This window comes from Rana temporaria, chromosome 6 (genome assembly GCF_905171775.1).
Source record: "Rana temporaria chromosome 6, aRanTem1.1, whole genome shotgun sequence".
Lineage (NCBI taxonomy): Eukaryota > Metazoa > Chordata > Amphibia > Anura > Ranidae > Rana > Rana temporaria.
In genome coordinates this window covers 43,293,300-43,421,055 of record NC_053494.1, presented here as the reverse complement: position 1 = coordinate 43,421,055, position 127,756 = coordinate 43,293,300, and the positions used below count along the sequence as shown (strand labels likewise).

Here is a 127,756-nt window from a genome sequence, read left to right as displayed (position 1 = left end):
TTGAGCAGCATCTCACCCAGTCTTCGATTGCATCACTTCCAGTGTCATTTCTGGATCAGCGTCTAAAGAAGTTTTAATTGATGTACTTTGAGCAAAGGGTTTATAAGTTTATGGCAGTATATACCATATAAACTGTTTAAATATATATATATATATATATATATATACACTTTTGTGTTCGTTTTAAGCCATACTTAATTAAAAGAAATACATACATTTTAATATGATGGATTGAATTATTGACATCATTAGGATACGAGGCTAGTCCCATATTTTGTACTGGATGTAATAATATTGGAGGAGAATTCCATAACCTCTAACATTCTGTTGTACTTGATGTTTGGAAGCAGGGTCATTGGAACAAAGTGTGTAGGAGACTAAAAATGTTACTTTGTCAAGCATGTGTTCATTGTGTGACTTCTACCTTCATATTCCCAGCATCCCTCCACTGCCTCATTTGCCCGCCAGAATTATGTGATCTACCTGAAGCATGTGAGGCCTCGTACACACGACAGAGGAACTCGACGTGCCAAACACATCGAGTTCCTCGTCGAGTTCAGGGATGAAGCCGCCGAGGAGCTCGGCGGGCCGCCTTCTCCCATAGAACAACGAGAAAATAGAGAACATGTTCTCTATTTTCTCGACGAGTTCCTCGGCGGCTCCATCGGGCCAAAAGTGTACAGACGACAGAGTTTCTCGGCAGAATCCGGCTCTGACCGAGTTTCTCGCCGAATTCTGCCGAGAAACTCTGTCGTGTGTACGAGGCCTGACCCTTTCTCTTTCCTCTCACAATGCAGCACTCATTGCCTGAGAATCCATTCAGTGTTGTTATGTGGGGATGGATCTTAAGCCCTTTGTAAGCTCTGACCAGGAGCTAAGGCAGGCCTTTTTCTCAAGAAGGGGTAGGTCAGCTAAGGTGGGCATTAATACCAGAGCATATAGGCTATCCAGTATCTTGTATTTTACCCTTGCCAAACTACTGGTTCCTTTTAGGTCTGTTTATTTACATTTTTTCATACGTTCTGCTTTGTTTGTAGCTAAGAGCCATCTCATACTAGCAATCTTGTTGCTGGTAACAACTTGCCGGGATAGGACAGGATGCATCTAGATCGCTGTGTAGAGCCAAGTAAATACTCCCTTGGTTCCATCCATTGCTCTTTCGATGAATGAGCAGTCCAATGATCCATTGCATAGAAAAACCCTGCAAAATGTGGTTTTCTGTTCTGGGCAGCATTGGAGTGGCCTGTGGAATCAGACTAGTATATAGACATGTGCACACTGAAATATTTTGTTTCGAAAAATGTATTTATTTAGTTATTCCCGAAATTCGTTTTAATTTATTTTGTTTCGTTAAAAATGCATTCGTCCAAAAATTCGAATCAAGGTTGAATCTGCCAATTGAAGGCTTATGGTGTCTGTCGAATGTTCTAAGAAGATTCGACAAAGCAGCTAAACTGTACGACACCGCAATCATACATTTCCGGTCGAATACTCTGCCCACAAGCTATAGTAGAATTCTAATGTTGTATGACTAGTAGGGATGAGCTTCGTGTTCTATTCAAACTCATGTTCAACTCGAACACCGTATGTTCGACCGATCGTCGAATTACGAACGTTATGGGCCGTTCGCGCCTAATTCGAGTGGCGTGTCACGGTGTCAGGGAACTCCTGTAAGACGTTTTGCACATAGACGTGCGCAAGTGCATAGCCTTTTGCACAGAATGGCTCACGCATACGGGCACGCATGCGCACAGATACAGGCACGCATGCGCACACGATACGAGCCTAATTCAGTTTAGCGCCTGACAGCCTATTTAAAGGGTGTCTGGGCTCTTGTGCCTTGCTGACTGATCTTCAGCTTGTTCCTGAATCCTGCTCTGATCCTGTATGTCTTCCCAGTTTTCTGACCCGGCTTGCTCTTGACCTTGGCTCTGTGTTCTTTTCCTGTACTGATGTCCATCCCTGACCCGGCTCCGTTCCTGACTCTGGCTCTGTCAATGATTCGGTACCTCACTGCCCGCTTGCTGACAAACCTGGCTATCCCTGAGACCTTGCTCCTGTCAATGTTCCTGGTTTCTGTTAATCCTCGGTTACCTGCCTAGCTATCACCTGTTCCTGCGCAACTCATCACAGTCTGCTCCAGGCCGCTGAACCCTGCCAAGCTGTTCTCCCGGGACCCCCGGCTCCAGGCACTCGTGTCCCTCTTGTCCTTCGGCTTCCTCTGTCTCACCTTCAGCAGGGCCAGGACAGGAGATATAAGAGAGGCCGATCTCATCAAATCAGTCTCCCATCCGATCCCTGACACACGGCCCATAATTCACTGCGGCATCGCAGTGCATTGCTGGCTGATCATTGGCCAAGCATGCACTATGACCCGCATGCTTGGCCAATCACAGCTTGCAAAAAATGGAGAGCCATAATTTTTTCCAAAGCCAGGGTGACTTTGGCCAATTGTGGCTCAGGGGGTTTAGTACACGCCCCACACTATAAAAGGCCGCCTGCAAGTCAGCCTTGTGTAGTGTGTTGCGGTGGTTAAGACAGAGAGAGAGTGTCATTTATTGCAGGTAGATAGAGCAGGCAGGCAGGCAGGCTAATCAGTTAGAGTTACAGTGTGTAGAGGATATATATGCATCCCAGGTGTTGTATATATATTTATACACTGTATTGAGTTTAGCTAGATCCGCAAATTTACTGACAGGCAGGCAGGTGATTGTGCTAGCTGCAGTATTCTCACGTGGTGTACTGTTTGTGTCCTCTGCAGTGTGCACCTAAAGCTACGTGGTGTGTGTACTGTCCCTGTCGTCAGCACATTGTGCACCTAACGTTAAGCTGGTGTTTCTCATATTTATTCCTAGAGTCAGGGATCTGCTCATATTAATACTACAGGCAGAGGATATTGCTGCAAGTACTTTCATGTGGTGTACTGTTTGTGTCCTCTGCAGTGTGCACCTAAAGCTACGTGGTGTGTGTACTGTCTGTGTCCTCTGCTCATTGTGCACCTAACGTAAAGCTGGTGTTTCTCATATTTATTCCTAGAGTCAAGGATCTGCTCATATTAATACTACAGGCAGATGATACTGCTGCAAGTACTTTCACGTGGTGTACTGCCCGTGTCCTCTGCAGTGTGCACCTAAAGCTATGTGGTGTGTGTACTGTCTGTGTCTGTGCTATTTTTCTCAATGATTTTCATCCATATTGCAGGGACCAGACATTACATTAAAGCCGCAAGCAGTTTTAAATTATTTTTTTCTTATAGTAATCTCATTTTGTGCAGGGACAGTTCTAAACACGTGCCACTTCACAGGCATACTATAGACACTATAGTCAATTTTTTTTTTACTTTAAGCATCATTAAAATCACTGCTCTAGAAAAAACAACAATTTTTAAAACTTCTTTTTACATTGATACATGTTCCCTGGGGCAAGACCCGGGTTCTCAAACCCGTTTTACGACAATAGCTTGCATATTAGGCTTTAAAATGAGCACTTTTGAATTCAAATGTTCAAATCGCTCCTGTCATCGTCATGTCGAATCTTCTATCTATATCGAACTGTTGTCGCAACAAAATTAAAATAAAGCATTTAATATGTTGGATCTTTCAGATTTCGAATTCTGCACGTTCAATATCGCTTGTTAAAACGAACTTGAAAATCCCCAAAATTCGGAAAAAAAATGATTTGGACAAAAGCGAATGCACATGTCTACTAGTATATACTCTGTTCTACACATTGATAATGTTGCAGGCAAGTTGTTGCCTACAGGAGGATCACTGGTGTGATATCAGCCTTACTTGTTTTCATTTTTTCTTCCAAAAATGTTTTGTTCACAATTTCTGTATCTGTTTTGTTTGCTTTGGTCATACATGCCTTAAAATATATGTTTATTTCACTTAAATATGTCTGATATTCATCAGTGGGACCATAATAATTAATTTTGTTTTCCTAAAGTGTTGTCCTCACGAAGGACATTACAGGAAACAGAGATACCAAAGATTAAGGCTTCGTACACACGATAGGTTAAACAGAGAACAACGGTCTGATGGACTGTTTTCATCGGTCAGAACCGATCGTGTGTGGGCCCCATAGGTTATTTAACCATCGGTTAAAAAAAAAAAACTTGCTTTAAACTTAACCGATGAATTCCTAACCGATCAAAAACGATCGTTAGTAGGCACAACCATTGGTTAAAAATCCATGCATACTCAGAATCAAGTTGACGCATTCTTGGAAGCATTGAACTTCGTTTTTTTCAGCACGTCGTTGTGTTTTACGTCACCGCGTTCTGACACGATGTTTTTTTTAACCGATGGTGTGTAGGCGCGACGGACCATTAGTCAGCTTCATCGGTTAACCGATGAAAACGGTCCATCGGTCCGTTCTCATCGAGTGGACTGATCGTGTGTACGAGGCCTTAAATATCTGACTATTGGGTCATTCACTAGACAAGCCTTTCTCAAGGGTTTTAGGGTTTCTTCAAAAAGTTCTAGGGGTTCCTTGAGTAGTGTTGGACTAATCTCCAACCTAAACTGACTACCACTGTAATGCTCTGTACACATGAGCGGAATTCCGTCGGAAAAAACATCCAAATTTTGGCTTGGCTTGCATACACACGTGCACACAAAAGTTCTCTGAACATTTGAGCGTTAAGAACGCGGTGATGTACAACACTACAACAAGGCGAGAAAAAGATGTTCAATGCTTCCGAGCATGCGTCAAATTGTTTCCGAGCATGCGTGTTTTTTACAATCTTCAGGAATCTGAATGTGTTATATTTCCATATCATTTTCTTGGCACATGTGTACACGTTTTTTTTTTTTCAGGATTTTCCGAAGAATTTGAAATGCTAAAAAAAACTAAATATGCTTAGCATCTGTCTTTGCTAATAAAGTTTACTGAAAAAAATTGCTGTTACAAATGGCTTTGATTACATTTTTTTTATTGAAGTAAAGTGCTTTTGCATTACAATTAACACGTAATAGCCAGAAAAACAAGCATAAGACATTCTTTACATTAGCTTTACCAAAACCTTTCTGTGCTTTTCATTACAGTTTTCATCTGTTTTACAAAAAACAGCCCAGCATGCATATCTGTAAAAAAGAACAGAACTTGAAGCTTTCCCTTTTTTTATTTTAGGGGCTTTTGCACACAAGCCACTTGAGCCTATTTAGCATAACTGGAGCCATATCCGCCCTCCCTCCAGGCAGCCACTGTACTCGTATAAACTGTACAGCAGTTCTATTGTAGAACCTTCCTAGATAGATACAAGGATTAGGTAGATCAGTGCTGTCTCACTGTGTTCAGCAGAGCTCTGCTTTTATTTGCTAGGTGAATTTAGCTTCTGTCTCTGTAACCAGTGTTGGTGTAATTGTTGTGTTATTTTAGCTGTGATTCGTTAGGCCTGCTAGTTTTGACTGTTTCCTCTGCTTTCCAGAGAACTGGAGAACTCTCTGGAACATAGGTGTGAATACATGCAAATAGCAGCTTGAATATTTAAACAGGCCTGAAGGAGGATGGCCCTGAAGGCTGCTGGGAGCCTATATAAATACTCAGAGACACAGACTTTCTGTTTTTTTTCTGCAGAGGATCAGTCCAGCCTGGAGGGCTGTTGGCTTTCAGGGCAATGTTGTTCATGAGGCCTCAGGTGAGCGACCCGAGGGCCCGGATGCTGAAGCTACAGAGATCTGACTCAGAAAAACAACAAAAAAAAAACACCCTCTATTTTTTTGAGGAGAAAAATTACAGTGAGTGTGTGCCTTGCTTCGGGGCAATCCCCTGGGAACGAACCTGGGCTATCTTTCAGCTGCTCCTTAGGGACTAAGCGCTATACTAAGCGTAAATACGAGTACAGCTCAGAAGCTTTTAAAAAAATGCAAAAAAAAAAAATGAGTTTGCAAGAGTTTGTACCCTGTACATGTGTTTACGGTACCACCTCTGTATACATGATTAAAATGGAGTACATTTAATTTGAATGACAGACTTGCAGCTGGACTGCCTAAACGGAGGGAATACGGCTTCAGTTACACTGCATGGGCTCAGACGAGCCCTATTAAAAGAAAATTAAAGAGGAACTCTGTTGCCTTATTCAAATATTCAGCCATTGAATAACGATTAGAATAAATATTAGAATATTAATAATGTTTTTGATATATGAATCAAGAAAAGTGGTTGTAAACCCTTTTTGTTGACTTTTACCTATAGGTAAGCCTAGAATAAGGCTGACCTATAGGTAGTGGAAATATCTCCTAAACGTGGGACGTTTAGGAGATATTTCACTTGTAGTGCGCCGGTAATGTAAACGGTCTATGCACTGGGAAGAAACTAAGCTCAGTGCCATTTCTTCTCTAGCGTGAGCCGCTACTGGCGGCTCCCGTGCGCATGTGTGGGAGTGACGTCATTGGGGCCGCGATACCTGGAAGTAACCTCTGGGAGAGATGTCTGCGGCCGGAGTGGGAGACGAGGATGGCTTTGGGGGCTTCGATCTAAGGTAAGTAATTCATAATGAGCTAGTATGCTAGTCATACTAGCTCAATATGCCTTTGCAATGCAGGTTTTTTGGGGGGAGGGGGATTAACAAGCTTTACTTCCTCTTTAACTGATAAGTTTAAACAACACCTTTCTTGCAATCCTGATACTTTATCAGTACAGGACATTGAATCCTTTGTGAATATTGTGTAACACAACCCTTCTCAACCAGAGTTCCGCCAGAGGTTAAGAGTTCCTTAATCTTTGGCTTATTGACCTCTGATCTGATGGTGCTGGAAAAATTCTGGGTCCAACACCACTTGGTAAATCTTTTTAGCCGTCTCATTTTTTTTTCATTCAACTCGCTGGTTGAGTGGACAAAATAACAGAAAAAACACACAAAAGATTTTGAACCAAACCATAGCTAAAAATGCAGCTGCAAATATGAGTTTTATTGTATGGATCACCAATTAGTAGTGTCAGTCAACAATAAAACAAATTACCATTTTCTTATGCGTCTCTAAGGCCTTGTACAGACGAGCGAACATGTCCAATGAAAACGGTCCGTGGACCGTTTTCATCAGACATGTCCGCTCGGAGATTTTGGTCTGATGGTTGTACACACCATCAAACCAAAATCCCCGCGGACAGACAGCGCGGTGATGTGGCGGTGACGTTGACGCCGCCACGTCCGCAAACCCGGAAGTTCAATGCTTTCACGCATGCTTTGAATCACTTTGACGCCATGCGCGGGTTCTCGGGCCAGTGGACATGTGCGATGAGTCGTACTGACCATCGGACATGTCCGACGGACAGGCTTCCAGCAGACAAGTTTCTTAGCATGCTAAGAAACTTTTGTCCGCTGGAAACCTGTCCGCTAGGCCGGAAAATTGTCCGGTCGGGCCCTACACACGACCGAACATGTCCGCGGACCAGTTTCAGCGGACATGTTCGGTCGTGTGTACGAGGCCTAAAACAACAAAAGGCAACTAACAGAGTTCTATAGCCACATAGTCCATGCTGAATTAAAAGTGTATCATTCAAAAACAACAGCATTTGCAGTCTTAACAATTATCCATTAAACACATGTTAAGAAAAAAAAATTCCAGTTAGCATTTTCACAAAGAGGTTAACAAGGTTTACAAGGGCAACCCCTCTCATTTTTTGTGGAAGGACTTAAGAACATTCATACGACTTTCTCATCTTTGGTGGGATCAAACTGATGTTTGTTTTCAACCGCAGTGACCAAAAAACTTGAAGAAGCAGGATGGAAAGTGTTTTCTCAAAAGGAATTTTCGGAAACGTGTATGTGATTTTCATTTGGTAAAGTCCATTTGTTCCAAATGAAATACTTTCGAAAGGACATTTGTCAAAACGAATGTACAGAGAATTTTTATACACATTTTTGTACGAATGTTCGCACAAACGTTCGTTAAAAAATCAATGAATGTAACGTTATGATGGATCTCTATGATCTATAATCAAAACCAGCTGCATCTAGAGTTTTCACATAGCATTGAGCATTACATTTACAGCTAATTCCCTTTTGTGGTTTTTAAATATGAATAAATACGTTTGAAAGTGGAAATAAAATAGATATTAAGAGAGCTTCAAATGACCATTTCACAGCTACAAAAAAAGACTTCTTGACCTATTGGTGCCCGAAAAAGATGCATCTGCAGGTTCTTTTAGGAATGTAACATGATTATCTTTCTTACAACTTTTTAATGCAAAAAAATACAATATGCGTATTATTATTAAATACAAGCTCTTAACAAGAAATATATTAAAGCGGAGGTCCACCCGAATTTATTTTTTTAAAAGCCAGCAGCTACAAATACTGCAGCTGCTGACTTTTAATAAATGGACACTTACCTGTCCAGCGTGACCGCGATGTTGGCAGCTGAGGCTGAGCAATCGCTCGTCACTCGGCTGCCCCTCGCCACCATCCTCGTGAGGGAATCAGGAAGTAAAGCGTTGCGGCTTTACTACCCGGTTCCCTACTGCACATGCGCGAGCCGTGTGGCGCGCCCTCACTGGTCTCCGCTGTCTCCTGGGACCAGTGTGTATCCCAGAAGACAGCGGGGGTGACGCTAAGAAGCATGACTTCCGCAGGAGTCTATTCCCGGAAGTGGGTGAAAATACCTGTATTATACAGATATCTGCACCCCCCTCCCCCTGAAAGGTGCCAAATGTGACACCGGAGGGGGGAGGGTTCGGAAAAGCGGAAGTTCACTTTTTGTGTGGACCTCCGCTTTAAGTATGCAAAATAAACATTATTATATCAATACCTGGTTAGCCTATGGCTCATTAATTCAAAGATCTACTGTAAGGAAGAAAGAGAACTCTAAATTGAAAAGATGTGAAAGTTTCATTATTACTTCCCCATGATGAGCTGTATTTTGAAGATGCACATGTATGTGGGATGGCCCCACTCCTGCCCCAGTTGGCTGCCCAACATTAGTATCATGCTAAAATATACCTCATTATTATATATGAACATGCTGTCCCGAACATGTTTATATGGCTCCAACATCCCACAATGACATTTAGGCCTCGTACACACGACCGTTTTCCTCGACAGAATCTATCAAGAAACTTGGTGGCAGAGCTTTTTTGCCGAGGAAAACTGTTGTGTGTATGTTCTCTTTTTCCTCGTCGGGAGTCTCAATTTCCTTGTCGTGTTCCTCGTTGGGCTGGTTTACGACGAGAAACACGTTTGTGTGTATGCTTAGAAACCCGTGCATGCTCAGAATAAAGTATGAGACGGGAGCGCACCTTCGGTAATGGAGATAGCACATTTGTCACGCTGTAACAGACTGAAAAGCGCAAATCGTCTCTCACCAAACTTTTACTTAACACGCAGTAACATGAGATTAGTAAAAGCAGCCCCAAGTGTGGCGGCAGTGGAATCAAACTTCCCCTTTATAGTGCCGTCATACGTGTTGTACGTCACCGCGTTTGAGAACAACGAGATTTTGTCTTGACAGTGTGTACGCAAAGAAAGCTTGTCAAGATTCTCGACAAGCTTAACAAGGAACTCGTCGAGGAAAACGATGTTTCATTTACGACAAGTTCCTCGGTCGTGTGTACGAGGCCTTAGAGTGTAGAGAACAATAGGAACTTTTTCGATACTTATAAACTAAAAAGTCAGAGGTCATGGGCACACAAGGTAGACCAAGACTGTGAGTGGAGAGGCTGCAAGAAGCATGTTGACCCACTCTGTGCCCAGCACCCCTAGAACTGACCACTAGAGGATTAGACAACACTGTCCAGGTTATTTTCCTTATATTAAAATTAGACTGCATTATATGCAGTTCTGCCAGTAGATTATACAGTACACCAATCAAGAGCGTCCGAGGATAAGTAAGATGCATCCTGATTTTTTAAGCTACAAAGAGTCTTGTGGCTCCTTTCAGCAGCTGGTGCCCTTCCAACCCCTAATTTTGTTGCTGGAATTTGTCAAATCTCTAGAGGTGGCCAGATAAGTGAGAACAAAATAAGGCAAGGTCAAACAAAAAGGTTCATTTACAAAAACTGGAGGGTGCAAAATCTAGTGCAGCTGTGCATGGTAGCCAATCAGCTTCTAGCTTCAGCTTGTTCAATAAAGCTTTTACAATAAAACTTGAAAACTGATTGGTTTTTATGCAGCGCTGCACCAGATTTATCTCTTTTCAGTTTTAGAAAGTCAGCCCCCAGTGTTTTGTGAACTTGTTTTTGTGCACTTTTTTTGGGCATTTCTGCTCTACACACATAGGGCAGCCTATTTATTTTAATACCATAATTGTGACCCCACAAAGGGATAAAACTTTTCCGCGGAAGGGAGTATAACAAGACACGTGGCTACTCACTAAAATTAGAAGAAAAGAGGTTTAACCTTAAACTGCGTAAAGGGTTCTTTACTGTAAGAGTGGCAAGGATGTGGAATTCCCCTCCACAGGCGGTGGTCTCCGCGGGGGGTGGGGGCATTGATAGTTTTAAAGGACAATTAGACAAGCACCTGAACGGCCGCAACATACAGGGATATACAATGTAATACTGACATATAATCACACACACGGGTTGGAATTGATGGACTTGTGTCTTTTTTTCAACCTCATCTATGTAACTACTATGTAACTTTGACTAATCACAGCTAATCTCAACAAAACAGAAAAAAAGGAGACTGTTAGCACAGACACAACAAAATAGACTGAATGATTCAGTTTTATTCAGTAAAATGATTTCTTATAGCAATGTAATTCACTGCTATAAGCAAACATAAAATCCTGATTACCTCCCCAGAGTAGTACAATGTTACTATGGTAACATTATATTGCTCTGGTTACAGCGTGTTAAAGGAAAATTTTTTAAATAAATTAAATAAAACTGTAATATAAAAAAAAAATTTAAGTTATAACTTTTTTTTGTCGTACTGTCACCAGTCAGGCCTAGTACACATGACCGAGAATCTCGTCGGGAAAAACCCGTCGTTTTCCCTGACGAGATTCTTGGCAAGAAACTCTTGCCGCCGGAGTGTACTGACTGTCATTTCAAAAGAACCGTGGTTCTCTTGAAAAGAAAGAACACAGTGATGTCATCGCGTATGACGAGCATGCGCTCGTCACATTCGATGCCGTTGCCACCATCTTGCTTCACCCTACCTATGCCGTGGAAGCTTCCACACATGCGTCAAAGTAATTTCAAACATGCGTGGGTTTCCACGGCGACAGGTAAGTATACACACGCTCGGATTTCTCGTCGGGAAACAGGCCGACAAGAATCTGAACGAGAAAAAAGAGAGCAGGTTCTCTTTTTTTGTCGTCAAGATTCTGGCCAGATTTCCTGACGAGAAACCTGAATGCCTCGTACACACGAACGGGAATCTCGGCAAAAATCTGTTTTCTTGATGGTTTTTGCCGAGAAACCCAGTCGTGTGTACGAGGCCTCAGTCCCCCCGATCACTGTTACACCAGGTATACAGTCCTGATCAAAAGTTTAAGACCACTTGAAAAATGGCAAAAAATCATATTTTACATTGTTTTGAGCATTCAATTAATTGAAAATAATGATTAAACTGAAACAGGCTGTTTTTCAGCTGATCAAAAGTTTAGGATCACACCTCCAAAAAATCCCTAAACCCCCCCAAAACAGAAATCCAACTTCCAAACATGAACTCAGTAATGCGTAGCTCCGCCGTTATTGTTGATCACTTAAAAAATTTGTTTCGGCATGCTTGATGCAAGCGTTTCCATGAGGTGAGTGGGAACATTTCTCCAAGTGGTGAAGACAGCCGCACGAAGGCCATCTACTGTCTGGAACTGTTGTCCATTTTTGTAAACTTCCCTTTCCATTCATCCCCAAAGGTTCTCAATTGGATTTAGATCAATTGGATGTTTCAGTTTATTCGTTGTTTTCATTAAATTGAATGCTCAAAAAATGTTTTGTCTCACTCTCATTTCTTCTTGTTGCATGTTGAAGCTCTACTTGGAACCTTGTTAAGATTAAAAATATGGGGCCAGATCCACAAAAGGGATATGACGGCGTATCTACTGATACGCCGTCGTATCCCTGTTTCTATCTTTGGAACTGATCCACAGAATCAGTTTTCCATAGTTAGGGAGAAGATCCGACATGTGTAAGGGACTTACACTGTCGGATCTTAGGATGCAGTACCTCGGCCGCCGCTGGGGGCATTTCTCGTCGAAATGCCGCTTCGGGTATGCAAATTAGCACTTACGGAGATCCACAAAGCTTTTACGCTTAGTTTTTTCGCCGTAAGTATTAGTTTGCAAACGCAAAATTAGGGATGCTTTTACAAGGCCTAAACTGTTTAGGCCTTGTAAAAGTAGACCCTTCTATCCCGCGTCGCCCACTTTTTTTTTTCAAATTTTTTTTTTTCCGCCGCAACTCGTATTTTTTTTTTACGCCCGTCGCGATTCTCAAAACCCGGCGCAACGTAAAACCGCGCAAAGCACGTCGGGAAAATGACGTCGTGAGCATGCGCAGTACGTCCGGCGCGGGTGCGCGCCTAATTTAAATGGGACTTGCCCCATTTGAATAGGAACGCCTTGCGCCGGCCGGATTTAAGTTACACAGCTGCAAATTTCTAGGTAAGTGCTTTGTGAATCGGGCACTTAGGTAGAAATTTTGCGGCAGTGTAACTTAAATGGCAATATTTAAGTTACGGCGGCTGGCTGTGGATCTGGCCCATGATTTTTTGCCATTTTTCAAGTGGTCTTAAACTTTTGATCAGGACTGTATGATTACGCTGTACTGTACTGCACTGGTGACAGTATGTAAAAAAAGAATGGAGTTATGTCACTTTTTACTTTTTAAGCAACACGGGTTTATGAAGGATTGAAAGCAATGAAGGCTTGAAAGCAATCCATCACATCCTCAAAGACTCTATACCTGATCATCTGGGTATCTTTGTCCTCCTGATTTTAATTCTACCAAGGAGTGGGGTCTGACTTTTTCTCAACATTATCAGAAATTTGGAAAGCACTTTATTTATATTGTTTGGAAGCACTTTATCTATTTATATTATTTAGTGTAGGTTTCACTGGATATTATTCTATTACAATTGCTTATTTAGTATATAATTGGATCACTGTGCAATAATATAAGATTGATGATAGCACTTTGTCCCCACACTGCAAGGTTAAACACTCATTTAGGATTAGGGGACTGGGAAAAGCAGTTTGACCGACCCAGTCCTCCTTGTCTCCCCTGTGCTTCAGCCATGGACTGTCCCTTGGTGTCCTCATGTCCAGTGCGCCCTGCACTGGAAATGAGGACACCAAGGGACAGTCCACGGATGAAGCACAGGGGAGACAAGGAGGACTAGGAGGACTATGGACCCTGCATTGGTTTTGATGATGTCAGAGGACCTGCAACATAGGAGGGAAGAGGCTGCGGGGCTGGTCCAGAAGCATGAAGGAAACCTGAGGGAGCAGGAGATTGCATTTCTAAAGCATTTATCCACTGCAGCATGGGCTTAGCCCCACTACAAGAGAGGCTTTTCACTTTCCCTGGAGTTCAGCTTTAAATTAGGTGAAGTGTTCACCTTTAGTAACCAGTCATGTGCTTATTTAATTTCCCTCCGGACTGGGTATTCTCATTTGAACACAGGTTCACCCTTTTTTTTAACATTCACTTTTCTAGGTTAATAGCCTTACATTTTTAGAAAGTCAACACCCCTGAGTCACATCCAGGGACAAATGTTATTTGGCTAAATATTTAAACAACAAGGGGGTTAGGCTGGCCATACACTCTCTGTTGAACCGGCTGATTTCTGTTGAACCGGCTGAGATTCGAACCATTAATAGGAAGGCTGAATGTACCAAGTCGATCAACTTGGGTACCATCAGCCTGCCGGATTCTATTGCGATTATGCTATAGCAACTGCTAGTAATAATCACTGTCTTCTTATTCTTTCCAAAGCTCTAAGTGCCATGTCTTTCTGCTGCTCCATTCTTCTGGTATCAGCAGTCACTTCTGACAAATTCTCTGACACATGTGATAATATTAGCTTAAATTTGTGTTGGGAGGGAGCTTAGAGGTAGATAAGAAGAGAGCTTGTCCATTCATAATACAGCTCTGCATGTTCCTTCTTTCCTCTGCCTATGTGTGTGGGGGGGGGGGGGTGTCTTTCCTCCAATCAGCTCTCACACAGTGTAAGCCCAGACTCAACACCCACTGCTGGATGAGGAAGAAAGATTTTTAACACGATCTGCACTTTCCAAAGAATGTAGAAAGGGAAAGACAGCAGTTATACATGTAAAACTTAAGTAGGGAGATTTGTTTCATCTCTATGTATCATCTGAGGCTGTTCACTTCACTGGGTATAGGAGAAGGTTCGGCCATTACTGTTTTATCTCACTTCCAAAAGTGTTTCTTCCTAGAGTGGATCCAAAATCCTTCTTATTTGGGCTATTTGCCTTTATGAACTCACTATATTGGTGATTTTACACATCACTGGCTACAGCCACTGGACTTTGCACTTTTCCTTTATACACGCACTTTATGTTTATATGTTTTATACACTATATAATATGTTGCATGTATGATGGTTTACAGCGCTACACTGTGTTTTTATATAAGAGAGGGTTTACAACCACTTTAAGGTAATGTGAAATTTAACATTTGTACATTCTACCTTGACGCACAAGGGACCGAATCTATACTCTATTATATTTTGTATGGTTTTAATTCTTAAACACTGTGTTAATCACGTATTTTCTCTAATAAATTTATATTTTTGCTAAATTCTATTGTGTTCTTGCCTTTAAAGTCCGACCATTGGTTACCCCTTTTGAGTAATCGTTTGTTGCTCCCTTAATTATACGGATGTGGCACTGTGAGTGCTTCCCCTTTTCTTCTTTATTAATTCTACCTTTATCTTAAGCTTACACCATGTATGAGACTACATAGGAAAAATTTAACTTCACGTCTTAAAACATTCAATAAATGTATATTAAAAAAACATGTTCTGTGCATTGCCCAGCTGCTTTCTACAGCATACTGATAAAAAGCTTAATTGAGGTTATGACTTTATAATTTGACCAATTCTAACCCCTCTCCCTTAAATTCTCTGCTACCATTTACATTATGAAAAGAAGACTAAATGCGTCCATGATAATGAAACAAATAAGGTTGATTTACTAAAGGAATAGATGCTGGTCACTTAGCAAAGTGAATGTTCCATCTGCAAAGTGCATGTTCACTTAACTTAGAAAATATCGCTGTCAAAATTTAAAACATATGCGGCCGTGCAGGGATCCGCCCACCTGGCTGCATCATTCATTTACAGAGTTCTGTGAATGGGAGAACTACAAGTACCACCAGCCTCTGTGGCTGTCGGCTTGTAGGTCTCCATGAACTACCAGGGTGCTGTCTAGGTAGTTCATTGATGCTTCCTGTCAGTGTGTAGCTGCCTGCCCATACCAGGTACGAACAGACAGCTAACACTGACAGCCTGCAAGAGCCCTGCATTGCACCCATAATTTGCTGATAGTGGGTGCAATGCTTTACAGGCTCCCAATAAAAATAAATAAATGCACATTTTTTACCTGCAAAAAGATGGACATTTATTAAATTTTTTTAAACGTGAACTTATCCTTTAAGTGAACGTTCACTTTGCAAAATTAACATCTGCTGTACCAAGTGAGCATGTTTTTTTTTAATTTAGTAAAACTCCCCCAACGTTTAAAATATCACAAAAAAGGGCTGCCAAAACACATTTAACCAGCAACACTGATCTTCCTGAAACTTGATATTTTTTAAACCCAGGCAAGTTTCACTTGGTTGTCCCCTTAATCCAAAAAGTGGAAATTCCCAAACATCTTTAACTGTTGTATTAAGGTAATGATATCTTCATGTATGAGTTGTCATCTTTATCTGCATCAATTTGCTGTATTAATAAGTGTTTAGTTTGCTGGTCTGGACCCAGGGCCTCTAAATCACAGAGAGGGAAATAATAGGACAAATTCTCAATTGTGTCAAACTTTGTTGAAGGGCATTTTTGGCTAGTGAGCTTTTTATAACTTGCAAGCTTTTCTCGAACAGACTGAACATCATCCAGATGGCAAGGAAATAGCAGGTTGTTGAGAGGCACTTTATTTCCGTGCATGTTTTTCAGGTTCCTCAAATGCTCACATATGTCAAAAGTCAATGCCAAAGGAACACTTTCATGTGTTACTGCCAGGTCATTTTCAAGAGAAGTGTCCACTGCTAACTTTATAGCCTCAAAAGATTTATCTGAAAAATCTTTAGATGGATGGTATTTTTCCTTTGTTGAATTTAGAAAGTTCTCCAACGAATATTGGGTTGAGGCAATGGAAAGTTCACGTTTTTGACTGTTGGTAGTGGTTTTGTTGTTATCTGTAACATTAATAAACGTCTTTGTTTGTAGATATTCTGCATTATTTTGGCAGTGACTTTTCCCCAACTGATATCCTCCCTCATTTTTAGACATGTCCATAACTGAATAGTCACTATTTTGAAAAATAAGATCTTCTAAAGGTTTGTATCCTGTCTCAACCACAGAGTAGTTGGTTGATCCTGAGGTTTCATTTTGTCGAACTGCTTGGTCAAAACTCTGATATTCAGTAACTTGACATACTGAAGTCAGATCACCTTGTTGAACCGCTTGATCAAAGCTTTGGTATCCGGACACCTGACACCCAGAATTTGGTCCACCCTCAAGAACTGCTTGGTCAAAACTCTGATATTCAGTAACTTGACATACTGAAGTCAGATCACCTTGTTGAACCGCTTGATCAAAGCTTTGGTATCCGGACACCTGACACCCAGAATTTGGTCCACCCTCAAGAACTGCTTGGTCAAAACTCTGATATTCAGTAACTTGACATACTGAAGTCAGATCACCTTGTTGAACTGCTTGATCAAAGCTTTGGTATCCGGACACCTGACACCCAGAATTTGGTCCACCCTCAAGAACTGCTTGGTCAAAACTCTGATATTCAGTAACTTGACATACTGAAGTCAGATCACCTTGTTGAACCGCTTGATCAAAGCTTTGGTATCCGGACACCTGACACCCAGAATCTGGTCCACCCTCGAGAACTGCTTGGTCAAAACTCTGATATTTAGTAACTTGACATACTGAAGTCAGATCACCTTGTTGAACTGCTTGATCAAAGCTTTGGTATCCGGACACCTGACACCCAGAATTTGGCCCACCCTCGAGAACTGCTTGGTCAAAACTTTTAGATCCGGATATGTGGCAGCCATACTCTGGATCATTTACTTGGACAGCTTGATCAAAACTTTGATATTCAGATACATGACAGATAGATGTTGGGTTAGAGTTGCTTTTACAGCATTGTAATGTAATTTCAGAAACCTGTTCAGGTTTTGGTCCTATGATTGATTGAAAATGGTCATTGTTCTGTGAAAAATAATTTTTCGTATTATAATAGAGAATGCTTTTTGGAGTAAGAAGGCTGTTCCTTTTGGAAAGCGCTATGTTTGATAAATTGTCCAGACAAAAGGTTGTGGATGGATCAATTATGAAATCCTTACTTTTATACAGAAGATTGGCAAAGCTGTTAGAGGCAGAACTTTCTAAATGGTCTCCTTTTGGATATAAACAGTTCTTCTTGACACTACCTCGTGAGGTGTATGGTATAGAGTCTCCTTCATTGTCAGGCCATTGGTCAAAGTATTTAGTATTGAGCCTATCTATGTCTACAAAATCAATTGGAGAATCCTCAGAGCCATAACTGCTATATCCTGATTCCCGATATGCTGAGACATTTGAATTGCACCTTTGTGTTTCCTTTTTGCCAAAACTGTCCATCCAGCCTGAACCACCAAGTGAGGTTCCTGTGTTAAACTTTCCAAATGTGTCCACCTTTACGCCTGATGAATCACAAAGTATATCAAAAAACATCCTGGCAATAGACAGGTCTCCAGGTTCCATTAGGTGATCCTCAACCTTATATTCCATTTTGTCTTCTTGAACTGGATTTTCACTTTCCTTTATGAGGTACATTTTAACACATCTCTCAGTATCTTCATCCTCAGGTTCAAAAAAAACTTTTTTATAGAAATGACCCCCACAGATATTGACATAGTCTTCGGCATTTTGCTGCTGGGTGAGCTTGTCACATCTGGACTTGTGGGCTTTGACGATTCTGCTTATAAAACTTGCACTGAGAAGAGAAGGAGGTGTGTTAATCAATCAACATTTTTTATTAAACTTTAAGGGTATTTAAATATTTAGGGCATAACATGGTTACAAACATACCCCCCAACACCCCCAAACTGACCCCATTCCCCGCCCTGAAGCCTCGTACACACGACCGAGAAACTCGACGGGCGAAACACATAGTTTTTCTCATCGAGTTCCTTGTTAGGCTGTCGAGGAACTCGAATAGCCAATTTTCTCCATTCCCGTCAAGGAAATAGAGAACATGCTCTCTTTTTGGCTCGTCGAGTTTCTCGACAGTTTCCTCAACGAAAATGTACACACGACCGGTTTCCTCGGCAAAAAAAAAATTCTCCCAGCAAGTTTCTTGCTGGTTTTTGCCGAGAAACTCGGTCGTGTGTACGAGGCTTGAGAGTTTGTGGAGGTTCTTGACAGTTGTCAATTTTAGTGTCCTTCATCTCATGTATTTGTAAATGAATGAGTCACAAGTGCCATTTGCTACTATTGCAGATAGACTCAATAGTACATACAGTAAGTATGGTGATCACCAAACTCAAAGGGGTTGATTTACTAAAGGCAAACAGGCTGTGCACTTTGGAAAGTGCAGTTGCACTCTGCAAGTGCAGCTGCTTCAGAGCTTAGTAAATGAACAGAAGCTCTGCTGACCTCCATCATCCAATCATGTGCAAGCAAAAATGCTGTTTTTTTTATTTTCCTTGCACATGATTGGGTACTTTTGCAAAGTCAAAATTTACCTCATTTACTAAGCTCTGGAGCAACTACACTTGCAGAGTGCAACTGCGCTTTGCAAAGTCCACAGTCTTTTCGCCTTTAGTAAATCAACCCCATAGTTTATTGCTGTTTTCTCCTCCCTGGAGACTGAAAATTTGTACCTCGGCACACATATAGAGCTCCAAGGAAAGTCTGCATTGCACCCCTGATCCACAGATTGCAGTTGCAATGCTTTACACGCTTATTTGCTTAAAAAATAATAAATGCACATTTGTTTCAGTAAATTTGAATGCATTTAATATTTTGCAAAAGGTGGAGTTATGCTTTAAAGGCATTGTATAATACGGAGCTTGGACTTACCAAGATGCTTTCGTTGCAGATTTTCCTTCTGGATTTAAAGATGGTTTCTAAACAAGAAAATAAATACATTATTTTGCCATTAAATATAAAACATCAAAGCAAATTAAAATAATCATACACTTTTTTGTTTTGTTTGTGGATCCTGTTGTGTTCTATGAAGTGTTCTCTGCATAGCTCTACAAAGATAACTATTTGTTTATTCACTTGCATTCTGCCTTGTTAGAAAATTGTATTTCTTCAGGAAGAATCAATTTCCTAGCACAGCCCCCTCCCTCCTTGCATGACACAACCTTCTCCTTTTCTGGGAGTGTCCAATTACTGTCTGAGCTGGCCTAGCTCCTCTACCTATTGCTTTACCTCCATCCATAAATGTTTTAGTAGCTGCCAAGGGAGGAGTGAATGAAAATGTTAAAGAATGTCAGTTGAGTGCCAGCTTTGAGTCTGCTGGGGCCAGGGCCGGATTCAGGACATCATGGGCCTGGTGCTGGGGATTTTGGTGGGTCTTTTTATAAAAAATATTTATAGAAATTTAATTGCAATGCATTAAATAGATAGAAAGGGGATGAGAGAGGGGTGAGATTTAAGGCAGGGAGGATGAGAGAGAGAGAGAAAGAGGATGCATATGATCATGCGTGGGAGTGACAGCAATGCAGCCCGGCCAAGGCAAGTGACCGAAGGCGCATAACCCAGAAGGAAGACCGGATGAAGATGGAAATGCCCGGGACCTGCCAGATTGATCACAGCGCAGTGCTGGGGGGCTCAGTCTGACAAGTAAGTGTACCCCAATGTGCTAATATGCTGTGCATACTAGTACATTATGGTGTAACATACCTCAGGGCCTCTCAAAAAGTAGTAATGTTAGAAAAGTTTACTACTGCTTTAATATCACAGGATCCCAGAAGCCTCCCATGGGGCCCCCTACTGACCTGGTGGCCTTTGGGCAGTGCCCAAATGCATAGTTCCCAACATTTCAAAAATATTTTCAGGGACACTTTTTTTTACAAGTGGTATATTTAGAGTAGCTGACATCCCCTATGTTCCTCTATACATCACAGAAGTAATCACAAAATTAAATGAGTATTAATAGTGGGCAGAACAAATATGAAGACTGAGGAGATTTCCTTTAGTTGAACTAACAAAAGTGTGCCCATTCTAGAGCTGGTAACATTGAGGATATTCAATATAATTGTAAAGAACTGTTTTTGTGGGTAAGAGGCATAGGAGAGGAGTGTTGATGGTATACAAGTGGGAAGTATGTGCAGGTGAGGGAGAGGAATGTGGAAGGTATAACAGTAGACACTATGTACAGGAAAGGAGTGTGGGGGGTATGACAGTGGGCAGTATGCCCAGCAGAGGAGTGTGGAGGGTTGGCAGTGGGCACTATGTACATTAGAGGAGTGTGGAAGGTATGCCAGTGGGCAGTATGCACAGCAGAGGAGTGTGGATGGTTGACAGTGGGCACTATTTCCAGGAGAGGAGTGTGGAGGGTATGCCAGTGGGCAATATTTACAAAAGAGAAGTGTGGAGGGTTTACAGTGGGCACTATGTACAGGAGAGGAGTGTGGAGGGTATGCCAGTGGGCAGTATGTACACAAGAGGAATGTGGAGGGTATGATGGGGGCATTATGTACAGGAGATGAGTGTGGAGGGTATGATAGGGGCAGTATGTACAGGAGAGGAGTGTGGAAAGTATTATGGGGCAGTATGTACAGGAGAGGACTGTGACGAGAGACAGTTGGCAGTATGTACAGGAAAGGAGTGTGGAGGGTATGACAGTGGGCAGTATGTACAGGAGAGGAGTGTGGAGGGTATGACAGTGTGCAGTATGTGCAGGAGAGGAGTGTGGAGGGCATCACAGTGAGCAGTATGTACAGGAGAAGAGTGTGGAGGGTATGACAATGAGCAGCATGTACAGGAGAGGAGTGTGGAGGGTATGAGTGGGCAGTATGCACAGGAGAGGAGTGTGGAGGGTATGACAATGGTATGACAGTGAGCAGTGTGTACAGGAGACGAGTGTGGAGGGTAAGACAGTGGGCAGCATGTACAGGGAAAGAGTGTGGATGATATGACAGTGGGCAGTATGTACAGGAGAAGAGTGTGGAGGGTATGACAGCAGGCACTATGTACAAGAGAAGTGTATGACAGTGGACAGCAATGGCTACGTGGTGTGTACTGCCTGTGTCCTCTGCAGTGTGCACCTAAAGCTACGTGATGTGTGTACTGCCCGTGTCCTCTGCAGTGTGCACCTAAAGCTACGTGGTGTGTGTACTGTCTGTGTCTGTGCTATTTTTCTCAATGATTTTCATCCATATTGCAGGGACCAGACATTACATTAAAGCCGTAAGCAGTTTTAAATTACTTTTTTCTTATAGTAATCTCATTTTGTGCAGGGACAGTTCTAAACACGTGCCACTTCACAGGCATACTATAGACACCCAGCAGGTACTATATTTATTATGCTTTACGACAATAACTTGCATATTAGGCTTTAAAATGAGCACTTTTGAATTCAAACGTTCGAATGGGGTTCTAAATGTTCACGCGAACGGTTGGTCCGTTCGAAGGTTCTGGTGCGAACCGAACGGGGGGGTTTTCAGCTCATCCCTAATGTAGAGGAGAGGAGTGTGGAGGGTATCACAGTGAGCAGTATGTACAGGAGAAGAATGTGGAGGGTATGACAATGGGCAGCATGTACAGGAGAGGAGTGTGGAGGGTATGACAGTGGGCAGTCCCCCTTGTAGTGCAAAGTGGATTTGCCTTTAGTAAATAACCCCCTTGGCGTTGGGAAATTGCATCCAGAGCGCTGGATAACAGACAGTTTTAACAAATCATTACAGGTGCTGTAATTATATCTTCTAAAGAGAAAACCTGTAACCTACTAACAACAAAAAAAGTCAACCTAAGGACAGTGCTAGGGGGCTTGACAATGTGCCTTCAACCGTGTGCACATTTCAGGCAAAAGTAGTAAGCAAAATACATAAGCAGTAAAAAGATCTCTGGAACATACACAATGATCCATACAGGAACATAGTTCAGAATGCTCCCAGAGTTCCCATGCTTGGTATTGTTTAATATGCCACTTTTAGAAAAACGTGTAAATACAAAGTATCTTACGTAGCAATTTTGAAGGTTGTATATATTTTTTTTTAAATTTAAATTTTTCATTTTTATTTTTTATTTTTTCAAAATGTGTTTAATGTGATCTCAAGATGTCTATGTGCAAACTCACCCTTCTTTTTGACTTGTAAACTTTTGTCTAATATTTAAAGAGGACAAATCATTTACTTCAAACCTGATGTGAAATAGTCAGTATTATCATGTCACAATTATTTGGAAAGAAAAAAAAGTTTTTTTCTCCTGAGCTCCATCACGGGACGTAATGACTAGGCAGAAATCACATATCTGAGTACCGGAAGTATTGTGAATGTTTCCTGTCATTCCAATCTGCAGAGCTTTTGTTGTTTTAGCCCCTTTCTAAAAGACCGGAACTGATACCAGTGGGTCAGAAAGAAACAACCAAGGAGCAGAGCTTCCCCATGCACACGTAAATTTACTGACTATACAATATCACACAATTATAAGATTGTTTGCACAGAGCTGACCTTTTCAGATCTATGTATAAATACATCTACAAGGCTATAGTGTTACTTAAAAAAAAAATCTTTTGGTTATTCTTAAGGCCTCCTACACACGATAGGTTATACAGAGGACGCCGTTCTGATGGACCGTTTTTATCGGTCAAAACCGATCGTGTGTGGGCCCCATAGGTTATTTAACCATCGGTTAAAAAAAAGCCAACTTGCTTTAAATTTAACCGATGGATTCCTAACTGATGGGAAAAAAACGATCGTTAGTAGGCACAACCATTGGTTAGAAATCCACGCATGCTCAGAATCAAGTCGACGCATGCTTGGAAGCATTGAACTTCGTTTTTTTTCAGCACGTCGTTGTGTTTTACGTCACCGCGTTCTGACGCGATCGTTTTTTTAACCGATGGTGTGTAGGCGCGACGGACCATCAGTCAGCTTCATCGGTTAACCGATGAAAACATTCCATCGGCCCTTTCTCATCGGATGGACTGATCGTGTGTACGCGGCATAACTCACCTGTAGAAGTTCGCTCTGGGCAAGCTTGCTTTTTGCTGGGTTGGGGATATTATTCCACCAATTCTTCTTGAATCTGAATATAAACATAAGAATATAAATGGTTTACTACTAGTATTAGTACTATTACTACTACTACTAAAATTAAAATGAGAATAAAAGGCAGTCAATTTAAGGATGCATATACAGTAAAACCTTGGACTGCGAGCATAATTCGTTCCAGAAACATGCTTGTAATCCAAAGCACTTGTATATCAAAGCGAATTTCCCCATAAGAAATAATGGAAACTCAAATGATTTGTTCCACAACCATTTATTCATAGTAAAGAGATGGGTGAAGTAGTTATTTCTGCGCTACAGTGGAAACTATGGCCCAGATTCACGTAGATAGGCGTAAATATAAGCGGGCGTAGCGTATCGTAGTTACGCTACGCCACCGCAACTTAGAGAGGCAAGTGCTGTATTCACAAAGCACTTGCGTCTAAAGTTACGGCGGCATAGTGTAAATGTGCAGACGTAAGCGCGCCTAAATCAAATGAGGAACAGGGAGGCGTGTTTTATGTAAACTAAGCATGACCCCACGTAATTGACACTTTTTTCGAACGACGCATGTGCGCGCATGCTCAGCATCACGTCGAATTTTCAAATTAAATTAAGCCCGCTCAATGCCTAGACGACGTGAACGTAACTTACGCAAAGCCCTATTCGCGAACGATTTACGCAAACGACTTAAACGACGGAAAATTTGACGCTGTCCTGACATCCATACCTAACATTGCGTACACCTCATAGAGGCAGGGGTAACGTTACGCCGAAAAAAGCTTTACGTAAACAACGTAAAATAATGCGCCGGGCGGACGTACGTTCGAGAATCGGCGTATCTAGCTAATTTTCATACTCTACACGGAAATCAACGGAAGCGCCACCTAGCGGCCAGCGTAAATATGCACCTAAGATCCGACGGCGTACTAAGACGTACGTCAGTCGGATCTAGCCCACATTCAGTCGTATCTTGTTTTGTGGATACAAAACAAAGATACGATGGCGCATCGTAGAACTTACGCGGCGTATCAATAGATACGCCACCGTAAGTTCTTTGTGGATCTGGCCCTATGTGTGCAGAGGGTAAAGGTGCGGCAACTACCGTATGGGCCAACCACTACCCACAGTGAGACGTGGAAAAAATCAAGAGATGGAGTTGCGCTCCAATAGCATAGAATGGTGTAAGTGGTAAAATGTATAAATAACTAAAATAGTATAATTGATAAATGAATGTGCAAATATGCAAATAGATTGACTGAAAGATAAAATCGCTAAAAAAAATAAGGTACATCCAAAGGTGTACTGAATGAATGTGCAAACAGTGCAGATAAGGTGACTCAGGTGCATAAATAAAATCACAACGTAAAGATAATAATATTTTCAGTCGCAGAGGAAATCGCAAGTAGGTGTTATGCTCCAATCAAAATTAATGACTGGACATAACTGATATACAACAATGATGGATGAATAAAACAGTGGCCAAATGGCCACCTCCACAAGGGGATTAGAAGCAAAATCCAGCAAGAGCTGCAAAGTATAAAAGAGAAGAGAGGCGCCTCTAAGTGTAGCAATATGGTGCTAAATGTTGCACCTTCATTAAATGTAACCATATTGCTACTACACAGGTGCCTCTCTTCTCTTTTACTCTCAGTTGTGACATGACGCTACTCTTATATCAAGACATCGCTTGTATATCAAGTTAAAATGTATTAAACATTTTTGCTTGTCTTGCAAAACGCTCTTAAACCAAGGTTTTACTTTATCTCATATCTGCAAAAGTTACCAAAAACTTAAAACAAAAGAGGTTAAAACAGAAAGAAAGGGCGTTTGCTCCCTTTTTCGACCTCCTCCTAGGTTTTCACAAATTAAGTGGCATCCAAAAGTCACTTTTTATTAAACGTATTACTATTTGTGTATAAAGCAGATGGGAGATACCTGTTTGTTTAGTATACTGGTTGCTCAGGTGACGAAAAGTGACCTTGTCAGTTCAGCAAAAGAAAGTTCTTATACTTACCCCTACAACACTACGTGCCCCACCTTAACGTCACAAATTGCAGCCTCCATCAGTTTCTTTCGCTTTTGAAATTGCCAGGAGTGTCAGGCCCCGTACACACGAGAGGATTATCCGCTGGAAACGGTCCTCCGGACCGTTGCAGCGGATAAATCCTCTGGCGGATTTTGATCTGATGGTTGTTGTGATACATTTGCCTATATGTCTCAGTGTACTGCTCCCTGCTTGCCATGTCTGTAGAGTTAGAAAGGAATTTCATGTGTGATTCATTCCTCTGACAGGTTATTGACGTGCTAATGTCCCCTCACTATTCTAAAGGTTAATTGATCTATTGTGTTGTGTAAAGAAGATCTGTGTTTACCCTTAAAAGATGAGTATTGTATCATCAGGCTAAATGATTAGAGAAGTAGTATGTTAATTATTCTGATTGCTTCAGTGTATTAATTAACTGCAGTGATGTCTTTATCTAAAGAAATGTGTCTGCATGGTCGGCTCCGACTTGTCTCCTATAATCTGTATGGGAAACCCCACTGTGTGAGGGGGGCGTTCCTAACAGGCTGTAACCACATATAAGCTGAGTTTTTGTGTCAATAAAGTGTCTTGGTTCCAGCATCCAGTCTTGTCTCATGTGTGGCTTTCTGGGCGATTCCAGGGATATCCCTCCTCGTGGAATATTGGGGTGATTTTCGTTATGGGAAGAAGGGAACGTTGACGGGGATATCATACCGATACCGTCACAATTGGTGGCAGCAGTGGGATCTTCCCTTCTATTCCCCTTTACACCCGGATTCCAAGCAGACACTGGAAGAACTACTGGAAGTTCGTGGAAGGATTGCTAGCAACAAAACCAAGCGGGTCATCATAGCAGAATCAATGGAGCTAGACCAGGAGGACGGGATTGCAGCAACGCCAGCAGTACAAGAGATGGAGACACCAGTGATTCAGGAGGAGGAATCGCCAGCCAACAAGCTAATGAGAGAGAAGCTAGCGTGGTTCGGCCCGAACCCAACGGCAGATGTGGTGCTGAAAGTGATGGACCTGTTAGCGGAGGAGGCCAAACAAATAAGGGACGCAGAGCTACAGTTAAAACTGGCAGCAGTCCAACAAGCAGCCGCACCTTCTCCAAACAGTGAGTACAGCACAGCAGACGCAAGGAAGATTCCGTTTAGCGCTTTTAAAGCTTTTGATGAAAAGGACTGTGAGATTGATAACTTCCTGGCGGATTTTGAGCGACAATGTAACCTGCACCGAATAGCTAGAAGAGAGTGGGTTGCAATATTGTCAGGCAAACTGTCAGGCAAAGCTTCTGATGCTTTCCGGACCGTGCCAGATCAGGATATCCATAGCTACGCCAGGGTTAAAGAAGCGCTCCTGGCTCGTTATGCAGTAACCCCAGAGTCCCACCGACAGAAGTTCAGGGACTCACGCAAAACCACGGAAGACTCTTATGCGGAATGGGCATGCCAGCTGTCCCTGTCGGCCTCTAACTGGGTTAACAGCAGCCAGGCCACCACCGCAGAGGACATTTTGCAACTAATGCTCCTGGAGCAATTTTACAATCACATCCAGACGGATATCAAAGATTGGGTGAGAGATCGCAGGCCCATGACTCTACCAGAGGCCGCGAAGTTGGCGGATGAATATGCGGATACTCGCAAGACAAACCAGGTCACACCACGGGTACAACCTCCACAACCAACGGCGCCCTCACACCCACCAGCCGCTAGATACCAACCGCCTAACAGACCGATGACATCTAGCCCTCGCTACCCACGCCAGGAGGACAACGAACAACGCTGCTTCCGGTGCAAACAGTTGGGTCACTTCAAGCAGAATTGCCCCATGAATGACAACACCAGGTCAAATTGGTCTCAACCTGGGTACCGCCCACCAGCAGCAGCCCATTGTGTAGACTCAGCTTGGGATCCCCAGGAGCTGGGTCAGGAAGAACCATTGGGCACCCCTTACGAAGCCCTCATGGTACAATCTGTTATTACGGACAACAGGGAACACCATTGTCAGCTGGTCATGGGCGACCGCCATGAGCCGGAGGGGCCTTGGAGGGAGCTGGGCAGAAAGAGGCACCGCCAGCTACCCTCCAAGAAGAAGAGGTCCTGGAAGTCATATAACCAGCGGACCTGGGAGGAGAAGAAGCGACTGGAGGAGATGGAATCGCAGCGGGCGCCCCAGATGCGGGCCGAGATGTTCGCCAAGGGCCCACCGGTGGCCCCTTACACCACCACCCAGTTCCTGATGATGAAGGACCACGTGGAGAGCCTGCAGGACATGAGCAAGCAGGATCTGATCCGTGAGTACATAGAGCTGGAGGAGCGCATAAGCCGCATGGAGGAGGAGAACAACCACCTGAGGTCACAGCGGGCTGACCCCCCCAGGCTCCATGAACTGGAGATGGAGCTGGAGAAGCTCAAAGAGGAGAACCGGCGGCTGCGGAGGGAGCAGGGGGTAGCTGACCTTATGGGGCTCTGAGTCCCCTCTCCCCCCCCCCCCGGACTCTGAGCACCAGTGCTACAGCATTTCAACAAATATAACTTTTTCTTTTTATGAATCTCCTGTGATTGTCACTTCAGAGCCATAACCTGCCCCTCCCATAGCGGGACACCTAGATGGCGGCGCACAGACCCATTCGCTGTCTTCACACTGACTTCTGGTGACTCTGCAGATCGCACAAAGACTTGGGGACTGACCGGCGTGTGATCTGACGACCCGGTGACATACCTGAGTCTGAAGCAGTTGCCAAGGGAGGTCAGTCATGCCAAACGGAGTTAACCTCGGACTAAAAGCTCTGAACCCGTCAACCCTACTGGACCAGGGAAGGTCTAACCGGGTTTGCCGGAGCAGGGAGCAAAAGGGGGGCCATTGTGATACATTTGCCTATATGTCTCAGTGTACTGCTCCCTGCTTGCCATGTCTGTAGAGTTAGAAAGGAATTTCATGTGTGATTCATTCCTCTGACAGGTTATTGACGTGCTAATGTCCCCTCACTATTCTAAAGGTTAATTGATCTATTGTGTTGTGTAAAGAAGATCTGTGTTTACCCTTAAAAGATGAGTATTGTATCATCAGGCTAAATGATTAGAGAAGTAGTATGTTAATTATTCTGATTGCTTCAGTGTATTAATTAACTCCAGTGATGTCTTTATCTAAAGAAATGTGTCTGCATGGTCGGCTCCGACTTGTCTCCTATAATCTGTATGGGAAACCCCACTGTGTGAGGGGGGCGTTCCTAACAGGCTGTAACCACATATAAGCTGAGTTTTTGTGTCAATAAAGTGTCTTGGTTCCAGCATCCAGTCTTGTCTCATGTGTGGCTTTCTGGGCGATTCCAGGGATATCCCTCCTCGTGGAATATTGGGGTGATTTTCGTTATGGGAAGAAGGGAACGTTGACGGGGATATCATACCGATACCGTCACAGTTGTACTAACCATTAGATCGAAATCCGCGCGGAATCCATCCGTGGTGACGTGTCGCGCCGTCGATGACGCAGCGACGTGCGCGACGCTGGAAGGTTAAGACTTCCACGCATGCGTCGAATCATTACGACGCATGCGAGGGAGGGGATCGGACGGATTGATCCGGTGAGTCTGTACAGACCACCGGATCAATCCGCTGGACAGGATTCCAGCGGATAGATTTCTTAGCATGCTAAGAAATTTTTATCCGCTGGAAATCCATCGGCCGGAAAAATATCCGCGGATAAATATCCGCTGGGCCGTACACACCACCGGATCTATCCGCTGGAACTGATCTGCGGATAAATCCCAGCGGATAGATCCGGTGGTGTGTACGAGGCCTCAGTGTCTGTATCCACTGCTGTGTGCCGCAGTTCTATCCACCTACCCCTATGTCACTTCAGCACTCCATGGTGATATATGGGTCACAGGATGGAACTACAACATACAAGGACTGAAGTAAAGTGGAATCTCGGATTACGAGCATAATCCGTTTCAGGAGAATGCTTGTAATCCAAAGTACTCGCATATCAAAGCGAGTTTTCCTATTGAAGTCAATGGAAACAAAAATAATTTGTTCCGCATTGACTTCAATGGCATGCAATACCGCATGTGGCCAGAGGTGGGGGGTGGTGCCGGAGAGCCCCAGGAACACACGGAAAGGCCCAAGGACAGCTCGGCTGACCTCGGCAAACCTTGGAAAGGCTCGGGAAGCGGCGTATTTCCGAGTTTTTCCAAACTTTTCAGAACTGCGCCGTTCGGCTCCGATAGGGCGCCCACCTCAGGCCAAACGCGGTACTGCACACCGCTTTGGCTTGAATCCTGCTCGAAGCCCACAACTACAACAATGAGAGAAGGACGGGAATGGGAGCACAGACCTCGTCTAAAACCTAAGGCACAATTATTATAATAAATTCAATATTGCTTTAAAGCAAGCCTCAGGGACCAGCAGCTACTCCCCAGCTATAGCCAACAGCAGCGGTAAGAGAAATTTTCTGCATAATTGTAATCCTCAGCAAGATCAAAGACACCTTTTCCATTTTTGTGATGTTATTGAGTGGTGTGCAATGATCCTAGCAAGTGTAATATAAATTTTTTAATATTAAATGTGTGTTTAGTAATACACAAGGCCTGTGCACCCTCTGTGGTCTGTGTAAGCTTTAGTTTGGATGGTGTTGGAGTTAACCAGTGGTGGTCCCTCCATTAGGGGCCCCGCCCCCCTAATCCATGCGTCCGGCCCCTAATCTACATGCAGGGCGCCCGACGCATGGATTTCAATGTTTTTTTTCTTGTTTTTTAAAGCACATCATTAGGGGGTAGGTGGCAACGGGTGTCTTGTTTGCCGCCCCCCAAAATATACAGAACCAGCCGCCACTGGATTTAACACAGAATTGATGGTGTCACCCTCCCTCCTATTACAGTGTGACTTTTGGCCCTTTATGCCAAAGTACTGCATAATTGTAGGAGGTTACACGATTCCAGGGCCGGTGCTACCACTAACTAGGCAGCCTCCTAGGGTGCCCTGCTGCCTAGGGCACCCGGCCACTGATGTTTATACTCTTTTCTCTCTGCAGCAAGCAACCAAGTCTCAGCAACAGCAGGCTCCATTCGCACATAGTGTCAGAGGAGCAGAGGCCCACCTCAGGCCAAACGCGGTACTGCACACCGCTTTGGCTTGAATCCTGCTCGAAGCCCACAACTACAACAATGAGAGAAGGACGGGAATGGGAGCACAGACCTCGTCTAAAACCTAAGGCACAATTATTATAATAAATTCAATATTGCTTTAAAGCAAGCCTCAGGGACCAGCAGCTACTCCCCAGCTATAGCCAACAGCAGCGGTAAGAGAAATTTTCTGCATAATTGTAATCCTCAGCAAGATCAAAGACACCTTTTCCATTTTTGTGATGTTATTGAGTGGTGTGCAATGATCCTAGCAAGTGTAATATAAATTTTTTAATATTTTTTAATATTAAATGTGTGTTTAGTAATACACAAGGCCTGTGCACCCTCTGTGGTCTGTGTAAGCTTTAGTTTGGATGGTGTTGGAGTTAACCAGTGGTGGTCCCTCCATTAGGGGCCCCGCCCCCCTAATCCATGCGTCCGGCCCCTAATCTACATGCAGGGCGCCCGACGCATGGATTTCAATGTTTTTTTTCTTGTTTTTTAAAGCACATCATTAGGGGGTAGGTGGCAACGGGTGTCTTGTTTGCCGCCCCCCAAAATATACAGAACCAGCCGCCACTGGATTTAACACAGAATTGATGGTGTCACCCTCCCTCCTATTACAGTGTGACTTTTGGCCCTTTATGCCAAAGTACTGCATAATTGTAGGAGGTTACACGATTCCAGGGCCGGTGCTACCACTAACTAGGCAGCCTCCTAGGGTGCCCTGCTGCCTAGGGCACCCGGCCACTGATGTTTATACTCTTTTCTCTCTGCAGCAAGCAACCAAGTCTCAGCAACAGCAGGCTCCATTCGCACATAGTGTCAGAGGAGCAGAGGCGGGGGAGGACTGTGTCTGTGTCCTGTCTCCCGAATGAATGGAAGCAAGCAAACATTTATTGATGGGCACTGGTAGGCTGCATTTGATGGGCGCTAGTGAGGCTACATTTGATGGATGCTGGTGAGGCTGCATTTGATTGGCGCTGGTGAGGCTACGTTTGATGGGTGTCGGTGTGGCTGCATTTGATGGGCGCTGGTGAGGCTTCATTTGATGGCCACTGGTGAGGCTGCATTTGATGGCCGCTGGTGAGCTGCATTTGATGGCCGCTGATAGGCTGCATTAATGGGCGCTGGTATGCTGTATTTGATGGGTGCTTCATTAAAAAGGTTGGGTTTACATGGGCAGAGGGAAGGGGGTGGAGTCAGGGGTGGAGCCAGGGGGTGCAGCAAAAATGAGGTTTCGCCTATGGCGTCAAAAAAACTTGCACCAACCATGCACGTTTCCCTACACCAAAAGCTCTGGGCGCTTGATATGATGCAGGTATGGAGCATCAGGGGTAGCCTACAGTGTAAGGGTGTAACATCTTTGATGTTACTTCTCGCAGAACGAGCGCAGCTGTGCCTTATCCTAGCAGCTGCGCTCCGTTCTGCAAGATCTCCGCGTCACTTCCGGTGCGCGGACATTTGCGTTCCAAGCTGGAACGCGGAAGTGCGTCTCAGGACCCTTCCCGTTTTTCCCGCGAAATCGCGGCTATTTAAACTTCCCACAGATGACGGCAGGGTGTTCGGTTATTCTGTCGGATGCCTGCCGTCACCTGTGGAAGAGCGGATCACACCACTGAGCCCAGGAGCCTCTGAGGACCTTTCCCAGTTCCAGCACCTCTACCGAGCGATCATTAATCCCCTGCACCAGCAGGCTGTGAACCTCCATTCTCCAGTACTTCACTCTAGACCTTCAGGGACTCCTCCACAACAAGTCTCCTGGCTTTCTCCAACTTACATCCTGCAGCAGTGTACCACAAGACCCAGCACAACCGCAAGTATCCTGTTCATATTCATACCTGTTGAACTGAGTCACACTCACTTGCTTGTTACACAAAAGGACTGCATTGAACCTGTATTTCTGTTACTATTCCCATTACTACATTGATGGACTTTGCTTACTATAGTACTAAGCCTATATTGTGAAGTAACAATATATTATCAGATATTAGTACTCTGCCATAGATTCTAGTGTGACATATTACTCCCTAGGAACTATACAGTAGGATTCCTTTTCATTCAAAGAGACTCTATTACTATAGACATTTATTATATTTGGCTTATGAAATAATAAGCTTCCTTATGTTGGTACGGATTGAGGTTGTGATGAATTAACCCCAAACTTTCTGACTAAATAAGAGAGTGTTTTGGTGGTTAGACCTGAGAAGCCTCTGCAGCTGTGATCCAACAGTTCTAATTAATTAACATAGGAAGTGTCATTACATAATAACCGAACACCCCTTTTAAAAGGATAATGGATCCAGCAGAGCTTGCTAACCACCTAGTTGGACTTTCACAAAGAGTGGATAACCTCACTGCCACTGTCAATGATTTACGTCTAGAAAATGACGCTTTATGCAACCAAAATTTTGCATTACCCAGGGAGAGACCTGAACCCAAAGTTTGCCCCCCTGAACCCTTTTCAGGGGAACGAAAATGTTTCCGCCAATTTATTAGTGCTTGCCGCCTCATGTTTGAACTGCGCCCCCGCACTTATCATTCAGACAGGGTTCGTATCCTCACCCTCATATCATATTTGAAAGGAGAGCCTAGGGTCTGGGCTGATGCGTATGTCGAAGAACATGGTGATTTACTGGGGGTATTTAATACATTTTTGGATGAGATGTCACTCCTCTACGAGGACCCTAACAAACAGCTTACAGCTGAGAACACCATTAGGAGCCTTAAACAAGGGAAAAGACATGTGGAGGACTATATTTCGGAATTCAAGTGTTGGAGCAGAGAGACACAGTGGACAGACATTTCACTCCGTAATCAATTTAGATTAGGTTTATCTGAACCAATGAAGGACGAGTTAGCTCGCGTAGAGCTTCCTCCATCCCTAGAAGATCTGATGCATTTATCTCTCACCATTGACCGGCGTCTCCGTGAAAGGAAGGCTGAACGATTTAACACTTACTTACCTCCACAATTCAGGAGATCTAAGTCACCTCCAAAGGATGTTCCCATGGAACTAGGAGCTGTCAAAGGTCCTTTATCATTGGCTGAGAAACAACGGCGCAGAGCTAATAACCTTTGCCTCTACTGTTCAGCCCCAGACCATATAGTCTCCACTTGTCCACTACTAAAGAGGAACTCAGAAGGTAACATTTCTAACATTTGTAAGATCAATCCACCTGGAACTACCACTAATCAATTTATTTATGTCACTCTTACATTACAATGGGATCAAAATAGAACTACCATTGACGCGATGGTCGACACCGGTGCCTGTGGAAATTTTATTGATTTAGCAATTGTGAATTCAAATAAAATTCCTTGTGTGGTTAAGCAAAATCCTCTCTCTGTCACATTTATTGATGGTTCTAGTTCCACCTCAGGTCCAATTTCCTCTCAAACCACACCCCTACTGGTTACTTGCGGGAATAACCATACAGAGACCCTTGTCTTTGATGTCATTCCATCTCCGCTTTTTCCAATAGTTCTCGGGTTACCTTGGCTACTCTTACATCAGCCTACTTTCCTCTGGACTAACCACTCACTCAATCTAAACTCCACATTTTGCCAAGAAACTTGCTACCCCATTTTCACTATTCTCTCCACGGAAATTTACTATAAAGATCTCCCTACTTATTTGCAAGATTTTTCAGATGTTTTCAGTAAATCCAAGGCAGAGGTTCTTCCCCCCCATCGAATTTATGATTGCCCTATAGATCTCATTCCTAGCTCTCCAATTCCAACTGCACGTATCTATCCCCTATCACAACCAGAGCTTGTACACCTTAAGGGTTACCTTGATGAAAACCTGAAAAAGGGCTTTATTAGACCATCCACTTCTCCCGCAAGTGCCGCCATGTTCTTTGTCAAAAACAAGGATGGCTCACTACGGCCTATCATTGATTACCGTGCCCTCAATCGTATCACTGTGAAGAACCGCTACCCCTTACCTCTCATTCCAGAGCTCATTGAACGTCTTCAAACCTCAAAGGTTTTCACAAAATTAGACCTTAGGGGTGCCTATAATTTGATCAGGATTCGTCCAGGTGATGAGTGGAAGACTGCTTTCAAGACTCGTTATGGTCTTTATGAATACACTGTGATGCCATTTGGACTTTGTAACGCACCTGCAACCTTCCAGTGGTTCATAAATGACATTTTTAGGGATCTGCTTGACGTCTGCGTAGTAATTTATCTGGATGACACTCTGATCTACTCTGATACTCTTGAGGAACACACTAAACATGTTCGTTGGGTTTTGGCCAGACTCAGAACACATTCCCTATATGCCAAACTGGAGAAATGTGTTTTCAGCCAGACAACTATATCTTTTCTAGGCTACCAAATTACACCTCAAGGTATCCAAATGGACTCTTCTAAAGTAAAATGTATTACCTCCTGGCCAATACCTCACTCTAGAAAAGCTCTTCAACGGTTCCTCGGTTTCTCAAACTATTATCGCAAATTTATCAAAAATTTCTCAGCAATTGTCAAACCATTGAGTACTCTCACTAGCTCGAAGACACCCTTCTCCTGGTCAAAGGAAGCCCAGGATTCTTTTGACACTCTAAAGCACTGTTACACTTCAGCCCCCATCTTACAACTACCTAACCCCCAATACCACTTCACTGTAGAAGTAGACGCCTCTCATTATGCTTTGGGTGCTATCCTGTCCCAACGTCCAAGTCTATCAGAGCCACTTCACCCTGTAGCTTTTTATTCCAGGACCCTCTCGCCAGCAGAAAAGAACTACCCCATCGGTGAAAAGGAACTCCTTGCAATTAAAGATGCTTTAGAGAATTGGAGACACCTATTGGAGGGTAGCACTCATCCAATAACAATCCTGACCGATCACCGTAACTTACAACATCTGAAAACATGTAAGACGCTCTCTGCCCGTCAGGTCAGATGGAGCTTATTTTTTGACAGGTTTGATTTTTATATATCCTACAGGCCTGGCACACAAAACATCAAAGCCGACTCCTTGTCTCGTATGAATGAAGACCAAACTACTGAGATTCCTCCACTTTCTATCATTCCATCAAACCGATTCATTGGCGTATCCACCACCTTTAGGCAATTAATTTCTCAATCACTCTCCAAAGATCGCTCTTGTCTACCAAAAGATCTTACTAGATTACCAGATGGAGTTTATACTTTCAACGACAAGATCTTCGTTCCCCCTAACTTACAACTCTCATTACTTAGACATCTTCATGACTCACCCCTAGCCGGCCACCCTGGGATCAACAAGACTACTCACCTCATCAGGAGAGATTACTGGTGGCCCAATCTGGCTAAGACGGTCCATGAATATGTTAGTTCATGTGAAATTTGTGCTCGTAACAAACATTCTAGGAGACCTCCTTTCGGTCTTCTCGCTTCTATCCCAGTACCTAATAGACCTTGGGAAGTTGTGTCGATGGACTTTATAGTTGATCTTCCTAAATCCAATGGTGCCAACACCATCATGGTCATAGTAGATCTCTTAACCAAGATGGCACACTTCGTCCCTTTGAAGAAGTTACCAACTTCCCTTGAGACAGCAAACGCATTCATCTCCAATATTCTCAAATTACATGGTTTACCCTCAAAAATCATTTCGGATCGCGGCAGTCAATTTGTTTCTAGATTTTGGAAAGTCCTATGTAATGCTCTACAGATTGACCACCGCATGTCCACTGCCTACCACCCTTAGACAAATGGGCAGACAGAACGTGTCAACCAAATCCTGGAACAATATCTACGCTGTTACTGTACACATCTACAGGATGATTGGTTTCAACTTCTACCCCTTGCTGAGTTCTCTTATAACAATTCCACCAGTTCTTCGTCTCGATTCACACCTTTTTTCGCCAATTTTGGTTTCCACCCCAACAGTTTACTAACCTCTTACCTCCCAAATAGTGTTCCAGCAGCTGATCATTATCTATCTACTTTAAAGGATACACTGGAGATTCTCCGTTCTAACTTAAAATTTGCTCAACAAAGACAAAAACACTACTATGATGCTCACAGATCGGTACCTCCTAAATATAAGGTTGGGGATTTAGTCTGGCTTTCCACCCGCAATCTTCAGCTTAAAATACCATCAAAGAAACTAGGCACCCAATTCACTGGACCATTCCAGATATCACATTTAATCAGTCCTAATGCTGTCAAATTACTTTTACCCTCAGACTGGAAGATACATTCTTCATTTCATGTTTCTCTCATTAAACCTTTTGTTTCTAATCCATTTCCTAATAGAAAGCCATGTCCTCCTTCACCAATCAAGGTCCATGGTGAGACTGAATACGAAGTTGAGAAAATACTGGACTCTAGGAAACGTGGTTCCACTCTTCAATACCTTATATGTTGGAAAGGTTATGATCAACTTGATGACTCTTGGGAGGATTCTTCAGACATACATGCCCCACGTCTAATCAGACAATTTAATTCGAGATATCCTACTCGGCCCTTTATTTCTGGGAGCACTGGTGGTGCCCCCTTGAGGAGGGGAGTATGTAACATCTTTGATGTTACTTCTCGCAGAACGAGCGCAGCTGTGCCTTATCCTAGCAGCTGCGCTCCGTTCTGCAAGATCTCTGCGTCACTTCCGGTGCGCGGACTTTTGCGTTCCAAGCTGGAACGCGGAAGTGCGTCTCAGGACCCTTCCCGTTTTTCCCGCGAAATCGCGGCTATTTAAACTTCCCACAGATGACGGCAGGGTGTTCGGTTATTCTGTCGGATGCCTGCCGTCACCTGTGGAAGAGCGGATCACACCACTGAGCCCAGGAGCCTCTGAGGACCTTTCCTAGTTCCAGCACCTCTACCGAGCGATCATTAATCCCCTGCACCAGCAGGCTGTGAACCTCCATTCTCCAGTACTTCACTCTAGACCTTCAAGGACTCCTCCACAACAAGTCTCCTGGCTTTCTCCAACTTACATCCTGCAGCAGTGTACCACAAGACCCAGCACAACCGCAAGTATCCTGTTCATATTCATACCTGTTGAACTGAGTCACACTCACTTGCTTGTTACACAAAAGGACTGCATTGAACCTGTATTTCTGTTACTATTCCCATTACTACATTGATGGACTTTGCTTACTATAGTACTAAGCCTATATTGTGAAGTAACAATATATTATCAGATATTAGTACTCTGCCATAGATTCTAGTGTGACATATTACTCCCTAGGAACTATACAGTAGGATTCCTTTTCATTCAAAGAGACTCTATTACTATAGACATTTATTATATTTGGCTTATGAAATAATAAGCTTCCTTATGTTGGTACGGATTGAGGTTGTGATGAATTAACCCCAAACTTTCTGACTAAATAAGAGAGTGTTTTGGTGGTTAGACCTGAGAAGCCTCTGCAGCTGTGATCCAACAGTTCTAATTAATTAACATAGGCAGTGTCATTACAAAGGGTTTCAGCAGCAGGGATAGAGCTGTCAATCCAGAAAGCAGTGGAATTGACTAGGTGTGACCAGATGCTAATTGACAGCCTAGAGGCTTGTGAATCAGCTGTGACAATGCTAATATCCACACCCTCGCAATATCTTCTCACCCACTGTAGGGCAAGCAGGAACTGCTGGCCAGGTAGCCGCATGCCAGAATAGGATAATGCCCCATTGTGCACAGCTCATTTTTGGTACCAAGCATACAAATGGTTATGATTACCTTGTAAGGCAGACATAGAGCACAATGATTAGGCATATCAACACTAAACATGTGATCGGGACAATGATATATTTCATATCCAGTAAGGTAAGTCTGTAATCTGTAAAAAAAGGAACAGGGAAATTATTATCATTTAATGACAATTTTAAAATACATTTTTAAATTTCCCCATAATAAATGGAGAAGTACACCCCTCACATTTTTGTAAATATTTTGTTCATGAACACTGAAGAAATTACACTTTTCTACAATGTAAAATAGTGAGTGTACAGCTTGTATAACAGTGTAAATTTGCTGTCCCCTCAAAATAACTCAACACACAGCCATTAATGTCTAAACCGCTGGCAACAAAAGTGAGTACACCCCTTAGTGAAAATGTCCAAATCGGGCACAAAATGACAATATTTTGTGTGTCCACCATTATTTTCCAGCACTGCCTTAACCCTCTTGGGCATGGAGTTCACCAGAGCTTCACAGGTTGCCAATGGAGTCCTCTTCCACTCCTTTGTGGTAAAATTTGGCATGGTATGGTCCCAAACAACGGGGGTCATCAGTGATGTCAGTTCCTGGGAAGCCTGTGGCTATTCTCTCCCTGTGTCATCAGCGCTTCTCGTCGCCGTATTGCGTTCCACGCTGGAACGCATACGGTGACCGCGCACTGACGTCATCGCCCGGCGCCGCATGCGTTCCAGCACGGAACGCGGAGGTGCCGAGTGTAATTAATGCTCTATTCGGCACACATGCCTCTCTGCTATAAACAGAACAGCGTGTTTACTACACGCTGTTCTATTATTGTTGGCCGGAGCCGGACCACGCTACAAATAAACTACTGGCAAAATCCCCTCAACTGGATATCACTGCAGCCCGGATCCATGCCACCTTTAACATATCCACTACCTGCATTCACGCTGCCATCCTTACTGCAGTTGCTGGGGACACCCTAAGATATCTTCCACCAGGAGAACCTACATGAAAGAATCCCATTGCTGCCACAATACTCTTCTTAGTGAAGAACTCTCATCTTCTGCAAATGGATAAGTACCATTACTACCTTACATTTATTGCTCTACAATTACCCGGATCACATGTAGCTTTATTAAGTACTGTATTTGAATAGTTTAAACTATCATGCTGCTTGGGATTACTTATTGTGTCTTGATGTAACAGTTGTAGAATATCTTAAAGGGACATACACTCTTAAACCATTTAAGCTACAGTTGCCTCCCTGAAGTATAACCTATCTGCATACAGTATTTTCATATGCTACGTGCTTGACATTTGTTCTTTAAAAGTTACGCCCTCCTGGCTGTAAATACCGAACATGTTCGCTATACCTTTTAAACGCTAGAGGTTGAAGGTATGTTGTATTTCCTTCTCCCTTAGTAGCTCAATGCATTCCTATATGTGAGAGATATAATGTAGTAAACCCCCAAACTCTTTTTCTCTGATTAGAGTGACACGTGGGGTCCAGTACTGAAAATCACAATACATAGAGAAGTGCATTGAAATCTTTTCCCAAGCCGCAGTTGTGCTTACTCTCGTTCACCGTAGGTTGAACCAAAACGTTTTGGATGCCAGGGGCTGAAGGTATGTTGTAATACTTGCTCCCTTAGTAGCTCAATACATTCATATATGTGAGAGATATGATGTAGTGAACCCCAAACTCTTTTTCTCTGATTAGAGTGACACCTGGGGTCCAGTACTGAAAATCACATTACATAGAGAAGTGCATTGAAATCTTTTCCCTAACCGCAGTTGTGGTTCACTCTTGTTCACCGTAGTTTGTGACAGAATAATAGAACCTCATCATGAACCCAGCAGAACTTGCTAACCATGTTGTCGCCCTTACTCAAAAGGTAGATGCTCTTGCTCAAACTGTACAAACTCTGCAATTCGAGAACCAAACCCTGCAAGACTTAGTTGCTCAGAATCCAAATGTGCTTCGTGATGCTCCTGAACCACTAAGATTTTTCCTGAGTCTCCACTACTTATGAATGTACCCTCAACTAATGATTATTGGTCTACCCTTTCTTCTGTTTTGCAAGTTTTGAAACAAAATCTCAAACGGGCACAGGATCGCCAAAAAACCTATTATGATCTTAGGCGTAGACCTTCACCATCTTACAAAGTTGGGGATCAAGTTTGGCTCTCTACAAAAAATGTACGTTTACATATACCCGCTAGGAAATTGGCCAAGTGATTTTTTGGTCCATTTCCTATTTCTTTCTGTCCATGCACACATAGGCATTTATAGGTGTCTAGAAGGAAAAAAACCCACTGCCAGCGCATTCAGGAGCAGCAGCATTTTGGCAGGAAAACAACTGATGCGTCTAAACACGTGTAAAAATGCATTCTAGAATAAATTTATAAATTTGGCCAGAATAAATTCTGGCCAATTAAATGAATAAACGTCCAGGAGCTTGATACGATTAAACGTGTTTCCAAAAACGTTGCTTTAGGCGTGTTATTGATACTACTTTTTTTCTGCCAGGCATTTAGATGAGATGGGCAAATGTCCAGTGTGGGTGAGGCCTTATGGTTCTGTTCTATCTAATACCTTAAAGAGTTACCATTTCTCCACTCAGCTTCTGAGCTCCATTCGCTCCAAGTTCCACGGAATTCTTGGTTTTCTGTTGGCCTTGTCCTGACCCTCACTACATATTCTTCCCCTCGTTTTAGTTGTCGTTTGCTGAATTTATATCGGAGCTCCAATTGTGTAAGCCAATCCTCTTTTTCCTGCAGAACAGATTTAACCAGTCACATAAAATGTTACACTATATGTACAGATGCTACTTGGATGAAACAAATATACACATTAAAGCAGAACTAAAGTCGCAAGCCCTGTACACACGCTCGGTTTTCTCGGCGGTAAAAAGTCCGCCGAGAAAACCGAGGGGAAAGCCGAGAACCCGGCAGGAAAACTGCCATGGAGCTTTGGCCAGGAATCCCGGCCGTGTGAATGCTCCGTCGGCACTGCCTCGCAGTGTTTCCCATAGGTAAGTAGTAGATCTGGCGGGAACAAAAAATGGCAGGAATCTCAACGGGAAAATAGAGAGCTGGTTCTCGATTTTCCCTCCGGGATTCCCGGCTTTTTTTTCTGACAGGAAAACTGCGAGGAAGCATACACACGTCCGGTTTTCCCAGCCAAAAGCTCTCCTGGCAGTTTTCCTGCTGGGAAAACCGGTCTTATGTATGAGGCTAAAGAGTCATATAATGACTAATATGCAATAATAAAAAATGACTTGCCTGCTCGCAGTATTTTGTAGACTGTACACTGACCTGTGCATGCGCTGCTTAGTTTACATTTTTGGCACAGTGCCTGTATGCTAGGATGACTGAACTCCCATGTTATCCATGCATAGGTCAATCACAACAGCCAAAGACTAGCAGCTGGATGAATTAAGGGGGTAACTATTTGCAGACTTTAGTTCCACTTTGAAGCATCTGGGTAATGTAAAAGGCTCTATGCACACTAATTCGTTTTTTTATGCATTTTGCAGAAATGCAGAGACATTCCTATGGAACATGTTTACATCAATGCATTTTTGTGCCTCTGCATTTTTGGAAAGTGTCAGGGACTTTTTTTCTTGCAAAATGCAGCATTTTGCATGTAATAGACTTCAATGGACCCGCATCCAAAACGCAAGTACCGCGTTTTTACCGTAATTTGCGTTTTGCATTTTTTTTACACTGTATATAGCTGCTTCTTCTGCTCTTCTTTGTCCTGTGTTCTTCTTCCTCTGCTGCCGCTCCTGTCGCCGCTCCTCCTCCGATGCTGCGTCCAGCTGATCTGTCCGTGCCAATGTCAAGAATTTCTTAAATAACAATGGGGGCGTGACAATCGGATTATGTAATCCGGAGGCCCCCTTGTGACATCACAAACCCATCATCCCCCGGGTGGTGACGTCACATGGTTATTTAAGAAATGCTTGACATCGTCACGGACAGATTTGCTGGACGCTGCATTGGAGGAGGGTCATCGGCGGCAGCGGAAGAAGAAGACAGAAGAAAGAAGAAGAGCGGAAGAAGAAGCAGGGGAAGAAGGAGAAGACCGGAGGATGAAGATGTGGCAGAAGATGGAGGAAGACTGGATGAAGAAGCAGAGAAGAAGAAGATATTTTTAATAAAAGACTTGTCAAAAATTGTCTACTGTATTTTTTAACACTGCACTACTTTATTTTGGGTGAATGGGTAGGGGTACAATGTACCCCATACTCATTCACATAGGGGGGGGGTGGGATCTGGGAGACCCTGACAACCACCAGTCAAGGGTTGTCGGGAAGAGGCCCTTGTCCCCATCAACATGGGGGCAAGGTGCTTTGAGGTGGGGGGGGGGGGGGCAGAGCTAAATTAATATTATTACTTAGTATTCATTTATTAAATGTTTTTATTGTTTATTTATGATTATTTTCATTTATTTGTGTATTTATTTTACATTTATTTATGTATTCATGAATTATTATTATTATTATTATTATTATTATTAGTAGAAGTAGTAGTAGTAGTAGTAGTAGTATTAAGACCTTAACCCTAACAAAAATAAAATAAGTAAATAACCAGGAAGCTAGTTCAGCTAATACTAATTCTCCTACAGCTAATGCAAATTCTTCTGCATCTAGTGTTAATTTTTCTGCAGCTACTGCTCATTCCCTTTTATTTTTTTTAGGTTTAAGGTGTTAATACTACTACTAATAATAATGAAAAAATAAATTTAAAATAAATACATAAATAAATAATAAATACATTCAATATATGAATACTAAGTAATAGTAAATAAATAATTAACCCCTAATCCTTACATGTTTTTAAATAATAATAAATAACTAAACGCCTTAACACAAAAAATTAAAAAAAATACTATTACTATTATTATTAATATATATATTTTTTGTTCAGGTATGGGTGTTTATTTATTATTACTATTTATTATAATTTTTTTTAATATTTTTTAAGGTTAAGAGTTAACTATAATTGTTTTTAATGTATTATTGTATATTATTAATTAATTTTATTTATTTATGATGATTTTTAGTTATTTGTGAATTTAGTTTACATTTATTTATTCATATATTTTTGCTATTTTATGTTTCACAATTTATAGTTTGAGCAGAAAAATTGCACGCATACACGTGACAAAACGCCCGAATGCGAATGTAAACTGTTGGCACTATATAAATCCTGTATAATAATAATAATCATAATAATAATGCGCACAAAAATGCATCTCTGTTCATTTCTATGGGGAAAAAATGTGTCAAAAATGCTGAAATCTGCCTGATTCAATCTACAAAAGAAGCTCCAGAACTTTTTTGAGCTTCAGGTGACTTGGGGCCAGATCCACAAAAACCTGGCGTAACTTAAAAAATCCCATTTAAGTTACACTGCCTTAAAATTTCTACCTAAGTGCCCGATCCACAAAGCACTTATCTAGAAATTTCAGGCCGTGTAACTAAAATTCCGCCGGCGCAAGGCGTTCCTATTCAAATGGGGCGAGTCCCATTTAAATGAGGCGCGCTCCCGCGCCGGCCGTACTGCGCATGCTCGAAGTTACGTTACGCCGAGTTTTGAGGATCGCGCCGGCTTAAAAAAGTTGCGTCGGGAAAAAAAAAAAAAAATGACAGCGTCGCTCGGCATGCATTCCTGAGGGAGAACTCCATGCCAATTTTCAAAGAAAAAACCGGCATGGGTTCACCCCCCAGGAGCATACCAGGCCCTTAGGTCTGGTATGGGTTGTAAGGAGACCCCCCTACGCCGAAAAATCGACGTAGGGGGTCCCCCTACAATCCATACCAGACCCGTATCCAAAGCACGCTACCCGGCCGGTCAGGAAGGGAGTGGGGACGAGCTAGCGCCCCCCCCTCCTGAGCCGTGCCAGGCCGCATGCCCTCAACATGGGGGGGTTGGGTGCTCTGGGGCAGGGGGGCGCACTGCGGGCCCCCCCACCCCAGAGCACCCTGTCCCCATGTTGATGAGGACAGGACCTCTTCCCGACAACCCTTGCCGTTGGTTGTCGGGGTCTGCGGGCGGGGGCTTATAGGAATCTGGGAGTCCCCTCAAATAAGGGGGCCCCCAGATACCGGCCCCCCACCCTAAGTGAATGGATATGGGGTACATCGTACCCCTATCCATTCACCTGTAGGCAAAAAGTTAAAGTTAGTAAACACACAACACAAGGGTTTTTAAAATAATTTATTATTCTGCTCCGGATGCCCCCCCTGTCTTCTTTATTAGCTCTATTAGCAGGGGGGGCTTCTTCTTCCACTCTCCGGGGGTCTTCTTCCACTCTCCTTTCCTGACCGGCCGGGTAGCGTGCTTTGGATACGGGTCTGGTATGGATTGTAGGGGGACCCCCTACGTCGATTTTTCGGCGTAGGGGGGTCTCCTTACAACCCATACCAGACCTAAGGGCCTGGTATGCTCCTGGGGGGGAACCCATGCCGGTTTTGTTTTTACAAATTGCCGTGGAGTTCTCCCTCGGGAATGCATACCAAATGCCGTCGCTGGAATGGGCTTTTACATGGTGTGACTAGTTTACACTTTGTAACACCGGCCCTAGTTTTACACTTGCAAACTAAAACTTACGGCGAAAAAACGAAGCTGGAAAGCTTTGTGGATCGCCTTAAGTGCTAATTTGCATACTAGAAACGGCATTTCGACTCGAAATGCCCCCAGCGGCGGATGCGGTACTGCATCCTAAGATTCGGCAGTGTAATTCAATTACACATGCCGGATCTTCTGCCTAACTTTGGAAAACTGCTTCTGTGGATCAGTTCCAAAGTTAGGACAAGGGATACGATGGAGTAACAGCAGTTACTCCGCCGTATCTCTTTTGAGGATCTGGCCCTTGGAGTGGAGATGTGAACCATCTCCATAGAGGTGTGAATGGGGCCTAAGATAAACCTCAACCACTATACAGCATACAGCAAGGGTATCTATATATCTCAAGATATCCTATACATTTCCAAGGATAACCACAGATTTAGATGAAATTTAAGTGGAATTGAACTCACCCCAGGGGATGTTCATATTCCATGTATTCCAATTGGAGTGTTCTCCTTAGTATGGAATAGACAGGAGACTCCCATGTTGTTGCCGGCAGCATATGGGGGCCCACATGGAGGAGTGGGGGGAACCAATCCCCAACCCTCGCACAAAGAACAACATTTATTCTTTCCCTTTGTACATCTATGGTGACCCTTGGAGACATTTTGAAGATTTAGGCATGTGTTAGTCCACCAGGGGCGCATGTGACAGAGTGACAAAGCAGAAGCTTCATATTTAAAGCGTTTTCTTTCTAAGTTTGTCGTAATTTCCGACGGAAAAAGTCAGATGAGGGAAAACACACGGTCGGAATATCCGATGAAAAAATTCCGTCAGACTTTTTCCATCGGAAATTCTGACCGTGTGTACGTGGCATTAGGCTGTGTTCGCACTATTGCAAATTGGATATAGGATTTTCCTTGCATCCAATTCGCATGTCAAGAGACTGTGACCTGCTCTCAATGGCACCGGCTCTCAATGGGACCGGATCTCAATGGGACATCTGCATCTCCTGGTTCGTTTCAGGTCAGAGTTTAGCAAAAAATTCAGAACTAAATCTGACTGGAACCGGTGAATAGGGATGCACCGGACCCCTGTGTGTGTCACTCTGCACAGCAGTGTGGACCCAGCCTTAAAGGGGTTGTAAACCTTTGTGTTTTTTCACCTTAATGCATCCTATGCATTAAGGTGAAAAAACACCTTGCAGTGTCCGGCCCCCAGCCCCCCCCCCCCCCCCCCCAGTATACTTATCTGAGCCCCGAATGTCCGCGGGCACGATCCCGCATTGCTCTCTCCACGGCTTCTCGGCTCTTCATTGGGTAGATTGATAGCAGCGCAGCCATTGGCTCCCGCTGCTGTCAATCAAATCCAATGACGCGGGATCATGCGGCGGTGGGTAACCCGCGGGGAGTGATCCGGGACAACGGCGCGGCTATTTGTTTATAGCCGCCCCATTGCGACACATTTTCCGGACCGTTGACATTTACAGAGCAATCAGTGCTATAAATGTGCACTGACTACTATGTAAATGTCACTGGCAGGGAAGGGGTTAACACTACGGGGCGATCAAGGGGTTAAGTGTGTACCCTATTGTGTGTTCTCACTGTGTGGGGATGGGGACTGACTATAGGAGATATAGTTTAACCTCTCAAATTTGGAAATATACAAAGGGGTTAGGGGTGTACCATCATCCTAATATCTTAACCTTGAACCCTTCAAATTACTTCTATGACTATAGGAGATGACAGATCATGTTTTCTACTTTGTAGGAAGGCACGATCTGTCCTTCTCTCCTCAAACAGTGCAGGCTTTGTGTGTTTACACACACAAACTCCCGTTCACCCGCTCGTGCACGCGGCCGTTGGCATTCGCGCCCGCTGGCCATGCGCATCGGGTCCCCTGTCATGCAGGGGGCGCTTGCGCGCCCTCTGGTGGCTCTCCTGGGAGAAGCCGTATATGTACTGGATTTCACCCAGAAGAGACATTTTGCCGCAGTATATCTGCATGTGTCGGTCTGGAACCGGTCAAAGGAGATGGTGGAGCCAAATAAAGAAAAGGCAGTTTAGATGCTGTGGTCAGTTCTATGTGATTCAATGTGCCCAAGAAAACAAAACCAACTGAATTTTTTACCACTTTTCTGCCATGCTTGAAGAGGATCTGTACATGATAGGACAGCTTGGATAGGATAAAGTTGCTCTCATAACCGATATTCCATTGCACTAGACCGTTCTCTTCGTCTTGAAATTCAATTCGGACATTTGATGGGGCGATTGGCTTAACTGTGCAAAACATACTGTAAATAACATTGTTTCCACGGAAATGAGCAAGTTACAGAGGAAGTGAATACAGCACAAAGATAAGATTAACACTATTGCAGTGAAATAGTTGTTTCTCAAGAATGGTCAGTTTGTGGTTAAAGTGATCCTGCACAGAAAAGATGAAAACATTTGGGGCCAGATCCACGAAGCGTGGCGCTTCTATCCGTCCGGCGTAGTGTATCTCTGATACACTACGGCGCCGTAACTTACAGCTTTTTTTTTGTATCCTGAAAGAATTTCCGCCGTAAGTTACGGCGGCATAGTGTAACTTTTGCGGCGTAAGGGCGCAATTCAAATGTATGTGATGGGGGCGTGTTTTATGTTAATACGTCTTGACCCGACATAAATTACATTTTTTTTAACTGCGCATGCGCCGTCCGTGGGGGTATCCCAGTGCGCATGTTCGAAATTAACCCGCAACAAGCCAATGCTTACGACGTGAACATCATTCTACGCAAAGCCGTATTCGCGAACGACTTACGCAAACCACGTAAAAATTAAAAAATTTGACACGGGAACGACGGCCATACTTAACATTGAGTACGCCTCATATAGCAGGGGTAACTATACGCCAAAAAAAGCCTTACGGAAACGACATCAAAAAATGCGCCGGCCGGACGTATGTTCATGGATCGCCGTATATAGCTAATTTGCATACTCGACGCGGAATTCGACGGAAATGCCACCTAGCGGCCAGCGTAAATATGCACCAACGATCCGACGGCGTACTAAGACGTACGCCAGTCGGATCGAGCCCAGATTCAGTCGTATCTTGTTTTGTGGATACGACGGGGCATTTTAAAAATTCATAGATACGCCGGCGTAATTCGTTTGTGGATTTTCAGGAGAGGTCAACCATGACAGCATACATATTTCTTTCAATATAGGTTTTCTTTAAAGGGCAACTGTAAAAAAAAAAGCCCTTAATCAGCCTTTAGTAGCCTTTAGTTGGATACGTGAATTAACAGCGCTAGCGGAATATAAAGTGACAACACACTGTATAACATAATCTATACACAAGGTGATAATATAAAGTGCTAAGTGCTTCCAGAAGGACGACAACTGATATTTCTTGGTTCAAAAGGAATTTCAAGTATCACACTCCCCTCTAGTGACCCAACTCACCAGAGTTAATGGAGCCTCAGCTTTGAAGTCCAGGGATCAAAAAATGCTGTAACCTAATGCCTCGTTTCCACTGAGCGGATCGGTTCGGGTCTGTACAGTTTGGAATGGTTAGAATGGTCTGGCCTATTCAGGTGAGCGTTTCCACTGCAAGGCAGATCTATTATCTGGACTGAATGGCGACGTGGTGTTTGTCTTGCTTTCCTTTGACATGTGCCTTGACTTTTTTCTGTCCGCCAATCAGTGGAATGTATCGCGTGACGTGAGTAGCTCCGCCCTAACCGTACCGTACCATTTTCTATGGCCCCACATCTGAAGCAGGACCCTGAATGGTGCGGTATGGTTCTGTTGTATGGGCCACTTTCATAATGGAAACACTCAAAATAGCGTACCGATACCGAACCAACACGAACCGATCCGCTAAGTGGAAACGAGGCATTAGAGATCTGATGTATGGATCTAGATTTTTAGAAAAGCTTCCATATATCTGTATATATATATATATATATATGTTCATGTGGACCGAGGAAGATTGTTCATAGTAAAACAAAAGATAAAAGGTACATAGTGAAGTACTGCCGGCACTAGGTTCAATGCGCAATTACATAAACGCCACTCACGAGACGGCTCTGTAAAACAGGCATCAGTATGTTCCGGGTATGCAGCTGAACAGCGTGCGTTCCACAGATACCGGAAGTTGCGTCACTGGTACGTGAAACCGGAAATACGTCAACGCGTTTCACCCCTCCTCCAGGGCGTCATCAAGGACATTGATGACGCCCTGGAGTAGGTCGAAAGGTGTATTTTAGGTTCCACGTACCAGTGACGCAACTTCCAGTATCTGTGGAATGCACGCTGTTCGGACCCGGAACATACTGGTGCCTGTTTTACAGAGCCGTCTCGTGAGGGGCGTTTATGTAATTGCGCATTGAATCTAGTGCCGGTAGTACTTCACTATGTACCTTTTATCTTTTGTTTTACTGTGAATGATCTTCCTCGGTCCACATGAACATATATACAGTGGAACCTCGGTTTACGAATACCTCAGTTAACAAGCTTTTTGAAAGACGAGCAACTTTTTTTTTAAATAATTCTGACTCGGTTTGTGAGCAGAATTCAAGCTAATGGGGCCTGCAGTACCGCATTTGGCCTGAGGTGGGGGGGCATGATAGCACTGAGAGTGATAGATACACAGGGGAGGCAGTCTGCCTCCTACCTACTTGATATCTGTTTACCTGCACTGTCATCATTGAGCCCAGGGGCCCAAGATGCTATTAAGACATCCCTGCGTTCGGCGACGTTTGGAAATGCACGAAAAGGCCAGAGGACAGCTCGGCTTACCTCTGCGAATCTCGGGAACTAAGTCTTTCCGAGGTTTGCCAAGGTCAGCCGAAGTGTCCTCTGGCCTTTTCGGCCGTTTCCAAGGCTCTCCGGCGCCCCCCGCCTCTGGCAGCATGCAGTATTGCATGCCATTGAAGTCAATGCGGAACAAATTATTTTAGTTTCCATTGACTTCAATGGGGAAAATCGCTTTGATATGCAAGTACTTTGGATTACAAGCATTCTCCTGGAACGAATTATGCTTGTTCTACCAAGCAGTGCTGGGACAAGGCCATTTGGTGCCCAGGGCGAAGATGGCAAACTGCGCCCCCCCCATTTGATGGGCACAGTGGCGACAATTGATGGCACAGTGGCTGCGTGTGATGGGCACAGTGACTGCGTGTGATAAGCACAGTGGCTGCATGTGATTGGCACAGTGGCGACAATTGATGGCACAGTGGCTGCATGTGATGGGCACAGTGGCTGCGTGTGATTGGCCCAGTGGCTGCGTGTTATTGGCCCAGTGGCTGCGTGTGATGGCACAGTGGCTGCGTGTGATGGCACAGTGGCTGCGTGTGATGGGCCCAGTGACGACAATTGATGGCACAGTGGCTGTGTGTGTTGGCACAGTGGCTGCATGTGATGGCACAGTGGCTGCGTTTGATGGGCACAGTGGCTGCGTGTGATTGGCCCAGTGGCTGCGTGTGATGGGCCCAGTGGCGACAATTGATGGCACAGTGGCTGCGTTTGATGGGCACAGTGGCGACAATTGATGGTGGCACAGTGGCTGCGTGTGATGGGCACAGTGACTGCGTGTGATAAGCACAGTGGCTGCATGTGATTGGCACAGTGGCGACAATTGATGGCACAGTGGCTGCATGTGATGGGCACAGTGGCTGCGTGTGATTGGCCCAGTGGCTGCGTGTGATTGGCCCAGTGGCTGCGTGTGATGGCACAGTGGCTGCGTGTGTTGGCACAGTGGCTGCGTGTGATGGGCCCAGTGGCGACAATTGATGGCACAGTGGCTGTGTGTGTTGGCACAGTGGCTGCATGTGATGGCACAGTGGCTGCGTTTGATGGGCACAGTGGCTGCGTGTGATTGGCCCAGTGGCTGCGTGTGATGGGCCCAGTGGCGACAATTGATGGCACAGTGGCTGCGTTTGATGGGCACAGTGGCGACAATTGATGGTGGCACAGTGGCTGCGTGTGTTGGCACAGTGGCTGCGTGTGTTGGCACAGTGGCTGCGTGTGTTGGCACAGTGGCTGTGTTTGATGGGCACAGTGGCTGCGTGTGATGGCACAGTGGCGACAATTGATGGCACAGTGGCTGCGTTAGATGGTACAGTGGCTGCATGTGATGGCACAGTGGCTGTGTTTGATGGGCACAGTGGCTGCATGTGATGGCACAGTGGCTGCGTTTGGTGGCACAGTGAGGCTGCAATTAATGTTTTTTTTTTTTTTTGTCAGAAAAGGCAAGCGTTGCTCAAAATAACACAATTTTTTTTTTTTAAACTGCCATTTTTTATTTTAAAAAAATGATGGTCACCTCCCACCTCCCCAATACAGTAATTTAAATTATTTTCTTATTATTTGCTTACTTTTAACTGTTCTGTTGCAGACGCAGTAGCACTAGGCACTAGGTAGGCACTGTAGGCAGGCTCAGCTCCTCGGGACTTGTCCTTGCACACAGCTCCCTGCGCAGTACGAGACGAGTCCTCCCTCTCTCACCTCGCTGTAGCTCGCGATCACGTGACACGCTCGGCTCCCCGCCTTTCCCTCCTATGATTGGCTGGCGTGAGGTCACATGGTCCCGCGATCATGTGACCCACTCGGAGGACACCCGGAGCCGCTATTTGCGGCGTTTTATGTGGAATCCACGCCGCTGGAATGCGCCAACTGATCCTCCTCCAATGTTCCACATACATTGGAACCAAGGTTCCAATGTATGTGGAAGCTTCTGTGAAAATCCAGATCCATACATCAGATCTCAAAGATTACAGCATGTTTTGACAAATGGACTGCAAATGTTAGAGTCCATTAACTCAGGTGAGTTGGGTCACAAGAGGGGAGTGTGATACTTGAAATTCCTTTTGAACCAAGAAATATCAGTTGTCATCCTTCTGGAAACACTTAGTACTTTATACTATCACCTTGTGTATAGATCATGTTATACAGTGTGTTGTCACTTTATATTCTGCTAGCGCTGGTAATTCACATATCCAATTATTTGTAAGGTTCTAGCACCTTTGTAATAGCTGTTGCGGTTTCTATATTTATTTAACTTATTTATCTTTTTTTTAATTATTAAGACCCCTTTCACACTGAGGAGTTTTTCAGGCAGTACATCGCTAAAAATAGCGCCTAAATACCGCCTGAAAAACTCCTGCCAGCCTTCTCAATGTGAAAGCCCGAGGGCTGCACACAGAGTGCAGAGCTGTCACTTATAAACACAGAAATGGGACTTCTGTGTTTTACAAGTGATTGTGGTGAGCAGGCACCAAAGGGTCTGAGCCAGAGGTGGTGGAACTGAGTTCCACCAAGTTCCACCTGAAAAAAAGCCCTGACTTTTGTATACAGTGGAACCTCGGATTGCGAGTAACGCGGTTAACGAGCGTTTCGCAATACGAACACTGTATTTTGAAAAATCCTAACTCGGTTTGCGAGTGTTGTCTCGCAAAACAAGCAGGATTCAGGCCAAAGCATTGTGCAGTACCGCGTTTGACCTGAGGTGCGGGGGCGCTGGAGCCGAATGCTCACAAAGACTTGGCTCCGTTCCCGAGCCTTTCCCAGGTCAGCCGAGCTGTCCTCGGGACTGTTTCCAATGCTCTTCGGCGCCCCCCGCCTCTTGCCACATGCGGTATTGCATGTGATTGAAGTCAATGCGGAACAAATTATTTTCGTTTCCATTTACTACAATGGGGAAACTCCCTTTGATATGCAAGTACTTTGGATCACAAGCATTCTCCTGGAACGGATTATGCTCGTAATCCGAGGTTCCACTGTATCTAGTTATATGATCTTTTTCACCTCCACCCAGAGACCCAACAGTTCTTACTTACCTGTGGAGCAAATTTCAATTGTTGTATTGCCAACTGGTTGTCCATGTGACGCCACTTCTATTAGATAGACATCAGCAAATACAAAAAAAGGTCGAGGAATATTGCATATACATTTATTAGGCACCGCAGAACCATCCAACTGCTCATTTTGCAGGTCAAGACACGTGCCTCTGCTGAAATGATATGAATACAAAAATATATTTGTGGGTAAAATTAAATAGATGTAAATAAATGTAGTACACAACTTACATTAGTTCATCATAGCTATTTTATGTATATTCTGTTACTCTTGTTTTTTAACTGGAATATTCTTCCACCTGCCATGAGCATGCCCCACATGACATCCTCACCACCCACATTTTCTGCCTAGTGTCTGGTCTCTCTATACATGCATTGCTTACTTCCTAAGGGCCAGATTCAGGTAGAACCGCGGCGGCGTAACGTATCGTAGATATGTTACACCGCCGCAATTTTTCATCGCAAGTGCCTGATTCACCAAGCACTTGCGTGAAAAATTACGCCGGCGGCCTCCGGCGTAAGCCCGCGTAATTTAAATGGGTGTGTGCCATTTAAATTAGGCGCGCTCCCGCGCCGGACCTACTGCGCATGCTCCGTTTCGAAATTCCCGCCGTGCTTTGCGTGAAGTGACGTCATTTTTTCGAACGGTGACGTGCGTAAAGTACTTCCGTATTCCCGGACGTCTTACGCAAACGGCGTGAATTTTTAAATTTCGACGCGGGAACGACGGCCATACTTTATATAGCACATACGTGTGCTGTGTAAAGTTAAGGCACCCAAAACGACGACTAACTTTGCGACGGGAAACTAGACTAGCGACGTAGTGAACGCAAAAAAACGTCGTGGATCGCCGTAACTCCTAATTTGCATACCCGACGCTGGTTTACGACGCAAACTCCCCCCAGCGGCGGCCGCGGTACTGCATCCTAAGATCCGACAGTGTAAAACAGATACACCTGTCGGATCTTAGGGATATCTATGCGTAACTGATTCTATGAATCAGTCGCATAGATACTCTGAGAGATACGACGGAGTATCTGAGATACTCCGTCGTATCTCGGCTGTGAATCTGGCCCTAATAGGTAGATTCACGTAGGGGCGCCTAACTTTAGGGCGGCCTAGCCTTTTTAGGCTACACCGCCGTAAATTAGTTAGGCTAGTAGTGATTCTCAAACCACTTACCTGCTAATTTTCGGTGGCGTAGCCTAAAACGAGCGGACGTAAGGGCGCCTAATTCAAATGACTTTGAGGGGGGGCGTGTTATATGGAAATGAGGCTTGACCTCACGTTTTTGACGTTTTTTGACACTGCGCATGCGCCGGGCGACTACATTTCCCAGTGCGCATTGCGGCTAAGTAGGCCGTACGGGCCTATTGATTTCGACGTGTACGTAAACAACGTAAATCCCGATTCGTGGACGACTTGCGCAAACGACGTAAAAAATTCGAAACTCGCGGCGGGAACGGCGGCTATACTTAACATTGTTATTCCACCTCATAGGTGGAATAACTTTAGGCGGCCTATCCCTTACGGAAACGACCTAATGCGACGGTGTAGGCCTGGCGTACATTCGTGAATCGGCGTATCCCCTCATTTACATAATCTACGCCGGCCGCAATGGAAGCGTCATCTAGTGGACAACAGAAACATTGCAAGCTAAGATAGAACGGCGCAAGCCGGCCTATCTTAGCTTTGTTTGAGTGTATCTCTGTTTGAGAATACACTTAAACAAACGCCGGCGTAGATTCAGAGTTAGGTCGGCTTATCTACTGATAAGCCGGCCTAACTCTTTGTGAATATACCTATAAGTTCCTATTGATATCTGCACACACAGCTCACTTTCCAGCATCAGCAGCACCAGTTAGATCTTTACCCCAGTATGTACAGATCATTCCCCAGGGTCAGTTTCAATTGGTGCCCCCGCAGGCACACTACATTCCCTAGTATCCACAATACTAGAGGGATCTGCACCCCAGCATGCACATCTTACTCTCCAGTATCCATGCCACCAGGGAAAGCTTCATCTCAGTATGTGAAGCTCACCCCCTGGTCTCCATTTCACCTGCAATTGGCACCACAGCACATACAGCACATTTCTTCTTATTATCCTCACGAGTTCTGCGCTCAAGCACACACAGCTATGCCTCAGTATCCACACCACCAGTTAGAGCTACACCCTAGTATGCACAGTTCTCTCCCGAGTGTCCATACAGGGCTGGACTGGGACAAAAATGTGGCCCTGGACTTCATTCAGACCGGCCCACTTTAATTTTGCAAACACGCACAAAAACAGTATATAAACTGCGCAATTGCACAAAAAAACATAAGTAAACATATTCCACTTTAGGGCATAGGACAGGGCATAGCCACACCAGTGTCCATTAATGCAGCCACACCAGTGCCCATTAATGCAGCCTTATCAGTGCTCATTAAAGGAGTTGTAAAGGAAAAAAAATTTTTTTGCTGAAATGACTGTTTACAGGGTATAGAGACATAATAGTTAACTGATTCCCTTTAAAAATTATTAAAAATAGATAAAGATCAATCATATAATGTACCTGCAGTTTCTAGTTTCGTTTTTGCATGCTGTTTCCTGCCTCTCTGCTGTACAGAGCCACAGAGTCAATACAGGGCAGTGATGGTTTGGAAAACTAAACTGATTGGTGCTGAGGGGTTTTAGACACACAGTAATCACACCTCCTTGATTAGTGACCACAGAGAGAAAGCTCCCAGTACTGTGGTTATCAGGAAACAGACAACCAGGAAGTGTGGAGATCAGAGAAGAATTACAGCAACTTGAGAGCAAAAACGAACAATGAGGACATGAAAACAGCCCTGCATTAAGGTAAAGGAAGCTATTATGATAGAAAAAATCCTTTACAAACCCTTTAATGCAGCCTAATCAGTGCCCATCAGTGCAGCCACACCAGTGCCCATCCGTGCAGCCACACCAGTGCCCATTAATGCAGCCACACCAGTGTTTATTAATGCAGCCACACCAGTGTTTATTAATGCAGCCACACTAGTGCCCATTAATGCAGCCTCACCAGTGTCCATCAATGCAGCCACACCAGTGCCCATCAGTGCAGCCACACCAGTGCCCATCAGCGCAGCCACACCAGTGCCCCCACTGAACACAGAGGGCCCGGAGAAGATTTTTTTTTCTAACCAGCTGCACAGCAGGAGATTAGCTTTTTGGTGGACAGGGTTTGAAAGTCCCCACTCTATCTCCGCTGTCACTAAAAATGGCTCACTGAGAAATCAGCCCACCGGGAAACTCCCGGTAGTCCCAATGGCCAGTACATGCCTGCATATAGCCATTGATATTTTTACCCCAACACACACATAGCACACTCCTACGTACTAGGGTCCGTCTGGACTGGCTTTTGTTCACGTCAAATGAGATTTGCATTCCCATACAACGTTGATTGGAGCAATCTAATGCAAGTCAGAAGGAGGTCCACTGCAAGTCACATGTATCTGTCATAGTATTCTGAATAATTGATGTCAAAGGGATGCCAGTGACATAAGCCCAAAGCCAGCTGACACACACCCTTAGCAACACCAATGGGCACAGAAAGTTTTACATAAATTGAGGCTCCAGGAAAAAGTCAAACGGGGGACTCCTTGGCTGGAATAATTTAGGCCTTTTAATGCAACCCCATTCAAAAAATGCACTACTCCCATTCTACTTCTACTCTACACCCACATCCAACCAACGCTGTCTACCAGTACAAAACTAATTATCAAAAACACAACTGTGCACCACACTACAACAGTATTAAAAACCCCAAAAAAATAAAAATATAAGAAATTACTTTAGAAGTAAGGCCCCGTACACACGACCGCGGATCAGTTCCAGCAGATAGATCCGGTCATGTGTACGGCCTAGCGGACATTTCCCAGCGGATAAAAATCCAGCCGACGGATTCCCAGCGGATAAAAATTTCTTAGCATGCTAAGAAATCTATCCGCTGGAATCCAGTCCAGCGGACTGATCCGGTCCTCTGTACAGACTCACCGGATCAGTCCGTCCGCTCCCATCCCTCACATGCGTCGTAATGATTCGACGCATGCGTGGAAGTATTTACCTTCCAGGGTCGCGCACGTCCCCGCGTCATCGTCGCTTTGACGGCGCGGCCACATCACCGCGGATGTATTCCGCGGGGATTTCGATCTGATGGTGTGTACAGCCATCAGATCCAAATCCGCCAGAGGATTTATCCGCTGGAAACGGTCCGGCGGACCGTTTCCAGCGGATATCCTCTCGTCTGTACGAGGCCTTACTCATCAGATGCTAGCTGGCACTCAAATGTGATCTCACTCCACTCTAAACTGAAATCTCATAACCCAAAATAGTGCTGCGCTCCCGATCCCAGTAAAAAAAAAAAAAAAACGTGTTAAAGCGGATCTCCACTCTAAAGTGGAGTCCCGCTGATCGGAACCCTCCCCCCTCCGGTGTCACATTTGACACCTTTCAGGGGGGAGGGGGGTGCAGATACCTGTCTACAGACAGGTATCTGCACCCACTTCTGGCCCTACGATACGGGCAAAGGACGGGTTTTTTCCTTGCTTCCCGTCCGTCCCCCGTTGTATGCTGGGAACACTCAGCTCCCAGCACACAGCGGGAGCCAATCGGCGGGCGCAGCGCGACTCGTGCATGCGCCGTAGGGAACCGGGCAGTGAAGCCGGAGCGCTTCACTTCCTGGTTCCCTCACCGAGGATGGAGGGGGGAGCAGCAGGGTGACGAGCGATCGGCTCGTCATCTGCTGCGATCGGCGCTGGACTCCAGGACAGGTAAGTGTCCTTATATTAAAAGTCAGCAGCTGCAGTATTTGTAGCTGCTGGCTTTTAATATATTTTTTTAGTGGCACATCCGCTTTAAATATAATCATAAAGTTAATAGTGCATAACATATCATAATAACCAATTAATCACAAAAGTCCATGACCAAATATACGGTATAAACATATGTAGCACTACCTCTGTATGGGGTTGCAGGTGACAGGGTTCCCCACTACTGCACAGCCAGGCACATAACATTTTCAGATTTCATTCAGACACAGTGAGCAGTCTTTGAGCTTTGCTTTGTTGTTTAATTAGGGGGGGACAATAACTTGGATTGGTATGGGAATTATGGGATGCCCAACTTGAAAGTGACAAAACCAGGGACAACTTTCCTCTTATATAAAACTCTGATTCTTCTGTATAACTCCAATTGATTCCTCTGCACAGGCTAACAGTCTCTGTTACATTAGCAACAGCCCCTTACAGGCTAGGAGCTCTCAGTCCCTCTATAAAGTAGCACAATGTGTTGTGAACTGCATCCTGGAGTACTTCCAACTCCCCTGTAGACACTGGTCCCAGCTCTATTACTGCAGGAAATGCTAGCCCACCTGGCTGCCTCTTCACCGGCCCACCTGCCTGCTGCTTCTTCACCAGTCTACCCGACTGACATTCTGGAGATCTCCCAGGGCAAGACTATAGAACCGCTGTCTTCAAGAGTGATCTGCTACACCATTGCCTCTCAGGAAAGCTTGCTTCCAACTTCTTTTGTGGTAGGATCTTCTAGGCCAGCACCTGAGCCCTGACCTGGGGCAGAGCCCCCCCCCTCCAGACTAGGGGGTTCCTCTCAAGGGCCACCGACAGCCTCCTCAGCACTGCATCTCCATCTTCTACCTGACTCCATGCTCAGCATGACTCATGCCTATTTAAGAGCTCACTTAGTTCTCTACCAGGCCTACCTCCTGGAGATTGGCAAAGGGCCCCTAAATATGCAGGACAACCCTTCTAGCCTACGCCCTCTAACTTCCAGAACATTTTCCAACATTCCAGAACCAGAGGTGGCACCAAAAAGCTGCCTGTGTTAGTCATGCTGCCCTGAAATCTAGTAATCCTGATCCAATTACAGGCTCATGTTGTTTAAAGCGGGGGTTCACCCTAAAAAAAAAATCTTACTTTACTTACTTTAGATCGTTGTGTATGAGCTGATGTGCAAATGTTAAGGCAAAATCTTCACTGCAATTGCTGCTTGAACCAGCAATTTCCCAAAAACAAAACATTTTCTTATCAAAATCATTGAGGCACTCCAAATTTTTAATGGCTGGAATGGTTTGAGCTGGAATGAAAGAAAGAGAGCATATTATTAATATTTTCACTTCCAGACATCTACAGGCAGAAGGAATATCCATAAACTCAAGTATCTTCTGTCATGAGGCAAGGGTAACATTTTAAGTTGGCCCTGCGTGAGACCACAGATGGCATGACATGTATTGTGGGCCCAAAAAAGGAAATAAAATTCAGAGCTGAGTACATTTTTGGAGGATCAACATGTGTTTTTCTTGCCTCGCAGACCCTGACTTGCAGTACTGCTTATTTGTAAGTATTCCATCTTAGTTCTCCCTTACCCCTACCTTCTTTTTTACTATCTGGGCAAAATATTAGATCCTATTTGGTACCTTTTTTATTTATTTTTTCAGGTATGCTATGCGTTTTTTCCTAATGAGTGGCATTTGGCCACGAAACGCGTCGAGCCTATCAATGTCATCATGTTCCCAACACATGGCTTGACCTCAACTGTGATTCATTTGTATCCTTTAACCCATTTGTATCCACTACTCAATAAGCATTTGGCTTTTTACATTAATTACTTCTATGGGATACTATGCAATTTCAGATGCTGCATTTGTATATACATATTTGTGAATCCTTCTTTTCTGTATGCCATTGCCTTGTATATAGATAGAAATACTCCTGTTCAACCATGTATCATATGTTTATAAGGTATGCTTTGTTTATATGTAAATTACATTTTTTTATAAATCACTCACTCAAAATCCCAAAAGCCCCTTTCTTATTTATGTATTTTTCTTTGTTTGCAGGGTCTTTAACTACTTGCCGACCAGCCGCCGTCATTCTACGGCGGCAGGTCGGCTCTCCTGGGCGAGAGCCTGTAGTATAACGTCGGCTCTTTGAGCGGCCACTAGGGGCGCCCCCCGCTCGCCCCCGACTTCCGTGCGTGTGCCACGCGGGCTCGATCGCCGCCGGGCACCCGCGATTGCTCGTTACAGAGCAGGGAGCGGGAGCTGTGTGTGTAAACACACAGCTCCCGGTCCTGTCAGGGGGGGAAATGCTGATCTTCTGTTCATACAATGTATGAACAGAGGATCAGTGTTTCCTCTAGTGAGGCCACACCCCCCCCCCACAGTAAGAACACACCCAGGGACATAAAATTCCCCGCCCCCTAGTGTTAACCCCTTCACTGCCAGTGGCATTTTTATAGTAATCCAAAGCATTTTTATAGCACTGATCGCTATAAAAATACCAATGGTCCCAAAAATGTGTCAAAAGTGTCCGCCATAATGTCGCAGTACCGAAAAAAAAATCGCTGATCGCCGCCATTACTAGTAAAAAAAAAAATATTAATAAAAATGCCATAAAAATACCCTATTTTGTAAACGCTATAACTTTTGCGCAAACCAATCAATAAACGCTTATTGCGATTTTTTTTTACGAAAAATATGTAGAAGAATACGTATCGGCCTAAACTGAGGAAAAAAAATGTTTTTTTATATATTTTTGGGGGATATTTATTATAGAAAAAAGTAAAAAATATTCATTTTTTTCAAAATTGTCGCTTTATTTTTGTTTATAGCGCAAAAAATAAAAACCGCAGAGGTGATCAAATACCACCAAAAGAAAGCTCTATTTGTGGGGAAAAAAAGACGCCAATTTTGTTTGGGAGCCACGTCGCACGACCGCGCAATTGTCAGTTAAAGCGGCGCAGTCCCGAATCGCAAAAAGTGCTCTGGTCTTTGGGCAGCAATATGGTCCGGGGGTTAAGTGGTTAACTGCTTGCCGACCAGCCGCATATGGCGGCAGGTCGGCTCTGCTGGGTGAGATCACGTAGCTATACGTCATCTTGCCGAGCAGCCAATGTATGAACAGCGATCAGTCATTTCCCCAAGTCAGTCCACCCCCCCTTCAGTTAGAACACACCCAGGGAACATACTTAACCCCTTCCTCGCCCCCTAGTGTTAACCCCTTCCCTGCCAGTGGCATTTTTATAGTAATCAATAATCCCAAAAATGTGTCAAAAGTGTCCGATGTGTCCGCCATAATGTCGCAGTACCAATAAAAATCGCTGATCGCTGCCATTACTAGTAAAAAAAAAATATTAATAAAAATGCCATAAAACTATCCCCTATTTTGTAAACGCTATAACTTTTGCGCAAACCAATCAATAAACGCTTATTGCGACTGAGGAAAAAAATATATTATTTTTTATATATTTTTGGGGGATATTTATTATAGCAAAAAGTAAAAAATATTAATTTTTTTCAAAATTGTCGGTCTATTTTTGTTTATAGCGCAAAAACTAAAAAACGCAGAGGTGATCAAATACCACCAAAAGAAAGCTCTATTTGTTTGGGAGCCACGTCAGTTAACCACTGGTCATCCGCCCGCCGTCAAAAGACGGCGGGAGGAAGAATCTGTTATACTGGGTGGTCGTCATATGACGTTGCGCCTTTAAACACCACTAGGGGCGTGCGCGCCCCCGGCGGCGCGTCACTGAGAACCTGGTGCGCGTGCCCGGCGGCCGCGATGACCGCCGGGCATCCGCGATTGCTCAGGAACTGAGCCAGAAAGTGGATCTGTGTGTGTAAACACACAGATCCACGTCCTGTCAGGGAGAGGCACCTCCCCCAGTCACTCCCCTCCCCCCACAGTAAGAATCACTAATTAGGACATACATTAACTCGCCCCCTAGTTTTAACCCCTTCCCTGCCAGTCACATTTATACAGTAATCAATGCATTTTTATAGCAGGGATCGCTGTATAAATGTGAATGGTCCCAAAAATGTGTCAAAAGTGTCCGATGTGTCCGCCGCAAAATCGCAGTCACGATTAAAATCGCTGATCGCCGCTATTACTAGTTAAAAAAATAAATAAAAATGCTATCAATCTATCCCCTATTTTGTAGATGCTATAACTTTTGCGCAAACCAATCAATAATCTCTTATGGCGATTTTTTTTTACCAAAAATATGTAGAAGAATACCATCCATAGGTTCTATGGAAGTTTACTCTCAAACCAAGGTTTTACTGTACTTACATCTGCTTAATGCAGTTAGTGATATGGCAACCCATATTAGGCTGATCTGTTTTATTCTTTTTAGTCCCATCTTAAGCCTTGGTGGGGTCTTCTGTTCGGTGGGGTCTTCTGTTTGATGGGCTGTGTTGAGACCTGTGTGATACATATAAGAGTATTTAACCACAAAAAAGTAATCTGACCTGAGTTCCTGCAATAGTTTAGTAATTCAAATACATGGTAAGGCAGCCTTTCTACATTAAATAACACAATTTATATTTTATTTTCATTCATTTATAAGTCTTGAATTGTATTTTTCTACTTTATTTTTTCTTTTTACCTGAAATCACAATTCAAGTAGTATGGTGCAAGAGCTGAAAGAGCTATACAGAATACCACCACCGTGGGCACCCAGAGCTTCCAACCATTCTTCATTTGCAGGGACTGTCTCCATCCTCCATTTGCAGGGACTGTCTGTGTTTAGGAACAAAATCTCTCCTTCATTCCTGACTGACCATATTTGGCTCACTAGTACCCCAGGTGACTGGGCTAGGCGGACTGAGTCGGGCTGGTTACATAGGCAGATGTACCCCTGCCGTGCTATGTGCAGTTCCCCATTCGCCCATTGTGTCATTACCCAGAGCAGGGTTGTGGTAACATTATAGGGCCCTGGTTGGGTGGCTTCTAGGGCTAATTGGGGGGCCCTTGGTTGGGGAGGGAAGGCCCAGCTCCCTTAGGGGGGGCTGCATCCCATTTTTCCTCCCTGGTACAGGTGAGAGTGTTTTATTGAGGGTGGGACTGGGGAGGTTTTTTTCACTGCAGGGTGAGGAGGTGGAGAACTAATTGGGGTTTTGATGTTGTTATGTGCTGTTGTGTCGCCATAAGGCATAATTTGACTGGGTGTATCTTGTCTTTCCTGTTTTTTTGTGTAGAAAGGTCCCCAGCCTCTTTCAGTCTGAGAACCTGCAGGGCCAGAGATAGCTGACATCCTTCTGTATATGGTGGGTTGCAAGGCATAGTGGGAGTAATGCATATTTAATTTCATGATTCATGGGTGCCAGACACTTCTTGAATGCAAAGAGAGTTTATTTCTCTTGGCACTTCCGACCGGCGCATACAGCGCGTCACTAGTTGCCGAAAGAAGCCGAACGTCGGTGCGCAGGCGCCGTATAGAGCCGACTCGCAGTCCAGGCTTCTTTCGGCAATTAGTGACGCGCTGTATGCGCCGGTCGGAAGGATGTCAATACCTTAGGAACGCCCAGTCCTGCACATTACATACCCGGAAGCGGGGGTGAAAATACGGTATGTGCTGCACTGAAAAAAAAAAAAACAGCCGATTGTCATTCTGACAACTCGGCTGAATGTCATGTTAAAAAATGTTTTTTGGGGTGAACCCCCGCTTTAAAGCGGTGGTTCCCCCTAAAACACATTTCTAACAATAGATTCGTAAGACCTGTTACACTGCGGGTAGGCTGGCTTTTTTTTTTTTTTTTTCGTACATACCGAGATCTCGGCGTCTCGTCCCTTGGCGGTGGGCGTTCCTATTTGATTGACGTTCCTCGGACGGGCGAATACGTGACGTTACGACTTTCCGACAGAAGCCAAACGTCATTGCGCATGCGCCGTATAGAGTCGGCTCTATACGGCACCTGCGCAGCGACGTTCGGCTTCTTTCGGAAAGTCGTGACGTCACGTATGCGCCCGTCCGAGGAACGTCAATCAACTAGGAACGCCCACTGACAAGGGACGAAACGCCGAGATGTCGGTATGTACAAAAAAAAAAAAAAAAAGCCAGCCTACCCGCAGTGTAACGGGTCTTACAAATCTATTGTTAGAAATGTGTTTTAGGGGGAACCACCCCTTTAAGTATCTTCCTGAAGCGTCACACCCGCTTCTCTTCTGGGTCTCTAGCTTGGCACTCAAGATACTTCTCAGGCTTCACCCTACTGGCCTGCTCAGTCCCTGGCTTGACACACAAGCCTGCTCTGCAAGCATCACCTCCGCTGGTTGGGTCCCTGGCTTGATACCCACTGAAGTTTCCAGATTCTTCCCTGTCCCCGGTTGGTGAGAATTCTGCTCCAGTACTTGCTTCAGCTACTCACTGTGGTTCCTGGTAATAAGGTGGTTGGTCCCTTAGTGGCAACAGCTTCCCCTCTACCCAGGGCTGGTGCAAGGATTTTTGACACCCTAGGCGAAACCTAATTTTGCCGCCCCCTTGGCCCCACACCCTTTGACCTGCCCATGTATACCCCACCTTTCTAATGAAGCGCCCATCAAATGCAGCCTCACCAGAGCCCATCAATGAATGTTTCCATTAATTCTGGAGTCAGGACACAGACACAGCTCTCCGCCAGGCGCTGCGCCTCTGACACTATCTGTGAATGGAGCGGCGGCTGCCTGATGATGCTGAGACTTAGTTGCTTTCTGCAAAGGGAAGAGAGTAGGAACACCAGTGGCCGGGTGCCCTAGGCTGCCTAGTTTGCCTAGTGGTAGCATCGGCCCTGTTCTCAACTGTGCCCATTATATACAGCCTCACCCAGCGCCCATCAATGTCGCTTCACCAGTGCCCATCAAATACAGCCTCAATTCAGCCTCATATGTACCCATCAAATGCTATCTCACCTGTGCCCATTATATACAGCCTCACCCAGCGCCCATCAATGTCGCTTCACCAGTGCCCATCAAATACAGCCTCACCAGTGCCCATCAAATACAGCCTCACGTGTGCCCATCAAATACAGCGTCACGTGTGCCCATCAATGCTGCTTCACCAGTGCCCATCAATGCAGCCTCATATGTGCCCATTAAATGCCATCTCTTAAAGGGTTTGTAAAGGTAAAAGTTTTTTTACCTTAATGCATCCTATGCATTAAGGTAAAAAAACATCTGACAGCACCGCCCCCCCCCCCCCCCCGAGCCCCCGTTTTACTTACCTCACCGTTCGAAAGTCCCGGGCGCGTGCTTGTCATCCTGCTCGGTTCCCAGCCTGGCCGTTGATTGGCTAGGCTGGGCGGATTGATAGCAGCGCAGCCATTGGCTGGCGCTGCTGTCAATCACAGCGGATGACGCGGCGCGCCGGGGGGCGGGGCCGAGTGATACAGTCGGCGGCTATGGCCGCTGCTGTATCACGGGAGCGCGCTCGCAAAAGCTTTCCACCATGCGAGGGAGCTCGCATGAACGTGGAAAGCTTTTGCGAGGAGGAGCCGAGACAGCCGCCGAGGGACCCCAGAAGACACGGATCCGGGTCACTCTGTGCAAAACGATCTGCACAGCGGAGGTAAGTATAACATGTTTGTTATTTAAAAAAAAAAAAATTGTACCTTTAGTGTTCCTTTAACTGTGCCCATTAAATACAGCCTCACCCTGTGCCCATCAAATACAGCCTCACCAGTGCCCATTAATGCTTCTTCACCAATGCCAATCAATGCAGCCTCATATGTGTCCATTAAATACAGCCTCACCCAGCGCCCATCAATGCTGCTTCACCAGTGCCAATCCATGCAGCCTCACCTGTGCCCATCAAATGCCATCTCACCTGTGCACATCAAATATAGCCTCACCTGTGCCCATCAATGCTGCTTCACCAGTGCTCATCAATGCCGCTTCACCAATGCCAATCAATGTAGCCTCACCTGTGCCCATCAAATGCTATCTTACCTGTGCCCATTAAATACAGCCTCACCCAGCGCCCATCAATGCAGTCTCACATGTGCCCATCAAATGCCATCTCACATGTGCCCATCAATGCTGCTTCACCACTGCTAATTAATTCACCCTGGGGAAGGGGGGGGGGACAGTCAGTATACATACACTGATACACACATTAATTTTAAAATTCCATGTAATTGTCTAATACAATATCATTAGCTCAGAGAGAAAGCACGTTTTTACTCACCACACCAGCTCAGAAAACTTCTGACAACGTGAACTGCTGCATCTATCGGTGCGCCTGTCCCCAAGCCCAGAGAGCCAGCCACGCTATATCCCATGATGCATGCACTACTCAGTGCTAGTGACATGGCCTGGAGGGGACGGAGAGCTGCTGGACATGGAGGACACTACAGCAGAGGGAGAGCGGCCTCGGCGCTGGACACAGGTCAGGGTGTCAGAAGGAGACCGGGGAGGGGGAGGGGGGCATGCTGAGATGCTGCCTGAACAACACATCTCAGAACGGATTGCTGGACAGTGGACACACATCAGAGCGCGCCTTTGGGGGGGGGAGGTGTTGCTGGACACATGACATCTGGACATCAGGACAGAGAGGGAGGGGATACACATCAGAGCGGAGGGCTGAGTGGTTGCTGGACAGTACACAGACAACACATGCAGGGCTTCCATCTCAGCTGCTGTCCCAGCTCTCTCCCCTCATCTACGGCGCTGCAGGCTGGGAATATCGTTGTGAAGGTGCTGTCTTCACAGGCGCACCCCCCCAGCCTGGCGCCAAAGGGAAGTTTTTTTCAAAATTTCGGTCCAGGAGATATTTTAATGATCCGGATTTTGCCGCTCCCCCTACCCTGGCGCTCTAGGCAGCCGCCTGACTTGCCTATGCCTAGCGCCGGCCCTGCCTCTACCCCCAACCACGACAGGTTCTCCGGCCAGCAGAACTGTCACTTCCGGTTGGACTGCAAGCCGCAATCCCAACCCTGTGCTGCTCTCTTGCTTCTGGATAGGCCCTCAGAGAACCTGGCAGCCAGATGTGCCTAAGATAGACCCAAACTCTGGCCTAGCAGCCTGGGCAATACAACACACGTTCACCCAGACAGCTGTACAGGTGGCACAGGACCCTGATCACCTGACTCCACCTAAATATATAGGTTCTCCCAGCAGGCCAAGGGATTTAAGAAAACCCCTGCCCACTGGCTGAGGTACCCCATATTCTCCTAATCTGTCCCTGCTTTGCCCTTGTCTTGTCTAACGTCACCAGGTACCCGGCCACCCAGTGGCTAAAGAGAGAAGTGCAGCAATTCCAGACTTGGGGTGAACGCAATTGATCCTCAACAATTAGCCAAGGTGACTATACCTGACTGGTAAGTTTAGGAGCAACCCTGCCTAAACACCAGGGTATTACAATTGTTTTTGAGTTTTTTTTTTACATACATTTTTAGATTACACCCCCCTAGCACTACTAGGTGAGTACCCCACTGAATAATATTTAGAGCAAGACTCCCATGTCTATATTCATTTTGATACTACATTTATAATGCCCTTATGGATACAAGTGTTCCAGGCTCACCAATCAACATCATCAGGTTCTATGTTAAGGTTTTTCTCTCATGTCAATTGATAGGACGTTTTGGGGGACGGAGCAACAAATATTTGCATTGCAAGGTCAGCGCTCAGTTTTTGAAAGAGCGTAAGTAATGTAGAATTTATTGTAGATGGAAACTTTCAGGGGGTGGCACACCTAAATGCTGCACAAAGTATGAAGGAAGATATATGCCCTTGTGATGAAAAAAATGCCCTATCCATTATAATCCCTTGTTCATCCACCATCAAAACTGGTGAGATTGTAGGCCCGGAGGAAATAATGGGTTATTAAAGAGGGGGCAACCGGGATGTGGGGCCCCCTCCTACAGGAAGAATCCCATAGGGAATGAGAAAGTGTTGGGCTCAAGAGGACTTTGCGATGTGTGGAAGGAAGCCAAAGCACCAGTTCTATAGGTAGAGGAGAGCAGGCTTGGGCCTCTAAAGACACCCAGTCCAGCCCATAATAGAAACACACAACATTTTTTTGCCTTCATGCATAAAATGCATGAAGGTAAAAAAAAACTTGAGTCTTTACAACCACTTTAATTTCAATTTCTAAGGACTACATATCCAGTAGTACCTTGCTACCTGCATGCAGTGATTCCTGTGTTGACTCCACCTCCTGAAACTCCTCTCCTCATCACTTCTTTAGTTCAGAAGGCAGGCTCTGTGAATTCTGTGACACAGCATTGCCAACTCACAGGGCATAATGAATACATGTCATGGAATTCAAGGAAGTAAATGTGTGGAGGTTTTTAAAAAGTAAGTTTACAAACTTCATTAGATTATTCTTTTAGATTAATAGGCTAGAAATATAATTGAAATAGAGGGTGGAAATGAATATATGATGTTACATTTTGACCATACCATGATACACTTTAACTGCCAAAAAGGTTAAAAGAGAAGCTCAGCGAAGCTGGCCCCCCTACAATCAGCACAAATAAAAACTCAAGTGTGTTTCTTTAGTGCTACGTTTGTGCTGTTTTGTGCCGCAAAAATTTACGTTTGTGCTGCTTTTATTTTGAAGATATTAGCAATTGTTTTTTCCAGACTATGACATCACACAGCCCCCCTACAACAGCCAAATGGCACAAAACTGGTCTCGTTGGTTAGTGCTACGTTTGTGCTGTTTTGTGCTGCTAATATTTCCGTTCTATCTTTTATCGTTTTTGCGTTATTAATGACTTATTAAAGGTCACCAAAGGTCACACAGCCCCCCTACAACGCCCAAATGACACGAAACTGGTCTCGTTGGTTAGTGCTACGTTTGTGCTGTTTTGTGCTGCTAATATTTCCGTTCTATCTTTTATCGTTTTTGCGTTATTAATGACTTATTAAAGGTCACCAAAGGTCACACAGCCCCCCTACAACGCCCAAATGACACAGAAATGGTCTCGTTGGTTAGTGCTACGTTTGTGCTGTTTTGTGCTGCTATTATTTCCGTTCTATCTTTTATCGTTTTTGTGTTATTAATGATTTATTAAAGGTCACCAAAGGTCACACAGCCCCCTACAACGCCCAAATGACGCAAAACTGGTCTTGTTGGTTAGTGCTACATTTGTGCTGGTTTGTGCTGCTAAAAAATGTATTTGTGCTGTTATGGTTTTTAAGTTATAACAGTTTTTTTGTTTTTTCAAACCCCACTCACTTTGTCCCCCCCTACAATCAGCACAAATAAAAACTCAAGTGTGTTTCTTTAGTGCTGCGTTTGTGCTGTTTTGTGCTGTTTACATTTTCTTTCTATCTTTTATCGTTAAGGTCACCAAAGGTCTCTCAGCCCTCCACAACACCCAAATTACACAAAACTGGTCTCGTTGGTTAGTGCTACGTTTGTGCTGTTTTGTGCTGCTAAAATTTATGTTCTATCTTTTATTGTTTTTGTGTTATTAATGATTTATTAAAGGTCACCAAAGGTCACTCAGCCCCCCCTACCACCCCGAAAGGACACAAAACTGGTCTCGTTGGTTAGTGCTACGTGTGTGCTGGTCTGTGCTGCTAAAATTTTTAGTTGTGCTGTTATGGTTTTTAAGATATAACAGTTTTTTTGTTCTTTTCAAACCCCACTCACTTTGCCCCCCCCCCGTACAATCTGCACAAATAAAAACTCAAATGTTTTAGTGCTATGTTTGTGCTGCTAATATTTTTATTTGTGCTGCTATGGTTTTTAAGATATAGCAGCTTGTTTTTATTTGATAACAACCCACTCACTTTGCACCCCATGTTATATAATCTTAAAAACAAACATACTATTTGTTAGTGCTACGTTTGTGCTTTTTTGTGCTATAAAAATACAAATTTGTGCTGCTTTTATTTTTAAGATATAAGCAATTTGTTTTTTCCCAGACAATGACATCACCCTGCCCTCCTGTCCCATACCTGGTTAGTGATCTCCTGGTTAGACAGCAGCAATTGGAGCACAGCGAGGTATGGGTGCCTGTGATCAGTCCAGTAGACTGCGTGGTGGCAGCAGAACCGGCTGGTGGCATATAAGCTGGCACTGAGCTTGGCTGGCAGCATACTGTGGGTAAGCAGCTGGAAGCAGGAGACAGGTGAGACCTTGCTGGACTGAAGAGCTGTAGCAGGCTTGATGAGCAGGATGCAGGGTCAGATGAGCCGGGTCCATAATGGTCGGGCAGATCAGGCATAGACGGCAGACAACAGGATAGTCGGGTCAAATGCCAAATCAGCAACGGGAGTTAGATCAGGCAAGAACAGAAGGCAGAATCCAGAGACAAGCCATGGTCAGGGCAGGTAGCAGTCAAACTCCGTTTTGTTTGTTTGTTTTTAAGATTTAATAACATGGGGTGCAAAGTGAGTGGGTTGTTATCAAATAAAAACAAGCTGCTATATTTTAAAACCCATAACAGCACAAATAAAAATATTAGCAGCACAAACATAGCACTAAAACATTTGAGTTTTTATTTGTGCAGATTGTACGGGGGGGGGGGGGCAAAGTGAGTGGGGTTTGAAAAGAACAAAAAAAAATGTTATAACTTAAAAACCATAACAGCACAACTAAAAATTTTAGCAGCACAGACCAGCACAAACGTAGCACTAACCAACAAGACCAGTTTTGTGTCCTTTTGGGGTGGTAGGGGGGCTGAGTGACCTTTGTGACCTTTAATAAATCATTAATAACACAAAAACAATAAAAGATAGAACATAAATTTTAGCAGCACAAAACAGCACAAACGTAGCACTAACCAACGAGACCAGTTTTGTGTCATTTGGGTGTTGTGGGTGGTTGAGTGACCTTTGGTGACCTTAACGATAAAAGATAGAAAGAAAATTTAAACAGCACAAAACAGCACAAACATAGCACTAAAGAAACACACTTGAGTTTTTATTTGTGCTGATTGTAAGGTGGGCAAAGTGAGTGGGGTTTGAAAAAAATAAATAAACTGTTATAACTTTAAAACCATAACAGCAGAAATAATTTTTTTTGCAGCACAAAACAGCACAAACATAGCACTAACCAACGAGACCAGTTTTGTGTCATTTTGGGGTTGTAGGGGGGCTGTGTGACCTTTGGTGATCTTTAATAAATCATTAATAACGCAAAAACGATAAAAGATAGAACGGAAATAATAGCAGCACAAAACAGCACAAACGTAGCACTAACCAACGAGACTAGTTTTGTGTCATTTGGGCATTGTAGGGGGGCTGTTTGACCTTTGGTGACCTTTAATAAATTATTAATAACGCAAAAACGATAAAAGATAGAAAGCAAATTTAAACAGCACAAAACAGCACAAACATAGCACTAAAGAAACACACTTGAGTTTTTATTTGAGCTGATTGTAAGGTGGGCAAAGTGAGTGGGGTTTGAAAAAAATAAATAAACTGTTATAACTTTAAAACCATAACAGCACAAATAAAAAAAAAATCAGCACAAAACAGCACAAACGTAGCACTAACCAACGAGACCAGTTTTGTGTCATTTGGGCGTTGTAGGGGGGCTGTGTGACCTTTGGTGACCTTTAATAAATCATTAATAACGCAAAAACGATAAAAGATAGAACGGAAATAATAGCAGCACAAAACAGCACAAACGTAGCACTAACCAACGAGACTAGTTTTGTGTCATTTGGGCATTGTAGGGGGGCTGTTTGACCTTTGGTGACCTTTAATAAATTATTAATAACGCAAAAACGATAAAAGATAGAAAGGAAATTTAAACAGCACAAACATAGCACTAAAGAAACACACTTGAGTTTTTATTTGTGCTGATTGTAAGGTGGGCAAAGTGAGTGGGGTTTGAAAAAAATAAATAAACTGTTATAAGTTTAAAACCATAACAGCACAAATAAAAAAAATTGCAGCACAAAACAGCACAAACGTAGCACTAACCAACGAGACCAGTTTCGTGTCATTTGGGCGTTGTAGGGGGGCTGTGTGACCTTTGGTGACCTTTAACCACTTAAGCCCCGGACCAATATGCAGCCTAAAGACCCAAGGTGTTTTTACAGTTCGGGACTGCGTCGCTTTAACAGACAATTGCGCGGTCGTGCGACGTGGCTCCCAAACAAAATTGGCGTCCTTTTTTCCCCACAAATAGAGCTTTCTTTTGGTGGTATTTGATCACATCTGCGGTTTTTAGTTTTTGCGCTATAAACAAAAATAGAGCGACAATTTTGAAAAAAATGCAATATTTTTTACTTTTTGCTATAATAAATATCCCCCAAAAACATATATAAAAACATTTTTTTTCCTCAGTTTAGGCCGATACGTATTCTTCTACCTGTTTTTAGTAAAAAAAATCGCAATAAGCGTTTATCGATTGGTTTGCGCAAAATTTATAGTGTTTACAAAATAGGGGATAGTTTTATTGCATTTTTATAAAAAAAAATTTTTTTACTACTAATGGCGGCGATCAGCAATTTTTTTCGTGACTGCGACATTATGGCGGACACTTCGGACAATTTTGACACATTTTTGGGACCATTGTCATTTTCACAGCAAAAAATGCATTTAAATTGCATTCTTTATTGTGAAAATGACAGTTGCAGTTTGGGAGTTAACCACAGGTGGCGCTGTAGGAGTTAGGGTGCACCTAGTATGTGTTTACAACTGTTTGGGGGTGTGGCTGTAGGAATGACGTCATCGATCGTGTCTTCCCTATAAAGGGAATGACGCGATCGATGCGCCGCCATAGTGAAGGACGGGGAAGCCGTGTTTACACACGGCTCTCCCCGTTCTTCAGCTCCGGGGAGCGATCGCGACGGAGCGGCTATAAACAAATAGCCGCGCCGTGGTCCCGGATCGCTCCCCGAGCGGACCCGACCTCCGCATGTAGCGGGGGGGGGTCCCGATCGGACCCCCCACCCGCTAATAGGCGAGGACGTACGTGTACGCCCATGTGCCTATACGTGCCATATTGTGGACGTATATGTACATGCGGGGGTCGGGAACTGGTTAATAAATCATTAATAACGCAAAAACGATAAAAGATAGAACGAAAATAATAGCAGCACAAAACAGCACAAACGTAGCACTAACCAACGAGACCAGTTTCGTGTCATTTGGGCGTTGTAGGGGGGCTGTGTGACCTTTGGTGACCTTTAACCAGTTCCCGACCCCCGCATGTACATGTACGTCCACAATATGGCACGTACAGGCACATGGGCGTACAGGTACGTCCTCGCCTATTAGCGGGTGGGGGGTCCGATCGGGACCCCCCCGCTACATGCGGAGGTCGGGTCCGCTCGGGGAGCGACCCGGGACCACGGCGCGGCTATTTGTTTATAGCCGCTCCGTCGCGATCGCTCCCCGGAGCTGAAGAACGGGGTGAGCCGTGTGTAAACACGGCTTCCCCGTCCTTCACTATGGCGGCGCATCGATCGCGTCATTCCCTTTATAGGGAAGACACGATCGATGACGTCATTCCTACAGCCACACCCCCAAACAGTTGTAAACACATACTAGGTGCACCCTAACTCCTACAGCGCCACCTGTGGTTAACTCCCAAACTGCAACTGTCATTTTCACAATAAAGAATGCAATTTAAATGCATTTTTTGCTGTGAAAATGACAATGGTCCCAAAAATGTGTCAAAATTGTCCGAAGTGTCCGCCATAATGTCGCAGTCACGAAAAAAATTGCTGATCGCCGCCATTAGTAGTAAAAAAAATAAAAATAATAAAAATGCAATAAAACTATCCCCTATTTTGTAAACACTATAAATTTTGCGCAAACCAATCGATAAACGCTTATTGCGATTTTTTTTACTAAAAATAGGTAGAAGAATACGTATCGGCCTAAACTGAGGAAAAAAAATGTTTTTATATATGTTTTTGGGGGATATTTATTACAGCAAAAAGTAAAAAATATTGCTTTTTTTTCAAAATTGTCGCTCTATTTTTGTTTATAGCGCAAAAACTAAAAACCGCAGATGTGATCAAATACCACCAAAAGAAAGCTCTATTTGTGGGGAAAAAAGGACGCCAATTTTGTTTGGGAGCCACGTCGCACGACCGCGCAATTGTCTGTTAAAGCGACGCAGTCCCGAACTGTAAAAACACCTTGGGTCTTTAGGCTGCATATTGGTCCGGTCCTTAAGTGGTTAATAAGTCATTAATAACGCAAAAACGATAAAAGATAGAACGGAAATATTAGCAGCACAAAACAGCACAAACGTAGCACTAACCAACGAGACCAGTTTTGTGCCATTTGGCTGTTGTAGGGGGGCTGTGTGATGTCATAGTCTGGAAAAAACAATTGCTAATATCTTCAAAATAAAAGCAGCACAAACGTAAATTTTTGCGGCACAAAACAGCACAAACGTAGCACTAAAGAAACACACTTGAGTTTTTATTTGTGCTGATTGTAGGGGGGCCAGCTTCGCTGAGCTTAAAAAGAGACTAACCTTTACATATAATCTTTAAATGATTGCATTTGTTATTGTAAAAAAAAAAACAGGAATAGTAGCAGAAGAAGAAAAAAAAAAAACACTTGTGGGTTTAATCAATCATATCTGTCTTCTTATTTTATCATAGTTTGCATAACTGAAGGTGTGGCAGTTACTGTACATAAATCATAGACATCAGGTTCAAATTAGTTTGTCTCTTAAAAGCTCATCTTCTTTTAGATGTCAATAAAAAATGTTGATGCAATCTACGTACGTGTAATGTACAGTAGTGATGGTCATCTCCATCTAGCGACTGATGTGCACACTACTTAAATGTTATCCCAATACAGTGAATGCATAAGAAACACGTGAGGGTGGCCCCCGAGGTCCCAGCTGCCTAGGTGCCTCCACAGAGTTTAATCCGGCACTGGTCCACCACAGTGAGACATGACAACAGGACATGACATGAATACCCAATTGAACAACACATGTGAATCAGTGACAGAATTTTTTTTGAGGGGCGGCAAACAGCATACCAGCCCTCGTCTGTCGGTCGGTCACTCAGTCAGTCGGTAGCACTTACCCCATCACCAGGGGCTTCCCCCTGCTCGGCGGCAGTGGCCTCCCGTTCTCCATGACCGGCAACTTCCCCTTCTCCAATTCTCCACAGTGGCGGCTTCCGTTTCCTCCCTCCCATGCTCTGCGACCTGAGCCCACCCTATTTAGAAGCCTATTAGAGCCTCTGGCGCTAATCAGGTGCTTAAAAAAAATCCCCTGCTGCTGTAATTAATGAGCTCGGTGCTCCGAAGGGGGCCGGATGCATGAATAGGGGGCCGCGGCGGCGACCATGGAAAGATTCATGCTATGCAGGTCTGTGAACACAATGAAGGATTCGAGAACTGTGGCAAATAGCAGAGGGTCTGTGAAGAAGCTCGCGTAGTGAACATGACTTAATCGCTCAGATACTAAAAGACTCCACAACACCGTATAGAAAAAACAGCAAGACGATACAAGGAGGGCTTCCTGTCCCATAGCCGCAACAGGATCACCAGGTTTACAAAAACTAGTGTCTCCATTGTAAGATTTCCTCTCCACTCCTGTTCGTGTGAAATCCCACAATTTGGGATTTTCATTCACTTTTGGTGATAAAACCATCACCAGGCAATTAGAAAAGGTGAATCTCCCTGATAGGTATAGATAGAGACAGCAATACAACCTCATTGGGTATTCTAATCCCTCTCCCAGCTATCCAAAGCTTTTAGCTATAATTAATAAACTTGCCAGTTAATTCTTCCCCCGTGAAACTAGCGACAATATGATTAGGTTTCAGAGATTATATAGAGACTCGGGCCCGGATTCAGAAAGGACTTACGACGGCGTATCTCCAGATACGCTGTCGTAAGTCCAAATGAGTGCCATCGTATCTATGCGCTGATTCATATAGGCAGTTACGCCTGAATTTGGCCAAGATACGACCGACGTAAGTCTCTTACGCCGTTGTATCTTGGGTGCATATTAACGCTGGCCGCTAGGGGCGCTTCCGTAGATTTACGCGTCGAATATGCAAATGACCTAGATACGCTGATTCAGAAACGTACTTGCGCCCGTCGGATTTAGCTAAGCCGTTTACGTAAGGCGCCGGTCCGGCGTAACTTTACCCCTCATAAAGCAGGGGTAAGTCATGTTAAGGTATGGACGTCGGAAAAGCATCATATTTTACGTAGTTTGCGTAAGTCTACGTGAATGGGGCAGGGCGTATGTTACGTTCACATCGACAAAGCATTGAGCCGACGTATCTTAGGGAGTATTTGCGACGTGACTCTGAGCATGCGCGCGCATGCGCCGTTCGATTGGCCATGCATTTACATGGGGTCACGCTTCATTACAATACAACACGCCCACTGCCTTGCTACTTTGAATTACGCGGGCTTACGCTGGCCCATTTACGATACGCCAACGTAACTTTGGGAGCAATTGCTTTCTGAATACAGTACTTGCCTCTCAATGTTACGTCGGCGTAGCGCATAGGAGATGCGTTACGCCCGCTCAAAGATACGACAATGTATCTGAATTGTGGCCTCGGTGTCTACATTGCTGTTTTTGGTGCAGCTATAGTAAATTTATACCATTTAAATAGTACCACAAATCTCCCTCTACTTTAAAGAGTTTCTAACAGAAAGGGAGAGAGAACATGTATGGCACATGGCATACTTGCCAACTGTCCCGTTTTTAACGGGACAGTCCCGTCAAATAGGACCTAGTCCCGGCTAATTTAGCCTGCCGGGACTTGTCCCGGCTAGTGGGGAAGGCTTAGCAGGTTTCATGGCTGTGGGCTCTCCTGTGGAGGATTCCATAGAAGCAGCTTCCCAAGCACCGGAACCTCGGCCCCCTGACCCCGAACACAGCACAGGAAGTGTTGGGGGAATCCTCCGGTCAGGGGGTCTCCGCTCCTCCCAGCCGCCAGGTGGCGCTGGAATCGTAAGCCGCTGGTCACACTGTGCCTTCACTCTACACTCTTAGGGCCTCCGGGAACTGTGGGTGGCGCTGTGTATCAGGAAGTGAGGGAGAGTAATGTGAGTGGTGGAGGAGAGCGGGGTCACCGGGGTCACCGGGAGAGGATGGCTAGCAAAGTGATGTGAGTGACATGAGCACTTTGTATTCCTGTGAGAGGTGTCATGGCCGGACCGGACTTGGCAAAAAAAGCTTATTTAGTTCTGAGAGAGAACCAGCCATACACCCTCCACTACCAGTCCGGGTGTGTGATGGGGTCAGGCTGGGAGTACAGTGATAGGAATACACAGAGCTGTGTGATGGGGAGTACAGTGATAGGAATACACAGAGCTGTGTGATGGGTCAGGCTGGGAGTACGGTGATAGTTATACACAGAGCTGTGTGATGGGGTCAGGCTGGGAGTACGGTGATAGTTATACACAGAGCTGTGTGGTGGGTCAGGCTGGGAGTACGGTGATAGGAATACACAGAGCTGTGTGGTGGGTCAGGCTGGGAGTACGGTGATAGGAATACACAGAGCTGTGTGGTGGGTCAGGCTGGGAGTACGGTGATAGGAATACACAGAGCTGTGTGGTGGGTCAGGCTGGGAGTATGGTGATAGGAATACACAGAGCTGTGTGGTGGGTCAGGCTGGGAGTACGGTGATAGGAACACACAGAGCTGTGTGGTGGGTCAGGCTGGGAGTACGGTGATAGGAAAACACAGAGCTGTGTGGTGGGTCAGGCTGGGAGTACGTTGAAAGGAATACACAGAGCTGTGTGGTGGGTCAGGCTGGGAGTACGTTGAAAGGAATACACAGAGCTGTGTGGTGGGTCAGGCTGGGAGTACGTTGAAAGGAATACACAGAGCTGTGTGGTGGGTCAGGCTGGGAGTACGTTGAAAGGAATACACAGAGCTGTGTGGTGGGTCAGGCTGGGAGTACGTTGAAAGGAATACACAGAGCTGTGTGGTGGGTCAGGCTGGGAGTACGTTGAAAGGAATACACAGAGCTGTGTGGTGGGTCAGGCTGGGAGTACGGTGATAGGAAAACACAGAGCTGTGTGGTGGGTCAGGCTGGGAGTACGTTGAAAGGAATACACAGAGCTGTGTGGTGGGTCAGGCTGGGAGTACGTTGAAAGGAATACACAGAGCTGTGTGGTGGGTCAGGCTGGGAGTACGTTGAAAGGAATACACAGAGCTGTGTGGTGGGTCAGGCTGGGAGTACGGTGAAAGGAATACACAGAGCTGTGTGGTGGGTCAGGCTGGGAGTACGTTGAAAGGAATACACAGAGCTGTGTGGTGGGTCAGGCTGGGAGTACGTTGAAAGGAATACACAGAGCTGTGTGGTGGGTCAGGCTGGGAGTACGGTGATAGGAATACACAGAGCTGTGTGGTGGGTCAGGCTGGGAGTACGTTGAAAGGAATACACAGAGCTGTGTGGTGGGTCAGGCTGGGAGTACGGTGATAGGAATACACAGAGCTGTGTGGTGGGTCAGGCTGGGAGTACGGTGATAGGAATACACAGAGCTGTGTGGTGGGTCAGGCTGGGAGTACGGTGATAGGAATACACAGAGCTGTGTGGTGGGTCAGGCTGGGAGTACGGTGATAGGAATACACAGAGCTGTGTGGTGGGTCAGGCTGGGAGTACGGTGATAGGAATACACAGAGCTGTGTGGTGGGTCAGGCTGGGAGTATGGTGATAGGAATACACAGAGCTGTGTGGTGGGTCAGGCTGGGAGTACGGTGATAGGAATACACAGAGCTGTGTGATGGGTCAGGCTGGGAGTACGGTGATAGGAATACACAGAGCTGTGTGGTGGGGTCAGGCTGGGAGTACGGTGATAGGAATACACAGAGCTGTGTGGTGGGTCAGGCTGGGAGTACGGTGATAGGAATACACAGAGCTGTGTGGTGGGTCAGGCTGGGAGTACGGTGAAAGGAATACACAGAGCTGTGTGGTGGGTCAGGCTGGGAGTACGGTGATAGGAATACACAGAGCTGTGTGGTGGGTCAGGCTGGGAGTACGGTGATAGGAATACACAGAGCTGTGTGGTGGGTCAGGCTGGGAGTACGGTGATAGGAATACACAGAGCTGTGTGGTGGGTCAGGCTGGGAGTACGGTGATAGGAATACACAGAGCTGTGTGGTGGGTCAGCCTAGTGTAGCTGAATGGGAGAATTTTTCCTACTCTGCTACATTGGTCTTATGTTTGAAATTCCCATTTAAATTTCCTGTAATTCTCTCTTTATTGAGTAGACCCTATAATCTGATAAGTAGGCGAAGATTATGCGAAAAGGGTGGAGCTTCGGGGAAGTGAGTGTGGTAATTAATTAATAGCTGTGCTGCAAAGTGTCCCTGGAAATTTTTTTCAAATGTTGGCAACTATGACATGGCCTTGTATAGTAATCCACCATTTTCTTCTCCAAAGGAGATAACTTCCTTCAAGGGTTTAATATAAACAACCGTATGTAATAAACTTTAGTATTAGGACTTAGCAATAAGATCCATATCTGGAACCAACTTCCTGGACTATATGACCTTTTTAACTTCATATTATAACCCATGAAAAATTAGTCTAGGATGTGTTAAGCATATCATTGTCAGTCACTTAGCTAAGATACTACCTCCCAACCCACCCCACCAACTCCACCCCCTCCCCCCTCCCAACAAAGCTCCTTAAAGTGGAGGTTCACCCGGAAATGTAAATTTTTAACATTAGATTGATGCTCATTTTGTCAAGGGGAATCGGGTAGTTTTTTTAAAAATGAAGCAGTACTTACCGTTTTAGAGAGTGATCTTCTCTGCCGCTTCCGGGTATGGTCTTCGGACTGGGCGTTCCTATTTGATAGACAGTCTTCCGACGGGCTTCCGACGGTCGCATCTATCGCGTCACAATTTTCCGAAAGTAGCCGAATGTCGGTGCGCAGGCGCAGTATAGAGCCGCACCGACGTTCAGCTTCTTTCGGCTACTCGTGACGCGATAGATGCGACCGTCGGAAGCCTGTCGGAAGCCTGTCAATCAAATAGGAACGCCCGCTCCCGAAGACCCATACCCGGAAGCGACGGAGAAGATCGCTCTCTAAAACGGTAAGTACTGCTTCGTTTTAAAAAAAAATAGCCGATTCCCCTTCACAAAATGAGCATGATTCTAATCTTAAATTTTTTTTTGAGGGGGAACTACTGCTTTAAGGCAGGGAGTATATTCAAAGATATGTATAGAAACTATGAGATCAATGCAGGTAAACAGAAAAGAATGGCTACTAATGGTAGAAGCATACGTTTCTGCGATTCAAGACTACTCAGTATCAATCATCCAAGGGATCAATAAGCGTATCGCCATTTCTGTGCGAACTCACAAAACAGGTCACAGAATCCAAAATAATTACTCACAGCTAGTTAACCGTCCTGTCAGGTAAATAGCAGGCAATATCTGAACACTCAGCTGAAAAGTCATAGTGCCGTAGAAGGATAAGTAGTCTTGGAGTTCATGCATTTTTCTTTATACATAGCCTCACGTGTGCCTGCATTGGTAGAAAAATAGAAAAACAAGGGAAGGCAGAAAAACTGAGATATAGGGGAGGGGGAGGGGGGGGGGAGCAAGCGGCAAGAAGGGAGCAAAGACACACAAACAAAAAATACAGTGCCTTGCAAAAGTATTCGGCCCCCTTGAACTTTGCGACCTTTTGCCACATTTCAGGCTTCAAACATAAAGATATAAAACTGTATTTTTTTTTGATCAACAACAAGTGGGACACAATCATGAAGTGGAACGAAATTCATTGGATATTTCAAACTTTTTTAACAAATAAAAAACTGAAAAATAGGGCGTGCAAAATTATTCAGCCCCTTTACTTTCAGTGCAGCAAACTCTCTCCAGAAGTTCAGTGAGGATCTCTGAATGATCCAATGTTGACCTAAACGACTAATGATGATAAATAGAATCCACCTGTGTGTAATCAAGTCTCCGTATAAATGCACCTGCACTGTGATAGTCTCAGAGGTCCGTTTAAAGCGCAGAGAGCATCATGAAGAACAAGGAACACACCAGGCAGGTCCGAGATACTGTTGTGGAGAAGTTTAAAGCCGGATTTGGATACAAAAAGATTTCAAAAGCTTTAAACATCCCAAGGAGCACTGTGCAAGCGATAATATTGAAATGGAAGGAGTATCAGACCACTGCAAATCTATGAAGACCTGGCCGTCCCTCTAAATTTTCAGCCCATACAAGGAGAAGACTGATCAGAGATGCAGCCAAGTTCCACTTCATGATTGTGTCCCACTTGTTGTTGATTCTTCAAAAAAAATGTCAGTTTTATATCTTTATGTTTGAAGCCTGAAATGTGGCAAAAGGTCACAAAGTTCAAGGGGGCCGAATACTTTCGTAAGGCACTGTATATAGTTCACCAATATGATTGAGTTATCTTTGTCATCCTAGCCAGGATATGGTCTCAATAGTAACGTGAAACCTTTTTTTTTTTTTCAGATGGTGGATTGTTCTCCATCTCATTTAAAAATGGTCATAGACTTCAAATAATTCACTGCATTAGCATGAGGAATGAGTGATTAAGTATCCATCTGGTCAGGGTGATACAAGCGGTCTCTGCGTCTCGGCGGGGAAAAATCGGGACTTCCTCGAGCTGCTCCTCCTCTGTTGTGTTGGGGCGAGGGAGATCTGCGGAGTGTAATTATTGGTCACTTCAATCCAATTTTCATTTATCATGAAGGAGTTATACCATTCAGGTACATCAACAAGTGGGATATTCAGGGCTTCACAAACGAACAAAGTTCATCTGGTGTGCGAAGCAATGCCATGTGGCCTCTCCAGGTAGCAGAGAGACAGAATAGAAACTTCCATCTGTATGGGATGCCTCTAGATCTCAGCTGTTCTTTTTTTTTTTTTTAAATGTATTTTGTGCGTGTACTCGAGAGAGGAGCCGGACTGCAGGAGTTGGGAGTAGGCAGGCCTCCCCCAGAGGCAATCTGCCACCTTTCTCCATGCCCCGGGTGGCAATGGTGGGTGTGTGTGCTTTGAAGCCCAACGGGGCAGAGGGACTCCCTATAAGGGAGTGAGAGGATTTAGCCCGCTCAACCAGCCCTGTTAGTCCTTCGCCTCTCTTTTTAGAGACCGCGTGGTCAAAGTGCGTGCATGTTAACCCAATTTAGAGTGCGTGTAAGTGTGGTGGTTTTTGTGGGAGGGAGGTGGGCGTACTAAGCGCAGGCTTACCTCGCATAGCACACCCACCGGGAGCCGGGCTGAGACCACCAAACTCAATTCACATGTAGCCGAGACCGGGATCCGAACCCCTAGCTGCAGAGGTGAATGGCTTGTCAGCGCAGTGCCAATCGCGTTGAGCCACCGCAGCTCCCGATCTCAGCTGTTCTAAGAGTGGTCCTGCGTTGATGTAAAGTGATGTTAGAGAGGTCTTGATAAAGTTTAATCTCGTTGCCATTAAAAATGATCCTGTTCTTCTCTCTTGCCTTCTTAAAAATAGCTTCTTTTAGTAGAAAATTCACTAGGCAACACACAATATCTCTGGGAGGTTCATTGTTCCCTCCCCTAGGCCTGAGGGCCCTGTGGATTCTTTCAAATTTAATGGGGGATTCAGGGAGTCTTTCCAGTAGATCGTTAAATATCTGTGTCGCAGTTTGTTCTACTGGGTTCTGGTCAGTATTTTCAGGGACACCCCTTATTCTAATGTTGTGGCGCCTTCCACTATTGTCCAGGTCCTCTAAATGGCAATTAATATAGATTAGATGGGATAGATGCATGTCTGAAGATTTCTGTACTTGCTTAATGGCGTCTGCATGACGTGCTGTGGACTGCTCAACTGCTCCCATACGTCCTGCTATATTCTGGATGTCAGCTCTTAGATCAGAAATTGCTGATTTAATTTCTTGGGCCACTGCTTGGAGGTCAGCTAGGCAGAGGGGCTGTGTAGGCTGAGTCATTTGTGCTGCCTGCACATGTAGCCCTTGTGCGCCATGAGGTGGTCCATGTAAGCCATCCATGATGGGGCAGGAGCCACCGAGTGGGATATGTGGCTTGGGTATGACTGCGTCTGTGTGACCTCCCTGGGCTTGTTTAAACAATGTGGGGATCGTATTGGGGCATGATTCCTGCATGCCGCTAAATAGGGCTTGTGGTCCGCCAGCTGTGGGGTTGGAGCTGCTGGGCGGCGTGTGCTGCTTAGTGTCAGGGAAATGGCCGTAGAAGAAGTACTGGCAATCTTGCCAGTAGAAGAAATGGGCGCCATAGGCACTTCATGTGACAGGTGGATCCTCCTGCTGGCCTATTGTCAGGGAAATGACCATAGAAGAAGTACTGGCAATCTTGCCAGTAGAAGAAATGGGCGCCATAGGCACATCATGTGACAGGTGGATCCTCCTGCTGGCCTATAAAAGGCTGCCACTGTCAGATCCAAATTGCTGGATTGTCGTCAGCCTTCCTGAGCCTCTGTACTATTGCTGTTTGGATTTCCTGTTGTGACCCGGCTTGTTCCTGACCTGTCTGATCCGCTCTCCTGGTTTGACCCCCTGGCTTGCTTTACTGACTTGCTACCTTCTCCAGCACCTGATCCCGCTTTGTTTCACGGACTTTGCTTCAGTTATCTGTTCCTGCCTGTTTTCCAATACCAGACCTCTGGCTTGTCTCCGTTCCTCTTCCATTTTTGCTCCTTGTGCACACCTTGCCAAGTGTTACCGAGGATTCCTAGAGACTGCAGCCCAGCGGTGTTTCCTGTATTCTCCAGTATTCTTCAGGCACTCGCCAGCTCTTCTCTCCTGGATCCATCTGGCAACCTGTGCTTCTCTGGGCACTACACCCAACTGTACCCAATCTCAGAGGTGTACTGCACTCAGCCACAAGGGGAGCCCTCTTGGCATTTCGGCCTCCAACTAGGTACTTGACACTTAGGCAAGGCTGCAGCTGTGAGGCCTTCCCCCTGTGAGGGCCGGAACATCGCGGGTATGATGTTCGCCTGCGGCTGGGTCACGTTTTGCGATCCGCGGGAGGCAGAAGTGCTCCGGTCCCCCTTACCCATCGTTGGAGCGTCTGTCCTTTGCTCTTTTGCTGATTTTAGCCGCTTCTATGTGCCGGAGGACAGGAGTCACACGTCCATCTTGGTCTGGAGTTAGGCCACGCCCCATATTTTTATACTCATAAACAATACTTGTAGAATTACAATGTACCCAACAATGCATTTTATTAACATCCAATGACGTTCTTATATGTCGTTTTAGCTAAATTTGGCTTACAGTATTTAAACCTGGCTTACATGCTTCAAATTCCTCTCATTCAGCCCCAGGGGCAAAATGACAGTGATCGGTAAATTGTCTCATCGACATTAAGCAGCATGGACAGAGGAATGTCATCTGCCGACTATTGTATTCAGCAGCTTCTGTTCTGATGGCTACTGAATACCTTAACAGTTTGGTTGAGAATCTTGGACCATCTCTTTTGTCGAAGGATGGGGAGGGGATGGTTGAAAGGGCCACTCACTGCTTGAATTGGCATCTATGCTGCAGTAATCAACCAAAATGCAGTCAAAAAAAGAAAACGTTGTGGTGCTGCAACCCCTGAACTTAGTGTCCACTGGGACAGGTACAGTAGTCTATACGAGGATATACGCTATTCCAAAGACAAACATGAAGGAAGTAGAACATCTAGCACTGACTTGACTGATGATAAAATAGCTTTATTCAATATCCTTTATATCCATCAAGACATAAAAGTATCCATCATATAAAAAAACAAATGACACGTTTCTGCCCCTACCTTAAGTTCTCAGTCATAATAAAATATAATCATTGAACAGCTAAAAATATATAACCTCTCTCGCCTGTTGGAAAGAGTGCAGGCCGCAAGCAGGGAAATCAGATGCAGCTGATGATTAACCCTGTGAGTGGTTTCTCGCAATGAGAACAAAATAATAAAATGATTTAGCAGTGAGATAACAAACAAATAAGTATATGTAATATTATAGCTTCAGACAAAATAATATCATGTTAAAGAAAAACAGAAAAAAACACAAAGGGGCAGATCCACAAAAGAATTACGCCGGCGTATCTATTGATACGCCGCGTAATTTTAAAGTTCCCGCGTTGTATCTTTGTTTTGTATCTACAAAACAAGATACGACTGCATCTGGGATCAATCCGACAGACGTACGTCTTAGTACGCCGTCGGATCTTGGGTGCATTTTTCCGCCGGCCGCTAGGTGGCGTTTCCGTCGAATTCTGCGTCGAGTATGCAAATTAGGTAGTTACGGCGATCCACAAACGTACGTCCGGCCGGCGCATTTTTTTACGTCGTTTGCGTTCGGCTTTTTCCGGCGTATAGTTACCCCTGCTATTATGAGGCGTACTCAATGTTAAGTATGGCCGTCGTCGAATTTTGAATTTTTTACGTTGTTTGCGTAAGTCGTTCGCGAATAGGGATAAGCGTAGAATGACGTCACCGTCGTAAACATTGGCTTGTTCCGGTTTAATTTCGTGCATGCGCATTGGGATACCCCCACGGACGGCGCATGCGCCGTTAAAAAAACGTTGTTTACGTCGGGTCACGACGTATTTACATAAAACACGCCCCCATCACATCCATTTGAATTGCGCGCCCTTACGCCGCCAAAGATACACTACGCCGCCGTAACTTACGGCGCGAATTCTTTGAGGATTCCTAAAAAAATAAAAAGTTACGGCGGCGTAGTGTATCTTAGATACGCTACGCCCGACGCAAAAATGCGCCGATGTACGTGGATCTGCCCCAAAATATGTATTATTATACAGGATTTATATAGCGCCAACAGTTTACACATCGCTTTACAATATAAAAGGGAGACAATACAGTTACAATACAATAAAATACAAGGATTAAGAGGGCCCCGCTCAGGAGAGCTTACAATCTAATAGGGTGGGGCAGGTGGTACAAAAGGTTGTAACAGTGGGGAATGAGCTGATAGAAGTGGTAAAAGATTAGTTGGAGACGTGATAGGGTTCCCTGAAGAGGTGAGTTTTTAGGGATTGCCTGAAGGTAGCAAGAGTAGGGTATAGCCGGACAGGTTGAGATAGTATGTCCCCCTACAATCCATACCAGACCCGTATCCAAAGCATGCTACCCGGCCGGCCAGGAAAGGAGTGGGGACGAGCGAGCGCCCCCCCCCCCTCCTGAGCCGTACCAGGCTGCATGCCCTCAACATGGGGGGGTTGGGTGCTCTGGGGCAGGGGGGCGCACTGCGGGGCCCCCCCCACCCCAGAGCACCCTGTCCCCATGTTGATGAGGACAGGGCCCCTTCCCGACAACCCTGGCCGTTGGTTGTCGGGGTATGCGGGCGGGAGGCTTATCGGAATCTGGGAGCCCCCTTTAATAAGGGGGCCCCCAGATACCGGCCCCCCACCCTAAGTGAATGGATATGGGGTACACCGTTTTTTTGGCGTAAGGGGGCTCTCCTTACAACCCATAACAGACCTAAGGGCCCGGTATGCTCCTGAGGGGGGAACCCATGCCGGATTTTTATTTAAAATCTGGCGGGGACTTCCCCCTCAGGATTCATAACAAACGCCGCACACGTGTAGAATTGGCGGGAATCCAAGTCGGATCTCCCGTCGCTTCTATGACGGCTTTGTCTCTATCGCGGCAAGCCAGCTCGGCGCTGGCTCCCGCGATGGGGCTCGTAGGTGGTCAATCTCGCAGAGAAAGGGAGCGAGATTGACACAATATCGCGTGCACCTACTGTACATATACTTACGGTATTTGTTTTGTTATCTTACTGCTAAATCATGTTATTATTTTATTCTCCTTAGGCTACATTCACACCTAGGCGTAGGCGATTTGCGGCGTTTTTTACCGTGATTTGCTGTGACAAATTGCAGCGTTTTTTACCGTGATTTGCCGCGACAAAACGCAGCGTTTTTTACCGCGATTTTCGCTGGAGGGGTGATTACACATTGTGTAATATGGCCGAACGCCGAAGACGCCTGAAAAAAAGGGTCAGGGACTTGTTTTGAGCTTCAGGCGTTTCGGCGTTCGGCGTGGAGATGTGAACCATCTCCATAGCCGACAATGTTAAATCACCCCTCCAGCGTATTGCAGGCTGCAATAGCGGCAGGCGGGGGGCGTGAAAACGCCTAGGTGTGAATGGAGCCTTAGAGTCGGTTCACACAGGGGCAACAGGACTTCCAGCATGACTTTTGGAGACAACTTGGACACGACTTGAGTATGAATCATCAGGCAACTTACAAGGCATCTTCAAGTTGCCTCCTGAAGAGTACAAGGCAACTTCAAGTTGAGGAAGGTAGTATTTTCAGTTAGGCTCGATTCACACCTATGCATGTTGCTTTTGAGCGTTTTTGCAATGCTTTTTGCGGTGCTTGCTGCGTTTTTTGACGTGCGTTTTTACTGTGATTTTCCAGCGGTTTGCGTTTTTTTTTTTTTTTAGCCAGTAGTTTTTTTTTTTACATTTCCTTTAACAACCAGCTATAAACAGTTAAAAAAAAAAACGCAAATCGCGGCAAAATTGCGGCACTTGCGTTTTTGATGCAGGTCCATTGAATTCTATTGCATGCAAAACGCTGCTTTTTGCAGGAAAGAAAGTCCCTGACCCTTTCCAAAAACGCAGAGGCACTAAAACGCATTGATGTGAACATGTTCCATAGGAAAGAGTAGATGATACTTGAAGCTGGTTTTCAGTAGAGGTAGAAGGCTGGACACAGCAACACTCTATTCTAGAGCCTCATATAAAGTGGCTGATTAGCAAGTTTGGCCAAAACTCGCAGAAATGCTGATCCCTGGATGCTAAGTGGCTGTGTCCGGTGTACGTCAGAGACGAGGGCTTATATGTAAACAGAGGAGGTGCGAGGATTTGATCGGCACAAAGTACAAATCTGACAGCTGGTCGCACACAGGCTGTCTGAATTTAGACATTTTTCGGAGGCATTTGACAGCCATTGATGAGTCAATATGTTGCCTCCACACTGCCTGATTTAACCCTGTAAATGTCGCACCGCGGCGCTGCACTTGTTTGCGTTGCATGCGGTTGCGGCACAGCCTCATAGACTTGCATGGAGTGTGTTTGGCGTCGGAAACCGGAATGTGAAATGCTGCGAAAAAAACACTATGGCAGCTGTGGCATGTGTACAGCTTGTGGTAAGGAGAGTGGTTGAAAGAGTAAAAATCATGGGCCAGATTCACCAAAGTGACATTCGACGGCGTATCTCCTGATACGCCGTCGTATCTCTGAGATACGATTGTCGTATCTATGCGCCTGATTCATAGAATCAGTTACGCATAGATAGCCCTAAGATCCGACAGGATCTTAGGCTGCAATTCTAGGCCGGCCGCTAGGTGGCGATTCCATTGCGGTCGGCGTAGAATATGCAAATGACTAGTTACGCCAATTCACGAACGTCCGCTTTCCCCTGTCGATCTAAATTTACGTCCGATCGGATCTTAGGCTGCAATTCTAGGCCGGCCGCTAGGTGGCGATTCCATTGCGTTTGGCGTTGAATATGCAAATGACTAGTTACACCGATTCACGAACGTCCGCTTTGCCCGTCGATCTAAATTTACGTCCGATCGGATCTTAGGCTGCAATTCTAGGACGGCCGCTAGGTGGCGATTCCATTGCGGTCGGCGTAGAATATGCAAACGACTAGTTACGCCGATTCACGAACGTCCGCTTTGCCCGTCGATCTAAATTTACGTTGTTTCCATAGAGATGCGTTGCGTAAAACTAAGCATGCCCTCTAGGTGGTCTAACCAATGTTAAGTATGGCCGTCGTTCCTGCGTCGAATTTTTAAATTTCACGCCGTTTGCGTAAGTTGTCCGTGAATGGCGCTGGACGCCATTTACGTTAACGTCGAAACCAATGACGTCCTTGCGACGTAATTTAGCGCAATGCACGTCGGGTAATTTTACGGACGGAGCATGCGCAGTACGTTCGGCGGGAACGCGCCTAATTTAAATGGTGCCCGCCCCATTTGAATTAGGCGGGCTTGCGCCGAGCGGATTTACGCTACGCCACCGCAAGTTTACAGGTAAGTGCTTTGTGAATCAGGCACTTACGCTGTAAACTTGCGGTGATGTAACGTAAATGGAATACGTTACCCTGCCGCAGCGTAACAGATTTCTACGTGAATCTGCCCCCATGACTTCTTTTTTTTTTTTCTCTGAATCTTCCAGCTGATCTGTTAACACCTATTTCTCTCCAATATATATATATATATATATATAAACACACTATATATCATAAACACAATATAATAAGCAGCGCTCCAAAGAATGTAGTTATTCTACTACAATGTGCAATGTGTTATAAAACTCTTACCAGATGGCGCTGGAATATAGAGTGAGTGAGTGAGAAACTTATATAGCGCAACACATGCGAACTGAATCGCCTCTGGGCGCTTAGTATCCTTTGCCTACTGTACTTTTTCCCTCAGAAAATATAAGCTTATAATAATCACAGAATTTGTTTCTCAAATACTCAAAATCAAATCCTCTCAAGCAGGTACTCACATGCAGGGGAAAAGAGGAATAATAGCACAAAGCATAATTCCGTTTGACTTTTCATTGTTAAAACACCAAAAACGATTAAAACCGCACTTACAATCTTTAAAAATTAGAGAGGCAATACATCACATTAGTGGTTCATCGCGATATGAGATCCTGGGCTATGAGTGGCGTCCCCCGCCCACCTCAGTTTGTAAGACCCGTGATGACGTCACTTGATCGGCAATCGTTCTATCTAGCCCAGACGCGTTTCGTCATTTATTTGACATCATCTGTGGGTGAATTATGCTATGAGCTATTATTCCTCTTTTCCCCTGCATGTGAGTACCTGCCTGAGAGGATTTGATTTTGAGTATTTGAGAAACAAATTCTGTGATTATACAAGGCTTAATTTCCTGCGCCGTCTGGTAAGAGTTTTCCCCTGCTTATTTTACGAGTGGTGGTGTTGGTGACAGAAGGATCGGATTGGCTTTGATCTGCTGGAATCTTCCTCTTTGCTCTGATCATGGACTATCTTTGGGATTCTCTATAATACTTTGGACTTTTTATGTTATATAACACATTGTAGTAGAATAACTACATTCTTTGGAGCGCTGCTTAATATATTTAGCTAGATTCAGAAACACTTACGACGGCGTATCACTAGATACGCCGTCGTAAGTCCGAATCCGCGCCGTCGTATCTTTAAGCGTATTCTCAAACTGAGATACGCTTAAATCTTGCTAAGATACGACCGGCGTCTCCTACGCCGTCGTATCTTAGCTGCATATTTGCGCTGGCCGCTAGGGGCGTGTACGTCGATTTATGCCGAGAATATGTAAATGAGCAAGATACGCCAATTCACGAACGTACGTACGCCCGTCGCAGTAAGCTACGCCGTTTACGTAAGGCGTTTTTCAGGCGTAAAGATAAACCACCAAAAAGATGGCGCAGCCAATGTTAAGTATGGACGTCGGGACAGCCGTCGAATTTCACGCCGTTTGCGTAAGCCGATTCAGAATGGGGGTGGGCGTAGGTTACGTTCACGTCGAAAGCAAGGAGTATTTGCGACGTGATACTGGGCATGCGCGCATGCGCCGTACGATCGGTGCTTCATTTACATGTATGGTAATGAATCGTGAATTCATTACCATACAACACGCCCCCTACCTGCCTATTTTAAATTAGGCGGGGTTACGCCGGGCCATTTGCGCTAAGCCGACGTAACTTAGGAGGCAAGTGCTTTGTGAATACAGTACTTGCCTCATTATCTTACATCGGCGTAGTGCAAATGGGATGCGCTACGCCGACCTAAAGAAGCGCCGCCGTACGTGAATCTAGCTAATTGTGTTTATGATATATATTGTGTTTTTATATGTTTAACCTGTCTGTGGATAGGAGAAAGTAGCAGCTTCAGCTGTCATTAGCAGTAACTTTGGAGGGAGCTGTATTGTAGTTCCACCCTCTGCACATTTTTCACCTGTTCTGCCTGGTTCCATAAGCGCTGAGTTTTAGGAAGGGCCATCCAATCATTGTAAAAATGACAATGATCCCAAAAATGTGTCCGATGTGTGCTCCATAATGTCGCAGTCATGATAAAAATCACTGATCGCCGCCATTACTAGTAAAAAAAAAAATTTGAATATTCTCCTGCAGTCTGTTAACACCTATTTCTCTCCAATATATACTCTTATATCAAGACATCGCTTGTATATCAAGGCAAAATGTATTAAAACATTTTGCTTGTCTTGCAAAACGCTCTCAAACCAAGTTACTCTCAAACCAAGGTTTTACTGCATATGTACATTTACACATACATATGTTCTATTGTGTTTCTTTTCTATTATTTGCTTCTATTATTTTGTGTATGGTGTTGTTAGTTACCATACAATAATTTTGAATGATGTGTTGAGTTTGCTCCGAGTTCATTTGACATATCAGATTTCTTCTTGCAGTGGATCTGAACCAAACTCTTTACATTAGATTTGGGTATATATACCGTCTGCGCTAGCCAGGTTTTCTTTGTGATACCGGCTGAGTACTGTTTTTAATTGGTTAGTTCACCTGTGACCTAATGGTGACACATTAGAGCAGTATATAGGTTATTGTGGTCACTAGTTCCAATAGGAAATGACTAGGCTCGATTCACACCTATGCATGTTGCTTTTGAGCGTTTTTGCAGTGCTTTTTGCGGTGCCTGCTGCTTTTTTCGACACGCGTTTTTACCGCAATTTGCGTTTTTTTGTTGTTTTTTATCATTTTTTTTTTTAGCCAGCAAGTAAATTATTTTTACATTTCCTTTAACAACCAGGTTAAAAAAAAGCAAATCGCTGTAAAAACGCAGTACTTGCGTTTTGGATGCGGGTCCATTGAGTTCTATTACATGCAAAACGCTGCTTTTTGCAGGATAAAAAGTCCCCGATCCTTTCCAAAAACGCAGAGGCACAAAAAAGCATTGATATGAATATGTTCCATAGGAAACCATGTTAAAAATTTCCCTGCATTTCTGCAAAATGCATCAAAAAATGTATTAGTGTGAATGGAGCCTAAGGGCCCTTTCACAAGGGGCGGATCAGTAATGATCCGCCCCATGAACCTCCGTATGCTCAGCGGAGATCTCTCCGTAGATCCCCGCTGAGCCGGCGGAAGACAGGGCGGTCTCCGCACACTGTGCAGGGTCCGCCCTGTCTTTTCTCCGCTCTCCCCCATGGGGTAATCGAATGAACTCGGACCGTGTGTCCGCGTTCACCCCATCTGATCCGCAGACAGAAGGAAAAACAGGGTTTTCTTCCGTCTGCAGAATCGGAGCATTGCGGAGGCGGACGAGATCGGGTGTCAGTGGACCCGCGATCTCATAGGGACCAATATATGTCCCTTTTTCTTCCGCATACGGATGGATGAAAAAGTGGACATACGGTTCGCAGGTGTGAAAGGGGCCTAAGACCCCATTCACACCTGAGCATTTTGTAGCTTGAAGCCTCAAGCTACAAAATGCTGGAGGAAAAAAAAACGCAAACCGCAAATCGCGGCAAAATCGCTGTAAAAACGCGGTACTTGCCTTTTGGATGCATGTCCATTGAATTCTATTACACGCAAAACGCTGCTTTTTGCAGGAAAAAAAAGTCCTTGACCCTTTCCAAAAACGCAGAGGCACAAAAAAACATTGATGTGAACGTGTTCCATAGGAAACCATATTTAAAAATGTCCCTGCATTTCTGCAAAATGCATCAAAAAACGCATTAGTGTGAATGGAGCCTAAGCGGTAATATTTGCGCAAAGCTCGTCTACCGCTTTGTCCCCTGCTCCATCTGTCATCCACTTGTCATATCAAGCTTCAATAAAAGAGTTTTTTTCAAAGCCGTCCAAAATAATTTCCTGAAGGCCTGGTTCACACTGGTGCGTTTTGACATACGATTTGGCATGTCAAATCGCATGTCAAAACGGCGGTATTTGCCGCAAATTGACGGCAATGGCACCGTCCTAATCGGTGCGACGCTGCACTGATTTCAAAAAGTAGTTCCTTTACTACTTTTTGCGATTTCGGCCCGCGATTTACATTGACATCTGTGCAGAAACCTGCACAGATGTCTCTATAATCGCGGCCGAAATCGCGACTGCCAGCGGGAGTGAAATCGTGCGAGTTCAGCTGAACTCGCACGGCTTCACTCCCGCAGCCCAGTGTGAACCTGGGCTTAATTTGAAGCTCCATAAACAGGTTAAAAAAACCGCAAATCGCGTTAAAAACGTGTGTCGAAAAACGCAGCAAGCACCACAAAAAAATGCTCAAAAGCAACATGCATAGGTGTGAATCGAGCTTTACTGCCTGCTGGCCGCACGTGTAAGGCCTCGTACACACGACCGAACATGTCTGCTGAAACTGGTACGCGGACCAGTTTCAGCAGACATGTTCGGTCGTGTGTACGGCCGACCGGACAATTTTCCGGCGGATCGGACAGGTTTCCAGCGGACAAATGTTTCTTAGCATGCTAAGAAACATGTCCGCTGGAAGCCTGTCCGTCGGACATGTTCGGTCGTCTCTACGACTCACCGGACATGTCCGCTCGGCCGAAAGCCCTCGCATGCGTCGAAGTGATTCGACGCATGCGTGGAAGCATTGACCTTCCAGGGTTGCGCACGTCACCGCGTATCCTGTCCGCGCGGATTTCAGTTTGATGGTGTGTACAACCATCAGACCGAAATCTCCGAGCGGACATGTCCCCTCGTGTGTACGGGGCCTAAAACAAACCCTAAAGGAGTTGAGAACTACGACTCAAAAAACAGCGAACATTCAATTATCCAATCAAATCTAATTTCTGTTTACGTATTGCTTCTGAACATTTGAGGGAACCTTCTTCACTCCTTTAGTAAATCTGCCTCCCTGAATCACACAACGGCAAGTGAATTTTTAACATGCTTTTTGGCTAAAACAGCCCTATACGCTGACAAAAATGTTAATTAAAAAAATAAAAACGCAAAAAAACAAACAAACAAACAAACAAACAAAAAAACACATAAAAGGGTATTGAAGAGCTACTTGTTTTGTTCGTTTTTTAAATAAAATAAAGCTGTAATTACTTTGGATACCCAATTATGTGCCAACATAAATCCAGATGTTTTAATTCCCTTGCCTTGCTCATTATTGGGTATTTAAAGTGAACACAAAGCAACCTTTAGTAAATCACCCCCAACACGACTTCTCCGCAGTGAGAGGCATACTTCTCACCCCTGTGCAATCCATCAGGATCCCCTGAAACAAATACACCTAACATGCTTATCATTGGAGATGATCTCCTGAAATCACTTGTGCCCATACACAGTCAGATTGTTGCACGATTATATAACGTCATTTTTCTAATCAGACACGAATCTCGTTAATTTTCTCAAGTTATCGTTACTTATGACAAACACTAATCTATAGTCAGATGACATTTGGTAAACTTACATTACAATCTGTCCATTAAGCAGCTGTCGCCTGGATCAATAGCGCTCTGCAAAACCGTTCTTCGCTCCATGGGTCCGAAAAAGTGTTTTTACAGCTCTTATCAACAACATGCACGTATTTCCTCTTCAGCTCTTAGACAGGATTGTCCAGCCTACTGTGTTCAATTCTTTTTTTTTTTGTATGTTCTGTACTTTGTGATCGCACAATTTCCCAGCACTGACACATGCTGTGGGCAGGACACTATGCAAATCTGCTCTCCTCCAGCTTGGGAAGCTGCTGCATGTCTCTCTCTCGCATACTGGAACCCGCCTAGTGGACCTTTTCCATAACACATTTCCTAGGAAGAGAGAGATAACATTTCCCAAACTAGAACAATTGGGAAGAAAGGGCCTAATCCACAAAAACCCGGCGCAACGTAACTTTTGCCATTTAAGTTACACCGCCGCAAAATCTCTACCTAAGTGCCCCATCCACAAAGCACTTACCTAGAAATTTTGAGCGGTGTAACTTAAATCCGTCCGGCGCAAGGCGTTCCTAATTTAATGGGGCGAGTCCCATTTAAATTAGGCGCGCTCCCGCGCCGGACGTACTGCGCATGCTCCCGACGTCATTTTCCCGACGTGCTTTGCGCGGTTTTACGCTGCGCCAGGTTTTGAGAATCGCGAAAAATCGAGAAAAACGAGTTGCGGCGGGAACATTTTTTTTTTTTTTTTTTAAATGACAGCGACGCGGGGTAGAAGGGTCTACTTTTACAAGGTGTAAACAGTTTAGGCCTTGTAAAAGAGCCCTAATTTTGCGACAGCAAACTAATACTTACGGAGAAAAAACGAAGCGTAAAAGCTTCGTGGATCTCCGTAAGTGTTAATTTGCATACCCGAAGCGGCATTTCGACGAGAAATGCCCCCAGCGGCGGCTGCGGTACTGCATCCTAAGATCCAACAGTGTAAGTCCCTTACACATGTCGGATCTTCTGTCTATCTATGAGAAACTGATTCTGTGGATCAGTTCCATAGATAGAAACAGGGATACGACGGCGTATCAGTAGATACGCCGGCGTATCCCTTTTGTGGATCAGGCCCAAAGTTATCCCAGGCAGCTGGGCTCAGCCAAATGTTTTCATTAGAAGTTCCTTAAAGAACATGCAACTGGAAGAACGCCTAGGAGCCAAGTAGCGTGGATGAGCAAGGATCTGGCACATAAAAAAAGAAAAGTGATGACAGAAAAAATGACCACGTGGTCCATAAAGTCTTCCCATTTTTATATATATATATACAGTGGAACCTTTTAAAAAAAATCCTGACTCAGTTTGCGAGTGTTCTCTTGCAACACGGGCAGGATTCAAGCCAATCGGGTGTGCAGTACCACATTTGGCCGCAATGGTTCAGAGCCGTTTGGAAATACTCGTAATCACACTCGGAAAACTCAAGGCTCAAGCCTTTCCGAGTTCAGCAGAGCTGTCCATGAGTATTTCTGAGGCTCTCGGGCGCCCCCACCTCTGGCCACATGTGGTATTGCATGCATTAGAAGTCGATGTGGAACAAATTGTATGGCACAGGCAGGGTGCATTTTATGGCACAGGTAAGGCTGCATTGTATGGCACAGACGGGCTGCACTGTATGGCACAGATAGGTTGCAATGTATAGCACAAACAGGCTGCATTTTATGGCACAGACAGGCTGCATTGTATGGCACAGACAGGCTGCATTGTATGGCACAGACAGGTTGCATTGTATGGCACAGACAGGTTGCATTGTATGGCACAGACAGGCTGCATTGTATGGCACAGACAGGCTGCATTGTATGGCACAAACAGGCTGCATTGTATGGCACAGACAGGCTGCATTGTATGGCACAGACAGGCTGCATTGTATGGCACAGACAGGCTGCATTGTATGGCACAGACAGGCTGCATTGTATGGCACAGACAGGCTGCACTGTATGGCACAGATAGGTTGCAATGTATAGCACAAACATGCTGCATTTTATGGCACAGACAGGCTACATTGTATGGCACAGACAGGCTGCATTGTATGGCACAGACAGGCTGCATTGTATGGCACAGACAGGCTGCATTGTATGGCACAGGTCAAGCTGCACTGTATGGCACAGGAAGGCTGCATTGTATGGCACAGGAAGGCTGCATTGTTTGGCACAGAAAGGCTGCATTGTATGGAACAGGCAGGCTGCATTGTATGGCACAGGTCAAGCTGCATTGTATGGCACAGGTCAGGTTGCATTTCATGGGCACTGGTAAATATTTTTGCACACCATTTGGTTCAGAATTTTTTTTTTCTTGTTTTCCTCCTCTAAAACCTAGGTGCGTCTTATGGTCAGGTCAATCTTATGGAGCGCAAAATACGGTATATACATATACCATATACATATATTAGTCATATGCCCAGCATAGTAACATCACCTAATTTCAAGGGATATACAGTGCCTTGCGGACCGTTTGCCACATTTCAGGCTTCAAACATAAAGATATAAAACTGTAATTTTTTTTTGAAGAATCAACAACAAGTGGGACACAATCATGAAGTGGAATGAAATTTATTGGATATTTCAAACTTTTTTACCAAATAAAAAACTGAATAATTGGGCGTGCAAAATTATTCATCCCCTTTACTTTCAGTGCAGCAAACTCTCTCCAGAAGTTCAGTGAGGATCTCTGACTGATCCAATGTTGACCTAAATGACTAATGATGATAAATAGATTCCACCTGTGTGTAATCAAGTCTCCGTATAAATGTGCACTGTGATAGTCTCAGAGGTCCGTTTAAAGCGCAGAGAGCATCATGAAGAACAAGGAACACACCAGGCAGGTCCGAGATACTGTTGTGGAGAAGTTTAAAGCCGGATTTGGATACAGAAAGATTTCCCAAGCTTTAAACATCCCAAGGAGCACTGTGCAAGCGATAATATTGAATTGGGAGGAGTATCAGACCACTGCAAATCTACGAAGACCTGGCCGGCCCTCTAAACTTTCAGCTCATACGAGGAGAAGACTGATCAGAGATGCAGCCAAGAGGCCCATGATCACTCTGGATGAACTGCAGAGATCTACAGCTGAGGTGGGAGACTCTGTCCATAGGACAACAATCAGTCGTATAATGCACAAATCTGGCCTTTATGGAAGAGTGGCAAGAAGAAAGCCATTTCTTAAAGATATCCATAAAAAGTGTCGATTAAAGTTTGCCACAAGCCACCTGGGAGACACACCAAACATGTGGAAGAAGGTGCTCTGGTCAGATGAAACCAAAATCGAACTTTTTGGCAACAATGCAAAACGTTATGTTTGGCGTAAAAGCAACACAGCTCATCACCCTGAACACACCATCCCCACTGTGAAACATGGTGGTGGCGGCATCATGGTTTGGGCCTGCTTTTCTTCAGCAGGGACAGGGAAGATGGTTAAAATTGATGGGAAGATGGATGGAGCCAAATACAGGACCATTCTGGAAGAAAACCTGATGGAGTCTGCAAAAGACCTGAGACTGGGACGGAGATTAGGCTTACGCCTGAGAAACCCAGCTCAGATTTGGGAGGAAGTGCTTTGTGAATTCAGTGCTTGCCTCTCTGCGTTGCGTCGGCGTAGCGTAAAGGAGATACGCTACGGGGGCATAAATGTGCGCCGATGTCTGTGAATCCGGGCCTATATTGTCAAAGTATTGGGACGCCTGCCTTTACACGCACATGAACTTTAATGGCATCCAAGTCTTAGTCTGTAGGGTTCAATATTGAGTTGGCCCACCCTTTTGCAGCTATAAAAGCTTCAACTGTTCTAGGAAGTCTGTCCACAAGGTTTAGGAGTGTGTCTATGGGAATGTTTGGCCGTTCTTCCAGAAGCATTTGTGAGGTCAGGCACTGATGTTGGATGAGAAGGCCTGGCTTACAGTCTCCGCTCTAATTTATCCCAAAGGTGTTCTATTGAGGTCAGGACAGTCAAGTTCCTCCACCCCAAACTTTCTCATCCATGTCTTTATGGACCTTACTTTGTGCACTGACTGGTCTAAATTATTTGGTGGAGGGGGGATTAGGTGTGGGGTTGTTTTTCAGCGGTTGGGCTTGGCCCTTTCGTTCCAGTTAAGGGAATTCTTAAGGTGTCAGCACACCGAGACATTTTGGACATGCTTCCAACTTTGTGCGAACAGGGAAAACAGGCAAAAAAACGCCGGACAAAAAAAGAGAACCAGCTCTCTTTTTTCCAGCCAGGATTCCCGGCTGCCTTTTTCCCGCTGGAAGACCCGGCCGTGTGTACAAGAAAACCGGCCGCTTTGGGCAGTTTTCCCGTCGGAAAAACTCTGATGGAGCATACACATGGCCAGGATTCCCGGCCAAAAGCTCTCATTGGAGTTTTCCTGTCGGAAAACCCACTCGTTTGTACGGGAGAGCAGGTTCTCGATTTTCCCGTCGGGATTTCCGATGGACCTTGACCCGTCGGGAATACCGAGCGTGTGTACAGGGAAAAAGACTAGTTCCCAATTAGGTTTCTGCTAATGGACAGAGCATGACAGTGGGTGGATCCATAGCCAACATTTAGTCCAATAGCAGCTTTCGAATCTGCTATCTGCTAGTGCTAGCAGTTTTCTGAAGGTGCATCAAAGAGGCAGCATGCAGGACTTTTGGTGCACTTTCAGAAAAAGTCTATGGCAAAGCACGAGTAACCAGCAGGAAAACCGCAAATGTACTGCGCTGCAGGGAAACCTCAGGGGAGAAGTGTGAAAGGTACCTTAGTACAGTATAAATATGTGTACCCCAAAATTGGGGTTGTGTTTCCTCGGTGGGACTTTTAGATTGGGAGACTGGTTGTAAATAAAGTTAAAAATTGATTGGTAAACAATGATATTGTCACAAAGTATCAAATTTTATTCAGTGTTGTTAAGGTGAACAACACATCAAGGCCAAAGTTACAAAATGTAGTAAAAGCATCCAATATGACCAAGAAAAGGGGCAAGCAAATCCGGGCATACAGAGGTCAAACAACTTTAAACATCAAAAATTACAAGGATAATAACAAAACATAGAAAACAATATATAATAGCGACAAACAATTGCGTATAGAAAACACCCCCTAAGAAAGCTGTCTATTGCAGTAAAGACAGACGTGCCAACGTTTCGAGGCTTATATAGGGTGGAGCCTCTTCATCAGAGCGAGGGTCAAGCAAGGTTGTCGCGGTATAATCTTAAAACGCGAGAAACATAGGTCATCTGCTGAAAATATTAGAATGAACTTGAAGTGCCTTTCCCATATTGAGACATGTAAATCGAATACTCTACATACTGGAGAACCCAGATAATGCGACAATTGGAATAAAGATGCCTGGTATGAAAGGAAGAGGGCTCACAATGGCTCACAATAGTCTTCCTCTGGCACTCACAAGGAGAGGATCAGATTCTTCTAAGGCCTTGTACTCACGACCGGATCTGTGCGCTGGAAACTGTCTGCCCGACAGTTTCCGGCGTACAAGGCTGATTTGTGTTTTGTTCCGCTGGCGTGTACACACCAGCGGACCAAATTCCCGTCGTACCGGAACGCGTGCACGTAAACTACGTACGACGTCACTATAAAGGGGAAGACCAAAGTTAATGGCGCCGCCCTCTGTTCCTCTTTTGCTAGTTACGTGTTTGCTCGTGTTAGTGAAGGTTTGGTTAGAGCTGATTCGCGCTTCTCGGTCTCCAGGCTTTGACAGCGTGTATTCACGGGTTCAGTGCGTGTGCTTGCGGTAACGTAGTTGTCATTCGGCTATAGGCAAGCAGGTTGTTTCTGCTTTAGCAGTTGCATCCTGTGCGCTCGTATCTGTTTGTCACGCGTTTGTCGCAGGTAGTGCTGGATTTGCGAGTGCTTTCTGTTTCAGTGTGTTCTTGACTGACCAGCCGGCCGGTTTGAAGCCATGATGGAGCAGCAGCGTCAATTTTCGCGAGTTGGTGCTGTTTATGGGATGGCTGCTGGATATGTTCATTTGTCCAGTACTTTGGCCAGAAACAGGGGGCGGAGGCGTTTCTGGACCAAGAATTGGTTGCGCCAGCGTGACCAGTTCTCACATATGCCTCTGCTTAGGGAACTCCAGGAGAATAATCCTAATGACTTTAGGAATTTTCTCCGCATGACGGACCCCGTATTCAACCGTCTGCTGGATCTTCTGTCCCCCTATATCACGAGGCAGGACACTGTGATGCGCCAAGCCATCACGGCCGAGCAGAGGCTTATTGCCACGTTGCGGTACCTGGCGACTGGGAGGAGCCTGCAGGACCTCAAGTTCTCGACAGGCATCTCTCCGCAGGCGCTTGGGGTCATCATACCGGACACGTGTGCTGCCATCATCAAAGTTATGCATGAGGAGTATATTAAGGTAAGTTTCCTGGCTCTAATAATGTGGCCAACTAACTTTATTTTTATTTTCCCAGATATGCTGTGTGTTTAACTAACGTTAGCTTTTCTCCCTATGCATGTTGATATCAGCTTTACATGTTTTATTCTTGGCCTACCTGCATATTTGTCCCTTACCCAATATTAACCTGTCCAGCATGCTATCCTAGGGACAAACCCACCTTGCCATTTTTTCAAACAGGACTTTTTGGTTTTTGTTTCCCCCCCCCCCCCCCCCCCCCTTCAAACTTTTATTGTCCCCATCAGAGGGCTGTGGAGTCTCTTAATGAAGTGGCCCTATATATTTCATTTCCCAAATTGTCCATGCACATTTTTCTAATGCAATTTTAATACTGTGAACTGTCACAAGGATGCTTGTAGGATGTATTTGTTACAAAGTACTAAATCTCTAATTTTGTTTGTCCCCACAGCTACCCTCCACACCACAGGAATGGCAGTCTGTGGCTTCCCAATTTGCCCAGCGGTGTGATTTTCCAAACTGCGGTGGAGCAATAGATGGGAAACACGTCCGCATTGTGCCCCCACCCCGCTCGGGGTCCTACTATTATAATTACAAGGGTTATCATAGTATTGTGTTGATGGCGGTGGTGTCGGCACATTATGAGTTTCTATATGTGGACGTGGGGAAGAACGGCCGGATGTCTGATGGGGGAGTGTTCGCACGGACTGATTTCTATGATCGTCTCCAAGCTGGTGGTCTGGCATTGCCACCAGATGAAGATAATGTGGAAGGACTTCCGTTTGTGTTCCTAGCGGACGAGGCTTTCGGGCTTGGTCCTCACCTCATGCGGCCTTTTCCCCAGAGGACCCTCACCTCAGAGAGGAGTGTGTTTAATTTTCGGTTGGCCAGGGCTCGGAGGGTAGTCGAGAATGCCTTTGGGATACTCACCAACCGGTTCCGCCTGTTCAGGACATCGATACATCTGGCGGAATATAAATTGGACACCGTTGTATTTGCCTGCTGCATTTTGCACAACTTTTTACGCAGGCACTCCCAGACGTACCTACCCGACATCGGTTCTGAGGCAAGACTACCCTCAGATCCCCTTCCCGGGCTGGACACTGGTCGCGCTGGCTTGGCCCCCCAATCAGCTCGTGAGGTACGCGACAAATATGTTGAGTACTTCATGGGTCGGGGGGCCATTGCTATGCCAGATCATATTTCTTTCTAATTCGGCCCCCAAAGAAAGGAATATTCTAAAAAATAATAAATAATTAGACCATTGGACTTTATACAGTTGTTTGTCATTAATGCTTTTTCTCTTTTTCTGTCTTCCTGGTTCTCTAACTAACTTCTTCAATTGTAATGCATAATTGATTTCTCCACTTTTAGTAACTAACCACATTTTGCACAGTATTCACTCATCTACAAACAGGGTATTGAGTCTAGAAATAAGAAGCAACTCCATTTGTAAATGTTGAGGTCAATTTTTTTTTATTTTTGCTTGTTCATGACCCCAAAAAAATTTTGGATTTTTTTCATTACTCCCTGCTTTTGTACTTAGGAGTCTTCAAAATTTTTTAAATTTTTTTTTTTTTTTCAGGTAATTCAACCAAAAATATTATGCAGATTATACATTTATTAACAAGTTCACTTTTTTTCTCCTCAAATATAGTTAGATTTATTGTTTACATATATATATATATATAGATTATATTTGGTGGGGTGTTTACCGCCTTAAATTTAGTTTTGGCCATATTTTTTAGGCACAAAAAACAATAATTTTGTAACCATTTTTGTTGTTTTTGGTGTGTTTTTCTAAAAGAAAATTTTTTGGTGAGAATTTGGAGTCAAATCTCTACTTCACTAAATTCAGTGATTAGAGAGATTTATAATTCTATATATATATTTAAAAATTTTTTTGGCGTTGTTTATTCTTTATGGTCTAAACTTTATAGTATCCCAAAATGTTCAACATGGTCAAAAAGTAACAAAATCCAATTCCAAAAATATAAAAACTCACAACAGCAGTCAGTCATGGTGTGCTTTCACACTGGAACACGCCAAAATTGGAAGATACACACATTCAGTGCAAACTCGCCAAATGTCATTGGTTCAACAGACAAATGGCCACATGTGCTATCTGACATCATGGGTGATCAATGTCTGTGTTTTGTGGGAGCAAACCCTTCCTCTCAACTACTTGAGGATGGAGGAGGGGGTTGGACCCACAAAGCACAGACATTAGATATTCTGTGATGGCAGATAGCACATGTTGGCACACTGTGTGTGTATCTTCAAATTTTGGCGTATTCATTATTCAAACTGTAAAAATGTTTGTGGGGGCGGGGGATGGGCGGGGGGTGTTTCAGTCTTTGACACGGCCCATCATGTCAATAATGTTCTTAAAATTAGATTCGATGACCATCATTCTTTGCCGCATATTGTCCATTTCCGTGCTGCATTCCAAAAGGACATTTGTTACATTCTGTTCCATGAGAAACATCCTTTCACGCATATTGTGCATTTCAGTGCTGCACTCCATTACCTGCTGAATAATTATAGCAGCACTTGCACGTGAAAATATTGGCACACCATCCTCCTCCCCTAAAACAAAAAAAAAAAATGGCATTTACAATATTATTTTTCAATGAGGCCTATCTACATATGTTTTTTTGAATCAAGCTAGGGTGACACTGACCTGATGGGCTTCTCCTTTCCACCTCTTCGACATCTTCTATCACTCCTCCTTCTTCCACCACCTCCCCATCATCTTCTATCACTCCTCCTTCTTCCACCACTTCCCCATCATCTTGGACTCCTCCTTCATCCATCAATCCACCTTCTTTCAATTCGCCAAATTGTTCTTCCGCCACTTGCCCTTCATCTGCTATAAATTCTAAGTCCAAAATTACTTCTTCCTCCTCTCTTCCTTCCTCCTTTCTTCCTTCCTCCTCTCCTTCCACATCCTCCTCTCCTTCCACATCCTCCTCTCCTTCCACATCCTCTTCTCCTTCCACATTCTCCTCTCCTTCCACATCCTCTTCTCCTTCCACATCCTCCTCCTCCTCCACATGTTGAGATGGCAGATTTTGGCCTTGTCTGGCCCTCTCTGCCTCCTCCAAATGCTGGCGACTTCTTTCCCCTGAAATAAACCAAAAAAAATGTAGACTCATCAGCACACAGATATTGGAGAGCATAAATCGCACACATTGCTTAGAAGATGCTTTCATTTAGTTACTTTTATCTTTCACCAAACCTACATTTTGCAATTACTTCTATATGGCAAGCTCTGATCCTGCCCCTTTTTAGCAAAGTGACACACATGGATGTCCCCCCTAAACTGTATTTCTGGGAGACCCTACCAAAACCCATTTTTGATTTGGGGAGACACAGGTGCTCTGCATTGCAGATGTGAAAACATCTGCTTTATTACCACTGTTTTTAGAATGAATCCTGTTTGCCTTTCCCATTCTCATACTTTTTTTTTCTAGAACTAGCTTTTACACAATGTTTACAAACAAAGTTTTTGGCCAGTGAGCCATGTCCAGGTGTGTTGTTCCTGGAATAACCGAGCCTTTCTGATAAACTATGTGATGTTACGTTGTTTACTAAGAACACTGTTTGTAAATATGTAGTTATTTATGTTCTAAAAAATAAATAACAACATGTCTTTAAAATTACAAGCAGGCCAAGGAGGCAGATGGTGAAATATACATGGCAACACATTATTGCAGACAATCACCACCCCCCCCCCCCCCAAACCCAATATATATTTACTTACTTTTACGCAGAATTTTAAGTATTTTCTTCATCTGATGTGGCTCCCTCAATTTTAAGTCTGACCATCGTTTCCTCAGCTGTTCCTTGGACCTGGTGATCCCAAACATCCTCTGCATTCTCCTCGCCACCTTGTCCATAATATGTGCCTTTCGGCGGTTAGGGGTCTTGTATGGCCCTAATTCACCATCATAGTCCTTTTTTCGCATGATGTAAACTAACTCCACCATTTCCTGGAACCGCATATTAGTGGCTTTATATCTTCTTTTCCTTGATCGGGACGTCCCTGCCTCTGTCCCTTCACTTGTGGCATGAGAGCATCGTGCCCGCTCGTGTGACATCGCCATCTTTCCTTTCCCACAGAGATTATGGGCGTGGAAAAGATGAATTCTTACGCCATGGGCGGAGAAGAGGGCGGCGTTTAATACATACGCGGAGTGTAGAGAATGCAAACAACGTGTTTACGTCCGTTACGCGGAGAATCTTCGAGCGCATCCAGAACATACACAGTTAACGCCATATTTCCTAAAATCATTGATTAGGGGCCTCGCAAAGGTGACGAGGGCGGGGTTTCATAAATACGCGGAGTGTTTAAAAGGTTTACGCCGTGATTACGCATCTTACGCGGTAATTAGGCGAGCGTGAGAAACGAGGAGCGAGAGACAGGAAGGTAAGGAAATTAAAAATGTGATCAGCAGAGGCCTTGAAAATGTAGACACATGGGATGGGGGTTTGGGCTGTTGGTTGCACCCTTTTTAAGCTATTCTGTCTATGGGGTACCACAATGTTATTTTGGTATCCAAATGCTTTTGGACACCTCACAAAATAGAGATGTGAACAATGCTGTACCTCATTGACAAGTTTTTGAATGGTGTATTCAGATCAGGCAAAGTATTGTTCAAGTGTTGGTTGTACAGAGGTCATTAGGAAGTGTCTTTTATGTCATCCATTGTCAGGGGTATGAGATTTACACATGAAAGAGTGCCTAGATGAAAACTGTCATTTGTAAGCATTGTTTAATTTAATATATTTAAAATATTTACTGCAATGTGAACAATGGCTCTGCATCTAGCAAATCAATGTTTGGTACAAGCAATGCGGCCGAGCTGCCAATCATTGTTTAAACAAGAGAGACTGTGTTTGGAATTAGATATAGGTAATAAATTTGAAGACACATATTAGATCAAGGTCAACGCTGATCCTTTGGAATATTTATTTTTCTGTGGTTTATGTTTTTGTAATCTAGACTCAAAAAGAAATATAATTTTTCAAAAATTGCAATGGACCTCCTACAAAGCAAGGAATCTATAGAGGCCTTACTTCAAAAATACCAGGACACGCCCATCCTGTGGAATTCAAAACACTCGTTATATTGCAATAAAGAGGTACGAGCGGCAGCACTAGAAGAGCTAGCAAATTATATGCAAACTTGGGTGCCAGGATGCACTGCCAACATGGTGAAGGATAAACTTGCCAACCTCAGAAGCACATACAGGAGAGCATACAAAGCTAATAAAATCAAAAAATCGGGAGCAGCAGCAAGACAAGCAAAGGAACCCAAACTGTGGTATTATAAACAGATGGCTTTTTTGCGGGACGAAATGGAAGGCAGGAAAACGATGTCCAGTCTTTCTTCCAACCTTTCCTCCATGCTACCTTCCAGCGGACATTCCCCAGATGACCACAGCCCTGCAGAGTCGGAGGAAGAGGGCCTGGCTGACAGAGATGCAGATCTGCCACCCTTCGATGAGGAGGTATAGTAGTTTCCTCTATATTTATGGCGTAAATAATTCTTGGTGGATTAATGATTAGATATTGTAAAAAAAAAACCAAGCTGGAAAAAAGCAAACAAAAAGGTGTACAGACAAATAGGTGTCAGGGATGACAACTGCAGGGGTCAGAAGTAGAGTGTATTCAAGTAATAATGAACAGAAAATACTGAACGAAAAACATGAAAATGAGTGTGGTTTTATTTAGCGAAATTGTAAAAAAATTCTTTTTTTTTACACACAGGAAGAAGAGATCAGCCAGGAGGTGGCAGATCCTCAGGTGTCTGTCAGCCAGGAGGAGGCCGGGGTCAGTGGCAGCCAGGAGGAGGCCGGGGTCAGTGGCAGCCAGGAGGAGGCCGGGGTCAGTGGCAGCCAGGAGGAGGCCGGGGTCAGTGGCAGCCAGGAGGAGGCTGGGCCCAGTGGCCTGCAGCAGGTCCACCCGGCCAGGAGAACCACCACCAGCCAGTCTTCTCCCCCCCAGGTGAGGCCATCAGGCCGAAGGAGGCAGTTGAGGCCTGTGGAGGAGGCAAGCCTCCGCATGATCCAGGAGGCAAGCGCCATCATGAGGGCCCCCCTCAACCCCACAGAGGCCTTCAGTGCCTCATTGGCCCATGATTTAAATGAAGGGGAGGAGGACCAGAGAAGACTGGCAAAGGCCCTGATGAACCAGGTCCTTTGGTGGATGCAGAGGGGCCTGCTGACCCCAGACACTGGGCTATGTGACCCGGCCCGGCTTGCGGAACACCATCCTCCTGCTGCCACATCAACCCCACCTGCAAGACCCCGTGTTCGATCCGCTGGAAGGCTGCCTGGAGGGAAGGCTGGAAAGAGGAGGAAACGTTGATTTTCTGCCTTCCATTTCCTTCCACATAAAGGACATCTTGTTTGTACTACCACAGTTTGGGTTCCTTTGTTTGTGTGCTGCTGCTTCATATTTTTGTGTTTGGCTCCTGAGGCTTGGAAGTTTATCCTTCACCATGTTGGAAATGCAAGTTTGCATATAGTTTGCTATCTATTCTAGTGCTGCCGTTCTTTTTATTTTTTGTGATGACATTTGCCTGAATAAAAGGCCTTTTGCTTTCATTTGAAAACATGTCTATTGTTTGATATACTGTGGGGATTATTAGGCAGCAAACCTTTAATAAATATACAATGGGTAATTTACAAAGGACACACTCCTTGGGGGGGGGGGGGACATTTGGTGTGCCAACATGGTTTAATATTCTCTAATGAAACACCAAAAAAAATAAAAAAATTTAAAAATACATGTAAAAAAAAATTAGTTTAAATGGTGACATAACTAGAAACAAAAAAAGAAATTAAAAAAATGCACATTCCTTTACAAAAATGACTACTCTAAATTATGGAGGACCACCAACCAAAACACACGTCTGGCATAGAAAACATTATTAAAGGATTACATCACAAGCAAGAAATGTGACATTTCAGTATGGGACAACTCTATTGAAATTGCATCAGCAAGAGAACGGGGTTATTCTAGCAAGAGAAGAATTAATCAAACGAGGCTTTAAAATGTGGTTTAGTGCGCCTTTTTAAGACATTGTTCTCTTGCTAGAATAAAAGGTTTCTAATGACGAATGTGCCATATCCCAAAGAAACGCGAGTTTTACCTGAACGAGCGCTCCCGTCTCCTCATTTGGACTGAGCATGCGCGGGGTTTTTGTACGCTGCTTTTGTGTACAGACGACCGAACATGTCTGACGGACACGATTCCAGCAGACTGTTTTAAAGCAAGACCAGGAAACAGTTGTTCGTTGGAAAACGGTCTGGCCGACGATTGTTTGCTGGAATTCTGTACGTTACTGCCTACACACGAACGAACATGTCCGCTGAAACTGGTCCGCGGACCAGTTTCAGCAGACATGTTTGGTCGTGAGTACGAGGCCTCACAGCTATAGAATTGTGTAAAAGAAAGGGAAAAGGGAATGGGAATAATTTGCCCTTAGTAAGAAATGTATGTTGATAAAACAATTAAGAGGGTCCTGAGAAGGATGTCCTGCTGCTAAACACTACAACTTAGATATAAAGTGTAAAGAAAAATGTGCAAAAACAGTGTAGCGCTGGACAGCATATACCACATAAGTATCTAAAGCAACAGGTGTAAACAATGTTAATCTATAGGTGGTAACAATCTTTTGAAACTTAATTCAATATGTGAATACCCAAAAGCTATAAATGCATAGGTTGTGATAACACTGTGCCAATCATTATGGCACTGAGCATAAATTACTTATAAATATCAACAGATGAATAAACAGTGTAAAATAAAGTGACCAATTCAGCATATGAGGTGCAAAACAAAAAGAGTCCACAGAAAAAAGCTGGAAGTTCACAGAAAAAAACTGGGAGTTATTAGCCCCTTCCAATGCAGGTGATGAAATGATGCAAACAATGAAAGTCCAATTAGGAGATCCACAGGTGAGAAAGGAGGGAGATTTCAGACATCAGTAGCCAAACACCAGTAGAAATAAAGGCTTACCAGAAAGCATGTGACTAATCCTTTTCAGGAAGAGTCTAAACAGGCATAGCAGGAAATTCTGATCCTTTGGGGTGTCAGGAACGGATCCGGATCTCTCCACAGATTAGATGGTAGAATCCACAGCTCCTCATAGGGTTAACCACTGCTTCCAAATGGAACTTGCATAGATGTATGTGAGCGTGTGTTTATCAAACACCATGTGGGGAAAAAGAGAGTGACAATCCCATAGTGTAAGCGTAAAAAAACGAGAGGGTTTATTTAAAAAATATATAAAAATGAAACAGCTTAAAATACTCTCATTCATAGACAGTGATACAAAAGTCCTTGCAAGGATAAAAAGCTCCGTATGAATATCAGACCGCCTAAGGCCGTTAGCGCATGCACAATGCGAGTGTGTCTGCCCGACGATCGTTTCGTCGTAATGACATCATCAGGGGCACACCAGCTATAGAATTACTGCCATCTTCTTCTCCTCTTTTGAATATCCAGCCTGTTTGATAACAAGGCAACCACCCAGCTGATATCCTTGTACCGCCAGGAGGGCTTCCTATTTAATAGGTCTCTGCATCTTTATTGGGATTGAACTTAGTTCACAGAATTGGCTATCATTGTGAGCCCTCTTCCTTTCATACTAAGCATCTTTATTCCAATTGTCGCATTATCTGGGTTCTCCAGTATGTAGAGTATTCGATTTACATGTCTCACTATAGGAAAGGCACTTCAAGTTCATTCTAATATTTTCAGCAGATGACCTATGTTTCTTGCGTTTTAACATTATACCGCAACAACCTTGCTTGACCCTCGCTCTGATGAAGAGGCTCCACCCTATATAAGCCTCGAAACGTTGGCACGTCTGTCTTTACTGCAATAGACAGCTTTCTTAGGGGGCGTTTTCTATACGCAATTTTTTGTCGCTATTATATATTGTTTTCTATGTTTTGTTATTATCCTTGTAATTTTTGATGTTTAAAGTTGTTTGACCTCTGTATGCCCGGATTTGCTTGCCCCTTTTCTTGGTCATATTTGATGCTTTTACTACATTTTGTAACTTTGGCCTTGATGTGTTGTTCACCTTAACAACACTGAATAAAATGTGATACTTTGTGACAATATCATTGTTTACCAATCAATTTTTCACTATATTTACAACCAGTCTCCCAATCTAAAAGTCCCACCGAGGAAACACAACCCCAATTTTGGGGTACACATATTTGTTCTAATTCAGGGATGTGGTGAGACCTAGGTTTGTTTGGCTTAATTCCAATGGGACACCTATACCCCCTCTTTGTTCCTTAGTACAGTATAAACCGCACATGTTTTTAAAAATAGAAGCTATGATTAGGAACTTATTAAGTCTGGCTAAGTGACAAAATGTTTTGTTAACTCTTGTCAGGCTGGGGGTGGTTCATATAGGCAGCAAATCCAGTTAGGGCAGAACAGGTGCCAGGTTTTGCTAATGTCAATGAAGTCAAAACAGATGCTAGTTTTTTATTAGAGACTAAAGTGCGGACTGAGTTGGCCCAATTCCAAGAGCTAGCAAAAGAGTGAGCAAAAGAGCAGAATAACCCGTCAGAAGACGACCAGAGAGTGCAGAGAAGAGGCCGGAGAGAGGAGAAGAAGGCGGAAGAGACCCCTGAAGTCGGAAGAGACCCCCGGAGCTGCCTAATAAATGACTGAAAAAAACAGTGTAATGCCCCACAGTGTAAACCGGGTAGGGGTACAATGTACTCCATACTCATTCACATAGGGTGGGGGGCCGGGATCTGGGGAACCCCTTATTAAAGGGGGCTCCCAGATTCCGATAAGCCCCCACCCACTAACCCCAACAAACAACAGCCAGGGTTGTCGGGAAGGGGCCCTTGTCCTCATCAACATGGGGACAACATGCTTTGGGGTGGAGGGGCACCCACCCCCCATGTTGAGGGCATGCGGCCTGGTACGGTTCAGGGGGGTGCTTACTCGTCCCCACCCCCTTTCCTGACCTGCTGGGCTGTATGCTCAGATAAGGGTCTGGTATGGATTTTGGGGGGACCCCATGTCGTTTTTTTCGGCGTGGGGGGTTCCCCTTAAAATCCATACCAGACTGAAGGGCCTGGTATGCTCATGAAGGGGGAACCCATGCAGTTTTTTTTTTATTAATTGCCATAGAGTTCCCCCTAATTATTAGGGGATCAAAGTCGCGTCCCTGCTCATTGAAGTTGTACTTCAAGTCCGAGGGCAAAGTGGATCCACATTCGAATGACTGTCTTGTCAAAATCGTGGCCGCAAAATTGCGCGGCTTTGGAGTAGCACAAGTGTGAAAGGGGCCTTAATGTGCTAGTATGAGGTGCATACTAAAACATTATAACATAACGCTGCAGGTGGCCATTTAAAAAAAATGATTAGCGAAGCTCACAACCGCTTTCAGCCTGTATGATTTACAGCTATTCTATTGTGAGTTTTTTGCATGCTCTGCGTAACAGAGCCAGGAAATTTCCATCTGATAAAAAAAGACAATGCTAAATGTTGTACCGTCATTAAATATATCCATATTGCTACACTTAGAGGCGCCTCCCTTCTCTTGTATACTCAGTTGTGACATGACGCTACTTGTATATTAAGACATTGCTTGTTTATCAAGTCAAAATGTATTTAAAAATAATTTGCTTGTCTTGCAAAACACTTTTAGACCAAGTCTGATCCCTCCTGTATTGATTTGTATTGTGACTGTACTGTCTTCCCTGATGTACAGCGCTGCGCAAACTGTTGGCGCTATATAAATCCTGTATAATAATAATAATAATAATAACCCAAGGTTTTACTGCATTCATTTTTTGGTCTTGGGTTTTGATACACATTTTACTAAAATCGCATGGTCTTTGGCTATTAGGAGAACTATGAGGCCCAGATCCACGAAGAAGTTACGTCGGCGTATCTAGGTTGCTCCGGCGTATCTTTGTTTTGTATCTACAAAACAAGATACGCCTGAAGCTGGGCTAGATCCGACTGACGTACGTCTTAGTACCCTGTCGGATCTAAGGTGCATATTTACGCTGGCCGCTAGGTGGCGCATCCGTTGATTTCCGCGTAGAGTATGCAAATTAACTAGATACGCCAATCCACAAACGTACGTCCGCCCGGCGCAATTTTTTACGTCGTTTCCGTAAGGCTTTTTTCGGCGTAACAATACCCCTGCTCTATGAGGTGTACGCAATGTTAAGTACGGACGTCGGGCCAGCGTCAAATTTTCCGTCGTTTGCGTAAAACGTTCGCGAATAGGGCTTTGCGTAGAATTACGTTTCACGTCGAAAGCATTGGCTTGTTGCGGGTTAATTTGGAGCATGCGCATTGGGATACCCCCACGGACGGCGTCAGAAAAAACGTCATTTACGTGGGGTCAAGACGTATTAACATAAAACACGCCCACAACTTAGTCATTTGAATTGCGCGCCTTTACGCCGACACATTTACACTACGCCGCCGTAACTTACGGCGCAAATTCTATGTGGATACGGAAAATACGTTGTAAGTTACGGCGGCGTAGTGTATCTGAGATACGCTACGCCAGACTTAAAAATGCGCCAAGGTACGTGGATCTGGCCCTAAGTGTTTAATTTCATTAGAGACTGACTAGTGCCTATTGTTTTCACCCAAACCCTGTGTGGGAGACTTGCATTGAGGTAAAAGTAAAAGCAAGTTACAACTACAGTGAAACCTTGGATTGTGAGTAACGCGGTTAAAGAGCGCTTCACACTTTTTTTTCTTAAATCCTGACTCGGTTTGCGAGTATTGTCTCACAAAGTGAGCAGGATTCAAGCTAATGCGGTGTGCAGTACCGCATTTGGCCAGAGGTGCCGGGGCACCGGAGCCGATCAGAGCCACTTGGAAATAATTAGGGCCAGATCCTCAAAAGAGATACGCAGGCGGATCTGCTGTTCCGCCTGCGTATCCCTGTTTCTATCTTTGGAACTGATCCACAGAATCAGTTTCCAAGAGATAGACAGAAGATCCGGCAGGTGTAATAGTTTTACACTGCCGGATCTTAAGATGCAGTACCGTGACCGCCGCTGGGGGCATTCATCGTCGAAATTACGCGTCGGGTATGCTAATGAGGAGTTACGTCGATCCTCAAAGCTTTTTCGCGTTCGCTACGTCGCCGCTACGTTAGTTTCCCGTCGCTTAGTTACACTTTTGTAAAGCAGCCCTACTTTTACACAGCAGGCGTACTGCTGTGTAAAGTATGGCCGTCCTTCCCGCGTCAAATTTTTAAATTTTACGTCGATTGCGTAAGCCGTATGGGAATACGGAAATACGCTACGCGCTGATCAAAAAATTACGTCATGTCGCGCAAAGCACATCGGAAAATTTGCGTCACAAGCATGCGCAGGACGGATTTGAGTTACACCGCCGCAAATTTCCAGGTAAGTGTGTTGTGGATCGATACCTAACTTAGGAAATTTGCGGCAGTGTAACGTAAATCTGTTAAGTTACGTTGCGCTGCAGGGCTGTGGATCTGGCCCTTAGTTCCCAAGACTTTCCGAGGGTTTCTGAGTACAGCCGAGCTGTCCCCAAGTATTTCCGAGGCTCTCCGGCGCCCCCCCCCCGCCTCTAGCCACATGCGGTATTGCATGCCATAGAAGTCATGCCAAACTAATTATTTTTGTTTCTCTTTGATATGCGAGTGCTTTGGATTCCGAGCATTCTCCTGGAACGGATTATGCTCGTAATCCAAGGTTCCACTGTAGTATGGTTGCTCCTATGTTCGTATTCGATTATCAACCATGCACAGCAACAGGAGTTTATTAACGGTTAACATGCAATAAAAAGATTTCTACATTTACATCAATCACGTGTGTATTTACAGAACATAAAAAAGACTATAAGTCCCGTAGTACTTGCTATTCTGAGTTTATCTAACCAGATAAGAAAAGGTGTCTAAAAAATAAATATTATCTATTGTAAACCTCTTTTATTCTTTTTGATCATCAACAATTGTAGCGCTGCTCTTGATCACATTTCCTGACCTAAAACAGAGATATGTATTATGATTTGTTTTCCTGTTCTATGGTTTCTTGTCTTTTTGCCTGTAATTATTTTCTATCTAAACATTCCCAATCAAATAATCACCAGGCTATATTATGGTATAAGTATATATTTAAAGTGCATATATGGTCAAAACATAAAATCCTATACAGCAAGTTCCACCAATCCCCAGATTGCTGCCGGTCCATGGCCTGTTGGAGGACGGGCCGCACGGCGGGGGCTGGGAGGCAGGCAAGGCTTGATTTATATTTGTGGCACACAACCCCACGTTTCCCGTCAGCACACTGCCGCCTCATCCTGTCTCAGACTGATGCCCCCTGCTGAGTGTAAACCAGTACTGCAGATCGAGGAACTAATGCCTCGTACACACGTACAAGATTTCTGGCGGGAAAGGTTCCTGTCGGAAAACCCGAGGGGAAAGCCGAGAACCTGCTCGGTTCAGTCTCTCTCCTACACACGGTCGGTTTTCCTGACAGGCCAGGTATCCCGGCCGTCTTTTTTTGTCCGGCGGTTTTTGGGCAATTTTCCCATTGGAAAAACTGCAAGGAGCATACACACGGCCGGGATCCCCGGCCAAAAGCTCTCCTCACAGCTTTCCTGTCGGGAAAACTGATCGTGTGTACAAGGCTTTAGGCTGCATTCACACCTAGGCGTAGGCGATTTGCTGTGTTTTTTACCGCGATTTGCCGCGGCAAATTGCGGCTTTTTTTACCTCGATTTGCCGCTACAAAATGCGGCGTTTTTAACCGCGGTTTTGTATAGGTCATTGTCGGGTATGGAGAACGCTGAAGCCGCCCGATATGCCGCGTCAAAAAAGGGTCCGGGACTTGTTTGAGCTTCAGGCGTTCGTCGTTTCAGCGTTCGGCGTGGAGATGTGAACCATCTCCATAGAGAATCATGTTATTTCTCCCCTCCAGCGTATTGTAGCGTCGCGCTTCAGGCGTTTTGTCGCCTAGGTGTGAATGCAGCCTTAGTGCTAATGTGCTGTGTTTCCTATCGGACAGTTTATACTGCAGTTTATACTGTGTGTGTTATGTATGAAGAATGAGGAAAACCACAGTGATAGGAATCATGTGTAGCACTACCCCCAAAGGAGCTACTGGTTTGTTGGCATGTTACCTCATGGCTCCTCCGCCGTCTTAGGAGTGTATTGTGAATATAGTAGTAACAGAGGGCCAGATTCACATAGAACTGCAGCAGCGTAACGTATCGTAGATACGTTACACCGCCGCAAGTTTTCATAGCAAGTGCCTGATTCACAAAGCACTTGCGATGAAAACTACGCCGGCGGCCTCCGGGGCAAGGCGGGCCAATTCAAATGGGCGTGTGCCATTTAAATTAGGCGGGCTCCCGCGCCGGACCTACTGCGCATGCTCCGTTTCCTAACTCCCGCCGTGCTTTGCGCGCCGTGATGTAATTTTTTCGAACGGCGACGCGCGTAGCTTACTTCAGTATTCCCTGACGTGTTACGCAAACGACGTTAAATTTCGACGCGGGAACGACGGCCATACTTTAGACAGCAATATAATTGCTGACTAAAGTTAGGGCAGGTCAAATAAGGTCGGGGATCCGCCGTAACTGCTAATTTGCATACCCGACGCTGGTTTACGACGCAAACTCCACCCAGCGGCGGCCGCGGTATTGCATCCTAAGATCCGACAGTGTAAAACAATTACACCTGTCGGATCTTATGGATATCTATGCGTAACTGATTCTATGAATCAGTCGCATAGATAGAAACAGAGATACGACGGCATATCAGGAGAAACGCCGTCGTATCTCTTTGGTGAATCTGGCCCAGAATGTCCACGACAGTTTTTTTTTTTTTTTCTGTGATCTTTATTACCCAGCCGGGTAAAAACAAATAAACTTGTGGTGATAGAAGAGTTGAAGTAAAAGGAGAAATGGCAGATTCAGGCGTAGCAATAGGGAAACAGTCCTGCTTCCAACAACACTAATGCCCTGTACACACGATCGGTTCGTCTGATGAAAACGGACCGATGGACCGTTTTCATCGGACGAACCGATCGTGTGTGGGCCCCATCTTTTTTTTTTTTCCCATCGGTGAAAAAAAATAGAACCTGTTTTAAAATTTTCGTATGGTTAAAAAAACGATAGAAAAAAACGATCGTCTGTGGGGAAATCCATCGGTCAAAATTCCACGCATGCTCAGAATCAAGTCGACGCATGCTCGGAAGCATTAAACTTCATTTTTCTCTGCACGTCATAGTGTTTTACGTCACCACGTTGGACACGATCGGATTTTTAACCGATGGTGTGTAGGCAAGACTGATGAAAGTCAGCTTCATCGGATATCTGATGAAAAAATCCATTGGTTCGTTTTCATCAGATGAACCGATCGTGTGTACAGGGCACTAGTCTTCTTCGCCACTACAGCCCAAGTGGGTATAGCGTACCTGGACAGGCCTCTCTCACTGACCTGGCAGCCAGAGTATCACTCGGAACTTGGAGGAAAAGTCTCTACCACAGACCCTCCTTAGGATTGAGGTAGTGGAGGTGATCCTCCTTAATAGACTTTGGCCTGGATCTCCTTCAGGTAGTTTGCAGGTTACCGACTGATAGTTGACCAAAGTCCAGCCTTTCAATAACCGGTTACCTTGATCCTCGGTGGATTGTCGAGACCCTATTGGATTGTCAGCCTCTCGTGGCTCTCCTCAGATGGACTCCCCACCGAACAGCTTCCTCACAAGGGAACAATGCTTGGGATCTTCTTAAGGATAGGGACACAGTCGATTACTGGGGCCCAGCCACAGCTTAAATGTTCCGGACGAACATGGTCCCGGAACCAGGAACACCGCGTGGCACGTGCACCCCGGCCTGGAAGGCCATTTCGCCAGGACGCCGTGATGCAGTCACCCTAAACGTGGGTGCCGCACTTGAAGAAAAAGAACCCAGACCAATGGCGTCTGTCTCATAAATACCTTCCCCCAGCATGCACAGCAAGGAGGAACCCTCCTGATAGGCTGCTGGGGAAAAGCAAAACCTCGACTCTACTGCAGTGCTGCCACCTATCGTCCTGGGGTGGGAACAGCACCCCAGGAACAACAGAATGAGCACACAGCACAGCCAAGCTGAGACAGACACCCAATTTGAACAGATTAACTGGATCAGAGCTAATTAACTCTCTGATCCCCCACTAAATGTACGAAGCACTGATACTTAGAAGTAACCAGGCGCTACACATGCTATATGAGTACATGTCAGCCTAGACTGTCTGGCCCGGATTCACGTAGGAGATACGACGGCGTATCTCCAAATACGCCGTCGTATCTCTGAGTCTGAGGCGTCGTATCTTGGCGCCTGATTCAAAGAATCAGATATGCCAGAATTTGTATAAGATACGACCAGCGTAAGTCTCCTACACCGTCGTATCTTAACTGCATATTTACGCTGGCCGCTAGGGGCGTGTACGCTGATTTACGCCTAGAAATATGTAAATCAGCTTGATACGCCTATTCACGAACGTACGCCCGGCCGTCACAGTAGATACGCTGTTTACGTAAGGCTTTGTCCGGCGTAAAGTTACCCCTGCTCTATGAGGCGTAGATGAGGCGTACCAATGTTAGGTATGGACGTCGGAACAGCGTTGAATTTTTCACGTTTTACGTCGTTTGCGTAAGTCGTTCGCGAATAGGGCTGGGCGTCATTTACGTTCACGTCAAAAGCATTGGCTTCTTGCGGGTTAATTTGGAGCATGTGCACTGGGATACTTTCACGGACGGCGCATGCGCCATTCGTAAAAAGCGTCATTTACGTGGGGTCACAATAAATTTACATAACACACGCCCACATCTTCCACATTTGAATTAGGCGGGCTTACGCCGGCCTATTTACGCTACGCCGCCGCAACATTGGTTTGTGAATACTGCACTTGCCTGTTAAAGTTGCGGAGGCGTAACGTAAATAGGATACGCCCGCACAAAGATACGCTCTTCTACGTGAATCCGGGCCTCTGTGTCTGCAGTTTGGGGGGGGATGAGTAGTACTACGGACTGAGGCTGGGGCTCTGCACTGGTGAAGTTAAATGTCTTAACATTCCCTGTATGGCAGTGTACATAGCTGAATAAACTCCTCCAGGAAAACTACAAGTCCCAGGATGCTTTGATTGTCAGCATACATAGTGGAGCAGGCTCATCGAGGCGTACTACATATCCCAGTATTTCCCTCAGGCAGTGTACATAGGTGAGCAAACTCCTCTAGGAGGAGGCCATCAAATGAGACTTCTATGGAGACCATTAGGGCGAGCAGGTGACAAATGTGTTGCAACCCCATACCCCCCCCAACCCGTTCCCTGGTCCTTGGAGGGGTTGTCTTCTGTGAGGCCAGTCCCTGGTGCCTGGGAGGTTGGGGGCTGCTGCTATACAGTATTCATTTCTACATTCTATTTCAATTAATTCTAGCCTACACATGTTACTCTGAATGATCTTCAAACTTGTAAACTTACTTAATGAAGATCCCTACACATTTACTTTCTTGAATTCTGTGACCTGTATTCGCTGTGTGTAGGCACTGTTGTGTCATACAATACATAGAACCTGCCTTTTGACCTACAGAGGTGATGGAGAGGAGGAGGATCAGGAGGCGGAGACGGTGCAGGAATCACTGCTTGCAGGCAGCAAGGTACCATGGGATATGTAGTCCTTAGAAATTAAAAGTAATTAGCAGAGGAACAGCTATAAAACATGCAGGAAATTCAGGAAGTTGTGGAAAGAGATGGCCAGCAGACAGGCAGCCCCACAACACGAGGGGAGATTTAGTAAGCTTATATTGGATTGTCAAAGATAACTATTGGTTCTCAGTTATGTTTTCAAATTCAGTTTTTTTTGCTGTTACAAATCATAGATGAGATGCATGTGCTTTGTATTTTGTCACTCGAGCCTTGGACTTGATGAGTCTCCTTTCAATAGACAGAATGGATGGTTGTTGTTTTTTTGTGCAGTATCTTATTTTGCCAGCATAAGGTGTTAGCTTATGTTAAAGTTTATATACGCAGGTCAATTTTCAGTTTTCAGTGCTCTAACATTTTGAATGACAATTGTGTGGTCATGCAACACTGTACCCATATGAAATTTTGATAATTTTTTCCCCACAAATAGAGATTTATTTTGGTGGTATTTGATCACTTCTGTGGTTTTTGGGGCAGATCCACAAAATAATTACGCCGGCGTATCTATTTTAAGGTTACCGCGTCGTATCTTTGTTTTGTATCTACAAAACAAGATACGACGGCATCTGGGATCGATCCGACAGGCGTTCGTCTTAGTACGCCGTCGGATCTTAGGTGCATTTTATCCGCTGGCCGCTAGGTGGCGTTTCCGTCGAATTCCGCGTCGAGTATGCAAATTAGCTAGTTACGGCGATCCACGAACGTACGTCCGGCCGGCGCATTTTACGCCGTTTGCGTTTGCCTTTTTCCGGCGTATAGTTACCCTTGCTATTATGAGGCGTACTCAATGTTAAGTATGGCCGTCGTTCCCGCGTCGAATTTTGGGCGTTAAAAAAAAACGTTGCTTATGTCGGGTCACGACGTATTTACATAAAACACGCCCCCATCACATCCATTTGAATTCCGCGCCCTTACGCCGCCAATGATACACTACGCCGTAACTTACGGCGCAGATTCTTTGAGGAATTGGCGGCGTAGTGTATCTTAGATACGTGATCTACGTGGATCTGCCCCTTTATGTTTAGCGCTATAAACAAAAAAAGAGTGAAAATTTTGAAAAACACAATATTTCTTACTTTCTTACTTTTTGCTATAATAAATATCCCAAATTTTAAAAAACAAAAACACATTTCTTCCTCAGTTTAGGCTGATATGTATTCTTCTACATATTTTTGGTAAAAATAAAAATGCAATAAGCGTATATTGATTGGTTTGCGCAGAAGTTATAGCGTCTACAAAATAGGGTATTGATTTATGGCATTTTATTTATTTTTTACTAATAATGACGACGATCTGAGATTTTTTTGTCAGGACTGTGACAGTGCAGCACACATCGGACACTTTTGACACTATTTTGGGATTATTGACAATTATACAGTGATCAGTGCTATAAATATGCACTGGTTACTGTATGAATGTCACTGGCAAGGAAGGGGTTAACACTAGGGGGCGATCAAGGGGTTAAATATGTAACTTAGAGAGTGATTCTAACTGTGGGGGGAGGGGACTGACTGGGGGAGGTGACCGATCGGTGTTCCTATATACAAGGAACACAGAATCTGTCTCCTCTTTACACACACAGGTCCACTTCCCTGCTCTGTGACCAGCAGTCGTGGGCGGCGGGCACGCATATTGGCTCCCGAGTGACGCAGCGGTGCGTGTTTGCCCCCTAGACCGCCGAGGACGTCATATGATGGCCGCCCGGGATGGCAGAGCCACCTTGTGGCCATCATATTATTTTACGTGGGATGGGAAAAGGTTAAATAAAGAGTGTTAAAAAAAAGATAACTATTGGTTGTATTGTAACTTATTACAACGCTGATGTTATAAAATTAAAGTGTATGCTATGATTAAAGAATTTCTTTAGTATGACAGCCAATCAAATTGTATAAAACCCCGTATACACGATCGGAATTTCTGATGGAAAAAGTCAGACAAACTTTTTCCATCGAAAAATTCCCATCGGAAATTCTGATGAATTCCATCGGAGTTTAGATAGAGAACATGTTCTGTTTTACTCCGATGGAATTCTGTCGGAATTCCGATGTGAATTTGGTCAGACAAAGGTCCAATCGTGTGTACAGGGCTTTAGTTTTTTTTGTGTAAGAATCCAATACTGTCCTGGTCCTACATGGAGTATTTGCATAAGGGCTTGGAGTACCATTCTTTTCATCATTAACCACTTAAGGACCGCCTAACGCCGATATACATCGGCAGAATGGCGTGGCTGGGCACAATCACGTACCTATACGTGATTGTTTAATAACCAGCCGTGGGTCGCGGGCGCGCGCCCGCAACCCGGTCCAAAGCTCTGTGACCGCGGCCACGGGACCCGATCGCCGCCGGAGTCCCGTGATCGGTCCCTGGAGCTGAAGAACGTTCTTCACAGTGGCGCTGTCATTGATCGTCTGTTCCCTGATATAGGGAAAGGCGATCAATGACGTCACACGTCCAGCCCCGCCCCCCTACAGTTAGAAACACAGATGAGGTCACACTTAACCCCTTCAGCGCCCCCTAGTGGTTAACTCCCAAACTGCAATTGTCATTTTCACAGTAAACAAGGCATTTTTATAGCATTTTTTGCTGTGAAAATGACAATGGTCCCAAAAATGTGTCAAAAGTGTCCGAGGTGTCCGCCATAATGTCGCAGTGACGAAAAAAATCGCTGATCGGCGTCATTAGTAGTAAAAAAAAGAAAAATATTAATAAAAATGCAATAAAACTATCCCCTATTTTGTAAACGCTATAAATTTTGCGCAAACCAATCGATAAACGCTTATTGCGATTTTTTTTACCAAAAATATGTAGAAGAATACGTATCGGCCTAAACTGAGGAAAAAACTTTTTTTTATATATATTTTTGGGGGATATTTATTATAGCAAAAAGTAAAAAATATTGAATTTTTTTCAAAATTGTCGCTCTATTTTTCTTTATAGCGCAAAAAATAAAAACCGCAGAGGTGATAAAATACCACCAAAAGAAAGCTCTATTTGTGGGGAAAAAAGGACGCCAATTTTGTTTGGGAGCCACGTCGCACGACCGCACAATTGTCAGTTAAAGCGACGCAGTGCCGAATCGCAAAAAGGGGCCTGGTCCTTTACCTGCATATTGGTCCAAGTCTTAAGTGGTTAAAGACTGACCCACACTGGACAAGAAGAAAAAATCCTTGTTGCATCACTGGACCAACCTGAAGATCGCTAAATATGATATGTATATAACAAAAAAATAAAAAATAAAACTTTCTTAGGGGAAGGTGGTGGGGTTAGGGATTGGATGATGACAAATGAGCATAACACATTTCAAAATTTTGCAACCTTCTAGCGTGTGTTTCCTTTGCGGCTCTCAGTCTCTTGGTCACATACCATCTCAGAGTGAAAGGGCAAAAAGAATCCATGACGCATACCTCCCAACTTTTTGAGATGAGAATGAGGGACACCTATCAGTAAAAGTATGCAGGCATAGGACACACCCCTTGCCACGCCCCCTTAAAGGAGAATTGTACAAAAAGCAAGATTGGTTAAACCCACAAGTGCTTTTTTTTTACCACTACTATTCCTTTATATTGGCTTTTGGAATTTACAAATGCAGCAATTTAGAAATCAGATGAAAGGTTTAGCGCTGGAAAACACTTTTTGATAGATAAAAAGTGCATTTTATATACATCTATAGAGATCAGGACAAAATGAGGGACAAATGAGGAGGACAGAGGGACAGAGGGACATTGTTCCAAATCAGGGACAGTCCCTTGAAATCAGGGACAGTTGGCAGCTATGCATGATGTGAGATTTTTATTGGCCAGTCACTGTGATCTTAGGTCTGGACAGGGTGCGGATTCCTGTAAATCTCATTGAGGTCTGAATTAAAGGGGTTGTATGGAAAAAACAAATGTTTTCATAATAAGCATCCTTTACCTGCAGACATTCCTATTTTCACTTCCTCATTGTTCGTTTTTGCTCAGAAGTTGCTCTATTTCTTCTCTGTTCTGTTCACGTCCTGCTTGTCTGATTTTACTGACCACCGTGAAGGGAGACTTTACTGCAGTAACGTGCTCGCCCCCTCCTGGGAACTACATCTGTGCGGCAGGACGCTCTCTACGTGTTAGAGACTTCAAGGAGGTGTGAATTACTGGGCGTGCTGCAATGCATACTGGGAAATGTAGTTCTTACATGAACAAGCGCTGCAAACCAGGAAGTGAATGAGAGAACAGAAACTAGAACGCCGGAGGTGATATAGATGAAGGAATTTAATAGGTATTTACTCGTTTTTTAACAGAATCATTACACTATTCTGTCTGTCTACCTTGCAGGCATTGGGCCAGATTCTCGTAGATCGCCGCATCTCTGCGGCGGCGTAACGTATCTCATTTACGTTAGGCCGCCGCAAGTTTTACGGGCAAGTGCTTGATTCACAAAGCACTTGCCTGTAAAGTTGCGGCGGCGTAGCGTAAATCCCCCGACGCAAGCCCGCCTAATTAAAATGATCCGGGTAGGGGGCGTGGATCATTTAAATTAGGCGCGTTCCCGCTCCGAACGTACTGCGCATGCGCCGTCCCTAAAATTTCCCGACGTGCATTGCGCTAAATGACGTCGCAAGGACGTCATTGGTTTCGACGTGAACGTAAATGGCGTCCAGCCCTATTCACGGACGACTTACGCAAACGACGTAAATTTTCTAATTTCGATGCGGGAACGACGGCCATACTTAACATTGACTGCGCCTCATATACCCAGGGGCAACTTTACGTGTCGCAAATCTAACGTAAACGTCGTAACTTCACTGCGTCGACTGTGCGTACGTTCGGGAATACGCGTATTTTGGTAATTTGCATACTCGACGGGGAAAACGACGTCGGCAACACCTAGTGGCAAAAAAAAAATAGCATTTAAGATCCGACAGCGTAAGAGCCTTACGCCTGTCGGATCTAATGCTTATGTATGCGTAACTGATTCTATGAATCAGGCGCATAGATACGACGGGCGGACTCAGAGATACGACGGCGTATCAGGAGATAAGCCGGCGTATCTCTTTTGAGAGTCTGGCCCATTAATTTTAGGCAAAAGATTTTTTTTTCCTTTAGTGACCCCTTAAGGATTTTCTCCACTCAGGGCTACAAGTCCAGCATAATGTCCCCCTGATCCCCAGCCCAGTCTTTCCCTAAAATAACAATGGATGCTAGATCCGTATCTTTAGTGTGATCAATTTTAGTATTATTATTATTATTATTATTATTATATTCATTTTCTTTTTATATTGGTATTGCACTTTGTATTTGTGACACTTCCAACCTTGCGGGATAGTTTTATCATGTGTGTGATTTACCACACATGACATGTTTTTTGAAAAATATTTGTTTCGTCTGAATCTGCCTGTGCCTGCCTGGATGGGTGATTCATTTATACACTCTTTTAATCACCTATGATTTTTACATACCGGTATGTCTCAACAGCCTTGTGGCTTATTGTAATGTCAATGGCTTTGCCTCTGTAATTTCTCTAGTATTTTGGGGGTTTGTTCCAAATATAACTCGGCCTTAAATAATTTTATTAGCATTAGCAGTATACACTTTCTGACTAAGGCCCCGTACACACGAGAGGATCGATCCGCTGGAATTGATCCGCGGACCGGCTCCAGCGGATAGATCCCCTGGTGTGTACGATCCAGCGGATCTGTTTCCGCGGATTTTTGTCCCCGGGGATGGATTTCCAGCGGATCAAAATTTCTTGACACGCTAAGAAATCGATCCGCTGGAATCCAGTCCAACGGATTGATCCGCTGGTCTGTACAGACTCACCGGATCAATCCGTCCGAATCCATCCCTCGCATGCGTCGTAATGATTCGACGCATGCGTGGAATTCCTTATATGACAGCGTCGCGCACGTCGCCGCGTCATCATCGCGGCGACGGCGCGACACGTCACCGCGGACGGAATTCCGCGGGGATTTTGATCTCATGGTTAGTACAACCATGAGATCAAAATCTGCCAGAGGATTTATCCGCGGAAACGGTCCCCCGGACCGTTTCCGCGGATAAATCCTCTCGTGTGTACCCGGCCTAATGCCGGGTACATACGAGAGGATTTATCCGCGGATACGGTCCCCCGGACCGTTTCCGCGGATAAATCCTCTGAGGATTTCGTTCCGCTGAAGTGTACCGAATTCACGCCAAATTCACACCGCGGTGACGTGTCGCGCCGTCGCCGCGATGATGACGCGGCGACGTGCGCGACGCTGTCATATAAGGATATCCACGCATGCGTCGAATCATTACGACGCATGCGAGGGATGGGTTCGAACGGATCGATCCGGTGAGTCTGTACAGACCACCGGATCGATCCGCTGGAGCCGATTCCAGCGGATAGAAATTTTTAGCCGCTGGAAATCGGTCGGCCCGAAATATATCCGCGGATAAATATCCGCTGGATCGTACACACCAGCGGATCTATCCGCTGAAACCGATCCGCGGATCAATTTCAGCGGATCGATTCTCTTGTGTGTACGGGGCCTTAGGCCCCATACACACGAGAGGATTTATCCGCGAATACGGTCCAGCGGACCGTTTCCGCGGATAAATCCTCTCGAGGATTTCAGCAGATTTTAATGCGATGGAGTGTACTCACCATCGATTATGACGCGGCGACGTGCGCGACGCTGTCATATAAGGAATTCCATGCATGCGTCGAATCATTACGACGCATGCGGGGGATCCCTTCGGACGGGTGGATCCGGTGAGTCTATACAGACCAGCGGATCCATCCGTTGGGATGGATTCCAGCAGATAGATTTGTTTAGCATGTCAGCAAATATTTGATCTGCTGGAATCCATCCCAGGGGATAAATATCCGCGGAAACAGATCCGCTGGAGTGTACACACCATAGGATCTATCCGCTGAAACCCATTCGCTGGGATTTTTCAGCGGATGGATTCTATGGTGTGTACGGGGCCTTATGCCGCGTACACACCATCACTTTATGCAGTGCTTCTCAAATAGTGGGGCGCGCCCCCCAGGGGGGGCCCGAGGCTCCATAAAGGGGGGCTCGTTCCGGACCGCGGCGATCGCGCCATTTAGTATCCGCTTCTGTCCCCAGCCTCCTCCGCTAGTTAGAGGAGCGGACGGCGGGAGGCGGGACATTTTTGAACTGGGGGACGGGACCAGAGAGGTAGCAGCCTGTCATGTTGGACGGCAGGTGATTGGCTGCTAGGAGGCAGTCCTAGCAGCCAATCACCAGTTCGCCCAAAAGTCTCCTCACCCCGCCCAGTGCTGCTGCGGCTTCACTTGACGAATGTCCCGCCTCCTGCTCTCCGCGCTGAAAAGTTACAGGTAGGAGTGGAGAGGGAGGAAGGGAGGAAAAATATATGGAAATGTTAAGGACGAGGAGTGGGGGCTGTGCTGTGGGGGGAAAAGGGGGGTTATGTGATGGGGTAAACTGTGTGCAGGATATGTGATGGGGGTCATGTAAAGGGGGCAATACTTTGTGGGGGGGGGGGGGGTATGTGATGGGGTCATGTAAAGGGGGCAATACTGTGTGGGGGGATATGTGATGGGGCAATACTGTGTGGGGGGATATGTGATGGGGCAATACTGTGTGGGGGGGATATGTGAAGAAGGGCAATACTGTGTGGGGGGATATGTGATGGGGCAATACTGTGTGGGGGGGATATATGATGGGGCAATACTGTGTGGGGGGGGATATATGATGGGGCAATACTGTGTGGGGGGGATATGTGAAGAAGGGCAATACTGTGTGGGGGGGATATGTGAAGAAGGGCAATACTGTGTGTGGGGGGGGATATGTGAAGAAGGGCAATACTGTGTGTGGGGGGGATATGTGAAGAAGGGCAATACTGTGTGTGGGGGGATATGTGAAGAAGGGCAATACTGTGTGGGGGGGATATGTGAAGAAGGGCAATACTGTGTGTGGGGGGGATATGTGAAGAAGGGAAATACTGTGTGTGGGGGGGATATGTGAAGAAGGGCAATACTGTGTGTGGGGGGATATGTGAAGAAGGGCAATACTGTGTGTGGGGGGGATATATGATGGGGCAATACTGTGTGGGGGGGATATGTGAAGAAGGGCAATACTGTGTGTGGGGGGATATGTGAAGAAGGGCAATACTGTGTGTGGGGGGGATATGTGAAGAAGGGAAATACTGTGTGTGGGGGGGATATGTGAAGAAGGGCAATACTGTGTGTGGGGGGATATGTGAAGAAGGGCAATACTGTGTGTGGGGGGATATGTGAAGAAGGGCAATACTGTGTGTGGGGGGATATGTGGATACAGTGTTATGCAGAGGTGTACTTATAACAATTTTATAGACAAATGATACTATTTACAGTCGCGCGGGGGGCGCGAAATGTTTTCTTCTTCCTAGGGGGGGCATGACAGAAAATAATTGAGAAGCACTGACTTTATGTGATGAAAAAAAATGACGTTTTTAAAAACGTCACTTTAATTGACCGTGTGTGGGGGAAAACGTCGTTTTATGTCTTGTAAAAAACGACAGAAAAAAATTGAAGCATGCTTCAATTTTATGTGTCGTTTTTCAAAAGTGCACTTTTTACTTCACAGAAATTGACCGTGTGTAGCAAAAAACGTCGTTTTCTAAGACGTTTTTTCATCCACGCATGCCCAGAAGCAAGCTTCAATGGTAAAACGTGGTGGAACGTAACCTCACTTTGCAAGATCATTGTGAGAAAACGATGGTGTGTAGGCAACTTCGTCTTAGAAAATTGAAGTTTCAAAAACGTCATTTTTTACTTCACAGAAAGTGTCGTTTTTTTTCATCACATAAAGTGATGGTGTGTACGCGGCATTAGAGTTTCAGATCCATCACACATTGTTCAGCTGATTCACTTACAATTTGCGCTCTGTTGTAGACTTTGTATCAGGCGGAAGTCAATTAACGTATTCTTCTGTAACAAGCAATGACCTGTTTGTGTTCCCTTTCAGACATGTCTTCCCATGTGCTGTAAATGTTTATGATCTTTTCTACAAACCACAAAAGAAAATTACGTCACAATTATTCCTCATTTACTTTAAGAAGACCTTTGAAGATGATATCTACAGTAAAACCTTGGTTTGAGAGTAATTTGGTTTGAGAGCGTTTTGCAAGACAAGCAACATTTTCAAATACATTTTGACTTGATATACAAGCGATGTCTTGATATATAAGTAGCGTCATGTCACAACTGAGTATAAAACAGAACAGGGGCAGCTCTAAGTGTAGCAATATGGTTACATTTAATGAAGGTACAACATTTAGCATGCCACATGGTTGATGATTAAAACAGGCACATCTACAGTAAGTATGCAAGCCTCCGGGGTAAAGCTGTCCACATAGGCCCAGATTCTCAAAGGCGTTACGACGGCGCAACACCATTTGCGCCGTCGTAAGTCCTAATCTGGCCCCGGGTATCTATGCGTAACTGATTCTTAGAATCAGTTACGCATAGATACCCATTAGATCTGACAGGCGTAAGGCTCTTACGCTGTCAGATCTTAGATGCAATTTTTTTTCCCGCCGCTAGGTGTCGCCGACGTCGTTTTCCCTGTCGCTTATGTAAATTAGCAAATTACGACGATTCCCGAACGTACGCGTGTTCGACGCAGAGAATTTTATGACGTTTCCGTAGCCTTTGCGACGCGTAAAGTTGCCCCTGGGTCTATGAAGCGCAGCCAATGTTAAGTATGGCCGTCGTTCCCGCGTCGAAATTTAAAAAATCTACGTCGTTTGCGTAAGACGGCCATTTACGTTAACGTCTAAGCAAATGACGTCGGTGCGACGTAATTTAGCGCAATGCACGTCGGGTAATTTACCCGACGGAGCATGCGCAGTACGCTCGGTGCGGGAACGCGCCTAATTTAAATGGTGCCCGCCCCATTTGAATTGGGCGGGCTTGCGCCGAGCGCTTTTACGATACACCGCCGCAAGTTTACAGGTAAGTGTTCTGAGAATCAGGGGCCAGATCCTCAAAAGAGATACGGCGGAGTAACTGCTGTTACTCCGTCGTATCCC

General features: G+C 44.8%; 1 protein-coding gene across 2 annotated transcripts; it reads right to left on the bottom strand.

The window, feature by feature from the left end:
- Positions 1–15,560: 15,560 nt before the first annotated feature.
- LOC120943421 lies at positions 15,561–93,887 on the bottom strand. 2 transcript variants are annotated; one of them, XM_040356708.1, is made up of 11 exons: positions 93,654–93,887; positions 61,667–61,798; positions 58,520–58,670; positions 52,535–52,707; positions 46,846–46,994; positions 40,746–40,911; positions 38,176–38,275; positions 23,317–23,389; positions 19,211–19,257; positions 17,133–18,122; positions 15,561–16,880 (listed from the first exon to the last, which is right to left on the bottom strand). In XM_040356708.1, the coding sequence occupies exons 2-11, from the start codon at positions 61,734–61,736 to the stop codon at positions 15,803–15,805; spliced, it is 2,997 nt and encodes a 998-aa protein (XP_040212642.1). In that variant the 5' UTR covers positions 61,737–61,798; positions 93,654–93,887; the 3' UTR covers positions 15,561–15,802. The 2 variants fall into 2 exon arrangements, with proteins under 2 accessions (XP_040212642.1, XP_040212641.1); XM_040356707.1 differs by having other exon boundaries at positions 15,561–18,122; positions 93,654–93,886.
- Between the last annotated feature and the right edge of the window lie 33,869 nt (positions 93,888–127,756).

What these genes read in the sequence shown, in the direction of transcription:
- LOC120943421 (XM_040356707.1), bottom strand. Translation starts at nt 61,736, where the DNA reads ATGGGACTAAAAAGAATAAAACAGATCAGCCTAATATGGGTTGCCATA. An exon ending in CTCTATGTCTGCCTTACAAG is followed by an intron (nt 23,390 to 38,175) that starts GTAATCATAACC and finishes GTTTATATTCAG; the next exon opens with ATTCAAGAAGAATTGGTGGA. An exon ending in TCTGCAACGAAAGCATCTTG is followed by an intron (nt 18,123 to 19,210) that starts GTAAGTCCAAGC and finishes TTCTCTTCTCAG; the next exon opens with TGCAAGTTTTATAAGCAGAA.